This window comes from Nelusetta ayraudi, unplaced genomic scaffold (genome assembly GCF_046127955.1).
Source record: "Nelusetta ayraudi isolate G7.1 ecotype Tasmania unplaced genomic scaffold, CSIRO-AGI_Nayr_v1 ptg000042l, whole genome shotgun sequence".
NCBI classification, from domain to species: Eukaryota; Metazoa; Chordata; class Actinopteri; order Tetraodontiformes; family Monacanthidae; genus Nelusetta; species Nelusetta ayraudi.
The window spans coordinates 1447064-1572500 of NW_027466092.1; the positions used below are offsets into that span (position 1 = coordinate 1447064).

At 44.4% G+C, this 125437-nt stretch overlaps 7 protein-coding genes, 2 long non-coding RNA genes, 55 other non-coding genes and 1 pseudogene across 68 annotated transcripts in view; 5 read left to right on the plus strand and 60 right to left on the minus strand.

Moving 5' to 3' along the window:
- Positions 1 to 9279: 9279 nt before the first annotated feature.
- Positions 9280 to 11944, minus strand: LOC142893215 (suppressor of cytokine signaling 3-like). Its single transcript, XM_076033567.1, has 3 exons — positions 11669 to 11944; positions 10588 to 10924; positions 9280 to 10076 (listed from the first exon to the last, which is right to left on the minus strand). Exons 2-3 carry the CDS (start codon positions 10681 to 10683, stop codon positions 9531 to 9533), a joined length of 642 nt encoding a protein of 213 aa, XP_075889682.1. The 5' UTR covers positions 10684 to 10924; positions 11669 to 11944; the 3' UTR covers positions 9280 to 9530.
- Positions 11945 to 13947: 2003 nt separating this feature from the next.
- Positions 13948 to 30639, plus strand: pgs1 (phosphatidylglycerophosphate synthase 1). Of its 2 annotated transcripts, none has more exons than XM_076033557.1 (11): positions 13948 to 14084; positions 16378 to 16591; positions 18474 to 18551; positions 21838 to 21925; positions 22014 to 22203; positions 23179 to 23357; positions 24452 to 24642; positions 25361 to 25658; positions 26968 to 27116; positions 27204 to 27327; positions 30168 to 30639. In XM_076033557.1, the coding sequence occupies exons 1-10, from the start codon at positions 13969 to 13971 to the stop codon at positions 27321 to 27323; spliced, it is 1623 nt and encodes a 540-aa protein (XP_075889672.1). In that variant the 5' UTR covers positions 13948 to 13968; the 3' UTR covers positions 27324 to 27327; positions 30168 to 30639. The 2 variants fall into 2 exon arrangements, with proteins under 2 accessions (XP_075889672.1, XP_075889673.1); XM_076033558.1 differs by lacking the exon at positions 30168 to 30639 and adding an exon at positions 28118 to 28259.
- A 385-nt stretch (positions 30640 to 31024) lies between these two features.
- On the minus strand, positions 31025 to 43960 carry LOC142893210 (cytohesin-1-like). Of its 3 annotated transcripts, none has more exons than XM_076033562.1 (12): positions 43795 to 43960; positions 38327 to 38409; positions 36213 to 36277; positions 35560 to 35626; positions 35350 to 35468; positions 34737 to 34930; positions 34502 to 34650; positions 33667 to 33779; positions 33048 to 33126; positions 32876 to 32947; positions 32225 to 32379; positions 31025 to 31763 (listed from the first exon to the last, which is right to left on the minus strand). In XM_076033562.1, the coding sequence occupies exons 1-12, from the start codon at positions 43820 to 43822 to the stop codon at positions 31685 to 31687; spliced, it is 1203 nt and encodes a 400-aa protein (XP_075889677.1). In that variant the 5' UTR covers positions 43823 to 43960; the 3' UTR covers positions 31025 to 31684. The 3 variants fall into 3 exon arrangements, with proteins under 3 accessions (XP_075889677.1, XP_075889678.1, XP_075889676.1); XM_076033563.1 differs by lacking the exon at positions 43795 to 43960 and adding an exon at positions 40915 to 41032; XM_076033561.1 differs by lacking the exon at positions 43795 to 43960 and having other exon boundaries at positions 38327 to 38701.
- A 1310-nt stretch (positions 43961 to 45270) lies between these two features.
- LOC142893219 (uncharacterized) lies at positions 45271 to 48130 on the plus strand. 2 transcript variants are annotated; one of them, XR_012927664.1, is made up of 3 exons: positions 45271 to 45334; positions 47217 to 47290; positions 47774 to 48130. It is a non-coding gene; the product is annotated as an uncharacterized LOC142893219 (long non-coding RNA). The 2 variants fall into 2 exon arrangements; XR_012927663.1 differs by having other exon boundaries at positions 47217 to 48130.
- A 2887-nt stretch (positions 48131 to 51017) lies between these two features.
- On the minus strand, positions 51018 to 63496 carry timp2a (TIMP metallopeptidase inhibitor 2a). The gene is made up of 5 exons (XM_076033566.1): positions 62921 to 63496; positions 56020 to 56120; positions 55812 to 55920; positions 53244 to 53371; positions 51018 to 52282 (listed from the first exon to the last, which is right to left on the minus strand). Exons 1-5 carry the CDS (start codon positions 63051 to 63053, stop codon positions 52085 to 52087), a joined length of 669 nt encoding a protein of 222 aa, XP_075889681.1. The 5' UTR covers positions 63054 to 63496; the 3' UTR covers positions 51018 to 52084.
- LOC142893218 (uncharacterized) lies at positions 56017 to 59172 on the plus strand. The gene is made up of 3 exons (XR_012927662.1): positions 56017 to 56148; positions 56237 to 56338; positions 57995 to 59172. It is a non-coding gene; the product is annotated as an uncharacterized LOC142893218 (long non-coding RNA).
- A 1374-nt stretch (positions 63497 to 64870) lies between the features above and the next one.
- sfxn2 (sideroflexin 2) lies at positions 64871 to 70094 on the minus strand. Its single transcript, XM_076033565.1, has 10 exons — positions 69882 to 70094; positions 69067 to 69237; positions 68883 to 68981; positions 68010 to 68085; positions 67627 to 67712; positions 67004 to 67064; positions 66843 to 66909; positions 66646 to 66745; positions 66484 to 66531; positions 64871 to 65646 (listed from the first exon to the last, which is right to left on the minus strand). Exons 1-10 carry the CDS (start codon positions 70034 to 70036, stop codon positions 65547 to 65549), a joined length of 963 nt encoding a protein of 320 aa, XP_075889680.1. The 5' UTR covers positions 70037 to 70094; the 3' UTR covers positions 64871 to 65546.
- Positions 70095 to 72195: 2101 nt separating this feature from the next.
- On the plus strand, positions 72196 to 74937 carry arl3b (ADP ribosylation factor like GTPase 3b). Its single transcript, XM_076033568.1, has 6 exons — positions 72196 to 72338; positions 72870 to 73013; positions 73098 to 73214; positions 73298 to 73348; positions 73639 to 73824; positions 73978 to 74937. The coding sequence occupies exons 1-6, from the start codon at positions 72336 to 72338 to the stop codon at positions 74023 to 74025; spliced, it is 549 nt and encodes a 182-aa protein (XP_075889683.1). The 5' UTR covers positions 72196 to 72335; the 3' UTR covers positions 74026 to 74937.
- Positions 74938 to 78720: 3783 nt separating this feature from the next.
- Positions 78721 to 89583, minus strand: trim8b (tripartite motif containing 8b). The gene is made up of 5 exons (XM_076033555.1): positions 86281 to 89583; positions 81915 to 82010; positions 81487 to 81752; positions 81289 to 81404; positions 78721 to 81092 (listed from the first exon to the last, which is right to left on the minus strand). The coding sequence occupies exons 1-5, from the start codon at positions 86884 to 86886 to the stop codon at positions 80341 to 80343; spliced, it is 1836 nt and encodes a 611-aa protein (XP_075889670.1). The 5' UTR covers positions 86887 to 89583; the 3' UTR covers positions 78721 to 80340.
- Positions 89584 to 93318: 3735 nt separating this feature from the next.
- Positions 93319 to 93431, minus strand: LOC142894419 (U5 spliceosomal RNA). The gene has a single exon (XR_012927900.1). It is a non-coding gene; the product is annotated as a U5 spliceosomal RNA (small nuclear RNA).
- An 848-nt stretch (positions 93432 to 94279) lies between these two features.
- On the minus strand, positions 94280 to 94393 carry LOC142894373 (U5 spliceosomal RNA). Its single transcript, XR_012927856.1, has one exon. It is a non-coding gene; the product is annotated as a U5 spliceosomal RNA (small nuclear RNA).
- A 609-nt stretch (positions 94394 to 95002) lies between these two features.
- Positions 95003 to 95116, minus strand: LOC142894361 (U5 spliceosomal RNA). Its single transcript, XR_012927845.1, has one exon. It is a non-coding gene; the product is annotated as a U5 spliceosomal RNA (small nuclear RNA).
- A 606-nt stretch (positions 95117 to 95722) lies between these two features.
- LOC142894349 (U5 spliceosomal RNA) lies at positions 95723 to 95836 on the minus strand. Its single transcript, XR_012927834.1, has one exon. It is a non-coding gene; the product is annotated as a U5 spliceosomal RNA (small nuclear RNA).
- Positions 95837 to 96419: 583 nt separating this feature from the next.
- On the minus strand, positions 96420 to 96533 carry LOC142894384 (U5 spliceosomal RNA). The gene has a single exon (XR_012927867.1). It is a non-coding gene; the product is annotated as a U5 spliceosomal RNA (small nuclear RNA).
- Positions 96534 to 97770: 1237 nt separating this feature from the next.
- Positions 97771 to 97883, minus strand: LOC142894470 (U5 spliceosomal RNA). Its single transcript, XR_012927946.1, has one exon. It is a non-coding gene; the product is annotated as a U5 spliceosomal RNA (small nuclear RNA).
- Positions 97884 to 98394: 511 nt separating this feature from the next.
- On the minus strand, positions 98395 to 98508 carry LOC142894396 (U5 spliceosomal RNA). The gene has a single exon (XR_012927878.1). It is a non-coding gene; the product is annotated as a U5 spliceosomal RNA (small nuclear RNA).
- Positions 98509 to 99102: 594 nt separating this feature from the next.
- Positions 99103 to 99216, minus strand: LOC142894469 (U5 spliceosomal RNA). The gene has a single exon (XR_012927945.1). It is a non-coding gene; the product is annotated as a U5 spliceosomal RNA (small nuclear RNA).
- Positions 99217 to 99994: 778 nt separating this feature from the next.
- LOC142894468 (U5 spliceosomal RNA) lies at positions 99995 to 100111 on the plus strand. Its single transcript, XR_012927944.1, has one exon. It is a non-coding gene; the product is annotated as a U5 spliceosomal RNA (small nuclear RNA).
- A 404-nt stretch (positions 100112 to 100515) lies between these two features.
- LOC142894471 (U5 spliceosomal RNA) lies at positions 100516 to 100627 on the minus strand. The gene has a single exon (XR_012927947.1). It is a non-coding gene; the product is annotated as a U5 spliceosomal RNA (small nuclear RNA).
- Positions 100628 to 101155: 528 nt separating this feature from the next.
- Positions 101156 to 101269, minus strand: LOC142894563 (U5 spliceosomal RNA). The gene has a single exon (XR_012928036.1). It is a non-coding gene; the product is annotated as a U5 spliceosomal RNA (small nuclear RNA).
- Positions 101270 to 101562: 293 nt separating this feature from the next.
- Positions 101563 to 101676, minus strand: LOC142894564 (U5 spliceosomal RNA). Its single transcript, XR_012928037.1, has one exon. It is a non-coding gene; the product is annotated as a U5 spliceosomal RNA (small nuclear RNA).
- A 456-nt stretch (positions 101677 to 102132) lies between these two features.
- LOC142894566 (U5 spliceosomal RNA) lies at positions 102133 to 102246 on the minus strand. Its single transcript, XR_012928039.1, has one exon. It is a non-coding gene; the product is annotated as a U5 spliceosomal RNA (small nuclear RNA).
- A 295-nt stretch (positions 102247 to 102541) lies between these two features.
- On the minus strand, positions 102542 to 102655 carry LOC142894562 (U5 spliceosomal RNA). The gene has a single exon (XR_012928035.1). It is a non-coding gene; the product is annotated as a U5 spliceosomal RNA (small nuclear RNA).
- A 467-nt stretch (positions 102656 to 103122) lies between these two features.
- LOC142894567 (U5 spliceosomal RNA) lies at positions 103123 to 103236 on the minus strand. The gene has a single exon (XR_012928040.1). It is a non-coding gene; the product is annotated as a U5 spliceosomal RNA (small nuclear RNA).
- A 456-nt stretch (positions 103237 to 103692) lies between these two features.
- Positions 103693 to 103806, minus strand: LOC142894432 (U5 spliceosomal RNA). The gene has a single exon (XR_012927913.1). It is a non-coding gene; the product is annotated as a U5 spliceosomal RNA (small nuclear RNA).
- A 458-nt stretch (positions 103807 to 104264) lies between these two features.
- Positions 104265 to 104378, minus strand: LOC142894568 (U5 spliceosomal RNA). The gene has a single exon (XR_012928041.1). It is a non-coding gene; the product is annotated as a U5 spliceosomal RNA (small nuclear RNA).
- Positions 104379 to 104846: 468 nt separating this feature from the next.
- LOC142894431 (U5 spliceosomal RNA) lies at positions 104847 to 104959 on the minus strand. The gene has a single exon (XR_012927912.1). It is a non-coding gene; the product is annotated as a U5 spliceosomal RNA (small nuclear RNA).
- A 457-nt stretch (positions 104960 to 105416) lies between these two features.
- On the minus strand, positions 105417 to 105530 carry LOC142894569 (U5 spliceosomal RNA). The gene has a single exon (XR_012928042.1). It is a non-coding gene; the product is annotated as a U5 spliceosomal RNA (small nuclear RNA).
- A 458-nt stretch (positions 105531 to 105988) lies between these two features.
- LOC142894570 (U5 spliceosomal RNA) lies at positions 105989 to 106102 on the minus strand. Its single transcript, XR_012928043.1, has one exon. It is a non-coding gene; the product is annotated as a U5 spliceosomal RNA (small nuclear RNA).
- A 468-nt stretch (positions 106103 to 106570) lies between these two features.
- LOC142894322 (U5 spliceosomal RNA) lies at positions 106571 to 106684 on the minus strand. Its single transcript, XR_012927807.1, has one exon. It is a non-coding gene; the product is annotated as a U5 spliceosomal RNA (small nuclear RNA).
- Positions 106685 to 107141: 457 nt separating this feature from the next.
- LOC142894323 (U5 spliceosomal RNA) lies at positions 107142 to 107255 on the minus strand. Its single transcript, XR_012927808.1, has one exon. It is a non-coding gene; the product is annotated as a U5 spliceosomal RNA (small nuclear RNA).
- A 293-nt stretch (positions 107256 to 107548) lies between these two features.
- On the minus strand, positions 107549 to 107662 carry LOC142894458 (U5 spliceosomal RNA). Its single transcript, XR_012927938.1, has one exon. It is a non-coding gene; the product is annotated as a U5 spliceosomal RNA (small nuclear RNA).
- A 467-nt stretch (positions 107663 to 108129) lies between these two features.
- LOC142894324 (U5 spliceosomal RNA) lies at positions 108130 to 108243 on the minus strand. The gene has a single exon (XR_012927809.1). It is a non-coding gene; the product is annotated as a U5 spliceosomal RNA (small nuclear RNA).
- A 457-nt stretch (positions 108244 to 108700) lies between these two features.
- On the minus strand, positions 108701 to 108814 carry LOC142894325 (U5 spliceosomal RNA). Its single transcript, XR_012927810.1, has one exon. It is a non-coding gene; the product is annotated as a U5 spliceosomal RNA (small nuclear RNA).
- Positions 108815 to 109281: 467 nt separating this feature from the next.
- On the minus strand, positions 109282 to 109395 carry LOC142894460 (U5 spliceosomal RNA). The gene has a single exon (XR_012927940.1). It is a non-coding gene; the product is annotated as a U5 spliceosomal RNA (small nuclear RNA).
- A 458-nt stretch (positions 109396 to 109853) lies between these two features.
- LOC142894561 (U5 spliceosomal RNA) lies at positions 109854 to 109967 on the minus strand. The gene has a single exon (XR_012928034.1). It is a non-coding gene; the product is annotated as a U5 spliceosomal RNA (small nuclear RNA).
- Positions 109968 to 110262: 295 nt separating this feature from the next.
- Positions 110263 to 110376, minus strand: LOC142894326 (U5 spliceosomal RNA). Its single transcript, XR_012927811.1, has one exon. It is a non-coding gene; the product is annotated as a U5 spliceosomal RNA (small nuclear RNA).
- Positions 110377 to 110842: 466 nt separating this feature from the next.
- Positions 110843 to 110969, minus strand: LOC142894463 (U5 spliceosomal RNA; annotated as a pseudogene).
- Positions 110970 to 111436: 467 nt separating this feature from the next.
- LOC142894441 (U5 spliceosomal RNA) lies at positions 111437 to 111550 on the minus strand. Its single transcript, XR_012927922.1, has one exon. It is a non-coding gene; the product is annotated as a U5 spliceosomal RNA (small nuclear RNA).
- A 467-nt stretch (positions 111551 to 112017) lies between these two features.
- Positions 112018 to 112131, minus strand: LOC142894433 (U5 spliceosomal RNA). Its single transcript, XR_012927914.1, has one exon. It is a non-coding gene; the product is annotated as a U5 spliceosomal RNA (small nuclear RNA).
- Positions 112132 to 112427: 296 nt separating this feature from the next.
- Positions 112428 to 112541, minus strand: LOC142894328 (U5 spliceosomal RNA). The gene has a single exon (XR_012927813.1). It is a non-coding gene; the product is annotated as a U5 spliceosomal RNA (small nuclear RNA).
- A 467-nt stretch (positions 112542 to 113008) lies between these two features.
- LOC142894513 (U5 spliceosomal RNA) lies at positions 113009 to 113122 on the minus strand. The gene has a single exon (XR_012927986.1). It is a non-coding gene; the product is annotated as a U5 spliceosomal RNA (small nuclear RNA).
- A 456-nt stretch (positions 113123 to 113578) lies between these two features.
- LOC142894524 (U5 spliceosomal RNA) lies at positions 113579 to 113692 on the minus strand. Its single transcript, XR_012927997.1, has one exon. It is a non-coding gene; the product is annotated as a U5 spliceosomal RNA (small nuclear RNA).
- Positions 113693 to 114147: 455 nt separating this feature from the next.
- LOC142894329 (U5 spliceosomal RNA) lies at positions 114148 to 114261 on the minus strand. The gene has a single exon (XR_012927814.1). It is a non-coding gene; the product is annotated as a U5 spliceosomal RNA (small nuclear RNA).
- A 456-nt stretch (positions 114262 to 114717) lies between these two features.
- On the minus strand, positions 114718 to 114831 carry LOC142894442 (U5 spliceosomal RNA). Its single transcript, XR_012927923.1, has one exon. It is a non-coding gene; the product is annotated as a U5 spliceosomal RNA (small nuclear RNA).
- A 456-nt stretch (positions 114832 to 115287) lies between these two features.
- LOC142894330 (U5 spliceosomal RNA) lies at positions 115288 to 115401 on the minus strand. Its single transcript, XR_012927815.1, has one exon. It is a non-coding gene; the product is annotated as a U5 spliceosomal RNA (small nuclear RNA).
- A 467-nt stretch (positions 115402 to 115868) lies between these two features.
- Positions 115869 to 115982, minus strand: LOC142894454 (U5 spliceosomal RNA). Its single transcript, XR_012927934.1, has one exon. It is a non-coding gene; the product is annotated as a U5 spliceosomal RNA (small nuclear RNA).
- Positions 115983 to 116437: 455 nt separating this feature from the next.
- Positions 116438 to 116551, minus strand: LOC142894331 (U5 spliceosomal RNA). Its single transcript, XR_012927816.1, has one exon. It is a non-coding gene; the product is annotated as a U5 spliceosomal RNA (small nuclear RNA).
- A 456-nt stretch (positions 116552 to 117007) lies between these two features.
- Positions 117008 to 117121, minus strand: LOC142894332 (U5 spliceosomal RNA). Its single transcript, XR_012927817.1, has one exon. It is a non-coding gene; the product is annotated as a U5 spliceosomal RNA (small nuclear RNA).
- A 456-nt stretch (positions 117122 to 117577) lies between these two features.
- LOC142894416 (U5 spliceosomal RNA) lies at positions 117578 to 117691 on the minus strand. Its single transcript, XR_012927897.1, has one exon. It is a non-coding gene; the product is annotated as a U5 spliceosomal RNA (small nuclear RNA).
- Positions 117692 to 117985: 294 nt separating this feature from the next.
- Positions 117986 to 118099, minus strand: LOC142894333 (U5 spliceosomal RNA). The gene has a single exon (XR_012927818.1). It is a non-coding gene; the product is annotated as a U5 spliceosomal RNA (small nuclear RNA).
- Positions 118100 to 118392: 293 nt separating this feature from the next.
- On the minus strand, positions 118393 to 118506 carry LOC142894334 (U5 spliceosomal RNA). Its single transcript, XR_012927819.1, has one exon. It is a non-coding gene; the product is annotated as a U5 spliceosomal RNA (small nuclear RNA).
- A 467-nt stretch (positions 118507 to 118973) lies between these two features.
- LOC142894434 (U5 spliceosomal RNA) lies at positions 118974 to 119087 on the minus strand. Its single transcript, XR_012927915.1, has one exon. It is a non-coding gene; the product is annotated as a U5 spliceosomal RNA (small nuclear RNA).
- A 296-nt stretch (positions 119088 to 119383) lies between these two features.
- Positions 119384 to 119497, minus strand: LOC142894335 (U5 spliceosomal RNA). The gene has a single exon (XR_012927820.1). It is a non-coding gene; the product is annotated as a U5 spliceosomal RNA (small nuclear RNA).
- A 467-nt stretch (positions 119498 to 119964) lies between these two features.
- Positions 119965 to 120078, minus strand: LOC142894535 (U5 spliceosomal RNA). Its single transcript, XR_012928008.1, has one exon. It is a non-coding gene; the product is annotated as a U5 spliceosomal RNA (small nuclear RNA).
- Positions 120079 to 120545: 467 nt separating this feature from the next.
- On the minus strand, positions 120546 to 120659 carry LOC142894542 (U5 spliceosomal RNA). Its single transcript, XR_012928015.1, has one exon. It is a non-coding gene; the product is annotated as a U5 spliceosomal RNA (small nuclear RNA).
- A 456-nt stretch (positions 120660 to 121115) lies between these two features.
- On the minus strand, positions 121116 to 121229 carry LOC142894465 (U5 spliceosomal RNA). Its single transcript, XR_012927943.1, has one exon. It is a non-coding gene; the product is annotated as a U5 spliceosomal RNA (small nuclear RNA).
- A 456-nt stretch (positions 121230 to 121685) lies between these two features.
- On the minus strand, positions 121686 to 121799 carry LOC142894336 (U5 spliceosomal RNA). Its single transcript, XR_012927821.1, has one exon. It is a non-coding gene; the product is annotated as a U5 spliceosomal RNA (small nuclear RNA).
- A 467-nt stretch (positions 121800 to 122266) lies between these two features.
- LOC142894476 (U5 spliceosomal RNA) lies at positions 122267 to 122380 on the minus strand. Its single transcript, XR_012927952.1, has one exon. It is a non-coding gene; the product is annotated as a U5 spliceosomal RNA (small nuclear RNA).
- Positions 122381 to 122836: 456 nt separating this feature from the next.
- Positions 122837 to 122950, minus strand: LOC142894337 (U5 spliceosomal RNA). The gene has a single exon (XR_012927822.1). It is a non-coding gene; the product is annotated as a U5 spliceosomal RNA (small nuclear RNA).
- Positions 122951 to 123417: 467 nt separating this feature from the next.
- LOC142894544 (U5 spliceosomal RNA) lies at positions 123418 to 123531 on the minus strand. Its single transcript, XR_012928017.1, has one exon. It is a non-coding gene; the product is annotated as a U5 spliceosomal RNA (small nuclear RNA).
- A 456-nt stretch (positions 123532 to 123987) lies between these two features.
- LOC142894430 (U5 spliceosomal RNA) lies at positions 123988 to 124101 on the minus strand. Its single transcript, XR_012927911.1, has one exon. It is a non-coding gene; the product is annotated as a U5 spliceosomal RNA (small nuclear RNA).
- Positions 124102 to 124557: 456 nt separating this feature from the next.
- On the minus strand, positions 124558 to 124671 carry LOC142894417 (U5 spliceosomal RNA). Its single transcript, XR_012927898.1, has one exon. It is a non-coding gene; the product is annotated as a U5 spliceosomal RNA (small nuclear RNA).
- Positions 124672 to 124965: 294 nt separating this feature from the next.
- On the minus strand, positions 124966 to 125079 carry LOC142894339 (U5 spliceosomal RNA). The gene has a single exon (XR_012927824.1). It is a non-coding gene; the product is annotated as a U5 spliceosomal RNA (small nuclear RNA).
- Positions 125080 to 125372: 293 nt separating this feature from the next.
- LOC142894340 (U5 spliceosomal RNA) overlaps positions 125373 to 125437 on the minus strand; it is a 114-nt gene continuing 49 nt past the window's right edge. Inside the window, exon 1 of the small nuclear RNA XR_012927825.1 lies at positions 125373 to 125437. This exon is cut by the window's right edge and continues 49 nt beyond it. This is a non-coding gene — a small nuclear RNA (U5 spliceosomal RNA).

A 125437-nucleotide genomic window follows, 5' to 3' on the forward strand; every position in this document is an offset into this window, starting at 1 on the left:
GGAGAAAAATATTGAATTAGACAGAAAAAAAAGAAGGCCAGCGGAGAAGGGGGGAAGGGGAGAGAGAGAGAGAGAGAGAGAGAGAGGGAGAGAGGGAGAGAGAGAGAGAGAGAGAGAGAGAGACAGAGAGACAGAGCGACAGAGAGGGAGGGAGAGAGAGAGAGAGAAATATTGACTCCTTCTGGGAAGGAGCGAGATGGCAACGCCTTCCAATAACCATAAAGCCACTGGGCTGAAAATAGACAGAGGAATAAATGAAGCTCTTCATCCCACCACCACATCCACCAGCTCTTCTCTCTCTCACTGACACACACACACGCACGAGTGGAGGTGACACACACCTCCTCCCCTTACTCCTCCTCCTTCTTTTCTTTTTTCACTCAGCTACTATTCATTAGCTGTTGACCAGAAGGAAGCAGGTGTTTGAGGGAAGCAAAATTTAAAAAAACAAACAAAAAAACTCACAGGTTTCTTTTGTGTGCCGCGCACAATCACACAAATATGAGCAGTGTGAAAAGGTGTCGACGTCAGAAAAAAATCTATCATCTGACATCACGAGATGGTCACTCAGCCTCTCTGTGTCTTCTAAACATCTCGTCATGGAAAATGTCAAAACAAACAGCAACAGCATCATCTTTGTTTTTTTTTCATAAAACAATTTGAAGACAGGATATATGAAACCAATTTTACTCTCTTTTAGCCCTCTGTTTACTGGGCTATTAGCCCATTTAGCCCTCTGTTTACTGCCTCCTGCCAAAAATGATGATGGATGGAGGTTAAGTGGAGGTTATGAGTGGTCTGGAAAAAGCTCCTGGAATCTTCAGAAGGTCAGAAGGTCGGGAGGCTCCAGGGGTCACAGGAGGTCTGTGGACACTCTGGTCTACAGGAAGTGACATCAGCCACCACCAGCTTGTCTTTGATCTCCGACCCGATGCCAAAGGGAACAAATAGAATTTGGTGGGCGTCGCTGTGGCCGGTGAACAAGTGCGTCATTTGTTTCCGCAGAGTTCTTTTGTCTTTCTCTGGATTATTACCGTCAACCATCAATTGCTTCTGGTTGGCCTCTCGCTCTGAATTTAATTTTCTCCTCCATCACGATTTGAGGGAGATAAATCATCTAATACTGGTTGATGCCTGCTTGCGTTCATTCATCTCAGCGTCCATTCATCGGCTGCCTGCTGCTGCTGCTGCTGCTGCTGCTGCTGCTGCTGCTGCCTCAGTCATTTCTCAGAAGGTTCATTCACGGCCAGGCGGCAGCAGCCCCTCCAGTAACACAAGCATCTCTGTTACCTTTCAGACCTCCTCGTCTTCTTCTGCTCTCCGCATTTCCCAGACCTACTTCTCACCCTGACACACACACACACACACTCCTCTTTTGCTCTCCCTCCCTGTCTCTCTCTTCCTCGCTCCCTCCCTCACTCTGGGAAGTCATGTGACTTCTCTGAAGCTGAGCCCTATAAACCAGCAGCACTTGGGGGGCTCAGTGTCGGTACGGCTCTCTGATTGGCTCTCAGGTTTAGATACAGCCTCACTGTTGGGTTTGGGTGTGTGTGTGTGTGTGTGTGTGTGTGTGTGTGTGTGTGTGCGCGTGCGTTTGTACACACACACACACACACACACACACACACACACACACACACCCGCGCGCATTCACAGCAGACCCCCTGTTTCCTTTTTTCAGGAACAGAGGAAGGGTCCGCCTCAGTCTAGGTCTGCTGCAACATTTTACAGGAAAGGGAGGAATATATGAATAAAAGGCAGAGCGCTCAGTAACAAATGCAGTTCTGTATCTTAAATTCTCCTTCCAAGATTAAACGAAAATAATAATAATAAAAAAAAAAGAAGAAAAAAAAGCATACAATCTCCAGCCTGAAAAAACAACACAATTTGGTTTCTGTGGCGCTGCGGCAAAACAGCCGTCGAGACGTTTGGGCTCAGAGATGGTTTAATCAGTTTGGCTGTTGGTTGAGAGGAACCAGAACAGTCTGCTGGTTACTTGGGGGTGTAGGGAGGAGGGGGTGGGGGGACTAACGCTATTAAGACGTCCTGTTTGGACTCGACCTCAAAAACCGCCTGGTCGTGTCGATGAAGATCCCCGGCTGCCTCCCAACAATGGCCGTTTCTGGGCAGTTAATGATTTGATCTCTGGAAACAGAGGCGGCAGCGGCGGTGGAGGAGGAGAAGGAGGAGGAAGAGGAAGAGGAGCAGAAGATGGAGCAATGGTGACAACAGGAAGGACTTGTTCCCGTTGGTCGACTCTTTGTTTGTTACGTAACCGACTGACGGCCAAAGAGCATCAAACAGTTTTTTCCGTTCTGCTATCAAATCATGTGCTCTGTGTCAATATTGACATGACGTGTGTGTGTGTGTGTGTGTGTGTGTGTGTGTGTGTGAGATGGAAGATGAAAGATAAAAGACGGAAGGATAAACAAGATAAACCGATAAAAAGGGCCAAAACCTGTAGCTGTTTTCACAGCGCCATTATCCATGTGAGCTGTCAGTCGACGGCCACTTTAGTTTAAACTGATGGAGACAACACTGATATTGATCAGACATCGATCTGTATCTATCAGCCGGCTCCACTAGATCTGATTCCTCCACCCTGAGTGTTATTGACTGTCATCTTGCACAATCAATCCTTTAAGTTTTTAGTTTTGAGACGCTTCTCCCCGTTTTAATACCTTTCCGTGAGAAATAAATGGTTTCACTTGGTTTTGTGTGTGTGTGTGTGTGTGTGTGTGTGTGTGTGTGTGTGTGTGTGTATAGTAAGTTTAAACCCTGGTTCTGCAAAAAATGGTCTTAAAAAAATGTCTAAAAAATGTGGTGAAATGTCTCTTTAGCTGTCTTACGTCTCAAAAGCTGTGCACAAGCACTAAGCGATTGACCTTTTTGACCCCTTCAAATCAACTGATGGTGATGAAGTTCTGCTGTCACCATTGAAGCCAATAATTAAAAAAAAAAAAAATCCAGCTGTATGCATGTGTGTGTGTCAGTGCTCGGCTTTGTGTTGTGCTGGCTGGGGGGACACAGTGACACCTGAGAGCCTGGAGGTTTTGGTGCGAGGCCACGCCATTACAGGAAGCCATTTGGCCTCCAGGCGTCTCTGCTAATACGCTTGAGTGCTGCGGAGAAGAGAGAGAGAGAGAGAGGGAAAGAGAAAGAGAGAGCAGGAAAAATGAAAAGTCACCTTTATTTCTGGGAAAATCACTGGTGGACGTGTGCGCTGCAACATGTCTCACATCCTGCTCTGTTATTGTCGGTGTCGTCTGCGGTACTTTGTGTCGCAGGGGGGCCAGTGAGGTCGAGGAGGTGGGGATGGAGGGTGGAGGTGGTGGTGGTGGGGGTGTGGCCATCTGTTCTGCCGCTGAGGTGTTACAGGAAAAAGCATTTCAGGCTTTAATTTGAGTGAAAACGAAGTTAGTCACGGCGCTGCTGCGGCGCTGAGCCCTGTCTAATTCAAAAGAAATGCTGCGGAGTGTGTGTCACAGTGTGAGTCTGTGCAAACACACACACCCACACAAAGACATGCATGCACATGTTTTCTTTCTTTTTTATAGAGGTATTGAGCTATGTATATGCGTCCCATATGGTTTTTATTGATCCGTGTCCCAGATACACACGTGCACGCACACACACACACACACACACACACACTCTGCTCCGCTCCCCTTCGACTCCGCCGCTGACGGTGAAGGAATGATGGAATGCCAGAGGGTAAATCTCTGCTTTCCTGGAAGCCGCTGCTGCTTTATCAGAAGCGGCTGTGACAATACTCCAGCTGACGGGCCGGCCGGCCCAGCGCCTTTCCTATAAGCGCCGATCAGCCAGCGAAAAAGAAAAAAGAAAGCCTTCCTGGAAGAAACAATCAGCAGAGCGGAGCGGAGGCCCTTCCTGGAAGACCACTGTGGTTCGCCTCTCGCAGGGGCATGTTCTTAACCCCTTCGTCTGCTCTCCACATCCCACTCCGCCGCTCAGAGACGGCCGCTGGATAGAGACGCAGGCCGGCACCGCGATGTTGATTGACATCTTATCAATCAATACTGCAATGATATTAAAGGAGTATTATATTTTCACCCATTAGCTGATTACAGCTCTGTCTGTTGGAGGCTCGGGTTACATTTTCTAATCTACATTAAACGGCTGGAAATAATTTCCACCCAAGTCTTCCAGCAAGCAGCTGAAGGTGGCAACGTAAGAATAGCGCTCTATGAAATTAGGATGTTCTGCTCTTGGTTGTACAGGTGTGGAGTGTGATTCTCTGTTGGAAAAACAAGCGCACAGCAGCAAATCCATCCCTGTTTTTTCCCCCAATCTTAACTTGATGGCCATTTTCAGATTTAACAGATTTAATCCTGTCAGCCATTTTAAATGTGTTTAGTTTTGTATTGCGCTCTATGGCAAAAATGCTTTTTGGGCCCATGGGATGTTTTTTTTTGCTGCAGTACCTGTAGTGGCCACTGGGAAAATTGGTGCACCGCCATATTGCCAATTCGGTATCCAGTTTTTATGATACTTCCATGGTGAGAGGGCAATGATGCCTCTCCTACATTAAAAAAAAGAAAAAAATTGTGGAGACATAACTATGATGATCAGATTTTGCTCGACTTCCTACACTGGATGTTCGAATGGCTCGTTTCAGCGCAGTAACACGGGGAAGACCAGCCCACCAAGAAACAAGCAAGTCATCCTTTTTAATACTTGGTGACTTAGTTGGCCTGCCAGTAACGCAAAAAGACGCGTTCATGAGCTGACAAGAGTCAGTTTTTCATAATAGACCATCTTGGCGTGCTGATCATGAGCTCGCTGACAAGCGGAAACCAAAAAAACAGAAACGAAAACACCGAGGTGGAGGAGTAAAGACTTGTGGAACCACGCACATAGAAATGAGTTGCTAGTGTGGAGCGACAGGTCGCTGAAATGCAAAGTGTGCTCCCGAAAGAGAGTCACATGGTCCTACACCTGCCAGGTGGGGGCGCTGTGTCGATAGTGTGTTGGTTTTTTTGTCGTCATTTGTGTGTTTTTCAGCGACTCTGTGGCGTGAATACAAAAAACAGGCAATAACTTTGGATTTAAAAACAAAAAAGTCAAAGAAGAGAACAATCCCAGACTGAACTGTGTTGTCTGAGGGCCTGTTGTTGCTTTTGGCCCCGAGCTCTGTTGACAACCGAGGAGCCGGACGTGGCGAGTCGTTACGCGAAAAAATGAATCACTGTGGAAAGAGTGTGTGTGAGTGTGTGAGATTCACGGGAGGAGCGAAGGACATGGCAGAATATTCCAGCCCTGCTAACCAGGCAACGGCGGGGAACATAAAATGAGTCATAGCAAGCTGAGCTGGCTTATTTAGACAATGTGTGTGTGTGTGTGTGTGTGTGTTTGTAAAACTGGATTATTCTGGTTGGATTTTGGGAAGAGGGCTCATTTCTGTTTGTCTCACAGGCAACGTCAGTTTTTTTTCTCCCAAAACTCCCCGTTTCTCCCATTAAACAGCGACACGTACGCACACACACACACACACACACTTTTTCCTGTAAATGTCATAACAAAAGTAAAGAACCATGGAGTTGCTGAGTTTGCCAACCTGTGTAATTACCTATATTGAGGTAAACTGCAAACACAGTTGTTGAACATTGTCCTCTTGTGTGTGTGTGTGTGTGGGTGTGTGTGTGTGTGTTTGGTATTCGTGCACTTGTCCATGATTGTAAAATCTGACTTTCTTCAAATTTCCACCACTTTAACTGATCCTTTTCTCACATTTACCAGCCTGTTACACACATGAAGAAGAGGGTGAGTTTCTCCTCTCATTGGTTCTCTCTCTCTCTCTCTCTCTCTCTCTCACACACACACACACGCACACTTGGAAGGAGACACCTCACTTGCTCCGTCTTTCTCTCTCTCTCTCTCTCTCTCTCACACACACACACACACACACAACTATCACCAGTCAAGCTGTAAAAAGTCAACTCAATTAAAGTGCCTCATTTCCTGGAAGCCGGCCTCATACAGAACAGTAGGTATGCGGGGAATGGGAGTGTATGCGAGTGAGCGAGTGTGTATGCGTGTGTGAGAGAGAGAGAGCGAGAGAGAGCGAGAGAGAGAGAGAGTCAATGAGAGGAGAAACTCACCCTCTGCTTCATTTTACCAATAGCAATTTACACAAACACACACTCCTTATTAGCTGCATACTCAAACCGCAGACCCTCATAAATCTCCTCCACGTGGACCCGTTCACCTATTTGACCTCAAACACACACACACACACACTCTGGAGGGACACCATCCTCACTGGGCTCCTCAGGCAGGATGTATAAAACCCCGCTGCATTCCTTTCCAGTTAAGTCCGGCCCAAAAGTGGCTTTTCAACACAGTAACTGCTGTGTCAAAGTGTGAGTGTGTGTGTGTGTGTGTGGGGGGGGGGGTGCGTGATGTTAGCATACCTGAGTGTTTCTGGGAATCCCTTTGTTGCTAAACTGAGTGCAGAAGATGTTTAACAACCCAAGGCCCACCCCCCAAAAAAACAAAAACAAAAAAATCAGAACGAGCGTGAGGAGACCCCACCCTGCTCTATATGTTATGTGATGTCAAAGGAATTTACCCAGAATCCTCCAGCCAGGGAAAAAAAGCAGCATTGTGATGATTGCAGTCATTTGGAGCCTTGACGATGCGAGTCGCCGTCCTCTCGGCCCTGCAGGCAGCCAGAAGAAAAAGCGGCGCGTTGACTGTGTCAACTGGCTTCTGTTGGTTTGAGCAGGAAATCCCATTTTGTGGGCTGATAATCTGGGATTGCTGGAAGACGGGCTGTTTTACAATAGATTACAGTCAATACAATATTGACTTGATCCAGTCAATATTGACCGACACACACACACACACACACACACACACACACACACACACACACACACACACACACACACACACACACACACACACAGAGTGAAGGAAAACACAGGGACAGACCCGGTGACTTTTGTAAAAATAGTGCTCTTTATTATAAATTATTGAAATATTTTAGAAATATAAATATGTGCAATGTTCCTTTTTCATTTTTCTTTTTTTTTTTTGCAATGCTTTTCTCCACCCTCCCCTCCCCCTCTCTGTTTTCATTTCAGTTATTAGAGCTTGGTATTGTTCTGCCAGACTAGTGGCCTTTTTCTGCAGGAGAGTCTTTATAAAAGACAAAATGATTCACATACACGTGGTCCGCCGCCGCCGACACACTAAGAACTCCGAGTGGGGAAGTAAGGATTTGAGAAGGAGGGAAAGGAAAAAAAAAAGAAAGAATAGCCAAACACAAGACTCAGCGGCGCTACACTTCAGTGCTCGCGTCTCAGGCGGCCGCATGAGATCGCGACGTGTTGCTGAGAATGGATGTGAAATTAAGAAACAACAGATACAAAAAAAAAGGCCCCAGCCGGGATCACAGGTTCATATCAGACCCAGTCAGACAAACACAAGAAAGACTAAAAAAAATATTTAAGAAACAGGCAAAGAGGATGGAAACATGGATCCCTTTGCTTGGCAGAAGTCTTGAGTTCCCTCCACTTTCAAAGCGACGACGCTCGACTCGACGATGACACCACGGTGTAGCGCTGCTCCAGGTCAAAGGTCAACCCCCTTCACCGACTCCCCCCCTCCCGCCCCAACATTAACTAGCGTCTCTATCCTGTCAGTTCAACCCCCAGGCAGCACACAGACCAAGAAATGAGGTAATTTTGTGATGTCACAAAGGGCTCTCCCAGGTTGGTGACCACACCCCCGCCCTCCACCGCCTTTATTTTTTCTTCCCCTTCCAAACACACGGAAGGTCCGACAAAGCCACTGGGTTTAGCAGACGGCTGTAAACAGAGGGCTAATTGTTTCCGGAGTTTTACAGCTAAATTGTTGTGTCACCAGCTGGGAAGGAGCCTACCAGCGCCCTTTGTGACATCACAATAGGCGGTTTAGTTTTTTTTTTTTTTGTCAGAACTGAGTTTTGAGCAGAAGATGTGAAGGAGGAGCCTCTGCCGGCGATTACTGGCAGAAAGCATCAATAAAACTGGCAGAGCGCCGACTCTTTAAAGGGGAAACAAGTTGCTTGAAGACAGCGGGGGTGGGAAGAAGGGGGGGGGTGAGGGTCTGGGAGGAGGTGAAGTGAGGCGGTGAAGTGAGGCGGTGCAGGAGGCAGCGGGACGGAGGGAGCGCAAAGACGAGGACAGACTCCCTCGGTTCTCACAGAGCTTCTGGGCAGAGCCATTATGTGGGCCGTCCCGTTGATGGCGCCGGTTTCCCCTCAGTTTGAGGCATTAATCACGTCACTCTTGTTGTTGTTTGGCTGTATACCGGTCTGTCTCCGCCCCCCACCCCCCTAGCAGCCCCTCCCACCGCTCCCTCTGTCCTCTTCACTTCCCTTTTTGCCTGTAATCCCATTTCCCGCTTCTCTGCCCTTCGCTGACTCCCTCCCTCCCCCCCCCCTGATCTGCAGGGATTCATCGAGGATGTCGCGCCCCCCCGCCCCCCAGGAGCTTTACAGTGTCGCTGACGGGTTGTTTTTTTCCCCTCTCTCTCTTGCCGCACTGGTTAAAAATAAGTCCTCGCTGTTTTGTTTGGTCCCGTTCCAGGGCTTTTGTCTGGGTGACGAGCGTCTTTTGTCGGCTCTGCTCTCCGTCACTGTCACGGCGACGGTGGGAGAGGAGCGTCGTGAAGGAAGGAGGGCGGCGAGAAGCCGAACACAGGGCAAGCGGACAAAGACGCTTTGTAATGCTTCTCGTTTCCCACGCAAACAAAAAAAATCAACAAAAAAAAAACAAAACCAAACACCCTCCGTGTGGGTTTGTACCTGTGCGCATTTGTGTGTGTGTGTGTGTGTGTGTGTGTGTGTGTGTGACTACACTACCAGCCTCGCCAACAACCCCCCTCCTCCTGTGTGAGGCAACACTTGCGGGAAGCAGTGGTGGAAATGTGTATGCTGACCACAACACACACAAACACACTCAGACAAACAAACTCTCCGCGCTGGGCCGCTGGTTTGGACTTTGGCTCGTTTCTTCATTGCACCCACCTCCACCTCTCACCCCTCTCCTCTCCTCCCGTGAACTCCCCCGCCGCCCCCCTGTCTTTCTGTCTGCCTATCTATCCCGGCTAAGTGTCAGGCCGACACAGCAGGACGTTCTGACAGCCACCAGGGGGCGCCGGCTGCACTGGCTCTGCGGTCGCTAACGTGTTGCAGTCGGGGCTTAATCTTCTGCGAGGCTCTGCTCTGCGTCCGGGTCAGTCCTCGGAAATATTGACCCTTGACCTCTGCCACACATATTTTGTTTGTTTGTTTGTTTGTTCTTTTGCACTGCAGAACAGACGAGGTAATGGTCAGTAGGAGTCCAGGCAGACGGTGTCTGTCAGTGCTGAGCTGGACGAGCCTCTTCTGACTGACCCGGGCTGTTCCTGGTCAGCGTCCGGGTGAGACGCCCGCAGGAAGTGGTCCGTGGCGCCGGCGCTCCTCCTCTAGCCACCATGTGGTCCGTGTGGTGGAACCTCTCTGGTTCCTGCAGCTCATATCATATGGGAGCGTCGTACTCCTGCAGGAAGTCTTTGAGCGTGTGTGGCAGCTGCTCGGCCCGCTCCGACTCCCCGAGGCCATGGTGGTTCAGAGTCCTCCTGCACATGTGCTGCAGGGACGAGAGCGAAGTCACTAGGGGGCGACGTAGCTCCAAAGGAACCCTCTCCCCGCCGGTGTTGATCAGGTAAACGCTGCGGCCCTTCACTTCTCCTCCGCCGCAGGCCTCATTCCGGCCCGGCCCGCCCTCCGGCCCCTTGCCCATGTAGTGGGCGATGAGCTTCAGCACGCAGTCGAACTGCGGCAGCTCGCAGGTGTTCTGGGGGTCCGGCTGCAGGAAGAAGCCGCCCCCCTCGCTGTGGATGCGCAAGTTCTTGGTGCCGCGGATCGTCTGGACCGAGAGGGTGAAGAAGTGGTGGTGGTCCGAGGAGTCGCGGATCAGGAAGGTGCCGGGCGGCTCCGAGCGCAGCATGGAGCTGGCCTCCCGGCCCCCCACCGCCCCCCAGTAGAAGCCGCTCTCCTGGAGCTTCCGCAAGGCACGCATCACCTGCGACAGGTGGAGAAACGCGCAGGCTGAGTGCCGTCATGCTACGTCACAGTGTTTTAAGACTCATTTATTCGGGCTGGCATTTTATACACAGCCACTGACTGGACTGCTACTTATTGGTTCCCATTGTGTTTTAATTATGTTTTACCAATTTCGCACAACAGCTATCGCAAACCATCGTCCAACACACACACACACACACACACACACACACACACACACACACACACACACACACACACACACACACACACACATACACACACACACACACACACAAACACACACACAAACACACACACACACACGACTTAAATACATACGGACATACTAGCAAATTTTTTTTTATTTTTTTTAATTAATGGCTTCAATGATGAGAGCAGAACTTCATCGCCATTAACATTCAAAAGGGTCAGAAGGTCAAACGCTTGTTGCTTCTGCACAGCTTTTGTGAAATAAAACAGCAAAAGAAACATTTCACCATACTTTTAAGACCATTTTTAAGACTCACCTGCTGGAAATGTTCATGTGAGCTGAAGGGCTTGAAGTGATGCGGGGTGAAGTTGGCGCCCTGGACCCTGCCTCCCGGTGAGGTCACGCTGCTCATGGCGAGGGGGAGGGCTACCGTGGCGCCATGGCCCCCTGCCTCCGCCCGCCGGTCGAGAGGCAGGGGGCCCAGCAGGGGGCCGCCCGGGTAGGCAGGTGGGAAGGCAGGGGGGCAGATGGGGGGAGAAGAAGGGGAGGGGGAGTGGGGCGAGGACGGCGGGGTCACACACCGGGTCCAGGGCCCCGGGGCCGAGGGGTCTGATGCATCCAGAGAGGGGCTGGGAGAGAGCACCTACACACAGCTGGGGAGGCGAAACAAAAAACAGAGTTGCGCGTCAGGGCATGACGTCACACATGAAGTGAGATAGGATAGGAACACCAGGACGGGGGGGGGGAGGAGAAGAGAGACTGGCGGTGGTCGGCTTGCAGCAGTGGCAACTGTGACACATGCATTGAGGCGGCGGCGAGTTATATTTAGTCTAACAAACAGGTCGGTAGCCTGCAGCAGCTGCTCACTGCAGGGCAGACGGCAACTGGATCCTGATTGCTTTCAATTGTCTTCGATCGGCTGCACCGCAACATGGGAATTCAGGAACGGGGTCACAGTGAAAAGAGTCCGGCGCGATTTTTGTCCAGCCGACTCCCCAGCCCTCCTCTGGTTCCCTTCCTCTGCCCTCATTCACCAAATCATTCAGCTCGGGTGGCGACACAGAGGCCCCATTCTCCGGTTTCAGCATGACCGAAATAAATAAATAAATAAATAAATAAATCATCTTCAGTCCGGGCTGCTTCTTGCTGAATGCAGCGGGGAGCCCGGAGCCGCCTGCAAACCGCCGTGCGGGATGGATGCCGGGGACACCACACGGGGGGGGGGGGGAATGACGGCTGCACTGCAGCAAACCAGCCTGAGCCGGCGGCTTCCACCGACTGACCGACACACCGTCCTCAAAGCCCAGGCAGCCACTCTGTCACGCCGTGTGTGGGAGCAGGGGACAGGGCCAGCAGCAGTCCTGGGTACACAGAACACCGGGGCTCGGACCACTTACCGTGCGGATGTGTCGAACCGCGCACCGCAGCAGCAGCTCGTCGCCGAAGGGAACGATCCGCAGACTACCCGAAAGTAGTGCCAGATAAACTACCAAGCCAGGCATTAAAATCCGAAAGAATACATGATCCACAGATGGCGCGCGTGTTTGTGTGTGTGTGTGCATGCGTGTGTGCATGTGTGTTGAGCCCTGAGCGGAGGAATGTGGCGGCGGGCTCCGTGCTCGCCGGACGGACTGACCGTGTCTGTGGACGCAGCCTATTGGCCGCCGGCGCCTACTGAGTAAAGCTGTCTCTCGTAAGGCCCCGCCCACCTCCATTCGCAGCTCATTCCAGGAAACGCGCGCGCGCACGCGCCCGGTCTCGCACGCACACGCGCCACAAGCACGCAGTGTGTGGGGAGGGGTAGGGTAGGGGGTGGGGGTGTTGTTGGGGCTTGGAAACGAGCGAGGCGCCACGGGCTCGCGCACCGCCGCCGTGGCAGATGGCCAATAAATAATCGGCGTGACCTTTGGCGCGCGCCGCTTCCTGGTAGTGCGGCGGCTTTCCCGGCGGACAAGGTGGATTCATGGAGACGAGCTCGCGGGACGATGATCGTCTGCTCGAATGTAACATTGAGGCTACAGCACAGCGGTGGGAGCTCTGCAGGGCGTCTGTCTGTGTAGCAGTGTGTGTGTGTGCTTGCGTGTTTTATAATAAAAGCTATCCACAAGCAGACACAATATTATTTCATAGTGTGGAATCTCTTTTTTGAGAACATATTAGGAGGTTGACTGTATTTTAACTTATTTTAACATTTTTTTTGTTGCCTACGTTTCTATGCAGTACCATGTTGTTATAATAATAATAATAATAATAATAATAATAATAATAATAATAATAATAATAATACAAAGTTATTTCTAAATAATATTTGACAGATAATATAAGATTATTATTCGTTCTGCTCCCTTTCATTTAGGAGTTGGGAATGCTTTTGTTTGTGTTTAATTGTTTTATTTTACTGTTAGCGGCACGTGCTAACCACTGCGCCACGTGCCGCTAACATGGATGGATTCTCTCCGGGTTCTCCGGCTTCGAAGGTGAATTGGAAACACTAAATTGTGTATGTGTGAGTTGTTTGTCTCTATGGGTGTCACCTTCCCTTTGCCCTATGACAGTTGGGGGAGGCTCCAGCAGGCCCCTGTGACCCTGGTCTCAGGAAGAAGCGGGAATTGAAAATGGATGGATGGAAATTATTATTATGAGGTTAATTTTGTAAAACACCCAGTATAAGGTTTCACAACCCAGGTGCCTTTATTTTGAGCTGCGATAACGCTTACCACAAGGAAGGACTAAGCTGCGATAACACTTACCACAAGGAAGAATTCAATTAAAAATGTACTCTCTCTGAAGAACTGAAGTGATCCTATAGAGACCAATGGCTGCCAAGAGCTTCACACACACATATCTTCTTTCTTCTTTCACACCGTCGGGAATGATTAACATTTTACCGTACACGAGCTGGTTAGTGTTTAAAGATAAAGCCCCTCAGGCACTCGTGCCGTGTCAGGAAACATCTGACTTACTGGTAGTGCTATTAGGCAACATTCAGATAAACTGCTCAACTGGTGCAACACGACATGTTCCCAATAAAATACGTGCTGTTATGAAACTGCTCTGGAGGATTGTTGTTTTTCTTGTCTAAAATATCTTCCACTAAAATGTAAAAAAAAAAAAAAAGACATTCATTTAAAAAAACACACAAAAAAAACACTGTTTATACAGGCAACATTACTTACTACTTGTTCTTTCTAACCATAGTAAGTTATATTATGGTTGATACAAAGTTTATTACTATATAGATGGGTTTTAAACATATATTACTATTATCTATAATTAATTATATTATTTAACTAATTATATTTAAACAAATGTAAAGTAAATGTATAAGTATGTATATAAGTAAAATGTCATTTTAGTAATTTTTGATAAGGTAAAATTTTCGTGTTAGATGCACTTGCATAGGAATGATGTTGCATTCCAGGAAAAAGAATGAAGAACAATATAAATGAGACAATTCCTCCCCTTTAATGTTTAAACACTAACTGTGACATAAAATCTAAACAAACTGAACTAATACTTGATTTTCCATTCAAAGGCATAAAAATATCCAGAAATTTCAAAAGAAAATAATTCCCACGGTTACTTAACATCAAGCTCAACAAATAGTACGTTCCACAGACATATAGGAGCTTTAGCCATGTCTGTCAATTCAGTGTTGTGTCAATAAAGTTTTTTTCAAACACGCCCCGCTACAGTAATGGCGGCTCCCATGACTTGGAGGAGGCTGCTGTACTCGGTGTACTCACCGGCTGTCAGCGGGGTTTTCAGCCGAATATCCGACCGATTTTTCCGTGTCGGGGACAGGAGAAGAGGGTGAGTTAGTATTCTTCTGTCACACAGACGAAAACATGACGATACAACGAGTTTATTCAATGTATCGGTCCAGCGCCTCTCTCCGTGGAGAAGAAGGTGTTCTTGCTAATATGTTACGTCTCTATCAGATGCGATCATTTTATTTATACTGTCACGACAGTGTGTGTCGTCCGAATGCGTTTATTCAACTCGCTGCAGGTGTTTTATGTGGGTGGAACAACACCGCAGTAAAGGTTGAAGAGAGGCTTCACTCCGCAGTGAAGTTAGTTTCAGGTTGGCGACGGCCTCTTAGGGACCGTCATCAAATGACAGTGTAAACGACCGTTTTGGTCTACTTACCAAAATACATTTTAAATACAGCATTTATATATATTTTTAAAAAAATAAAAAAATAAAAAATAAAAGTTGACTTAGTTAAATTACAGATTTGAAAAAAAAAAAAAAAAAAAAAAAAGTATTTAAAAAATATCCCACCAGTGTCCTTGACCAGTTTGTAGTGTTACATAGCTGCTGTGCCACTGCTCCTCAGATGAAGGATAAAAACATTTCTCCAGTGTTGTATGAACCTTGTTCAGTTTGTACTTCCTTACTGGTTTGCTGCTCAGTCTAAATGTGCTGTTGCAATCAAAAGATGAGATTCATTTCCATATCTGGACTTAATTAATTTCCTTTTTCTTTTCTCAGCGTCTTCAGTGCCAGGTGATTTAGACATAGTAAACAAGTGTCTGTCTTCCCATCTGCAGCTGACTAATCAGCTCTTTTTTCTTTTTTTAAAGCAGCTTCTGAACCTCCCTCTCCTTTCTTCATTTTACAGAGATACATCTGTCTCAAACTATTGAAAAACATGTACACATTTACCTTTGAATATTATTATAAAATAGCCAATGTAGAAAATATAGGCTAAGGCATGGCATGTCACATGACATGGGAGCTATCAAAAAACATGCTTTGAATGTCAGTAACTAATAATTTTAAATGTTCTCTTTTTGAATGTATTATTAAAACTCATGGTTCTACAACGAGAAATCTTCATTTAACAGAAAGCTTCCATTAAAGAAAAAAAAGAATGACTTTTTTTTTTTATGCCTGAAGGTCTTTGGTTCTCAGTCAGACAGGGTAGATATGCAGTCTGATCGGTAGGCAGCCAAAATGACAGCCAGATTTGCAGATAGGTAGACAGATCGGCAAAGCCAGTCTTGTCCCGTGCTTTGAGTTTAGAGGGGGGTTTTGTGCAGTCAAATGCCAGACTTCCTGCTTATCAGTTCTTTTAAAGTGAATAGGTGGAACATTGAATGATTAAATTAGCCTCAAACCAACATTCATGTGACAAATGTGACGTTTTCTCTGCCTTGGTGCTGTAAATCTGCCACACTGTGCTGTGGGAGTCAGTCAGTGAGGGGAAACATGTCGCTGGATGTTCCTCCTAACTGCAACTAACAACCCCAACCATCCCCCGCCTTTCCTTCGCGAGGATCACACCAGCGACCCTGTCAATTCGCTCGCCGTTGTCTTCCGATCGGTTTGAGGTTTTTCAATTTTTTGTGGAAGAACCTCAACAGCATGCGTTGCCAGGAAAAGTGTGTTTAGACTTCATCCTGCAGGGTTGTTGTATTGCTTGTCATGGAATATTTCTTATGTGTTTATGATAAAATTTTATGGCTTACTTTTTTTAAGTAAGGGTAAAAATGAAAAAGGAAACTAAACTGAAAATCCTTCAAGTTTGCTTTGTTTTTTCATTTTTGTGTATAAATGTCTTATATATCAATGACTTTGACAGATTTGCATTTTCATATTTGCTGTATTTTTAGGTTGCGTACTCCAATATTCCATCCCTTCTGTTTCATCCCAGACTCCTGGAGTCTCCACACAGCCAATTATCTAAAAACCTCTCGAGCAGCATATTTAGCCCGATGTTTCCAGCGTCCTTATAAATCCAGCGTTTTAGCCTCCAGGTGAACTCAGTAACTCAGGTGGTCTCAGAGGGCGGAGCCAACACCTAGCTGAGGGAGTGGTCATTAACATGGCTGAGAACCCTTTGTGACATCACGGAGAGCTGATTTAGAGCGCTATAATGTTTTATCCCACACTTGGAGCAGCAGAAGAAGCAAAGGATGAACTTTTCATATTATTGGTAAATGACACTTTTAAAGCACCTGCCAGCTTTCAGCAGGTGGCAGTTGAGGTGGCAGGAGATGCCAGTCAGCTGTCTGCTGCTTAAAGGTCCAACGTGACAGAAAAACTGATGTTGATATGAATTAAAGGTATTTTTTTCCGTCTCCTGTGTCTCCTCCAGGTCCTCCGTGCTTCTGCTGGCCCCCCTCCTGGCTGAAGCTGACTCCGCCCCCTGCCACGACCCCTGGCCCCCCGGGTCGGTCGGAGCTCAGGGCAGCAGCCACGGCCTCTGCAGCCACTTCAGATGGATGGCCGACCATGTGCCCGCCTTCCGGGTGCCGGGCGCCCGCGTGCACATCCTGACCTCCCCGGACCAGTTCTACCAGGCCATGAAGGTGTGTGGTGCTGTTTGGTATGAGGAAGGAAACAAGTATTTGGTGTGTGCGTGTGTTGATGGGTGACAATCGTGGCAGATGATAGATGTTTTTCCAGCTGCAGTAGCAGCAGCATCATCAGAGCTGGCAGCAGCAGCAGCGCCTGACACGTCGCTACACGTCGTCCATTCCATTCAAACTGTAAATCTGCCTTTTAAATCTGCTTTAATGTGCAGAAACAGCGTTTCCCCTGCCTGGTTTCTCATAAAAGGCAGAAGTTGCTTTTGGGATTAAACAATATACATATATATATATTACCATCTGTGATCTCCAATACCTGCCGTGTGTCACCACATCGGGATCTTTGATCCTACTAATTTTACTTTTTTCAACCCAGAACAGGAACTGAGACTGGGGGATTTGGATTTTCAGTTTGCACCCCAGATTTTGCCTTTTGCTGTCTGTCTCTCGAAAATATCGCTTGTCGTAGACATGCAGAGTTTTGAGCCGCAAAAACTTTATTGAAACTCACTCAAGGTGCATGTTTTAAAATCTTTTCAAACTCCTGTTTAATTACGTCACCGCACCAGTCAAGGCTTCACCTGAGGCTTTCTTAAACATGTGACTTGATGTCGAAGGGTTAAGTTAGGGCACCTGGACTCGTTCTTCTAATCTTGAAGACGCTTCTCCTCCTCATTTCATCTCCAACCCTCATGAGAAGTGAAGAAGCATTTCGGATGAGAGGTGAAACGTCTTCGGGATCACAAGAACGAGTCCAGTTGCCATAACTCAACCCTTCTACCTGAAGACGACCAGGATGACTGATAACCTTCACAGACATGTCGCCGTACACTTTGGGAAGAACATGTGACTTGATGGTTCAGGGCTGTGTGAACGGGTGTGACCGACACACTCACTCACACTCACACACTCACTCAACCACACACCGGCATTTATTTGCTGCCGCTTGTTGACGTTACTGATGCGAAACAGACCAAAGCTGTTCCGAGACACTGAAAACTGTTAACATGTGACGCAACAGAAAGTTCCTGCAGCAGCATAACGTAGTCAAACATTAGGTTGTCAGCAGCGTGTTGGTTGCGATGAGGCATAACGCGGCAACTTTTTAATCACAAGTCTTTTGTCCACTCCATTCACCCGTAGTTGACACTGAACGACAAAGGACCCACATTTGAACTCCTGTAAAATATGTGCATATGTGTAATAAGTGGATCCAGATGCACTGTTTGGAAAGAAATGTTAACACAAAAGATCAAATATGAAATCCTGTGTTCTTTTGCTTCTCAATTAAGACGCTGTGTTATTAATTGGTTTACGTCAAATACAGAAATAAAAAGAAAAAACATGATTAATCGCGCGGTTAACTATGTTAAGTCGGAGATTAATCTCAATTAAAAAGGGAATCGTTTGACAACCCTAATTCACACCAAGTCAAGAGTCTTTGCAGAAAAGGAATAATTGTGTTTTGTTGTTTGTTGTTTTGTTTCTGAACTCTAGTAGCCTGTGTCTGCAGCAGTTGCTGGTCATCACTGTTTTCAAAGAACAACTTGAGTTTCTTGGCACTTTTTGGATTCTTAACTGACATGTTAAACTGCAGCACAAACGGCCTCTGCCAGCTGTCACACATGAATCCAGCAGTTCCTCCCTCATCACTCCAAGTGTTTCCTTGAAGACTGTCACCTCTGTTTTGCTTGGCGATTTATACACAAAACTGCCTGGTTTGTAACAAAACGCGCACTGTCACAATTCAATTTGTTTTGTTTCGCTTTGCTTTGCGTTGCGTGCAACAAACAAGGAAATGTACTTTCCATCCACACCTGGTTACTCTTCCCGCTCCATGACCCTCACCTGCATCTCACTCTGCTTTCTGCGCCCCCTGCAGGCTCGGATCAGGACGGCCCAGCGGCGAGTGGTGATGGCGTCGCTGTACCTGGGGACGGGGCAGCTGGAGCAGGAGCTGGTGAGAACATTGCCTCCTGCAGGGATGTCTGTGGGTCTGTGTGAAGGGTGTCAGTGGTGCAGTTCCCTTGGACCTCGGTTCCAGCCAGCGGTAGCGCACTGTGGCGGCACAGCTGCATTGTGGTCCGCACTCTAAAGTACAAAAACAATGCAAGTAGATTCAGGCCAGCTTTAAGAAACTCGAGAGAAGACGTGGGGGGCCACAATGGGTTCTAAGATTTGACCGAGGGTGCCGGAGCAGACGCAGATGGATGCAGTGTTTTGGTGACCCACAAAAAATATGTAGAAAACACAAGCTTTCATTTCAATTGAAAATGAACAAACGTTGCAACAAAATCAGTGTCTTTGAAGCCCCACGGTATTTAGCTCTTTATTGAAATGACTCCTAAAACACAGAAACAATGACTGAAATGCAGCTATTTTTATGACTTACTTTCTATTGATCGAACTTCTTCAAGTCCGCCGGGCCGGATTAAAAAGCTTAACGGGCCGTAGTTTGCCCAGGCCTGTTGTAGTTGATGGTCGTTTGGTGGCTGCGCTCTGAGGTGCCCCCTTGAGGTAGAACGCATCAATAAAGGCACTTAAATAGGATAGTTAAACATTTTTTTCCCCGAAACTGGCCTGTTGCCATTTCCTCCTTGAAGACATATGAGCAGATACATCCACCTTAAATTTGCAGTGGCTGTTGTTTTCATATCCTCAAAACTCATCAGATACACAATCCAACTCCAAAAGGCTCTGAAGTTGGGACCTGCACATCCCTGCTATGAAATAATAATCATAATAATAATGATGTGTCATCATGATTATGTAGCCTTGCAACACATGAGGCAAATACTGAAAACTGTATTTTTCAGAAACCATTGATAAAACTGAAACCATAGTTGCTGTGGTGAGAGTTCGGCTTCTTATCGTCCTGACGACACTCTCGAAATCCCCTCCATCCAGCAGCTACGTCTGGAATGTAGTTCTGGATCTGCATCATCCCGGAAGAACAACTACTGTCCTATAAAGTTACACTATCATTTGATCAGCATGGTGAATGGGCACATCACAACTTGCCTACAAGGAATTGTTGGGTTGTGTATCAGATGAGTTTAATGACACAGCCGCTGACGATTAAAGGAAATGTTCCAAGTCATGGGTCCACAGGGATGGTGGCAGTGGCCGCAGAGCAGAGAGACACAGTGTTGTGTGGTTGGTCTGGAATGAAAGTTCTCTTGAAGGATGCGACCCCAGAACAAGATGCAGGGCCTGATGGGAAACTGGAGGCACCCCCTCAGTAAGCCCCCCCCCCGTCTTAACCACCACAGTCTGCCGCTGCTCGGATCTTCTCTCCCGCCAGAGAGCCTGGATTACTAGAAATGTTGAGTCAAGCAGGGCGGGCAGGCGGATAGGCGGGTGGGTGGGCGGAGGCCTGCTGACGCCTGCTTTCAGAGTCGTCTAGCTGTAATCGAACTATGCTGGAGCTGAGGCGATGAGAATGTTTTGCTGGAGCACAAACTGGCCAATGTGACGCTGAAGCTCGACAAAGTCGTCATCATCAGAAACACCAGGGGAATTTTTACAGAGTTCCCAGAGTCTGACCTCTTCCACATCTTTACTTTTCATCTCCAGACTTCAGTCGAACGCCTTCGTATTTATTAATCCCCAGCAGTGCCGTTAACTCTCTGTTTACAGCCTCCTGATTAATCTGAGGCTGTTTTGGAATCTCCGCATTGGGTTTTGGAGGAGAAAAAAAATCAAGCTGATCTCTGAATTTACTGAGGTCACCAACTTTGGAGAGGCTATTTCTTTTTTGTCTGCTTGGTTTTTATACCTTTTTGTGCTGTCATTTGCAAACTCAACACCAAAGTTAAATTGTTCCATTGTCAGGGGAAGACTTGTTTTTCCACTCTGACAATAAACCTACATTGAGGAGAGGAACTCTGATTATTCTTCTTATTGTCAGAACAACACTCTTGAGGCATTAAAACTCTTGAAAAGGATCCAGATCCATCCTTGTCTGAACAAGATCTCAGGGCCCCAAAACCTCCGGGCAGCCCGACACAAGAGTGCAGACCAAATGTCTTGAACAAATAGTTTGTGGTGGACTGAACAATGGCAGCGAGTGAAATCACGCCTGCACGCCAACAGGAAATACTCTGTGTTCCCTTTAGCAGTCCGCAGTCACCAGATTAGTTTCCGTGACTAATTGTTTTGTAAAACTTTAACCATATTTTCAAATGTTGCCAGCAGCAAACATGTTTCTTTCTGCCTCCGGTGGCAACTGGAAACACAGCATCACATGACCTGTCACAGTCTTCTGATCCAACCGTCTGCTTGTGTCACTGAACTGGAGTCCAACAAGCAACTGGTATCATTTTTAATATATATATATATTTTTTAATTGTTGAATAATCAACAGGTTCTAGTCAGTTTTGTTGTGACGTCTGAATCCCTCCAGCCTGATTGGTTCATTACATTCTTTAAAAAAAAAAAAAAAAGTCGTTTCCAGGGTAAAACCTGGGTGTTTCTTAACCAAGCCCCCAGGATCCAATATGACAGCCCATTCATTTCAATAGAGTTGCTCACCTGGTGCACATGCTGAAAATGTTTTTGGCTTCCTGGTTCCTTGTGCATCATGCGGCCACACATATGATGCATCAGGACACATCAGCCAATCAGATAGCGCCGAGACACAGCAGCACGTACGACAATGTGACATCCCTCCTGTAATATTTCTGGGGATTTTGTGGCTTTTAGAATTTTTTTTATAAAGATTAAAATCCAGGACTTAAAAATACACAGTAGAAAGAAAAGGTTGTCCTGTTTTACAGGCGATTATTTTTGTAGTGCGGTCTGTGGGGGAAAAGTGCTTTATGGGCCACATGGGATTTTTTGGTTGCAGTACCTCGAATGGCCACTGGAGTCATAAATTGCTGCACCGCCATATTGCCTGACCGATATCCAGTTCTTAAAATACCTCAGCTGGTTTGAGCTCCTGATGTGGCCTGGAGGAGGAGCTGAGGGTCAAAGGTCAACACCAACACATTGTGTCGGGTTTTTCAGAGTTGTGTGGCTGTGTAGATTTGTCAACGACCGACACCTGCGCCGTCGACGGCGAAGTCTATCTCTCCACACAGCCGTGGCTCCAGGGCGAGCGAGCAAGGTAGCGATCAGATTGTGGTGTGAAGCCGCTAGATTCGGCCCTCGCGCTCTCCGCGCAGGAAGTGGGTTCATTTCTGCCGTATTCCACATCACTCTTGACTTCCCCCATCGCTGAAATTTAACCCCTTGTCTCGCAGGTGGACTGCATGGAGGAGGCTCTGCAGCGGTCGCAGGGAGGTGACCTGAAGGTCTCAGTGCTGCTGGACTACAGCCGAGGCTCCAGAGGTTCTTCTCTCCCTCCAGCGGCTCTACCTGCTTGTCGCCTGCGAGGCCTCCTCACCCCGACTCACCCCTCTCTGGTCTCCCTCTGCAGGACGGGTCAACTCCAGGACGATGCTGCTGCCGCTGCTGCGCCGCTTCACCTCGCAGATGCGCGTCTCCCTGTACCACACGCCGGACCTGCGGGGGCTGCTGCGCCTGCTCGTCCCGCAGCGCTTCAACGAGACCATCGGCGTCCAGCACATCAAGGTCTACCTGTTCGACGACAGCGTCATCATCAGCGGGTGCGTCTGTGTTTCCCCACGCTTCTCACACGCAAAGCATCATGGGAAACACCAGAAACACAGAAAAAAAAAATCACTTTCACATTCCAGTGTGTGATTTAAAGAAAGACAAACAACCTGCACAAACAGCTGAACAAAATCCAGCAAACATGGAAACATTTTTTCATCTTTTTTTTGAACAAGGCCATTTCAATGTTAATCATTGCTGTGTTTTTTTTTTGTTTTTTTTTAAACTAGCTGCTTCCTTGCAAACCAAAACTCTGGAACCTTTGTGACCTGTTTAAATGCATTATTTGCAACTTTAAATTGTTGTTATATTATTCCTGTCCACTGTCTCGTGCAGCTTAAAAATGTGACTCTGAAGTCACTAAAATCTGTCACTGCTGAAGAGATAAAGTCACTTCAACTTCCATGTTTTAATGTTCTTATTTTTGCCCTTTAATTAATTTCTTTCTGGGCATTAAAAATATTTTGCACAAGTGATTTAAAAAAAAACATCTCCAGCTTCCCGGTCGCGGCCTGTCTAGTATGAATTTGACCTTTTCTTAGACGTCATTCATGGCTGATAACCATCTGAATCTCTGCGTTAAACCGGAAATTACTTATTTTTCCAACACGTCCGGTACGTCTGAGTGGCAGTCAGTACAGTTGTTGTTGGCTGGGAATCAGGAACGACAGCGCTGGTGGCGGCCACTCACGGTGACGTGACCATTTTTGACGACTTTTTTTTAACAAATGCATCTGCTCGGATGACGTTCTTTCCAAAAACACGAGCAGCGTCTGGCACCAATTACATCCATCACATTTAATTCAAGCAAATGTTTCTTGGCCATTTAACACTGAGCTCCAGCTGGTCAAAACTCCCACTAACAGGCTCATTTTAATCCATTGGTCTCCATTTGGACATTTTTTGGTCTTCTAGTTTTTTTGCAGACTTTCTTTTTGATTCCTCCGGCCTCGTGCTTGTGTCCGCAGGGCCAACCTGAGCGACTCGTACTTCACCAACAGGCAGGACCGCTACGTGCTGCTGGAGAACTGCGGCCAGGTGGCCGACTTCTTCAGCGAGCTGGTGGCGGCGGTGAGCGACGTCTCTCTGCAGCTGCAGCCGGACGACTCGGTCAGCGTGCTGGAGGGCATGGTGCACCCCTACCAAGGTGTGTGTGTGTGTGTGTGTGTGTGTGTGTGTGTGTGTGTGTGTGTGTGTGTGTGTGTGTGTGTGTGTGTGTGTGTGTACATACACACGCACAGAAGAGAAAATCCTGACAATTTCACATCCAACCTCATGGTTTGCCAACCACAAGAGCTCTCTGCATCTGTCTCACTGTGCGCGCGCGCAGATACACACACACACACACACACACACACACTCCTACTGTAACTGGAACAGGAACACAGACTGCCAGGATGTTAGTTTGGTTTTGGGGGGAGTGAATGACATCATGTCTGCAGAAGTGGACCGCCGAGGTAACCAACACCAGGAATAGAGTTGTGATGTCACAGTGTTGCTGGAAGATGATATGGTACACACACACACACACACACACACACACACACACACACACACACACACACACACAGTCCAGTAAAAGACATTAGTCAGAATAACGATGGTGAATAATGTGTCACTGCTGCATTAAGCCGCCAGGCTGGTTGGGCTGCAGTCTGATGCTGGTGGTGATGGAGGAGGAGCTGCAGCTCAGTGGGTCTCCAGGTCATCACAGGGACACACACACACACACACAGACAGACAGACAGTTGCTGTGTCTCAGTTGGCACTAAAACATCTGCTTTGAATGTGACAAAGCACACACTGGTCCAATCACGTGGCTGCTGTGGCTCCTGGTCAAACACTGTCTGCCGGCTCTTCACCGGATGGATGTGTGAAATAAATCCGGCAAACGTGTGAGAGGTTCCGTCTGGTGTCTCGCATTGTTCATTCTCGTCTCAGACGTTTCTTTCGCTCTGTTTCATCAACAGCCAGTTTTTACATCAGGGAAATTTTATTTCTCCCAAGAAAAACAAAACAAACTGGTAAAAAAAAAATGAGTCACGGTGGGAAAAGTAAACGGTTCCTCTGACTGCGACAAAGTATTTCATTTCATATTGGCCCAGGTCTGCGTCACGCAGCAGCCAATTTCCCAGAATGCTGCTCTTCAATCAGAAGGCAGTGACCCAGAGGTCAGTCCACCGCCTGCTTACTGTCTGTCTGTCTCTCTGTCTGTCTGTCTGTGTCTCCCTGGACCGCCAGGCGACAGGAAGGAGTTCTCTGCGGTGGCCAGGAGGCGGATCATGGAGGTGGTGAACGGCGCCCTCACCAGGCAAAGCCGTGAGGAGGAGCAGGAGGAGCAGGAGGAGCAGGAGGAGCAGGAGGACACCTGGGTGTTTCCTCTGGTGCAAATGAAACCTCTGGGGATCCAGGTGGACGAGCAGGTCACACAGGTGAGGGGTCACATGATGAGCTCGGCCTGGTCTGATTGCTCCTTTCACAGCTACACCAACACACTTGCAAGACTCCAGGTTGCTGTGTGTTTGTTTTTAATGTCTTGGATCGGTGAATCGTTCAAAAAAGCATCAGTTGAGGGTTTACTAGTCTCATGTGCTGGGAACAAACTGGTTCCTCAGAGACGGTGCTGGTTAGAATCTCCAACAGCAGCCGACTGGATTCCACTGGTTTACAGAGAAAAGGCGTCTTTTTCTGGAAAAAGAGCGGAGGAATTAGATTTGAAGTCAAATCTCCAGGACCTGGTGCGTCCACAGGCACTTTGTTGCCGCGTTACTGGTTCTGTAAACGGTCGCATCCCACAGTCGGAGAAGAGAAGGAAAATCTGATTCGAATTGGAGTTTTGCTTTCTTTTTCATGATAATAATCAGACGTGTTTCATAATTAAAGTGAACGTCGCTGAGCTGAAATGCATCTGGACTCGAGTCTGAGCAGATTAAATTCCAGATCCGAACAACCAGAGACTGTTTGCGTTTCACTGATACGTGTCAAACAGTCAGTCGACCGCAAAACCACAACTGCCTGTGACGGGAAGAAGGATTAAAAATAACAGACCGGAATAAGAAATGACTGATGGAGTCTGAACTGTAAAGGAATGACTTGGATGACTGTGTGAATCACTGACTCACTGGCTCACTGACTCTTGTTGACCCGCAGCGCCTGCTGACGGACGCCGGGCCCGACTCCACCCTCTTCCTCACCTCGGGCTACTTCAACCTGACGCAGGCCTACATGCGGCTGGTGCTGGACGCGGGCGCCGGCGCCAACTACCGCATCCTCACCGCCTCGCCGGAGGTCAACGGCTTCTTCGGGGCCAAGGGCGTGGCCGGCGCCATCCCAGCCGCCTACATCCACATCGCCCGCCAGTTCTACCAGCAGGTGTGCCAGCTGGGCCAACAGGACCGCGTGCACCTGCACGAGTACCACCGCTCCCACTGGACCTTCCACGCCAAAGGTGGTGGGGGGGGGGGCTTTGTACATTATGTGATGAATGATTGTGCAATTTAATCTCTGCTGTGGTTAATGTTAGGGATGCCAATTATTGATTCATTCAGTAATGATTAGTTGATTAACATTATCAGTCGATTAACAATGAATTGATAAGCAGTGATTTTTCCTGAGAGCCTAAATATCACAATGAGATTATCTAACCCTCCAATATTGTTGATGGTCCGATGTGACCTTTTTCTCTCATGTCCTCTCGACATGAGAGAACAGTAAAAACACTCTCAACATTGATCCTCTGACTTTAAGTTGAATCTCATGGTTCACATTGCAACTTTTTTTTTTTTTTTTTAAATAGTGTTTTGAAAGTAACTTGTTCCCAGTATATTATGAGCATCGCAGTATCTACAGGTGAATTGCCACTTTCCTGCCACTGCACTGTTTTAATGATATCAACCACCTGTGTAAAAAATGTTCAATTAATTGTCATTAATATAATTTAATCGATTAAGTTCTTAATCGACAATTAATCGATAATTGATTAACATCCCTAGTTTATGTACATTATTTTAATTATTATAAGTTTATTTAGACACCACAGTACAAATTGATGAACACTGAGTACATGAGTACTCAGTGTAAATAGGCCAGACTTAATGCTAAAGTTCATCCATAGTCCCCAAGACAATACAGCAATTGACATAAAAAGTCCATAAACACCCACAAGTCCATCAAACACTCACACATGATAATTGCATAGTGACAATATTATATAAAAACACATGCACCAGCCATAGACGTACAACTGCACGTCCTCGGCCAGAGGGGGGGTGTGGTAGGGGGTAATGGCTTCTAAAATGTGAGAGAGGGTGTTTGGTGAGCCAACAAAACACTCATAAATCAGAAGAAAATGAGCTTTAATGTCAATTAAAAAATGTTCAAAAGCGTTACAACAAAATCAGTGTCTTTGAAGCCACACGGTGTTTAGCTCTTTATTGAAATGACTCGTAAAACACAGAAAAGATTGATGAAATATATAATTTGTATAATTTTTTATATTCGGCCGGATTAAAAAGCTTAATGGGCCGCATATGGCCCGCTGGCCGTAGTTTGCCCATGCCTGGTCTAGCGTGACAGCATTGCCGTTGCTTCGTAGTCCAACAATTGCTCCCTCCCTCCCTCGCTCGCCCATTCCTCAGGGTTCTGCACCGCCGCTGGCTGGGGGATTCCTGCATAATTTCATTCTCCCTTTTATTTTTATGTTTGTGGTCGGCGCCGCCGCTCTGACTCATCGCCTCCTCTCCTCTGCCCTCCTGCAGGTCTGTGGTACTACCTCCAGGGGCAGCGGCGGCCGTGCCTCACCCTCATTGGCTCCCCCAACTTTGGTTACCGCTCGGTCCACCGCGACCTGGAGGCCCAGATCGCCATCGCCACGGAGAACCAGGAGCTGCAGAACCAGCTGCAGGAGGTCCGGAAGGCCTCACAGTTCCACCAGCCGCTAACACAAACAAACAAACAAACAAACAAACAAACAAAGAGCTGTCTTGCTTTGCAGGAGCAGGAGATGCTGTACCAGCGCTCCACCGAGGTGTCCAGCTCCACCTTCCAGCAGCCCAACCGCCACGTCCAGCTGTGGGTGAAGCTGGTGACTCCATTCATCAAGAACTTCTTCTGACATGGTAGCGCGCGCACACACACACACACACACACACACACACACACACACACACACACACACACAGGCAAGCAAGCACAGGCGCTGTTCTCTCATTAGTTTCAGTGTGGCAGCAGCTCGACCAGTCGAACAGATCGCAGTGTGGTGTGAAAAAGGGGAATTTCCAAACTGGTTTTGGTTCCCTCTGCCACTTCAATCAACCTGAAGCAGCTTTGCACTGAGGTGAAGTCTGCACAAAAAACAAAGTGGAACCCACGTCTACTGGTGAACAAGCTGCGTTTAGCACGTAAAGTGGCAAGAGTCTCTCGACAAAGTTTCTCAAGGAAGAAAAACACCAAGGGATCATCAGAGGTTTCACATGCGTCTTAGAATAGAATACAATAGAATAAATACTTTATTAATCCACCCAAGGGGGGAATTCAAGTCTTGCAGCAACAAAGAACATCTACACACAGGACAAACCGGACTCACAATAGGTCGCGGTTGTGCCCGCAGTGCGATAGAAAACAATGAATATCAATAATGCTAAATAAAAAAAAAAGCATTCAGTTCATTTAGTTTCGTGACCTTCCACCAGTTTATCCATCCACTATTTAAATAACAACAAGAAAAAACAACAAACCGCACGCACGCACGCACGCACGCACGCACGCACGCACGCACACACACACACACACACACACACACACACACACACACACACACACACACACACCCAAGCTGCGGCTTCTTAAAAATGTCCACCGTCACTGTGGTGAGTCCCAAACGGTCCCGTTCCCTCCTCGTCTTCCCAGCACCGTAAATCAACAAAGTCCGAGTCGGTTCGGGGGCTCCGCCCCCGTCCCAAAGGTGAGTCAGCGCGTTGCTACGGCAACCGTCTGGACTTACTGGAGGTCAGCGGGGGAGGTGGTGGAGCCCTGGAAGTAACTGCACATTGTTGTTGTTGTTATTATCAGTACTGGTAAAAGTAGTAGTAGTAGTAATAATAATAATAATAATGATAATAATAATAATAATAGTAATAATAAAATTGTATTATTATTATTATGAAAATGACAATAATAATTACTTAAAAAACAGCTGGTTCACGTGGCCACAGTCGATTGATGGGAAGACACCAGAAACCAGGAAGTGTCGCCAGCTTTGTGGTGACCGTAATTGGGCGGGGCTTTTACGAGGAGAAATTAACCCGCGATCGGAGCCAAGAGTCGTAAATAGATCTGTTGACGTATCACCGGCGCCGTCCCGCTGAAAGAAAAGACAAATGATATGGGAAAAATGTAAAACCAAATAAAGTGAAGAGGACAGTGTGCCTGTCACACAGGAGACTCCTTTGATCAGCCGCTCATGACAACAGGAGGCTCGACAAACACGCACACAAGTGCGTGGAAGGAAAAGGTTTCCGCGAGGCAGCAGCGTGATACGCATTGTTGCTCATATGTTTTCAGACCACTTTCAAACAAGAAGCCCTTTGTGCGTGGTAGATCTTGTGACCTGGTAGCAGTTGAACTGGAACAAAACTAATAATTATCTCCGTCTGTGTTGAAACATTACATAAGGATCAAGTCAAGTCATTTCCTTTTCATTAGTTAGGTTTTTTTCATTCATCCCGACGCTCTTGTCGGTGGATCGGCTGCCAGATGTTTTTCCGCAAATGGTCTCAGACTGACGACACTTAAAACTCTTCTTGGTTGGATTAAAGGTGATTAGTTATTTTTCTTAGCCGCGTACCAGATGGAATCGAAAAGCCGCAGCCAGGAAGTCAGGAAACACTGAAAAAAAAGTTTTTGTTTTTCCCCCAAACCTTTTTGGGATTCATTCATTCATTCATTCATTTTCCATCCCCGCTTCTTCCTGAGCTCAGGGTCTTGGGGGTCTGCTGGAGCCTCTCCCAGCTGTCTTAGGGCGAAGGCAGGGTGACACCCTGGACAAGTGGCCAGCTCATCGCAGGGCCACATAGAAACAAACAACCATTCACACTCACATGCACACCAACGGGCAATTTCAGAGTGTTCAATTGACCTCATGTGCATGTTTTTGGACTGTGGGAGGAAGCCGGAGAACCCACGCAGACACGGGGAGAACATGCAAACTCCACACAGAAAGGCCCCAGGCCTGGAATTGAACCCATGAGCTTCTTGCTGTGAGGCGGCAGCGCTAACCACTGCGTCGCCCTTTTTTGGATTCATTGATGACATTTTGTCACAGTGACAATCTTTGTTTTCTTTGGATCTCTTCTATGAGAAGATGTTGGCATACAATCTCGTTTATATAGCATTCATCACAAAGTCACACGTCAGGCTGGTTTATGTTTTTATTTTTTAGTATGTGGAAAACAATAATTCAACAGCCGAGGCTCATCTCTCCGTGAAGCAGAAAAAATAAACCCTTGAACATCAGCTTTATCGGTTACGAGGGCAACAAAAAGTTTCCTTCTGTTCACTTCCGATCAGGCCTGTTGTTCCAAACCAGGCTGGAAACTCTTCAGTCTCTGCAGCCTAATCAGCTCTGCTGGTGAAACTGGACGCTGCACTGGCTTTAACACTCAGCCCTGTGTCCTAAAATATTTTTGTAGAGTAGAAAAATATTTATTTTATTTTATGAGTGGATGATTTCTTTGTGTTTGGAAGCTGAAACATCATGTATTGTTTCTTTTTGTTCTGACACATATAGTGCATATATTGTTTTTGGTTAAAAAAAAAATTCACACACAGCATCTTGGCAAAAACAGACAAAAGGGATTTTATTTTATTGCTTCAATAGTGATAAGGCAAGTAAGCACGACATAATCAGAATGTGTCTGAACTTTGAACGCTCGCTGAAAATGATTCTCTTTGTGTGCAGGTGAAACGAGCGCTGATTGGCTGTCAGTCCACATCTGCAGACAGGACGGTGGGGCTTCCTATTGCATGCTGGGAGTCGTCTGCTCTGCCTCGGCATCCACCCACATCAGTGTGTCCCGGAGCTCGCTCGCTCTCTCTCTCACACACACACACACACACACACACACACACACACACACACACACACACACACACACACACACACACACACACACACACACACACACACACAGGGACAGGTGTGGGAGGTGCATTCAGTGTCATGTTCACACCGAGGACTCTACTGGTGAATGCCGGTACTGCAGTGCCACTGGACCTGGCACGTCAGTTGTCCAATAGCAATAAGTGGAGCCGACAGGTGACCAGGTGGACCTGGGTTCTGGCCCACAGCAGTAATTTAATCCAAGTGTACAGTGTGTTTTTGTTGCCGTCTTTGTAAATTAAACACGTGACGTGAGACTTTTTAATGACTACGGCTGTGTAAGATTTTGATTTTTGGCACCTGGAAGTGCTCAGTCATGATGAGGCCGCAACAGCGCTGTAGCTGTTGGGTAGAAGGAGAATAGGACTGACTGGGAGGTCTGGGGTTTCATCCATCCATTCATTTTCTATACATGGAAAGAAGCAAAGGCAGGTTTAAATAAAATAAAAATGAATAGATCACCTTTTATATAGATTAAAGGGAAATACAAACAAAGCCGCAAATTCAGACCCGTCATACCGCGGAGCGCTTCATGTCAGTACTCTGCGGTTTACACTGACCCCATGTGGTCGGACCAAAGTATTGCATGCATTTTTCCTAAATGTGGTTTTTAGATGCTGCTGCACGGATGAAAAAAAAAATCCACCATTTACACATTGATTTGTAAACTTTTTAATGAGACAAAGGGAAAATAAGTTATAAGAAATATGCATAAATAAATACTGAGTGGTTTATGCCTTTGTTTTAACAAACAGTACTTTGACAAGAGAACAACAGTGGAAAAGCAGCTTAGAAAAAATAGTAACATTGAAAATCAGGCCCATAATTCTGCTGCGGCAGGCATTTTATCTTTTCCAGTTTATAACTTCATCATAGTTGAGATTTGACCTCCAGTCATCAAAGGCAGCGACAGTGTGCAAACAAGGACGAAAGTTGAAGATGGCGTTTCACGAGAAACGAGAACGTGAAATAAAGCAACATGCGAAAATACTTTTTTTTTTTTTTTTACTTCAAAAACTCTCAAACGCATAAGAAAGGCTGACATGTCTTTGACACGACAGCTGGATGGACAGACATTGTGTGTTTGTCAGCAAGTGTCTCGATCCCTCCTGAGGTTCATGTAGCATCGCATGAACGGAGCTGCGCAGCAGACCAAGCGTGCAGCAGTTGAGCAGGAGGCCGCGTTTTTTTTAACGGAGACGTCTAATGGAAAATGATAAGGAAAAGCTGTGCGAGGCTTCTCTCCAGGCAGCAGGTGAAGGTTTGGACTCTACCGCTGGTCCACGCCAGCTTCCCTCAGTCAGGAGCTGGAGGCCCTACAGGCCCTTCAGAGTGGAGACCTTCTTCTTCCGAGAGGCGAGCATCTCATAGAAGGGGTCTTTGCTGATGGCAGCTCTGCAGGAGGAGGAGGTTCAAGACAAGGCAGATTCATTTATATCGCGCCTTTCATACACAAGGCAAAGCAGTGTGCTTTAAAAGTATTTTTAAAAAACCTTTTAAAAACAGCTTAAAATGCATAAAATCACTTAATCATAAGCATAAGAAAAAATAAGTCTTCAACCTGGATTTGAAAACATTCACACTTCGGGCTGACTTCACTCCTGCTGGCAGCATCACAGCTCAATGCTGCTTCACCATGTTCAGTTTGAACTCCACTATCTGACCTGAGTCTACACGTCTCAGAGTCCTACTGGGTTTACATTCCATTAGCATTTCATTCATATACAGTCTGGACCTAAATCATTCAGTGACTCCTAAACCAGTGGCAGAACTTTAAAGTTTAATACATATAAACTTGAGGCACCTTCAGGACGTTAAGACTGTTCGCACTTGGCGGCTGCGTGGGTCTCCCTCACCTGATGCTGCTCATCCATTCCTCCTTCTCCTCCGTGGTGGGGGCGGAGATCCTGTACACGGTGTGGTTGCCCTCCACCACACGGCCGTCGGCCTCCGTCTTGCAGGCCTTGATCACCTGGTCCTTGTGGTCCGGGATGAAGAGCTCAAAGCAGTTCTGGGAACGGAGCCACAGAGGGTCCCAGTCATTTGAAAAGGGAAAATAAACCACATATTTCAGTGTCGGGATCCAGAGGAAAATTTATATGAATTGTTTTGACAGGAATTTATTGAAACGTTTTAAAATGTCAGGGGGTCCATATTCTGCAAAACTCATGTGATCAGTGTTCTCTGCCTCCACCATGTGAAAATTTCATCCTCTAGCTCTCCTGTTTGCAACACTTTTTTACCAAGTGCCCTCTGTGATGTCACAAAGAGCACGGGAACCTCTTCCAGATTTAGAGACCGCACCTGTAGGCAGGTGTTGGCGACCTCTGACTTGTTTTTGTCCCTTTTCCAAACATGTGGAAGGTCCAACAAAGCATTAAACAGCAGAAGGCTACAAACAGAGGGCTAAATAAACTGCCTACTGTCAATCTCAGGAGGTTTTTGCATTCCTTACTAATGCAAAGCTGCACCACTGAAGTGTGGGACTAACAGCTCTGAGATCTTACCGGCTTCTTGGAGTCGTCGACCTCCCTGATGCTCAGGTTCTCCAGTGGAATGATTCCTCTGGGCTCCTTGTCCTTCAACAAACAGCGAGTGTATTTTACTTGTGTAGGATTCTTTTAAAAACACAATGTTCAAGGCTGGTGCTGCGGCGTAGCTTCGCAGGGAAGGACTCACTGTGGTGTATTCAAAGTAGTAGAGGCAGTTGTCAGTGAGAATGAACCAGCGTCTCTTCCAGGTCTTCACTCGCCCCCCTGAGAAGAGGGAAGAGGGGAGAGAGAGAGACAGAGAGAGAGACAACAGGTGAGGCAGTTCAGGTGGGACAGCGGGAGACGCTTTTCAATCCACCACAGCCAAGCACTGCGGAAACACACTGGCAGCACAGAGCAGCAAATCAAACTGTAAACCAACCAAGAAGAAGAATGACAAAAAAGGCTGAAGCAGAAACTTTAATTTGGGTTAGAAAAAAAAAAGTGAAGCTCAGCAGCAACAACAGGAATAAAAGATGAGGTTCTAGTGAGTTTTAACAAGAATGTGTGGAAATGAGCACGCAGCCAGAAGAGCAGGGGGTGGTGGGGGGGGCAGCTCAGAAAGCAAAGCAGTGCGTTCAGAAGAGGAGGGGCGCGGCTGAAGAAGAGGAGGGGCGGGGCTGTCGGTACGTACCTCCTGGAGTCACAACCCATGAAACACAAAACAGACGAAAATAGCGTCAACATGTTGTCGACACGGTGCAATTACAGCTTCTGTCCGCCAGGGGTCCCCCGCGGCTCAGAGGCCGTTTTGACGGAGACTCATACCGAGTTTGAGCAGCCAGCCCTCCCTGTCCGGGTTGAAGAAGGTGTGCGTGAGGTCGTTCCCGTCGTCCTCCGGGATCTTGAAGGGTTCGTTTTTGATGCTGTCGTACAAGTTCTGCAGGAAGTGACGTCACGTTTTAGCTCTGGGAGAACTAGATGAGGCACTAGACTGGGAGTAAACAGAGAAACTGGGAGCTACAGAGTCGAGTTCACTGAGTGCAGGTCACCTTTTGTAGAGGACATTTGGCCTTTTCTTTGCTCTTGTCCTTAATATCCAGACTTGACTATCAAAATCCAATTAATCAAAATCAAATCAATCGGCCACGCAGGCAGAGAGAGAGTGAATTTACGCAGGGATACGACAGAGTCCATTGCCCGGGAGAAGAATTCAAGTTTTTGTTGATTTATTCTTCCATTGCAAGCCAAGGAGCAAACAATGGCTGCTGCCCCCCATGCTTGGTAGATCCATATATATATACTGTAGATCACTATTGTGCCTGAGCTTCAAAATACCTTAAAAACAATTAATAAGTAGTCACATTAACTCAAATAATGCTAAATATTATGAATACACTGAAGGTATAATAACCAAGCCAAGCAAAACTTAATTAAATATTGCAAAAATGAGAAATAGCTCCAACACCTTTGATATTTCTATCTGCTACATAATGTCTTTAATTCTATTGTGGCGTGTGAGCGTGTTTGTGTTTTTAATTTTCAAAGCTTTGTTGAAGACAAATTTCTGTTTTTTTTTTTTCTTAATGAAAAACAGACAACAGAGTTTCTATCTATCTGTCCTAACTTGAACCATGTTCCCAACACGCTGCCCTGTCTCACCCTGAGCAGCTCCTCCGGCAGGTCTCCCCCGTCGTTGATGCCTCTGTTCATGGCCGTGAACCTCTGGACCGTCGGCTTGTCCTTCACGTTGGGGTTGTGCAGGCTGGTGTTGAGCATGATGACGGCAAACGACAGCACGTAGCAGGTGTCTGCACGGCGGCACAAGGTTGGTGTGAGTGGAGTGACACAGCAGACTGCGGACCCGGACCCAGAGCTGAGCGGAGCGAAACGTTACCGGTGCTCTGGAACACGCCGTGGTTGCAGCGACAGTATCTCTGGGCGAAGGCTTCCATCATGCGGTCGATCTTCTGGGCCTCGCCAGGCAGCCGGAAGCTCCACAGGAACTGCCGGAGAGCCTGGACCAGGTTGAGGTCGGTGAACTCATGCAGCTCCAGGAAGGCGTGAAGAACGGCGATGTTGAAATCATCCCTGAGGAGGAGGGGGAGGGGAAAGAGGAGGAGGAGGAGGAGGAGGACAGATTGTCTGTTTGGTTCTCAACAAGAAGTTCTGGATGGGATTTTTAAGCGGATAAAATTAGCAGATTGATATTTTTTGTAATTAAGTAATTTGATAGCACACAGATGATTTGTCTTATAGAATCTACAAAACATATAATATCTAATTTTATCAAACAAATTATGTGTGTGTATAATACATATATATATATATATACACACACATACATACACACATACATACATACATACATACATACATACATACATATATACATATATATATATACACACATATGTATACATATATATTTATATATCACACACACACACACACACACACACACACACACACACACACACACACACACACACACACACACACACACACACCTCTCTCCCAGGTAGTCACCAATGGCTGTCTTGTTCAGCCCCTCCCCCTTGTAGAGGAACTTGGCGATGTCGTCGTTGGTGTTCTTCAGGAGGCTGCTGTCCACCAGGAAACGGATCCCCTGACAGAAGAATCAGGCTCAGCGTCACACAGCTTCGCACATCACAACTGACCGCGACTGTTTTGTATTTTCTATTTGGTTTCATTGCCACCTTCTTGGGGTCCATGTTGAACTTCTTGCGGCCGATGGCCATCTGTTTGTTCCTCTGCATGCTTTTTCTGGAGGAGACGTGGAAAGGACAGGAAGTCGACATCTTCACACGCATCAAGGATGACAACAGTCGTACTTTAGCTCCTCAAAGGTGTTTCATTTAGAAAAGAGTAATGTTTTTGTCCTCTTATCATTTAAAAGTCAGATATTTTACCCATTTCCAGACATTAATTTCTCCCTGATCTCCAGTGGAGCAGCCTCACTGGGATTATCATCTACAGGCACAGATTACTGGAGAAAAATACCACTAAAAATGAATTTTGCTTCATGAATTGAATTTGCACGTCTTCAGACTTGAAAGAGGAGACAAATAAAACTTCTCCCTATGGCAGCTGTTTAATAAACTCCAGTCATCAACCTCCTTCTATTCACATTTATCTGCCTGTTCAAATCTTCATCGCTGCCAGAAAACAACACTTTTGTTTCCTGACATTTAATGATTTTTCGTCTGTTTATTCAGATTTTTTTTTATGCCCATTCTGTCTCCATTAAAGCAGAAGCTGAGTAGACCATCGGCGGCCACTCGCCTGCCCGCCCACACAGCAGCAACAGCAGAAGCAGAAGCAGAAGCAGCAGCAGAAGTAGGTCCTCTACCTCTCTTCAGTCAGGCCCAGGGTCTCGATCTCGCTGGTCACCTCTGCGATCTCATCCTTCAGCCGCTGAGAGCAGACAGACAGACAGACAAGAGAGGAGAAACATCAATACACACACACACACACACACACACACACACACACACACACACACACACACACACACACACACACACACACACACACACACACACACACACGTGATGTTTCCTAGTTGACCGATTCATATAAAAGCTCTGCAGACGCTTTCATCTCAGCCGGTTTGTGACACATGCTGGTATGTTCCCGACCAGAGAAGCTCTTCTTCTTCTTGGTGACCCAGAAAAAAGGGAACAGACCCAAAAAGTGCTGCTGTGATTCACTTCGACTCAGACCGACTCACTGGTGCTGTCAGCAGCAGCAGGAGAAGGAGGAGGAGGAGGTGCAGCAGCAGCAGTGTGGCGCTGAGACCTGGAGCACCTGTTCCAGGCTCAGAGGCCACGCCCCTCTAACCCCCTCACCCAACCCAAGCGCTGACCCAGATTCAAGGACTCCCCCCTCGTTCCCTCCCCGGCTCTATTTGAGAGTCATCCAGCCGAGAAGAGGAGTGGAATATGCAGGATCAAAGACTTTGGGCGGCTTAGCGGCACCGCTATGCAGCCCAGAGGTCACGGGCGGAGGGGGCGGGGGGGACCAGCAGAGACGACAACACAGTGAGATGATTACAGAGGAGAGGAGGACGCCTCCGTCTCTGGGTCCTCCACGTGAGCTGCGTCCATGGTTGCATCTGCTGGTTAACCGAGCAGCTCCTCTCTCCCCTCTGCTCCTGGAGATGCAGTGCGGCTCATTACCCATGAGTCTCCAGGGCCAGACAGGGAGGGGCTTAAACAAAAGGTCACATCACTTGTGAACTCTATCGGTCTTGATCAGGGGCTGTAGACACCCCGAGGTCACGGCTGTCTAGCCAAGGCATGAGCAAACTATGGCCCGGGAGCCATAAGTGGCCCGTTAAGCTTTTTAACGAAATTGTATGAATAGTCAGTCAGTTATCAAACAGCTGCATTTCATCCATTTTTCAGTGTTTTAGGAGTCATTTCAATAAACAGCTTCAAAGACACATTGTGTTATAATGCTTTTGTTCATTTTTTTAGTTGACATTAAAGCAACATGTTTTCTACACATCCCATGATAGTTTTCCTCCTATGAGGTGGCTCACCAAAACACTCCATCCATCTGCTGCTGCTCCGGCCCCTCCGACCCACTGGTCTAGCCCCTCCCTGTGTGTGTGTGTGTGTGTGTGTGTGTGTGTGTGTGTGTGTGTGTGTGTGTGTGTGTGTTTTGGGACCTCCAGGATGTTGGAGGAGGGTCAAGCTGAAGATCGGCTGAAAGTTCAAACAGCCTGAGCCCGTGTGTCAGAATGAGGAGGAGATCTTTTTTTAAAACTCTAGTTGGTGTGAGAGAGAAACTTGAAAAGGTCTCATCTCCAGTTTCCATTGTGGAGCCCAGTGGAGCAGCTGCACACCAGTTATTGTCGAACTAAAGTCTGTGGACCTCCAGGCAGCAACGGATTTAGCCCGCTGTTTACAGCCTGCCGCTGAAACTGAGGCTTTGTTGGGGACCTTCCACGTGTTTGAAGGAGACCAAGGTGGACTCAGCGGGATGGGTGGAGCCACCACCTGGCTCGGGGTGGGAGAGATATAGGCTCCCTTTTTGTGATGTCACAAAGGAATCATTTGCCCGAACCGAGCGTTTTCGCTCATTGCCTGCAAGGCGCAGTGATTCTGCTGGGAAACCATCGAACCAATCGCATCTCATTATTTCTGTCATGTGAGATATTGAAGACATTCAGTTTACTATCAAAGAGGTGGCGGGACGACTGCAGTGGGGGAGGGGCATCAAGCTCACACATCCAGGCGCCGCCCCCAACCTTGAACAAAGGCCATCATCTACTGCTAACGTGTACAGTGATGGTCTGCTAGTCAGATGCCTTCCCCCACACGTATCTATAACGTGAGTGCACACACACACTCGCGCACACGCACACGCATACAATGTGTGTATGTTCTGCTGCGTGTTCTTCTGCTGCGACACCCCTGAGCCGACGCGAGTGTAGTGAAAAAAGCGGTGCCCGGTTACCTGAATGTCCAGCAGCAGCTCCTCCTTGCGGCGCCGGATGCACTCCAGCTCCTGTCTCTCCTCTGGACTGAGGTCATCAGGAACTGAACAGAGAGGCGAAGCAAACAGTTTACACACAGACAGACCGACGGACGGACAGACGGACAGACAGTCCAGCAGCAGCATGTTTCCTCAGCTGTGACACTTTTTCCCCTCGACACAAAAGCTACTCCACGGTGAAACTCTCCCATTTGAAACAAATCGCTGGATTAGAAAAGTGCAGCAGCAGCAGCAGCAGCAGCAGCAGTCTGGAGGTTCAACCTTCAGGTTGACTGTTGTAACTTCTCTGACTGAACTCAAAGTCCTGATACGACAGGCGTGCCTGAAGTCTGCAGCCGGCCGATAAGCTGCAGAGGAAGAGGGAGATCTTTCACTCCTTTGGGTTTTTTTTTTTTTTTTTGTTAGGGAGGGGAAAAAAAAAGGTTGTTTCAGAAGTGAAACGCATGATGTCAAAGTACAGAGCAGATGATGTTTAAACGTCAGCGCTGCCTTCTGTGTTGATTCTTCCTCTGGCAGCTTCACTACTAACTGGGAGGCTGAAGAAATGTCTTCTATGTAGTATGAGACTGAAAGAATGCGCGCGTGTTTTGGGTTGGAGGACTTTTCAGAGTAGAGAATATATACAACAGTCTTAACTGGTGCCTGATTCCTTCTCATGGTGACTTCAAAGTGCCATGATAAACATTCCACTATACAGACATCTTAACTATATTACTTAACATAAAATTGTTTCTGTGCAGCACAGACTGGTGCCCAGCCCCCCCCCCACCCCCACCGAGGACAGCTCTGTTTTGTCTTAGCTGAAATGTTGCATCCACTATGTGAAAAAATGACCAAATTAAAAAAGTGATACATTAAAAAGTTGCAGTGGGCTGCAGACGACACATCACAGAAAATCGAATAATCTTGTTTTGAACGTTAAAAACCCGCAAGCCGCAGAGTCTCTCCGATTCTGCACGCTTGCATTTCTCTCCTTTTCACGCCACAGTTGTGCTGCGACTCAGCTGAGCTGCCGAGACCAAACAGCGAGCAGCGGAGCGTCATGTGACGACGACAACGTGAGAGCAAGAATGCGCAGCTGAGTAGCGAGGTGTGTCAGGAGAACCTCTTCCAGAAAGTTCTGGTCCCAACACCGTGACCGCTGCCCTCGTGACGACGAGCGGGACTTTAGAAGAGGCAGGTGTGAAAGCCCCTCGGTTGATTCACTAAAGGCAATTTTTCTGCACTTCATATCCTCTGCACATCCTCAGTGCAGAGGAAAACACAGACGACGCACGTTTCATCATTTCCAGTATTTTCCTGTGAAAACCCAGCGAGGCACGAGCCACCAGCCACGCTTCCATCACCCCTAGAATTTCACAATAATAAACTGGTGATGGAAGCAACGCTCAACTTGGAAAAACCTCTCAATTATGGCTAAAAGGTTTTGATGCTCTCATGAGGAGGTTCTTCACACGTATCCATATAGAAGTACAGTACATCGCAAAACTGTCATGGAAACACTTTTTTCACATTTACACATCAGCGGACGTGACGTACGGGGTCACGTGACCAGTTCACTGACCAGTGAAAACCGGGCGCTATGATTGGACAGAGGAGGAGACGGAATATTTTTTTTACTAGGCATCAAAGAGAAATATACAACAACCATTCTTAACAGCAAACAAACGTGAACAATGTAATTCTCGTAAAATCTCATCCTGCAATATTTTTTTTTTACGAGAATTACAGCTGATGTGCTTCACACCATTCAATGAAAGAAACACCTGCAAATCGCAATTGTACTTTGCCGAAGTGATGGACCCACACTGGCCAACCAGCAGCAGGTAGGTGGCGGTCGGATCACATGACCGCAGCAGGACAGCTGCCCCGGTCCTGGACCGTGATAGGATTGAAATAAACACACTGGTGGCGGTGGGGAGTGGGGGGGGGGGGGGGGGGGTTAATAGGCTGGGGCTGCTCTCATAATAAACCTGCCCACTAGAATAACTCTCACTGTGATCCGGTTTCACCGCCTCGCCGCTCTCACTTCCTCGCTGGAAGCTGAAGTTGAAAATCTCCTCTCAGGAAAACCTGTTGGTATCTCCATGCAGTCAACAGCTGGAGTTCACACAAGCTGCTGCTGCTGCTGCTGCTGCCTGTCTCTGTTCTCCTATTGCCTGCTTTGCCACACTGGTCAATCACATTAAGAGGTGGCAGATTAGAATACACACACACACACACACACACACACACACACACACACACACACACACACACACACACACACACACACACACACACACACACACACACACACACACACACACACACCAGGATGGGTTACCAGTTTTCAGAGGAAAGACGAGACCTCACACACCTGCGCTCCAGAGCAGAAGTCGTGACGACCCCCCTGGCTAGACCACCTCCACGTTAAAGGCTCCAGCCTCAGACAGCTGCTGACTGCTGGCTGCACTCAACCAGTGCGGACAGCCCCAGCGTTTCCAGAACAGAACAGAAGAAAAGAAAAAAGCCCCAGACCTTCTGGGACCGTCTCCTTTGATACTCACTGCTGCGCTCTGTTTTCAGCAGGCCAGACTGCAGACTCCTCCTGACTCTGAGCTCAACGTTCCTGCAGTTCAAACCGACTTTAATCCCATCCTACTTGCCAGCCGGCGGCCGCTTCTAGTCCGGCCTCCCTCCCGGTCCAGCCCGGCCCGGCCCCCCCACTGCGGCTTTAATCCTCAGGAATTCAGCAGCAGCGGCACCAGTGTCCTGACCGGAGTCTCAATGTGACATGGGTGAAAAACCCTTGAACTCGCCTCCGTCCTCTCGACTCCTCCCTCTCCACCTCCCCTCCTCCGTGGAGCCGCAGCAGCTCCCCCACGTGGTCGCGGGGGGTCCGCTAGACTCAGAGGTGGCTTCTACAATCAACCGTCTCACGTTAAAGTGACGAGCCAACACCAAAACGATCCGAGCGGCTGATCGGGTTGGCAGAGAACGCGGTCGGCGTGCTGATCTGCCGGCTGCCGGTGCCAGCGCTCCGTCGTGGCATCAAGATGAAATATTTCTGGGATCCTGCAGAAACGCCGGCACTGGCGGCCCACTCACAGACAGCCGGCAGCCCGGCTGCTGACGTGTTTACAGTTTGAAGTGTGTCACGTTGCGCGGTTAGAAAACTAAGCAAGTCAGAGATGATTGTCAGAGGACGGCGAGAGTCAGAAACTGCAGAACAGGAGGTTCAATCAGGCCGCGCTGAAAAAAACATTGAACACTGTTTTTATGTTGGACCAGCCGTCGGCTTCAGTCAAACACTAAACTAAGATAGTGAGCAGACAGCCAGTGGCTGCAGTGTAGATCCTAATGCTAACGGTGTGAAATTAAAACAGACAAGCAAACAAAACAATTTAAAACGTTTTATCGGGAGGAGCCCAGGACTAATTACACCCACACAACACACACTGCATTGCAGAATTGTATCACACACTTTCATTATGCACATATATATATATATATATATATGTATATATATATATATATATATATATATATATATATATATATATATATATATATATATATTTGTTCAGGAACCATCAGATGTTATTTTATTACATTTTTTGTTATCTTTTATTTCTATTTTTAACTTTATGCTATACTTTTATCTTTTTTTACACTATAGTTTAGAATATTGTATGCCTTTTATTATACTAGTTCCCTTTTCGAACTGCTGTCAATTAAAAGTTTTCCTAGAGATCAATAAAGTATCTATCTATCCATCTATCTATCCATCCATCTATCTATAATACCAACAATGATGACAAGACGACAGGACTGAGTCTGATATTCTATTGTGGGATATTTTTTAAACTCACTGAATCGCAAGGCTGCAGAGAACAGAACACTGCAGCAGACTGGCGTACTAAGGTTATAATTATATTATTTTGATATGTAAGGTTGTGCAGCGAAGCAGGCTGGGCCGAGCCCGGCCGAGCCAATCCCATTCCAGCCCTGAAAGCAGACGTGAGGTTGACTCACCTCGTCTAGATACCAGCAACAACAAGCAGACAAATAAGCAATTACCTGACAACGGCTCTCTGTTACAGCACAATTCAATCAGTTTTCATTCCTCCAGATGCAGGAACCAGCAACAGCAGAGCGGAAACCGCCCCATCTCACCCCACAGCACAGGCTAGATCACACTCAATCACACTCAATCCCAAAGAAAATGCAGTACATTTAAGCATTAACGGTGACATAAGTGCACATTTGAATGTTCTTTGGACCTCAGGCAGCAACAAGCTCAACGTGGCCATGTAATCCTGCAGTTATGATAAACTCCCCGATGACTGTTTAGCATTCACGCAGCCTTAAAGGCTCACAAAGTCCGACGAGCTCGGAAAACAAAGCCAGCGGCAGGAGAACAAAAGGTGGCCTGACGCAGAGCAGGAAAAAAACCCTGCTTTGGTAGCAGAGAGAGGAAGCGGGAGAGTTTCTGGCATCCTCGGCTGGATGGAAGAGTCGTTAAACAGTTGGAACGCGATGGCTCAGACTTCCTGAGTTGAGAAGTCGGGAGGCAAACAATCTGGAATCACGACGGTTCTTATGTTTCCAACTTGACAGTTATAGAATTAAAAAAAAGAAAAGTTCTATTTTGCAGGTGGTCCTATTCATATTTCTAGGGGGTGGGGGTGAGACTGAAACGCAGGGGGAAAAAATAATTAAGTTGGTAAAATAGATCAAATAAAACAGTGAAGGGGCAAATTCACAGGGCAAAGCTAAAAAAAAAAAAAAAAAAAAAAAAAAAAAAAAAAGAGCCCCACTGGAAGGGAGCAGATCTTCAAACTCCCTGCACACGACAAACAGGCAAAAGTGCAAATCACAAGCGCGACATTCGACTTCTTTTTGTGGCACAAATAAATTTATTATGTTTTGAAGCCAGTTCTGCCTTCACATCCTCATTATACCCACACCACGCCAGAGCAGTCACAAGTTGGGAAGAGAGCACAAGAGGTGCAATTAAGAAGCACACAAACCCAACAAGGACACAACAACACACAGTGTGAGACCTCTGCCGCAGCTGCTTGCAACACACACACACACACACACACACACACACACACACACACACACACACACACACACACAGTATTTGTAGACATGGAAACTATAGAGCGGCTCATGACGAGCACGCAGCCCCGGGACGGGTGGCCTCGATCCAGACTCTTAATAACGTCTCCATTGTGCCACTTCATCAATAATGTAGCGCAACGCAATGTAGTGTACGAGCTACGCGCCTCTCAGGCCGATACGTGGCCGCACGTTTTGCGACGGTTCTGTCAACTTACGCCAGTCAGTCGCGCGGCTAGTTAGCTGGCTAACCTGGTTAGCACCGCTCACAAACTAAGTGAAGGGGTCGAGGGAGAGGAAGCGAGGAGGGGGCGACTCACCGACTCCGTCCTCCGATTTGAGAACCATGGCTGCGCTGGCAGCTGAACCCCCGCGACTGCTTCTCCTCTCTACAAGTGGCTCGGAGCGACAGAAGCTGCGTGTCCGTCCTCACTTCTTCGGAACCATCGCCGCCGCAAAGTGACAACTGTCCGCGCTGGAGCGCCGCCACTGCAGCCGGCACAGGGGCGGGGCGGAGGAGGGGGGGCGTGGCGTCGGCGGCAGCAGTCCGTCAGGCGGCAGAGCAGCAGAAACACACGGTAACGACCTATCTATCTATCTATCTAAATTAAACCAGCCACAGATATGTCTAAACATACTGAACAGTATGTCTGCGAAGGTTCTCAGTCATCCAGGTCATCTTAACAGTAATGATTGTAGAGAGAGAGAAGTGTGTGGAAAAAAGAAGGAAGAATATGCCTTATTCTACATGTTTTGTGTCTATAAATGAATGGTGCTGTCTTAAAGTGTTTTCCTCTACACGGAAAAGGGTGCAGTTCACCCGTTAGATTATTATAAGGGTGTAGGACATGTTAAACAGCACGTACAAAGTGTTGAGAGCGTTTGAATCAGGCTGAAGGGGAAGAAGGCCGCACAGGAAGTCTACAAAAAGAAGAACTTAACGCTAATAATGACGCATCTGTACCAATAGGTGCGCAACAAGTGTAGAAAAGGGTTTTCGGGTGACGTGCAAAGATTGACGTGGTATGTGCGAGCGATGGAAAGAGGAAGGGAGAGGAGAGGATGTAGGGAAGGATAGAGGAAGGGAGGCCGAAGGATCGCAGCTGTGCGCTTGAATTGGTGCTTTATTCAGAGTCGGGACACACCAAAAACAGGATGCGCTGAGGAGGGGTAGGAAAGAGCTGCTGTGGCTCCACACTCAAAGGGTCAATCAGCCGGCACTTATTTCCTCATGCAAAGTCAGTGGTGAGAAATGATCTCATATTTCAAGGGAAGGTGTCTTTTTATGTCTTTGTTGTTGTTGGGCTTTTTTTAAAATATATATGTAGTATCTTACAAATGGAATATATTACATAAAAGGCCAAATAGGGCTGAAAAAATCTGAATGGCTGCACAGTGTAAGAGATGAATGGAACAATCAGCCCTGTGTTTAACTTTCAAACACAAAGTTTCAGTGCGACTAATCAGCACATTCACTGTAAAGTTTATCTGAGTGAACAGTGACAGTGTGTCAGAGGCCTTGAGGCTCAGAATAACAACGAGGCCTGAGGAAATTCCGACGGCAGCAGAGGGAGACACCCAGCTATAAAAAGAGAAGGCCGCAATAGTGCAATGGTGACCGGCTGTGAACACCACCCTGCTTTCATTAGGCACTGATCATATGGATTTTCAACTATTATTTTTTTTTTATTTAATTAGGTGCAAAACACACCTGCCACAGGGAGAGAGAGAGAGAGAGAGAGAGAGAGAGACAGAGAGAGAGCAGTGGGCGCAGTTTGGAGAAATGATGTCACTAACAGCAGCAGCAGCAGCAGCAGTAGCACCCACCTGGACAGGAGGATCCTGAACCAGAGCACAATGGTGGGTGTTCACACAAATCATACCAACCATCTAAAAAAAAACACTTTGTCTGCTTGCGAATGCTGAGAAATGAACAAGCACGCCATGACACATTCGGCCACACACACACACACACAAACACACACATTAGTCTAAAGTGTCTTTTTGAATAGAAAAATCTCCACAGCAACTGAGCTCTGATGACACTCTGCGTCTGTACCGTGTGTGAGTCTCGCTGCTGGTGTGTTTCTCCCACAACACTTTCCCAGCAAAGACCTGTGGTACCTTTGGAATGAGTTGTGTATTTCCACACTGCACAGTGTAATGTAGAGACTGAGCTGCAGTGATAACACCAGCTCTGGAAGGGAGCAGGGCTATCGCAGGGTGAAAGACCCAATTAAAATTGTAATGTTGGTTTCTCCTTTTTTCTTGTACTTAGGCCGCGTCAAACCCCAATTTGACCCCCTGAACATGCTCCACGACTCCAAATATTACACACGTCAAGACTGGTGAACATTCTTATCTATTAAAAAACTGTACAAATCTACTCAATAATGCCCCGTAAAAACACTAAAATCACCCTAGCAGCCACTACGAAGTTTGTAGAGACACGGGACAAAAACCCATGTGTTCATCTCATCAAGACCTACCTTTCATATGCTCTGACCTTTGACCTCTGAAAAAACAGAAGAGGGCAATATTCACATGTTTGGAAAAAGTCAACTGCAACTGCAAAAGTCAAAAAGTGTAGGTGTTCGTGGTTTGAAATTTTAGCTTAAGACACACAAGACCTTGATGAGTAAAAGTGGATCAAAAGAGATCCGAGATGCCCACATTTTTCATTTTATGGCCCTTTAAAATCGAGGTACACGTTTAAGCTACACCTAGCATAAATGGCCCTAGTTTCACCTAGGAAGGTGCTACAGTAATGAAACAACACTTGTGTTTGTCTCATTCAGGCCTACAACTCACCAATGCATCAAACTTAGACTGGAAGCGCACTATTTGCATATAAAAGCTTTGATAAAAATGTTATTGTTTTTGATTGAAACGTTTATTTCGAATATAAGGCAATCTTAAAACAGCACACAATTAAATTCGGGAAAAAGAATGTTCATTCGAAACGTATATTCGAAAATGAGTGAGAGGAAGCTTAGCTTATTTCTCCCACCAGTTTTCTATCCATAGTAAATTCATATTACACACATACATACATGCCAACATGTACATACGCACTCTCTCCCACACACACACACACACACACACACACACACACACACACACACACACACACAAACATACACACACACACACACTACAAACATACAATTTCAGCTACACATATACAACTATAATTCTACAATAACAAGAAAGAACCTAGCGAAACATGCCTAGTGATTTTCAACCTCTCCCAGTACACATTTGACACACTAAACATGCTCCAAATGTCATGAAATTTGACACACACGTGGATACAAGTTATTTCGTTTCGTTTTTAGGTATTAGGTATTACAGGTAATTTACTAATCATGAAAAATTAACCTGCTAGGCCCAACAGCGCCACCTAGAGAAATAAAACAGCTGGGCGCAAATTTAGATACCATACAATATTTAAATCCCTCTCACTCCAATCTTAGTCAAACTTTAGTTATGTGGCAGAAAATATGTTGATGAACCAAACTCCCCTTTTGGTCATTTCAGAAAAACAAACCATTTTCATTTTACAGCTCTTCAAAGACCAGACAGCAAATCTGAGGCCCTTTAAAATACAGAGCTTGTAATGGACCCTGCGCCATTGTCCCTTCATTGACTCGCTGCGCATACACCATCCTCTGAGTGGGGCAAATGTTACTCAGTTAGATTCCTCACAATCTAAGCTAAAAGATGGCCATTTCTTTCCCAGGTTCCAAAACCAAACTAAACGGGAGCCTCTGCTATTGATCCAGGTTGGAGACATGGAACAGCTGTTTTTGACCGGTGGGCCACACAGGGTTCTAAAATTTGACAGAGGGGCCAGAGCATGAGCAGATAGATGGAGTGTTTTGACGGGCCGGATTAAAAACCTTAACAGGCTACAAATGGCCCCAGGGCCATAGTTTGCCCGTGCCTGTCCTAGAGTCATCAAACAAAAACTCACGTATTTGTTTCATTATGGCTTGCAATTCACACATGACAAGCTACACTTATCAGGAAGTGCACAATACACATATGATTATTGAGACCTCTCTCAGTACATATTTCACCAACTAAACATCCTTTAAAAATCATCGAATTTGACACATAGGTCAAGAGCGGTGAAACATTTCAAATACGATGATAAAATTATCTGAAGATAAAAGATAAATCACTCGTTTGTCTGATTGGAGCCTCCAACTCATACAGTCTAAAAGGCTTATTGAGGGGTTTCACACACGGCAGCAACATCAACAGCGTCTATTCAGGGCTAAAATGTGTCTTTAGGAATGAAAAGAGTCTCACCTGAGGCTGCAGCAGGTGGTCGTGAGGACGGACAGAGAAACGCCTGGAAGCTGGAGACGCACAGCTCGCTCACAGTCCCCATCACACTGTGTGAGCGTGTGTGTGTGTGTGTGTGTGTGTGTGTGTGTGTGTGTGTGTGTGTGTGTGTGTGTGTGTGTGTGTGTGTGTGTGTGTGCGTGTGTGCTCGCCTCAGGGTTGTGAGACAAAAACACGGTGGTGGCAGGTGTCCTCTCTCAGCATCTCTCCGTGACACTCCGGCTCCGGCTCCTTCAACTCGTCCATGTGAGGGGAGAAGAAGAGAAAAATACAACGATAATAAAATAATAAAATAAAAAAAAACAGGCTAATGCTGTCGTCCTCCGCCTGCTGCGTCTCTCTCTCTCTCTCTCTCTCTTATTCTCTCTCTCTTACACACACACATACATAAACACTCAGAGAAACACTCTCCACTCTCACTCACTCTCTCTCTCTCTCTCCCTCCTCCCTCCTCGCTCTTGTTCACACAGGACCTCACACATAAATCCAGCGTCTGATACACACGCAAACACACACACACACACACACACACACACACACACACACACACACACACACACACATATGCTCACAAATGAAAGTGTCACTGTTTCATGTAAGATGAAAAGATCATTAGGGAGTCATTTTAAAGTCCGACTGTGTGGACTCGCAGCCTCGGCTCCGTGACTTGGAGCAGTTGTTGCAGTATTCTAGGAAACGATGACAAATATGTGCGCACACACTGCACACATATCCCTCCTGTTTCACACCCCTCTCTCTTACATACACACACGCGCGTGCACACACACACACACATACATGCACAACGACACACGAGAGGCCAGTTAAGTAGGAGGTGAGAAAATGCACACGACTCATACATTATTGCGTAGAAGTGGCTGTTATTAATAATAACAGTCACTTCTTCTTCTTAAAATAATAAGAACAATAATAATAATGATTTTTTTTTTTTTTTTTTTTTTTATAATTGAGCAATTGCATGTTTAAACAAAAAAGAAGAATTTTCCAGAGATTGAACTTGACTTCTTAATATATGAAGTTCATATTCAGTAATTTCTTCATGGCAGACTGAATGTTTTATTAGTATGTTGGAATTGAATCTTTAGCGCAAATGTCAGACAGACAAACAAGGTACAACATTGAATTAATTCTGTTCTGAGCAGTGATCATGTTATTATATCCTGCTAACACAAATAACACATATATTAACTTCCTGTAAGAGTATTTCTAGAATGCTGACAGCTGTTGCTTTCCATAGACCTCCTAGGATACCTATTTATATGTTGCATCTGCGGTAAAAAACAGTGCCACTATTTAGGTCAACTCTGTGTGACTGAGTGTGATATGTTTGACTTTCAGTGCAGCTTCACAGTTGGATTGTGCCGGGGTTTTTTGCACAGTATATTTTGTTTTTCCTCACCTTCACTGGACAAAAATCCGAAGCCTTCTTATTTTCTTGCTCATTAAATCCTGTCTTGCCACTGCTCCCTCTGTGGAGCTGACCTCTTTCTGGGGCACTTGAAGTCTTCATCATGTCATCGCCCAGAACTCCAGACGACCGTGGGCACCTTGTTTATTCAGTCAGTTTTTCCAGAGCAGGTTGTTGTCTGGCAGTTTCAAAATGGCTCTAAAAGTGACTGAAGATAAAGATGAGCGCTAACATGCAGAAATAGCTGATGACCAATAGTGCTGGGGAACAGGAAGAGTTGGCGGTGCAACCCGAGTAGACTTCTAGAACTTTGTAACGGTCATTTTTGGGGCCAGATGGAGCAGGTGGGAGCGTCTGGCTCCATTCCACACAGCACCAGGCTGACTTGAAAGTAGATAATGAGCCAACGTAAGGGCCAGTCATGTAGTTATTATAGATAGTATTGAAGTGTAGCGACTGGTTCAGTCAGAAACATTTTAAAATATTATGTTATTTGTTTTCAAAGTTTCTTTAAAAAAAAAATAATAATAATAATAATAATAATAATAATAAAAGAAAAACCCCTTTTTCCACTCTTAGCACTGCCATCCTTCCCTTACCAGGTTGCCATGACACCAAAAAACACAAAAAAGCGACGTGGAGGAGCCAGAAAGTGCATTGTCCATCTTGCCTCCTCCTCAAATGACTCACCTTGTTCCTCCGCAGGAAAACGTCTTTCTTTTTAACGGCCTAGCATTCTGTCTAATGTTTCAGGTTGAAAAGACTGTGGTTAGCCTAGCATGCTAACACGCAATTAATAGCAAAAAGGCCATTTGAACTTTAAAAAAATGCATTGCTCCTATTATATTTGCTCTTTGAAAGACTTTCCAGAACCCTTCAATTTTTGATGTCACTTCTGTTTATTCACAATTGTTTAGCCTTCAGGTTCACGATCAAAAACCTGAAGGTTAATGTTGCGTCATTTGGGAAATAGGTACCTCTGCTGGCCACTTCGTAAGTTGCATCTTAGGTTTGTTTTTGTAGTGTATATTTAATCAAATATCTAAACTCTACTTTATGTGTTGCCTTTATAATACTGAGAAAAAAAGTAACAGAGGCACCATTTATTCTTTCAAACATGTGTTTTTTATTTTTATAATACTGAATATTTAGTCCTTTGCCTGGACTTGCGCAAAGCATCAGACACATGCACAATCCTTTATTCACACAAGTTATCGATTTCATATTTCTCCACACCTCTCCCCCACAGAAAAGGCTCAATCTCTCTCTTTGTCTCTCACTCTCACGGTGCTCCAGCGCAAGAGGACCCTCTCAGCTCGACACTACAGCTACAGACATCAGACAGTGAAGACACACCCGAGAAAGAGTCGTGTCAGGTAGAATAAAAACACTAAAAAAAAAATACATAAGAAAGGAGAAACAAATAGGAGTTTACTTTTAAATTATGCCTCTAATACTCATAGTCATATATAGAATGTTACTGCTGTTAAAGGTGTATGACACAGTGCCGTAAACTCGCTCTCTACGACAGCGATGAAGCTTTCATGTGTAACAGGAAGTAGCGGAAAAGATGAGCGGAAGCCACCGGGAAGCAGGTCAAGACCTTGTTAGTCACCAAGTGAACTATCAACACCTGACAGGTTGCTGGTTCTCACCCTGAAGTGGACAACCAGCCGTTATCGAAAGATTCCCACTCACTCAGTCGTTGTTGCGTCGCTGCTGGAGCGGTTCTCTGGCTAGATAAGGAGCATGCGTCTATGAGTACAGACTACTGGAAACACTGGAAGCACCTGTGGGAGTAGGAGGGGGTTGCATGGGGCGGGGTGGGGTTCTCGGTCCGAGTCCTCAGGCTCTCGTCTTAGACTGGAACTCGTCCTCACGAAAGTGCAAATCTAGGTTCTAACGCAATAAATGATAGTCATCAAATTACAACAAAAGTATATGCATAGGTACTGTACAGCTACATCCCTCAGGAGGGAATGTCAAATATTTTGGATTGTTTGGATCCCATGAGTTTTATTTTTTTTCAAATTTTGAGCGCAAGCCTTCATGCATAGACTGGTCCAGTGAGGCCCGTGATGGTTGCAGGCTTTAGTTAGTTAAAAGGCAACAACAACAAAAAAATACACATACATCAAGGTTTAAATTGTCGCCCAACAAAACCAGAGACAGAGAGAGAGAGATCAGCCATGCAAGATGACTCATGTTTGTTTTTTCCAAGAAAAAGCGCATTGTGGGCGTGCAAAACACGTGGCCAAACAAGCTCCTGGCGAAGAAGGTGGAGAGAAGCAGTAACCAATAGTCACCAGTCAGTAACCGATAGTTCAGTCACCAGACGGAGGGAGACAAACACATAAAGAAAAGGACACTTGGAATTTGACTTTGGAGTAACAATGAAGAGGAACCAGGTCAAGAACCAATGATCGTGATTCAGGGGTGGGAGGGGCCGTTTCATCCTTCTGACGCCAGCCTCAGGAGGAAGTTATGCCATCACTCGACCAGTCTATGTCTCACGATGCTGCTGGTTTATTTTTTAAAATTGGTGCCGAGTCTCAGAATGAGCGCTGAGCCTCTCGGAGGGTTACGGACGACACACACACACACACACACACACACACACACACACACACACACACACACACACACACACACACACACACACACACACACACACACACACACACAGAGGAGAGAGGCTGAGCACCGTTTTCAGACCGACAGACAGGCAAATTCTACATCAGATTATCATTATTCCCTTTTTAAAAACAAATGAATTTGTGAATCTCAATGAATTCTGTGTGTTCCTTTGTCAGACGAGCCCGCTGGGTTTAAGGATCGCCGCCGTCCAGGAACTCCTTCTTGGGTGAGGAGACGCCGCGGTACCAGGAGCAGGAGTCGTCTGCCCTCTTGATGCAGGCGTAGTGGTTGGCCTGGAGGCCGTACACCTGCTTGTCGATCATTAGGTCGGTCCACAGACACTCATCTGGAGAGGAGATCTCACAGGGCAGGGAGGGGCAGCGCATGATCTACACACACACACACACACACACACACACACACACACACACACACACACACACACACACACACACACACACACACACAGAACAAGAAGTTGTTGGGAGTATTTAGTACTGATTGTACATGTCGACAGTAACACATGGTTTTCAGCCTCCATCCAAAACTCCAAAACATCCTTCAGTTATTTTGAAAACAATCATCCACCTCCATCAAAGCTGAAAAACCCGGCATTAACACAACTCTTAGAAATATACAACCGAGAAATATTGTTTGATTGATTTTTAGTCTAGTGACTAAGTGAGTGAGAGAGGAGAGGATACAGAGCAAAGGTTAGACAGAGGCAGATGATTGGCTGGGGAGGAGCCCAAAGGACAGTTTTAGTTAAAATGCCTGAGAACTGCAGGAGACTGTATAACTACAACATTTTACCACATTCTACCTGTACAACTGTGACCTTTCTAGAAAGTTATCAAAGACACATCATTGTGTTCGTGTGTGTGTGCATGTATTTTAAAGAAATACTTCCCCCAAAAGGCACAGCACTTCAGACATGCTTCGCTTAATTTGAACTACTAAATAAATACTGAATAAATAAAAAAATATTAAATTACGAAGAAAAATTACTGTAGTCATGTAAAGTCCACAGAAAATTGTAATAATAAATGCATGCGGCAGTGACTCAGTAAGTGTCCCAACACGCCTGACTTCTCAATATCTGTGTGGAGAGGAAGAGGAGGAAGAGGAAGAAGAGGAAGAGGAGGAAAAGGAGGAGAGGGAGAGGAAGGAAAAGAGGAAGAGGAGGAAGAGAAGGAAGAAGAAGAGGAAGAGGAGGAAAAGGAAGAGGAGGAGAGGGAGAGGAAGAAGAAGGAGAAGAAGAAAAAGAGGAAGAGAAGGAGAAGGAGGAGGAAGAGGAGGGGTCCCTGCAGCTGCAGTGAATCTCCGCTGGTCTGGGCTTCGCCAGCTCACCTTGCACTCGCAGCCCATCTGGTAGCGCTGGCTGAGACCCTTCTTCTGGGTGCTGCTCAGGAAGTCCCAGGGCATGATGTAGTCACACAGGGTCACCTGCATGGCGGCGCCGCCGGCCTCGGCTTTGCCTGAGACAGAGAGGATGTTGTGATGGCACAGAAAAATAACACCTCGGGCAGAAGAGGACGGTGCACGTAGACGGCGTGCAGGTTGCTGCCGGGACTTGACTGTGACGTGAGGCCGACTGGGAATAAAATGAGCTGATCTGTGATGTGAAAAATGATCTCAAACGGGTCGGTGCTGTGAGTCCATCTGACCCTGAAGAAAAACACCCACAGCTGAGCCTGCGACCACCCTGACACCTCTGATAACAGGAAACCGTCTCAGGATGCTTTTATTGTGATTGGTTGCAGCCAGTGTGTGAAATAATCAGCAATATTCAGGATGCCCCTGAATGTTACTCAATACCAATCTAAATTTCCTTAACATGCAGGAGGCCTATAATTACCTTACAATATTTAATGGATGCAACTTTGTAGCTTTTTTTTGTATCCAAGCCAATAACATCTCCTTTTATTCATTCTTCCACGAGGTCTCAACCTTTTTTCTTTTTGTGAATAATATTTTTAAAAGTTGAATATTAGACAGGGTGATCTTCATTCATTTCATTTCCGTACCCGCTTCTTCCCGAGCTCAGGGTCACGGGGGTCTGCTGGAGCCTATCCCAGCTGCCATAACGCGAAGGCAGGGTGACACCCTGGACAAGTCGCCAGTTCATCGCAGGGCAGGGTGATCTTCATGTTAATATAAATATAATAATTTATTTTGACCATTTGTGTTATATATATCAATAATGGTCACTAAATTGGGTTAATCGGTTGGGTTGAACTCCCGTGGGCCTCTTTCGCACACTGGTTGCAGCTCAGGTAGCGCGATGCAGCATTCGGCCTCAGACACAGTGACGACAAGCTGGTTAGCAGGAGGAGGTCCAGCAGGAGGAGGTCCAGCAGGAGGAACCTAAGCCAGACTTCAGGAGACCTTCTTTATGTTTTGAACTGGTGCAGAGCTCTGAGGCCCTCTGCTGGTCAGCAGGTGCTTCTGCAGCAGTCAGGAAGGCCACTGCTGGTGTTCATCTCCGCTACCGCCGCCGCCGCCACCACCACCACCACCACCACCACCAACAGCTATCTGGTGTCCAGCTGCTGGTGCCTCTGCAGACCCAACATTGATTCTGACACACTGTTGTGTGGCCCAACAGAAGCCTGAGGTGACACACACAGACTGACGGACGCGGCCGCCAATGTCAAGTTTAAATGTAACGCATTTATTAACCGACTATTTAGCGTTTTTTTTAGTCCTACAGAAAAACGTTGACTTTCACGCTTGAGTGAGTTTGTTGTTTTTCTGGGCGTCTGATCTGAGCTAAATCTCGGACAATATGTTCTTCCAACTCTCTGTCTGTCTGCAGAGCAGCTCTCAACATGTTCAGCTCTTCCTTGCAGACGGTGGCGGCAGCGGCGGTGACTCATGTTTCACTCTGACTCATCCAGCTGTTTGGCCTTTTGAACCAGAGGGGAGAAACAAAAAAACGGGGCGCCCCAGGCTGCAGGAAAAGTTAACCGGAGAGACGGGAACAGCTGGCTTCAGCAGTTCCTCCGGCTACGACTGTGTAATTAAGGGCAGAGTGTTTGCGGACACATCCGTCTGCCGTGGCTGCAGACCGGATCCTGTAAGTGGTGGGAAGTAACAAAGTACAATTACTTTGTTACAGTACTTAAGTAGGTTTTTCAAGTATCAGGTATTTTTAATGGAGTATTTCTTTCCCGACAACTTTTTACTTTTACTCCCTACATTTGTACACAAATATCTGTACTTTCTACGCCTTGAATTTGAAAAACACGTAGGTTACTTTTGTGTTCAAAAATCTTTAAAAAGATACAAATTCTGTTCAAAGTAATTGACTTATTAACATAGTTGGTGTTGTTGTTGCTTGAAGCGGAGCTATTTCAACAAAACGTAGCTGATGTGTAGTTCAATATTAAAGTGGATGATATTTTAGAGGGAGATTATTTAGAGTACCTCGGCTTTGGGGTCACTGTTCAGTACGTTTTTGGTACAGAGGAAAAATAAGCATGTAGAAAATACCATTAAAGTTTGGTTGTGCTGTAGATAAAAACAAACAAAAAACTGTACTGAGAGAGTAGCAAAGCTGTTAAAAATGATCAAGATGCTCATTAAGACCTCTGGTCAGTTCCGTCCAGATTATTTGATCACAACTTTTAACTTTTTGCAGTTTTTTTTTTTATACCTTTGACACGAGTACATTTGAGACACTGTGAGAACTTGAGTAATGGAGTTGAATGAGTACTTCTGAATACTGTATACTGATACTTTTGCCACCTCTGCCGTCCGTTGCCAACTGCCTGCGTCGTATCCTGTGACGAGGTTTAGCTCAGCTAAGCTTTTAGCTTAGCTCAGCTTATTTTATTTTAGCATGAGAAGGCGACTTCCTGGGAGGTAGGAGGAGGTGAGGGAGGAACAGGAGGAGGAGGAGGAGTCAGTCTATACCTGAGATCAGGTACTCCTTCTTGCCGCTGGCGTCCAGGGTGACCCCGCAGACGGCGGACACAGGCGCGGTGAAGACGGCCTCGATGTCCTGGTTGGGCCCCTTGAACATCTGGGAGGAGAGTCGCAGCGAGGAGGAGGTCAGTCACCATCAAACACTGTGTGCCCCCCCGGCTCCCTCTTCCACTGACACAGTGGTCCGCTCTCCCACCTTGATCTGTTTGACCTCATACTGGATCCTCTTGATGGGGTTCCCGTAGATGTCGTTCCCAGCGTCCACCTCCCGTTCTCCCACCACCTTTGCTCGGATCACTGTTGGAGAGAAGAAAAGAGGGGTGGGGTGAGTCGAAGGGTGAGTGAGTGTGGGCTACAATAGTGGTGTAGTCTAGTTTATTCTAATGATGATAATTTTTTTTCCCCCCTCCCAGCCTCGTACACATCTGTCCGGCAGCAGCTGCTTCAAAACAACACAAAGCAAGGAGCACCATCCTGCTCAGTAATGCGTGAAGTATCCAGCATCCACATATACGGTAAGTGAGATCATGAAAGACCAATTATGTATTGTCCAAATGTAAATGTATTGTAAGCAACACCAGATATATAACAGTCATTCACAGCTGGACTTTAATGAACTGATAAACAGCAGTCACAAGACAAATTTGTTAAAATAAAGAAAAAAATTAAGAGTAATTAATGAATTGACACACTTCAGCAATCAAGAGTAGAAAGGTCTCTACAGCGGCACTTGAAGCAATGACTGCCTCTCAAACAGATCAGAACATAAAACATTATTTTAAACTAAACTGATACGTATCTTTGCGCAGTTTTTAGTGGTTGTGCGGTAATTCTGAACCTTTTCTAGTGGTTATACAGCGTGTCACATATCCTACACCACTGGGCTACATCAGGCCACATGGTCCAACATCAAAAGCAGTTATTTTTGGTGTGGTACGGGCCACACCAGCAACATTTATTTCTCCTCAAGTCTAACGAGGAGCAGGTTCCCAACATTCTGGAGCCAAACCAGCCTTCACATCCGCTGCTGAGGGAGCAACAGCAGCCAGTGGAATAAATAAATAAATAAATAAATAAATAAATAAAAGGTTTGAGCTTTCCAGACACATAAAGCAGCGACTGGCTGGCCAAGGAAGCAGCAGCAGCAGCCGTGTGCAGCCTGTTAATGGTGCTGTGCTGTTTAGTGCAGACTGGAAAATGTGAGGAAGAGGGAGGAAAAAACAACAACAACAACAACAACACAGCAAATACAGGAAAGGGTGACACACTGATTACACAAGCTCCCAGCTCTTGGAATCCCTTCATGGCTCAGACAGACAGACAGAAATCTGGAGGCTCGGGCTCTCCTGCAGTTTAGCGCCACACTTCTCTTATCGCTGCGTCACTCACAACCTCATCTGTTCCTCTGACTCCCGATAAAGAGAGAAGAACCAGAGAATCACGGAATCCATAAAGAGAACAGCCTCTAAAATTATTTTTTAACAAACTATCTCTCTAAGCACCTGTCTGACCTTCAACGACCTGGACCAACCACCCACAACATTATTAAATACTCAAACATTTTCAATGCAATTATTATTGAAAAGGTCACTCATTATTTCTAAATTCTCCAAACAATTAATCCTCCACTGAGCAAAAAAAAAAAAAACTCAACTTGACTCAAAAACTTTAATTTTCTAAACGAACAAAGTAACAAGCAGCTAGCCTGCGTTTGGCTTCTCAACCACACCAGTAGGAGGCGCTCCTCATCCCTCTTTTGATGCTTGCTCACCAATTCATCTGACAATCAGTTGTTAGATTGTTATTTTTAGAGTCGATGAAAATGCTGTGGTAGACGGCGCCGATGAAACACAAAGTTATTTTTTTAAACACAACAGTGGAAAAAAAAAAGAGCCTAATTTCCTCAAAAACAAACTTCTGCATTTTGGTTCCTCTCCGTCTCTGAGGGTCATGCAACTGTGCAGCTGCAGCCAGAGAGCGAGCGCACACGTGTGCGCGCGCGCGAACACACACACACACACACACACACACACACACACACACACACACACACACACACACACACACACACACACACACACACACACACACACACACACACACACACACACACACCTGGATACCACTCTCCTGCATTCCTCTCAATTTTTCCGCTCCTGTTTCCTGACCAGCCGACCGACGACCCGCCATCAGAAGCAGGACGTGGCCCTCAGGAGGAGATCTGCGGCCTCCTGTTTTACAACGGACTCATTGCAAAATTTTGTTTCTTCACCTGGCTGTTCCTAACCGGCCTTGACGGCTGAGATATAGTCAAGAAAGAAAAAAAATGAGAAACAAAATGAACTGACAAACATCCTGGTATTTATTGTGCCGATTCTTCATTTTACAGCAGCTTTGATTGTTTTACATCAATGCTAATCAAGTCTAAATGTACCCTCAACCATTTCTGTTTAAAAGTAAATAAATACTAGGATTTACTGATTTTTTCTGTCCAGTGGGTGGCGTTCTGCGTGATACCTGTGGTATAAATATAACACTGAGCAAAATGTGTAATTATATAATTACAAATTCTGGACATCCCAGCCGCCACCACATGGCGTGATGCTTTAACCATGTAACCCCCCCGAGATTCCCCAGCAGCCAATCAGAAGGCCCCAGTCCATAAACCACTGGCTGACCCACATTTGGACTGGCGGCACGTCTCCGTCCCAACCAGGACGGGACATCATCTAATGGCTTCTGCATGCGCGTAAGCGGCACTACGCAATGTTTTCCAATGCACATCTCCATCAATACACAAAGCACAAACCACATCCTCAGAGCCCCTCTGCTCACATCACCGCATGACTGTCCACTTCTTCTTCTTCTTCTTCTTCTTCTTCTTCTAATTCGAATCCGACTCCAGCCACCACAAAACTGCCGCCTCGACTGGTGTGGCTCACAGAGAGGAGTAGCACAATGCAATCCATCCTCCAGAGGTCTCACGCACACACACGAACACACACGCACACACACACCACGGTGATGTGTTAGTCTGGCGGTTTAATTGGGAGCACACATTACAGGATCACAGTACCAGGGTGTGGGTGTTAGTGGTGTGTGGAGGCCAAATACAATTTGAGGGTGCAGGGTTGCAAGTAAACAGGGTGGAGCACCGAGTCTGAACTGTGGCCAACTGAAAACAAAAAACACACCCCTCTAAACCTTTAATAGCCACTTAGAACTATGCGAAAGAAGCTGATGCAAATGGATGAACACACACACACACACACACACACACACACACACACACACACACACACACACACACACACACACACACACACAAAAAAAACAATCCAAAACAAAACAGGACTCTGCAGGCCAAAAGGCTGCTGGGCAGGCAACCAACGTTATCCAGTCCTGCAGCAGGCCAGCAGAGGGCGCATTGTTGATGGTGGCAAGGCTGTCATTCTGCTTGTTACAATTGGTGGGAGAGGTGGGAAGTAATGAAGTACAAATCCTTTGTTACCGTACTTAAGCAGATTTGTCAGGTATCTATACTTTATTTGAGTATTTTTTTTTCCTGATGACTTTTACTTCCTACATTTGTAAACAAATATTCTGTTCGAGTCATTCACTTATTATTACTCCTAGTTGTTGCTGGAAGCGGGGCTATTTGAACTCTGCTGCTGTGTAGTTCAATATAGAAGTGAATGATATTTTACCTGGGCTTTGGGGTCGCTGTACAGTATGTATTTAGTACAGAGAAAAATAAAATAATGAAAAATAAATGATTCCAGTTTGGTTGTGCTGACAGCAGCAAAGCTGTGCAAAATGAACTCTGGTCAGTTCAGTCTAGATTATTCTGTCACAACTTTTTACAAAATGATCAATGACTGTATCGTTACATTAATGGCAAGTACATTTCTGGAACTGTACTTTCTCACTTTTACTTGAGTAAAGGAGTTGATTCAGTACTTTTACTTTTTACACGAGTATCCATACTCTACTTAAGTGTGAAGTCTTTTTGAAAACCACCCGTTTATAGGAACGCCAACTTGAAGGCTTTTATCTCGCAGCAGAAGCAATCCTACGAAGAGAGTCAGTGAGGTTCTCCATGTTCTCCATCACAAGGTTGGACAATAACTCAAACCTTATTTCAAGGAGGAAAACACCGTCAGCGTTTCCAGAAAGGGAGACGGTGGTGTACAGTCAGCGGCCGTCGTGTTGTTGAACGCCGACACAGGGCGACCACAAGGCAGTCAGACAGGGCCGGCCGACCAGCCGGGGAAGTTCCCCTCTTGTGGAAGGACGATTTATAAAGAGAAGAAGGATGTTTGTTCCTGCATATGCAATGCCTTGTGTGTGTGTGTGTGTGTGTAAATGTTTAGCAAGGTGCATGACTCGGCTGGATGTGTCTCTGGTCTGTGGCGCCAAACCTGGTGCATCATCTGCCATCAAAAGGCCAATAGTGACGCACGCACACAAACACACGCACGCACACACACTAGATTGCACATCCCAGCACACACACACACACACACTCGACTGCACATCCCACCGTGGGATGTGCAATCGAGTGCGCGTGTGGCCACATAAGTGGTGACAAAGTCATTGCGGCAGTTGTTGCTTTCATGTCAGTCAAAGTCTGTTCTCAACTGAAGAGCAGCCCGAAGCGTCCGCACCTACGTGGGCATTCTTTTAAATGGAAAAAAAAAATAAGATCAAACTTCCCGTATTCAACAAAAGCTATTTAAAAGTAATGCAACCACATATGAAGGCTGTGGGGCGACATCATGTACACGCACACGCGTACACACACACGTACACACACACACACATATAGCAAGAGAGAAGGCAGCTCAGTAGCAACAACAGCAGCAGCAGCAGCAACAATAACAACAACAATACTGCAGTGTGAGGGGCAGTAACTGAGTTATTTTTGAATATTACATTGGTTATATTATATATAAAAATGGCTGTCAGTCCTGATACATACATATATATATATATATACACAAATATGACGAGGGAGCCTGCAGGCCGTTGTGCAACAGGAAGTGGCTAAAAGTATCCATCAGGTGAAGAAACCTTCTGTCTTACAGAAAGACAACTCTGTTTGTTTTCAGGTAATACTCAGTTTTACAGCAAACTGCTTGTAGAAAAAGCTACATTTGAAGGATCCATCTGGGCCAAACTCCCGTCTGAAGAGCTTTCAGCCCATCTTTGGATTCCTCAACCGATCCACTTTATTTCACCTGTTACAAAAACCAGGATGCAACCGCATCAACGTCACCTGCGTCATCGTGGATACAGCAGCAGCAGCTGCAGCAGCTTCATCAGATGCGGACAACAATTCAACACCGAGAAGAAGCCGGGACAGCCTGGAGTCTTTTTCCATTAATTCATGTCATCCATTGACAGATTTGTACTGTACCCAACTCTTGGCTCTTGACAGCGTTCGGTAAGACACAGCAGCGGATGACCACTGACATCCAGCTAACGGGCCAATAGGAAGTCTTTCAGCTAAACCACTTCTTCTGGCCTTGTCTACCAGATGGACCCATGAGATAAATCCAAAGGATTCCAAAAATGTTCCATCTTCCTCTTCCTCCTCCTCCTTCTTGCCACACCTGGACAGCTTTAAAAAAAAAAAATCCCCATGAGTCAGGATTTTGTGCTCAGCGCCACCCGGGGGTCAATGCCTGACAGTAACGCACACCTCTGTCGCTGCTGATTTGTGGTTTTTGAGCCATCTTTCCCTCCCTTCTCGTTCTCACAGTGAACAAAAAGGTGCGTTGACTCACACACACCCTTTAATAAACATGGTGCTGACCAACCCCAAACACACACACACACACACACACACACACACACACACACCCTGTTTGACTGTGCAGTCGGCTCAGCGGAGTCACACCTGCAAACACAGGATTGCGTGTTGCAGCAGGACGTTATGAAAGCATGCACATCTCGCCACAAACACACACACACACGCAAACGGGTGAGTCAATAGACAGAAGAGGGAAGAAAAGATGGAGCGTGTTTCTCATCTGTGGAGAAAAAGCTGCTAATGTGATTTTTTTCCCCCCAGACTTTTCCCTCATAAAGCACCTTCAACTGACGGCCAGATGTCACGCACAGCTTGTGCATGTGTGAGAGAGAGAGAGAGAGAGAGAGAGAAAGTGTGCATGCATTTGTGTGAGTCCGTGTGCTAGTGTGTATCCCAACATTGCACCGGAGCAAAAGCTGGGAAAACCCCAGCAGCATTCCTGTAATTCCTCACTGCACCACCCACAGCAGCAGCAAGAAACAGTGAAATGAGGAGGAGGAGGTGAAGAAGGAGGAGAAAAAGGAGGAGAGCTCGCTGTGTGACATTTTGTTTCAGTGTGTGTACGTGTGTGTACGTGTGTGTGTGTTTTATATCCAGCGCTCCCCCTCCCCAACACTTCTCCCCATCTCTTGTCCTCCTCTCTCTATTCCTTCCCCTCCTTGTCTCCGGTGCCACGTTGCCCTGCCTGGTAAACACTGAGCTCCTAGTGTGCTCCGATGGTCCTGGAGCTTCTGCTGCGCTGTCCTGCACCAGCAACAGCACCAGCACCAGCACCAGCCACTGACGCTGCAGGCACACAGTGCGGCCCTCCGGCAGGGGAACGGGGATGTTTCATCATCATCAAACGTGGACGATCAGATCACAGCAGAAGGTGATGAAGGCAAAGTTCCTTTCTACTCGACAGCTGGTGAACGCCCTCCTGTGACGTCTAACTGTTATTTCATGAGGTCACAGCTTCATCACGCCCATTCTAGGACAATATATTTTCACAATTTTTTGTTGGTATTTTTAAAAGGTGGTCAGGGACAATGGCAATCTGCGTGTCTGCCGCCGGGGCCATGACGGTAGAACATTCCTTCCGTCCTCCAACCAGCCTCCTCCAGGCAGCCAGGAGCCTCCTGCAGCCCGCTGAGGGCTCACCGGGAGCCGGCCGAGCAGCAGCAGCAGCAGCGGCGGCCTGACGTAGCTCAACAGCAGCAGCAGCGGCAGCGGCAGCAGCAGAATCAGGTCCTGCGACAACAAACAAACACCCAAACAACAACAGCACCGCTGGTCCGCTCACCTACGTCGGCGTTGCAGAACGCCTGTTGCGGGTGTACCGGGGCGCAGCTGCACGCTTCCGCCAGCTCGTCCGCGCGCCACAAGAGCAGCAGCAGCGCGAGCGCGCCCATGATGCCGTTCACGCAAGAAGGCATTTTGTTGTTTGTTTTCTTCGTCCTCCTCCTCTTCTTCTTCTTCTTCTGATTCTCCGCCTCACGCAAAACAGCAAACAAACAAACAGACAGCCAGACGCCGAGGAGGCAGCGGTTTAATTGGTTTCCGCCCTCCGCTGTTATCTGCGCAGATGCGGTGCAGTGTGGCGGCCCCCTCCTCTCCTCTCCTCCTTCTCCGCCTCCCTCCTCGACAGGCGACGTCAACAGCAGCTGCGCACCGGGCTGGAGGTGAGCTTCGGCGGCGTGCTGGCTGGCTGGCTGGCTGGCTGTCTGTCTGTCTGGCTGTCTGTCGCTGTCGTCGGTCCCTCAGTCCGTCTGTCAGCCTGTCTGTCTGTAAGACTGTTTTCCTTCTCCGGGATCGAGGCGGTTTTTATAGACGTCTCCGTGCGGCGGCTCCTCCTCCTCTCCACCTCCCAGCCCTATCAACCAGCAGGGGGCGTCGCGGCCTCTGTCTGGGCAAACACAAAAAAAGAAAAAGAAATCAGCCTCCAAGTTCACCTCTACTAACCGTGAGACACAAAGCAAAATTAGCACGTTGGTCTCGTATCTCGGAGCTCGAAAGAAGATTAGGGTGATAAGTAGAGAAAAGAATATTACAGGAAGGAAGGATATTCTTTTTAGTTTAAGCTTCGAATTTTAAATTGGCATTTCGTGTATATAGTCGACGTAAAAAAAAAAAAGAGACAACATTTCGTCAATAAACTCGGACGTAAATTAAGTTTTCAGTAGAGAAATTTTGAGATTAATGATAATCAACGTATTGCATTCGCACACCTTCCTCACTCGACAACTTGACTTCTGTGGAACAATTTGTGAGTTTGTACTTAGAAATGTGGGTTTAGTAGTAGGAAACCCCCTGCTCTTTTAGCACGCAAACACTGTGGTGATAATTATTCGGACATTGAAAAGACTGTGTCGAACTGTACGTCTGTTTAGAAGGAAAAAACAAACTTGGAGGAGGTAGTCGCCTTCGTGTAGAATGAGATAGCTGGGAATGGACAGATGCAAGGATAGAGATGGTCGCACCTGCATGCTATAAAGTGAGGCTTAGTTGTATCTCAACAGAATAAGTCAATCGATCAAGTCAATTGACTCTGAAGGTGTGGAGCACAGACGAGCCCTGCGTCTGAGGCGCAGGCGTTACCGAAGCCAAGGGAGGAAGACAGATGAGATTAACTCTGGGAAATTCGCTTTAAAATGAGGTAAACAAGTAATAAATGACGAGAATAAAATGTCGACATAAAATCGACAAATTTACAGATGTTTACACATTTGTGATTATTCAAAATGACAACATGGCAAATGTAAAAAAGAAAAAAAGAAGCATACTTTTAAAAAAGCAGGTTTGTTTTTAATTTGATGCGCGCATCACTAATAACATCTTTTTAAATGCCTCCCAAAACTAGTGAAATATTTTGACTGTTTCATACTCAATCAGCCTCAAAAGAACACAACCAAATGTGAATGTGTTTTGGGCCTTTTTGCTAACAGTAGTTCATGTTTCCTCTTCTGAGACCAAAAACAGCCAGGCATAAAAATATGAAGATGAGCCACTCATGCAGCACGTGCCTGAGTCCTCATCTTAACATTTTTTTCCACATCGAGAAGATATAAACTTATGCAACTGAAGCAATAAGGTGTGGCTCTTTTTAGCAATACTGGAGAAATAGCCCTTCAATGTGGTGATCATACCTCAAAATGCAGTTTTAAGATATTTGAATTTTCTGAAGTGCTGTTCAGAGTTTTGTCTTACTCTAAAATGTTGCATGAAAACAAATCACACAGCTGTTAAAAACCACTTAATGTCACATATTTATTTATTTTTTTTAATTCTTTTTCGCACTGAGAGTTGTTGGCAAGAGCCTGTGATGGTGCATCATCTGACTAGCACATCTGTGGAAATGAATCATACCAACTCGTCGTCATCTGCCTTCTTTCCTACAGAAGAGGGCAGTGTCCTCCATCTTTATCTTACCAGGCTGTCAAATCATGCACAGAGGTATTTTCTGTTATCATAGAAACTGTAATATTGTTTTTCGAGGAGGAAAAAAAAACTAGCTACGTTGTTTTTTCCTGCTACACTTAGTTGAAGGCACAGATTGTCAAGAGGGTTTTTGGCAGAACCGTTTTCACAGAGACACAAGCACACCATGAAGGACAAACTGCAATCTGCCGCAGATAAAGCACTCATCCTAAGATGACGACATTTGGTTTCTTCTCAGCACGCTGCAGCGTCTGTGTGTCCAAGTCAGGAAAAAGAAACAGGAAGCTTCGAAACCAAAGACAGAGATTTCCCTAAACACTGACACCAATCATCAGAGCCAGAGAGCTCCACTGTTAGGACAGAGAGCTCACGAAAAAAAAAAAGGAATTTAATTGAGACTAATAATTAGAAAACTATGACCTCTTACATGAGCCGCTCATGTATTTGATCCGTGTGCGACTAAGAGATAAGGCTAATCGGCGTCTGCAGCCTCAGAGGCCTTTGTTGAAGTAGACACGTTGCACAGCGTCTCCGTACTGAGACACAATAGAGTCTCTGAGCTCCGGCTCCAGCTTGGACACGGCCATGGAGCTGCAGCACAACACACAGAGGGGGGGAGAGAGAGAGAGACAGAGAGAGAGAGAGAGAGAGAGAGGCTGAGAACAGACCAGAGCAGGAACATGTCTTTCATTGTTAAACAAGTTTCTGCTGAGAGGTTTGTGAAATTCTGCTGTATCCTTAGATCTTTAATCCTGGACTGCAGAGGAGAAACATCAGCGTTGTCACATTAATCATCTACTAACGAATTAAACATCCAGAAAACATCATAATTGGCCCTGTGTTTACAACCCCCAGCTAAAACTGCTTTGTTGGACCTTTACTTTAATTATTAACCATTATTAAACCAGATATGTAAAAAAAAAAAAAAAAAAAACTCCACTGAGATCAAGATGGGTTCTCTTTTTACGAGGGTGACCTGGCCAAGGTAGCGGCACACGTCACAGTCAGTGAAAACAGGAAATAGACAAACAGTGGAATATAGAAGTGTAAACAGCGTGACTCATAAAGTGCAGGAGGGCCGTACACAAGGTCGTAACGGCTGTTCGATGGATCGCTGTCAGCCTTCAAGGATTGAGCAAAAATGACTGAAGTGAAAGACACGTGTTCTGACACATGAAGGCGCCCTCTGGGGGTGGAGCCAACACCTTGCTGAGGGTGTGGTCATTAACTGAAGAGGTATCAATCCATACTGAATGATTTTATTATAACATCTTCTTAGATATTGTGGTATTTTACAATAGTACTTTGACTATTTCTCTATTCTTAGATAGTTTTCTTCCTGTAGTTTGTGTTTCTAACTGTGATAACTGGAACATGTGATTGGGTGACAAATGCCTCATATAAAAGTCTAAGCTTTTTTGTTTTTACCATCTCTGCGGAAACAGGGAGCAGGCTGCCGGCACCATGAAGACCAAACTGTGAAGACAAAGGACACAGAGAAGATGAGTGGGTTTTTTTTATGAGCGTGGTGGATCCTCTGTGGAGATCAGATCGGCTCAGAACCCCTCAGTTGCTCTCCTCTCTACTTACAACACTCCCACCAGCATCACTTGGATCGGTCCGTGCAGATACGTAATCCTCTGCATGAACTTGTATTTTTCCAGCCTCTGCATGATGATGGGCAGGATGACTGACCAGGGGGAGGAGGGTGGGAGAGGGGGAGGGCAGAGGGAGAAGTTAGTGTTGCCAAAGGACCGTTTGAAGAGCGCAGCGTGATGTTTACTCACTCATTCCTGGTGCAGCCATGGTGATTCGGGAGATGACCACCTGAGAGATGCCCTTCGCTGCCGCTCGCTGCCACAGAGACAAACACACACAGAGCTCATTAGCCAGAAGCTAACTGGAGAAATGCCCGTGTTCTGATCTGAGCGTTCTCCTGGCAGCCGACCGTGGAGTTGCCCAGCTTGTTGCCGTTCTCGTCCGTCACTGCAATGCCATTCAGGATTTCCCTGGAAAGGATAGAAGGAAAACTATCAGCGTCAATCGCCACGTGAGACCGTTATTTCTTGATGTTTGAACATGTGGCTTTCAAAATGAGGGACTTTGATGATGAGAGCAACAGAAGATCTACTCAATAATATTCAGACCTTTCAGCCTTTAAAAATGGCCGTAATTACACCACCTGGACAACCTGTTTGCTGCAAAGTCAGTGATGTTGTGCCTGTTCAACACTATCATCATACAGCTAGTTGTATTATACACCCAGTGAATGGTCGAGATAACTAAACCCATGCAGCAGATCCCGGATCTGCTCCAGGTTTCTTCCCAATGGGGAGTTTTCAAGACACCTGTGGCGGTGATATAGCGCTTTATAAACAAAAGTGGATGGACTCATCAGGCATCAGGATTCCCACTCCTACAGCTGACACCCAGTGGGGCAGCAGCGGGGCAGCCGGCTCATTACCAGGTGGGATAGTTGGACCTTTGTGCACCTCGCCGCTGAAAACTGGGCACTGCTCGGCAGAAATCCTGCCTCCAACAGCCACTATAAGTACAAACACAAGGACTTACTGTTGCCTCATCATAGGAATGTTCACACAGTTGGCGGACGCCACCGCTACGAAGGGGACCCATCGAGCCACGAGGGGCGGGGCTTTCTGCAGGAGCAGGAAAAAAAGGGTTTAGGGGTTAAGTCCTGTTTTTAAACAGGACAGATTACTTCTGATTACTAGATCACAATTAATTTGTTTTACACATTTTCATTCAGTTATCACCCCACAGATTTTAAAACCTTGCAAACTATACATCTATCTATCTGTCTATCTATGCATTTAAATCCCCTGAAGAAGAAAAGTACAAGATGAATTTCATCCTGCACTTTTCACTTGTTGGTGATTATCATTATTTTCAGAGCGGGTTCCTGAAGGCAACAGGAAACACAGCAGCACTTGTACCTTAGTGTAGAGGTTGAGTCCCACGGCTGTGGCCAATGCCGTGCTGGTTGCTGTGATGTAGGCCACGCCAATTTGCCTGGAAGGTACAGCACAAGTGGTTTTTAACACAATGCCGCTGACAGGGACACTGGCTCAGTGGATCTTTACAGGAGACCAGACTGAGTTCCCTTCCACACAGCTCTGTTGATGTAGTTGACGCTGCCGTATTCTGCCCAATCTCACATCTCTATTTTGTCATTCTGGACTCCAGCGGAGCAGCGTCGGATCACGATAAATTTCATGCAAAATTCTTGCACACAGAAGCTGCACACATTTAGCCTCCAGCCAAAACTGACACTTTACTGGAATTTCCACATTTTGGAAAGGAGTTAAAAAAAAAACAAGACTGTTGCAGTGGGTGGAGCCAAGACCCGACAGTGGGTGTGGTCACTAACCAGGGAGAGGTGTCATCAGCGCCCTTTGTGACATTGACAAAACGGTGATTTCTAGAACTGTGTTTGACAGGACAGAAACTCTAATTATCAGTATAAAACAGTGGTGATGGACCTCTGACTTGGCGCACAATGAGAAGTTAAACACTGACCAACTGTAGTTAAAGGAAGAATCAAATCAGTTACTAAAAACTGGCCATTTGTCCTGCAGAACTGAACTCTTTCATCCTTGTGCTGCTGCAGCCTTTATGCTGATTGTCATGAATTTCAGATAAGTTCTCCATCAGAACTGCTGATTCAATGTTAACATAAAACCCTTTTGAAGAACATGAAAACTACACAGTGGGCAAAGGGGGGTTGGGTGGGAGTAAATTACATAATCAGAAGAAATTCTGAAAGAAGCTAGAGGATTATCGGCGTCCATGTGAGGCTCAAGTCTTACTTGGGGGTAATGGGGGAGGCGGCGTTCCGGTTGGTGTAGTTGACCAGAGCGTTGAAGGACTGATTGACCCACTGCCAGAAGACCACAGCAGGAACTGTCCTGAAACAGAGCAGAAGCTTCATGGAAACCCTGCAGCAACACGTCAGGATGTGATTTCCAGGATACTGTAATCTGGCTGTAGAACCTGTAGAACTGCAGCATGAAGCCGGTGATGGCCATCCCTCCGGGGACCTGGAAAGACATGCGCCCGATCAGGTTCATGCGATCCCCCGTGTCCGGGTGGAAGGCCGAGTCGTACAGCTTCTTGGCGTAGTGCAGCTGCTCCTCCGTGGTGCCGGGAGGGACAGAGCCCGCCCTGCAGGGCAGCAGCCACAAGAAACATGTTAGCACAAGCTGGAAATGTCCCACTAGGGCACACACTCTGTCAGCAGAGAGGAAACCTTCCGCTAACTTTATTGGGGGGAAAGGGGACTCCACCAGGTGTCTCCTTCCACACCACTCTTTATTATTCAACCTTGATTAGACCAGATAAAACCCACTGAGATCAGGATCTGCAGCACATGTCGAAGAGCAGCTATAGAGAGTCACAGTGTAGAATAAAAGACACAATTTTAAAAGGTGCAACAGTTTATTCTGTGCAGAGAGGGCAGCACCTAATTCACATGGAACAGATAAAACAAGTGTTGGAGAAGAACACAAGGCATAGGAACTACTTGCTCTTTGTAATAAGACACACAAGAGAGTTTTGTAAATTAGGCTCAGCTAATGTGCATATCTATGTACGCTCACAGACGGCAAGTTCATGTGAATCCGAACAGTGGCAGTTTATACACTGTCAATCAGGAAAGTTAGCTGGTAACTTTGGTCTGTTAATGTTTGAAATGGTACTATAAGTATTTGTGGATGAAGAAAATGTCTTCAGGTTACACATTGAGAAGGTTTGCAAGGTGAAGACCAAGACGTAATTCAAGGTATTGGGAGCATTTTGTGAGAATTCACCTGCAGCTTTCCACCAAGGCTTTGGCCTCGTCCAGCCGTGAGTTCGACAAGGCCACCGTCCGCCAGTCAGTGACGTTAAAGAAGTGTTTTAGCCGCCCCATGAATGTGGACTGATCCCATCGTGGAGCGTCGATGTCGAACGAGCTCAAAGCCATCGTGGTGGTTTTCAGGAAGCTTTATGCATTCAAGAGAAAATCAGGGAGTAGACATTAAGAGACACCGTCAGGCTGGAACATCCTGACCAGTCACAGATGCTTTGAGCCACAATCTGGTAACATTAACATGATTTAAGTCCAGGTCACCACACACCAGACCTTCTGACCTTTGTACTGTAACAGCTGTGTACGTGTGGGTGTGTTTGCTTTTAGGTTGTACAAAACAGAACACACGTTTTAATTATAAACCAGCCCTGTTTAGTTCTGGGAAATCATTCAAATCATCCCAAAGTTTGGTTTGGCCTCATTTCTTATGTGCAAAGCAGTGTTTCTTTGTCTAATTTCATGTTCAGATAATACTGTGTAAGAGTAAGTACCTTAGTACTTGAGTAAGAACCTTAATTAATGTTTTTAAGACTCCAGACAACACTCAGAAGAACCCCTGAACTTCTAAAAGGCCAAATTGTCTGTGGAATTACTGTCTAAAGTCCTGCTAATGGTTCCATGGCTGATCGTTTGGTGATTTCTGCAGCTTCAGCATGCTGCCTCAATTACCGAACTAGAAAAACCAGAACCTGCTGACCACAAGCGAAAATACTCAAGTACCCCACAGTGGGTCGTCATGCATGTTGTCCAGTGTGTCTGCTCTGAATTCCTGCAGCACTGACCTGACCAGTGAGGGTTAACCTTCTGTAAATAAAGGGGCGTTCAAGGAGACGACTATCAGTTGTCACTGGAGGTTCAGTCCGGCTGCAGCTGGACTGTTTGATTGGAAAGTAGGTGAAGGCCTGCAGGACCTCATGGGCAACACTCAACATGTGCCGACCTTCACCGTGAGCGACTGCTTTGCATCTTTATTCTCCAAGTAAACTCGTAAAGAACATGAAATGAAATTAATGGTGGTCTGATCTCTCTGTGGTTTTGAAAGTTTCTTTAATCTTTGAACTGTGATTACTTTTTGCGGAATATAACTTAGTGATCTGCACAGTAGTATATGAAATATGACAATGCAAACAGTGTAAACAGCAGCTGTTTTATTATTATCATTATTTTACACAAAAAAGGCGAATGCCCATCTTTCCTCCACCTCTTAAATGTAATCATTAGGTTTTTCATTTGCTTATTGTCAATTCTGACAGCTCACGGCTGTCATATCTGTATTTTTCTTCTGTACAACAAAACAAAACACACAAATTATGTAAATCGAGGACAAGAAGGTCACTTATAACCAACTAATCATTTACGAAAATAACAAGTGTTGCTCACTTGCACAAATAGGCAAAGTTGCGACCTGGAAGATATTTGAAGACTGAACAAACTGGATCTGCAGGCCAGAGCACAATAAACATCTGAATATATCTGGAAAAATGATCATCTGGAACAGATATATGGAAGATCACATCAGTTCGTGGCTGAGTTGTGCACGTTGTTGTAAAAGGTTAATGTGCGTATTCAAGCAGTGTATTACACTAAAACAGACAGTGAGATTGTGGAGAGCTGGGTTCAACCCTGCGGAGGGGAGAAAAAAAAAGAGTGAACTGAAGAAATGTCAGCGCGAAATGATGCAACCTCGCAGCTCGAGTTAGCAGCTGCTCGGACGAGTCAGGCAGAGAAGCAGCAAACCGCGGGTCGAAGCACCGACACCGACACGTCAGATTGCCGTTCAGAGTGACAAAAACACCAGACACGTACCTTTGATAGATCTCCCCCACGTCCCCGCGGAGCGAACCTAACCTGACAGGTAATCAAAATGTGCTCGTGTGGCACGCTCGAGGCATGGTCACGTGGAAAGGCCTCCTCCAATCACGAGCCAGGGCAGCTCCCCTGCGTTGTGAACCGGCGAAAACCAAACGCGGTCCTTTTGTCGCTGTTAGCCCGAGTAAACCCGTCAACCCTAATGTCACACACATGTCAACCAACGCCAAAGAAAACAAACATATACGATATCGGGTCTGTTCCACGACCGAATTTCCGATGAGAGTAAAACTTGGTGAAACTATTGTGCTAACTAACTAGCTAGCTAGCCAGTTAAATAGTCTCCCACTACATGTTTCGTCAGCGCGAGGCTCGCTGTGCTCCGTCAATGGATGGTGACATGCATTTTACAACTACCCAAAGGCGTGTGTAACGTTTATGGAAAATAACACGGAGTTAATGCAATTTGCAAACACTTGATTTAGCCCAGTTGGCCACCAGCATCCCCCCCGCCCCTTCGAGGCGCCGTGTGTGCGTAACTCTACGTCTGACGTCACTCCCCTTAGTAACCCTCGACGGCGTCTCCAGGAGAGAAGGCAACAAGATGGTGAGTGCAATTTGTCGCAAAAACTAGCCTTTAATTTCGAACTTGTGGCCACAAGTCGGTGAATACTGGCGTTGAGCCGCGTCTCTTGAGTGAAGTTGCGTGTAAAGACCCCGCCGATTATAGCTATAAGCCCCCCACATGATTAAAATGAAACGGAACCGCTAAAGCTCGCCTGTTGCTCCGTCTCTTTTTTTTACTAGGAGAGATTAGCCTAGCATGCTCACTGTGTTTAGTTCAAATAGCGGATTTCTTCCGGCCTCTTCATTCAGAGAGGGCGATATGAACAACAGTAAACAACGATGTGCAATTTATAGTACTGATCATGTCTTGCATTTAATGTTTCCATTGTGTTGGAGCGGGGGTTTTTTTCTCCCCTCCAATAGAAGGGCTTTATTTACGGCCTGTTCGCGGGGAGTCAGTGTGGAAGAGGGTTAGCAGCATCCGACTGCCTGCATGGCAACACCACGCCAGCTTGTTGCTGTTTTTTGTTTGATGTTGTTTTTAATTTTGTCGTTTTATTTTTCGTGGCAGGGATTGCTTTCCATCCTGCGCAAGCTAAAGAGCACCCCGGACCAAGAGGTACGGATACTGCTGCTGGGTCTGGACAACGGCGGTAAGACCACGCTGCTGAAACAGCTGGCTTCTGAGGACATCAGCCACATCACCCCCACACAGGTGAGGAGGACACGGCCACACACCTGACCAGAGGGTATCTCTAACTTGCAGTTTAAACCAGATACTGCGTTCTGTGTCTATCAGGGCTTCAACATCAAGAGCGTCCAGTCTCAGGGTTTTAAACTGAACGTGTGGGACATCGGAGGCCAGAGGAAGATCAGGCCGTACTGGAGAAACTACTTTGAGAACACGGATGTGCTGGTGAGTTGATGGACAGAGTTGTGATGCTGCAGCTTCGTGTTGTCAGCCTGCACTGAGGAATGTGACTTTTGTTGTTGTTTCAGATTTATGTCATTGACAGCGCTGACAGGAAGAGGTTTGAGGAAACAGGCCAGGTATGTACTGTGCTTTGGCAGCACATCCTCTGCAGTAAATACCTCTGTTTTTTGATTGAAACAAGATTCATTTCTTTAAGCCTTAATTTGACAAAGTGTGATCATTTGTACCTACATCTCTATTAAATGTCACTAACTCTTAAACGAGCAAAATGTTTTTACAACTGCTAGGCAGGGATACAGCTGGGCTTATCTTCGGAATGTTCCCGTGACATCGGATGAGATGGTTTTCACATATGGCCCTCGCAGTTGTTCTCTGACTCCGAGATGTTTGTGTGTGGGTTTGTCAGGAGCTGGCTGAGCTGCTGGAAGAGGAGAAGCTGAGCGGTGTTCCCGTGCTCATCTTTGCAAACAAGCAGGACCTGCTGACGGCCGCGCCGGCCTCCGAGATCGCCGAGGGTCTCAACCTGCACACCATCCGCGACCGCATCTGGCAGATCCAGTCGTGCTCCGCCCTCACCGGGGAGGGCATCCAGGTGTGTGTCAGCCTGCTGCAGCTGTCCCTCACTGTCCCGTTCTCGGGTTGAAGTAAAACGTGTGCACCATATTTATCATGTAGCTAATTTACGTCATGTCACAATGGAGACTCCTCACTCTTGTCGTATTCTCTGTACTTTGGTTTCTTTCAGGAGGGCATGAATTGGGTCTGCAAGAGCGTCAACGCCAAGAAGAAGTAGCTTGGTTTCTAGTCTTCTAATACTCAGGAGGAAGAGCAACATACGCGCGCGCGCACACACACACACACCCTGAGCATTATTATGATGGAGTTTTACCTGTGAATGTACCACTAATCCACCACAGACCTGATATTTTTAACACCGAGCTTTGTCTGCAACGCTGATACTTTATAACTAATCTCAACCAAACTGTCAGAGGCGACTTCAAAGTGAAACTAACGCCAGGGAACTGCGCCCACCGCCCCACCCTCTGCTGAGACCCGCCCACGTCACCACAACCATCGGCCGGCTTTTCACGACCTCAAACCTCAAACATTCCTATTAAGATGCAGCTTCCTTTCAATTCCGACACATTCTTTTAGCCTGTTTTCCATCACCATGTCGTTTTGTTTTTGGTCTTTTGATTTCACTGGCGCCGTGGGCGCTCTTCCTTCTCGCTTATGGCTCCGTTTGAAGTGAGGTATATTTTTGTAACTGTCTTATTTATGCTAAAAGTAGAATGCTTTTAAATGACAAGTGGATTGAGTGATGTCAGGGGTGTTCCCCCTAAAAAGTCAAAGTGTACATGTTATGTATAAACAAATGGTTGAACCTGATTGGTTGAAAGGAACTACACCCTTGGAACCGATGTAAATAGCTCAGCCCTAGTGTTCAGAAGTGGAATTACGCTTGTATCATGACATTTTGGTTACTCTGCTGTTATTTCTAGTCTATAAATGTGTGCAGATCTAATATTTGCTGATAGGTTTTTAAACACATGCCTAAGTACTGTACATCCCTGTGCATTTCTGTGTGCCGAGCCCCCCTCCCCAAATCCCTTCCCCGTTGACATTTCCTTTTTGATATTTTTGAATGTAACTTGTCCCAAACTCCTGAAGGTACTGTATGTGAATAAAAGGAAATTATATTGAACCTTCAGTTTTAAATCTGGACGCGATTCACTGGGTCCGTCCAGAATCTGGCGCCTTCACAGCAAGTAGCAGGTGGAGTCAGTCAGCTGTTCACGACAGCAACTGAGCTAAGGGTGGAGAGGGAGTCAAATCCAGCACTGACTCAAGTATGAAACACACACACACACACACACATACTGGGATATGGCACTCATGCCAAACATTTCTCACATTAGGCTGTGTTCACGATTTCAATACGCTATGTCAGTTTTCTTCAGAGAAGAACTAAAGTTACCAGTTGGTCACTCAAGAGAATATGAAAAAACAACATGTATGCACAGTTCTTCATGTACTCAGCAGTTTTTACAAATGAGTTTTAGCGACAAATGGGGGCAGTGTGTAAAATCTGAAATCCAGTCTGTTTTGCTACCCAGTTGAAATGTTTTCAGATAGTCAGTGTCTTTATCTCTGATGGGCCATTCATCCTTCAAGTTGGATTCTTCAGATCTTCCTCCACAGCTGACCTGGAATTCACGAAGCCAGGTCGCCTGAAAGGCGAGGAGCAGGGCTAAACGCACATACCTCTTGTTTGTTTCTGACAACATTGTGAGCTAATTTCTGGTCGGACAACAATGTCAGCGAAGTTGTAACAACAAGAAAAAGCAGTCTGACAATTTTCAGATCAAAAAGATAAAACATAAATCAGACATGAAATTTTGATGTGGGATTACTTTCTTGCAATTGCTGCCACTGGATTTTCATGAAAACAACATTAAATGCATTTCATAGCGCACAAGCTCTGTTGCTTGTTCACTCGTTGGCCTGATGCATTCACAGTGATATACAGGCAAACATGTGGCCTGTTATCCAAGGGTTTGTCATCATGTTTGGAAAGAAATTCCTGTCACTCTTTGTATTTTTATTTATTTGTTTTTCTGAGCCTTTCACATTTCCATGACCATCTAATAAGACCAACACATGTAATCACTTCAACAGAACTTTCCATGTCAAACGTCTGACCTTTTCTCCATCTTCTCCTCTGCTGGGGTAATTCCCATCACACCCTGCTTCATTAAGTCAGTGTTAACTCACTACGCTGCTCAGCAAACATGCGAAACATGAATCCTCAAATATAAATATGTAAAGACTGTCAAGAACAGCATCACAGAGCCAAGAAAACGCTTGCATTCCCTTACTTTGCAGTTCAAATACGTCTTTGTGTCATAAACTGCAGCCTACGTACATTTGAGCCTGGAGCTTGAGTCTCCAGAACAGAACGTCTAGAGGTGCAGCAGCGTGCGACTGGATGAACAGTGTGTTTGTTGTGCGCTTTACTTTTGCGCAACATTGTACATGACTGATTCAGAGGGCCTTGGAGACTTGCAAACAGCCTCTTCTCTAGCCACCCGACAAAGATTCTCATTGTCCGCGCTTCCTCTCCTCTTACATGGGCGACGCACAAGTGCTGTTTCTCATTTGTGGCTCTCAAATTCTCAGCGACTGCTGTGGAAACACAGCAGCCCATAAGATACACAGAATGCATTAAGACCTCACTTATTCATGAATGAGCCATAAGTCACGTAGCAGGAGACAGCTGGATTTATTTGTATTAGCCTTTCTCATCATGTCTTTGATGGGTTCCTAGACAAACAGTGAAAGACAGCTGCTTCATGTGGACATTTGTCAAATCAAGTCAACGTTTTGATTTTAAAGGCCCGGTGTGTGTAATTCCGCGGGTTAATGAGGTACCTCCATTTTAGTGATCTGGTCTTTGTGTAAATATTATAATTAGCCAAATAATTATTTTAGTGGCTTTGTCCATCAAAAACATGTACATTTATTTTAGACCTTCCCCCTGCCAGTAGATCATTTTGAAGTGTTCCACACAATTTTCACTTTCATTAAAACTTGAGTATATATATTTAATATAATAATAGATTTTGCTAGAATATTTCCATGTAGAAGATGTGTCATGATGAGAAACTGAAAAGGGGCGTCAGTGTGCGTGTGTGATATGTATATGTATATATGCTGAAGGTTGCTGATGTGAGGAAACTCCACAGAGAGGAAGAAGCTATAGGGAAACTTTTGGTGGAGCAATGTGTTTTGTTTTTGTGCTTTAGCCGCTGGCGTAAACCTGGAACTGAACAAGATTCTGGAAATGTCAAGTTTAACGTGGCTCGTTGACACATTCAGCAGCTCCTCTGGAACATTCTTAGAGGGCCGTGTGACCACATGAAGGCTTCATGGGTTGGAGGAGAAGATGGTTATGGCCAATTCTGGAAACTCCAGACGCCCACAGTAAATGGTATTAAACGAATAAACTGCATCTTTATTTGCAAAGACCCAGATTATAAGGAGACGATGACTTGAATGAGTTCCAGACGGTTAGCATGCTTTAGCTTACGGCGGCTAGTTCTTTCACTCACCCCGGGGGCGGGAAACATTCACACTTTAAACATAAGTCGATAATTCCATCATGTGCCTCAATGGTTTGACTGGTTTTCAGAAACTAAAAATGTTTTCAGTTTCCACTGCAAGCATGTGATTCACTGGGTCTGTTGAAACTCTGGTAGTGGCCTCACAGCCAGTAACAGGTGGAGTAAGTCAGCTGTTCTTGACAACAACTGAACCAGAGTGGAGAGGAAGTCACATCCAGCAGTGAGTCAAGTATGAAACACACACTGAGAAATGGGGACAGGCTCATACCAAACATTTCACCTCTGAGTTCAAGACTTCACTGCAGAAATCCAGTTCGTTTTGCTTTGACTGGAAGGATTTTCAGGCCCTACAAGCTGAGCAGAAGAAGCCGAACTCTTCAGATCTTCCCATAAGGATGATCAGAAATGAACAAAGCTTGGTTGCCTGGAAGTCGAGGAGTTGGGCTGAACTAACTAACAACACGTTTGGCCCTAACGTTGGAGTTGTACGAGGCAAAAAATCCGTCCGACAACATTTTGAGCTAATTTCCGGTCAAACAACAATGATATTGAAGTTGCAGCAGAAATACATTAGCATCCAACTTGTAGCTGCATAAAAAAAAAAATTCTTAAAAGGTGTAGCCGCAATAATGCACGTCGCTAAGCTAGCTAGGCTAACAGTCTACTCAGACACTCTCAAGATCTCTTCCCGGTTTTCTTTGAATGTTTTTATTTTCCTCATGTCTTTAGGTGATGACCATCTTCTCAATGCAACACTTCGACGTCTCCACGAAGACACACTTTGCTCTCATTTCCGGTCAATCCATAGCTAGTTAGCTAGGCCATCCTGTGTATGGATGGATGTTTAAAGACGAACCTCTGGTTACCTTCAGACTTCCACTCACGTCCTTCTGGTCCCCGATGGTTCTGGAGGACACCGGAACATTTAAAATGGTGGGTTTATTTCTGTTCCATCTGTCCAGAGGCTGGAGATGAATTAGAGCAGGAATGTGTTCCATCTCATGACATCAGGTCCTACTTGAACCGTCCAAGTGGTAGGAAGTTTTGTCCTATGAGTCGTGTGAAATATGGACGAAAACTTTATAAAAACAGGACCATCAAAAACAAATCCAAGAGATATAATGCTTTTCACATTAATTTATATCCCTGCTATTCAGGAAATATTGTTTTCATATAATACTTTTGGCTATACGTGTGGTTTTGCACTTCGGCACATTCAAATGGAGGTCTGGGTGACACTGAAGTGTGATACACTGTGTGCTTCTGATTATTTTTTAGTCATATTAATAATGCGAAAACAAAACTTTGACAGTCGCAAATCCACATGAACCCATAACACTTTGAAAGATTCAATGACAGACCAGTTTTAATTGGTTTGTTTATTTGGAACCCTTCTCCAAATCACTTTCGTAACTTTTCCATCTCACAAAATATTTACAAAAAAGATATTTTTTTTTTCCATGTTGTGTTTCCTCTTTATGTCGACTGTTGTAACAGCTCCGTTTTTTTCCTCTTTTTAATTTTTTTTAATTTTTTTTTTTTAGGGGTGACGTCAATTGCTTACGTTCTCAAGTCCAGTGTGGTTCTTTTAGAAAAAGTTCATGAAAAAAGTTCTTTCCACCCAATCTTTCATATGCTCATTTTAAAACTGCATACAGTTTTTTTTTTTTTTTTTTACCCCACTGTTCTTGTTTGGAGTGCTTCGAAAAAACCTCTTCCTCGCATGCTTTTAGCTGCAAACAGGAAGCCAAGAGCTCATGTGCTTATTGAGAGGAAGTGACATCGTTGTACATTTAACGTCGTACATAACGGCATCACCAGCTCCTCGAGATGCTTCATTGCTTTTGTCCGTCCAGTCCTGCCATTTCCTCCTAAAACTCAACGAGTCTCTGTGGGCGAGCGCGAAAGCCCAGGATGTACCAAAGAACACAAAGTCATTCTTTATTACTAATTGGAAACAGTCTTAGTCGAGAGGAGGTCTGTGTCCGGTGTGGAATCCTGGTGTTGGGGTGTCAAGGGGGGGTTAACGGGGACATGGGGGGCAGCAGGAGCGATGGTCAAAGTCCCAAAAACTCCGAGGTGGTGGGGAAGCCCTTCAGACACCCTCTGTGGGTCAGCATCTCCTGTCCAGGCATAACAAGGCATCCACAAGTGCATTGTGGGCGTTCCATGGAAGAGCGTTTTTTTTGTGGGTTTATTTGTGTGTCTGTGTGTGTGTGTGTTCAAGCTGGAGGATCCATCCCTGAACTCGGCAAAGAGACGCAATGATGATCAAACTCAAGAAACGCAAGAAAGAAAAAAAAATGGGGGGGGAGCTGCCCGCCGTCCTCTTTTTTTTTTGTTTGTTTTGTTTTAACCAAACGTCAAACAAAGTGAGCTGATAACATAAGGCAACTGACCTCAGCAAGGCTGGGGGGGGGGACGACAGTTAGCGGCCCCGGACCTGAAGGCTTAACAGTGCCCGGCGCCGCCGCCGCTCTTCCCTTCAGCTGCAGTGAGGATCCAGGAAGTGATGTGACTTCTTCACAAGTGTTTTTTCCCCCCACACTATCTGTCCATCACTTTCCTGCTCAATAAATAAAACTTGTGTGTCGGACTCTCTCCCCCCTTCTTGGGCCTTGTGTTTTTCTCTGCAGGACACCTGGTGTTGTGTCACGCTGAGCAGCCGCTCACATACTTCACATAAAAAACACACCACATGAAAATCACTGACAGAAGGAAAGAAAAGAAAAAAATAATAAAAGACGACAAAGAGATCGACCCTGCCCCCGAATGTGCATACATCTTCTAAATCTGAGTGTGTGTGTGTGTGTGTTATAGACTTCAATATCTGAAGGTGTGAAGAGTTAAACTGCATTGTGTGTATTATTTTTTCCTCCAGTTGCTTATCGGTAATAGTGTGCTATTTGGGTGACTGTCTCTAAATCTGAATGTGTGAGCGTGTGTGAGCGTGTGTGTGTGTGTGTGTGTGTGTGTGTGCTCTGTTAACTGGTGACATAGTGTTTTGTGGACGGCTGCCCGTACAGCCCGTAGAAGTCGGCGTGTCTGTGTGTCTGCGAGGCGTCGATCCAGTCCCGCACCGCCAGGCCCTGCATGGACGGCCCCCCCGAGGCCAGGCCCGGAGGTGGGGGGTAGTCCTGGGCGCTGACCCAGGGGAACGAGCCCGAGCGCGGGTACGGCGGGTGGCCGCGGTGGCCGGACACGGACGGTACCCCCGAGCAGTAGCAGTTATCCATGGTGCACACCAGGATCTTGCGGCCGCCGTACTGCGGCAGCACGGCCTGCTGGGAGGAGTGGGAGGAGCCACTGCCGCTGGGGGGGAAGTGGGAGGAGGCGAAGACCGAACCCGAGTGGTGAGTAGTGAGGGCGGCGGCGGCCGCGCTGCCGCTTCCCGTCCCGCCTCCTTCGCTCATGTGCGGCGGGCCACAGGGGCCCAGAGGCTGCTGATTGGCGGAGGACTGGCCCTCCCCGGAGGCGGAGCCAGAGCCCAGGTAGGGCTGCTTGGGTAACGATGAGGTGGAGGAGGAAGAAGACGAGGAGGAAGAGGTGGAGGAGGAGGAAGAGGTGGACGAGGAGGACTCCTTGAAGCCCTGCCCGGCACTCTTGCCCACATTCCCGCTGGCCTCTGGGAAGGCCGAGGAATGTTTCCGCTTCTCGGCACCTCCGAAGCCGGAAGTCTGACCGGTGGGGAAGGCGGGAACGGACTGCAGGAAGGAGGACGGAGGCGTGACCGGAGCTGAGGGGGAGGAGACAAAAACGACAAGGATGAGTCATAAAGATCACTGAATAGAATCATATTTATAATAATATGAGTACTATCATAGAAACCTATTTATATTATTAATGTTTATTTATAAAAATATAAATATTAGAGATAATAACAATCATCATCATCAGACAATAAAAAGCGTGGACGGCAGTTGGTTTCCGACCTTCCAGCATCCTCTTCAGGCTCTTCTCCCTCTTGGAGATTTCCGACAGGAAGAGTTTGGAGTTGAGATTCCCAACTTTATACGGAGGAAGGTTGCTGCCCACACATGCCTGAGACCTGGAGAGACACCGACAACGTCAGCTGGGGGAAAAACATCATCACCTCACGTTGGAGACGGACCAACGAGCCTCTGTCGCACCTGTCAGAGAGGATCTTGACCGGCTTGGTGTTCTTCATGAAGCTCAGCTCCTCGGCTTTGCCGAAGGCCGTGTGGATGGAGCTCAGCAGCTTCTGGGCCTCGTGCCGTTGCTCCCCCAGGGCCAGAACCTGGCCCATGTTCTCCTGGCAGAACCGAGCCTGAGCCCGGTCCAGAGCCTCCAGCGTGCGGCCCAGGTCCTCCTCCAGCAGCTCGTGCATCCGCTGGTACTGCAGACGCACCTCCTCCTTCAGCTCACACACCCGGTCCTGCGGAGACGGACACGGTCCACTCACATTCTCCTCTGGCTTATGTTGCACCCCCACCACACACACACACACACACACACACACACACACACACACACACACACACACACACACACACACACACACACACACACACACACACACAAGGTGGTGGAAACGTACCTCCACCACACACTTGTCCGAGTCCAGCTTGCAGAGCTGCTCCTCGATCTCCTGCACTCGCTCCTCCATCCGCTCCTGCTGCCTCAGCAGGCTTTGCTGTGGGGAGGAGACAGAAGAGGAGGAAACCTTTAGGACCTGGTGGGGTTGCTGTCATAGCAACCAGCAGCTATTTTTCTTTTTTTGTGCGTTTGTATTAGTACGAGAGCTGGAGGCAGCGGGAGGAGGTAAATAAATGGATGGCTCTCCTGTTCCACTGCCCTGCCGGCGAGCTTCTGCTTGGCACTCACTCTTCAGAAAATGCACAAGTATTTCTGAACACACACACACACGTTATTTACAGGATGGTGAGTTCATGTGAGCAGCAGCAGCAGCAGCAGCAGCAGACAACTGACGGTAACAGACAAACATTTTCAGGTCGGCGTCGGACCGAAGCAACATCCAACTGGGAGACCAGACCAGATGAGCAGTTTTCTGGTTCTTCCACAGAGGAGGAACGTCACAGCATGTTCATACAGATATTAATATTTAATTAATAATCCTCCATCAGCCTTAAATTGGGTAAGAATGGGAGGCGCTTCAAAGAAGGGCTAAAACCATGTGCAATTGTTATTGGTACAATAATGGTAGAAGTCCCGGCTTCTATTTTACCATTAAATATGTTGTTAATAATTCTATTATATTTATATTATATTATAATTATATTTTCATTTAATATTCCTGATGAAAACTGTTCTGAAATAGGGGATGGATTTTTTCAACTGTCCCACAATTCAATAATTAACAATGAAAGTGTTTTAGAGTTTTTTTCATGCGTCAACTCCATCATCATCATCATCATCTTCATCACCAGTCTGACTGGACAGCAGCTGATTTTATCATCAGCCATCAGCTGCTGTCGCCTCCAACTAAAAACCTGCTTCTGAGCCTCAGTGGCACATGGTCGGAAACCGCTGCCCCAGATACACCCTCCCTCCCTCCCTCTCCCTCCCTCCCTCCCTCTGTCCACACACACACACACACACACACACACACACACACACACACACACACACACACACACACACACACACACACACACACACACAGTGAAATGGTGAGATCCGGGACTGTGACCTGGTTGTGCTGATTGATTGAGTCAGGCTTGGAGCAGGAGCCAGGGGGACAGAGGCTCCGAGGAACCAAAGCCTCCCAGAGGGGGATGGCAAGCCAGCGTGTGGGAGGGAGGGATAGAAGCTGAGTGTGTGTGTCTGTGTGTGTGTGTGTGTTTGGATGGGGGTGCACAGAGAAAGAGAAGGTGCTCTTTAGCTGTCATTTCACCACAGTGTCGTCTCCATCACAGACACCACAGCAGAGCTAGCGGGGAGGACGACCGACGCCTGGAGAGGCTGCGGAACACAGCCAGCAAGGGAGGTGGACTGTGTGTGTGTGTGTGTGTGTGTGTGTGTGTGTGTGTGTGTGTGTGTGAACTGCGTGGCTCCGCTCTGCATTACCTCACTGCATGCAACAGGAAGAATGAGCTTTAGACTACAAATGTAAATAAAATAAAATAAAAGATACAAGAAAAAACACTACACATGTTAAGTGATTACGTGGCAGAAGGAAATGCGGCTCAAAGGGGTCAAAGCAGCTCCGCCTCACTCATGTCGTCAGCACTCTGTGGAGAATAACTAGCAGCTGACAGATCAACGTGATTTACCTGCCTGTGTTTGCAGTTGAGAATGTATGTGAGACTTTTCTAAAAGCAGCATTATTTTCTTTCTTTTCACCCTGGTGGTCCCACCAGGAGGGAAGTTGGCAGCAGCAGCTCCTCCCTGATGTGACCAGACCGAACTGAGTTTCTTGTTCAACACCTCAATAAAACCTCCTTTCAGTCGATACGCTGTTTCCCCATTAATCACTTAAGTGGCTCAGTTTTAAACAATAAAATGTCGCAGCCAACATAGATTAGAAAAATCTGCTCTTCTCTTTATTTCAAAGGTATTTCTTTGAAGAGCGTTATTTTAATTCTAGGTTTTAAAAAGCTTAGAGGGGATGCAGGCTGAAATACAGCAGAGTTTTTAAGTGATAAATATTGATATCTGCATCTGGGTCAAACCCAGAATTAATCAGGCTCTAATTAGCTCCCAGCTGGATTCTGGGTAATGTAGGAAGGAGCCGTTAAAGGTGAAGGAATTTGGATTTTTACAGCTTTTGGACATTGGACCGGGTTCCGGCCAGTGGGCGTGGCCGTCAGGGCGACGTGAAGCTGAGTCACATGGTTCCAGGAAACGGAGCCGGGGACGCGGCCGCTGACACCTTACGCACGGCGTGTGTAGGACGGCGAGCGGGATGAGTCAGACGGCGGTGCGGCCCCTTGCGCTTCCTAAAGCTTTCCTGCCACGCACACGGGCGGAGACGAGCGGCGGTGGAACCAGACGGAGCCACGGCGACGAGGACTCCACCCACCGGCTGGGAGGAAGCAGGTTCATAAAATAAAAGCCAAGTCGACTGCAGAATGAAGTGACAAATGGCTGTAATCCCCCCGCCGTCCTCTTCTCTACGCGCCCTCCCTCCCCCCACCACCACCACCGGCAATCCCTGGGCGAGGATGCACCTGTGCTGGGGAGATAAGGCCCTCTGAGGGCCTCCTCATTGTTCCGCCCTTCGGCCGCATTGTTTGTCATTCCAACACATGAGAGCAGAGGCCCAACGGATCGCAACTGAAAAAAATTCACAGGAATCTGGTGTGGGAAGAAAACACTGCTGCTGCTGCTGCTGCTGCTGCTGCTGCTGCTGGTTGAACCTGGCGGTCGGTTCAGAGTCGGAAGAGAGGTCGAGTGTGAGCTCATCAACAACTGATCAGGAACAAGAACTAAAGTGGGTTTCCCCCTGAGCCGGTCTTCACTGATAGCAACAGATTATCTCGCAATATTCTCGACAAATGCTCACCTCGGGATTAGACGTAGAACAAGCAGCCTCAAAGATATTTGGCCAAAAATGACATTCTTGCGAATGATAGATCAATAATAAAAAAAAAAATCTGATAAGATCTTGAACTAGATCATTCTGCATTTAACACTCAGCACACCGAGAGATTGTTAAAAACAGCAGCAGGCTGTCAACAATCGCCATGTTGGTGATGCTGCTGGTGGCCTGGTGTTCTATCTAATGGTGGTACTGTGGATGTATTCTAAGAACTGGATAACTGTCAGTATAATGGCATGGTGGATTTTTTTTTCAGTGGCCACTCGAGGTATTGCAGTCAAAAACCCCATGTGGCCCAAAAAGCATTTTTCCCTTTAGACCACAATACAAAAATAAACGTCTGTCAACCGGCTCACAGGACGCCTACAACTTGAGACACGGTTCATAAAAGATATTTCTATTTTAGATTTTTAAGTAATAAGCTGCATTTCCATGACAGTTTTTCGCAAAATAAAACCGATATTTCTAAAATTTCTACAAAGTACAGTGGCGATTGGCAGGTGTTTCCATTGAATAGTGTGAAGCACAATAGCCAGAATTCTCGTCAAATCACATCCAGTGAGACCCCACTTTGAGGAGGATGGAGGTACAAAACAATTTGCCTTTTCACTTGAAGTGAACCGGTCACATGAACACATATGTCACGTTTGGTGATGTGTAAATGAGAAAAAAAGTGTTTCTATCACACTTCTGCGATATCTTTTAGCAATATTTAGGAGGTTTTAGAGGTTACATTTTGCACAATTACAGGAGTAATGCAGCTATAGACTTCCAATCTTATTCAATCTTCCTAAAAAAAAAATGATGAAGGACAGAAAATCCAGAGAAAAGAGATTATTTTCTTCGCTCGTTCTGACTGGCTGATTTGTCCTGGTGCATCACTTAAGTTCCAGAGGCATGATGGGAAGTGACATTGCGGCTACATGCTCTGAGGGGCGGCATAATGCCGAAGTAACCCGGAAGCCGTTTCAAAGCAGTGGACTTTTTCAGCGTGAGTAACTCCACTGAAATGAAGGGGCCGCCATATTGGATCCTGGGGGCCTGGGCGGTTACGTGCTCCGACCCACAGTGGGTGCTGTGTGTTCTTATGACGGACTCACAATCTGTCTGACGAATGGCGGTTCAAGAGGCCGCCACAGGAGACAAAGTGGGTTTTAAAACATGTGGGTAGCTACTTTGGGACGACACGAACCGTGTCGCCATTAGTGTCAGTCGCACAAATCGCAAAGTGACGAGTGAAAATGTCCTGAGACACAATTACAACATCTGTCGAAATTATGCTACAATTGCAGGAGATGAAAACAGGAATATTCTGCTTCAGAGCTATTGACTGACAATAAGAATGTAGTATTTGTGAGGTCAGGTGTTGATGATGTGTGTATCTGCGTCGCCGCCTGCTCACCCTGATGTCATTGCGCCGCAGCTCCACGTCGCTGACGGCGTGGCCGTGGCTGGGCTGGCAGCGGGCGAAGCAGCAGTACTGGCACACGGCCGTCTGCTCGGCCTCGCAGTGGTACAGCCGGTACTCGTCGTGCTGCAGGCACGTCCACGACTTGACCGCCTCGGCCTCCACCAGCAGGTGGCCCAGGGCCGAGCACGGCTGCTGCAGGTGCGTCTGCACGTGGGACTGGCAGCAGGGCGCGTTGCAGCGCAGGCAGACCTTGACGGCGGGCAGCGGCGGGCCGCGGCGGCACAGGATGCACTGCAGCGCCGGCGCCGCCGCCTTCTCCACGCTCAGGGCGTTGTACTTCTCCACGATGTTGGACAGCTTGTGGTTCTTCTCCAGGCTGGGCTTCTGCGTGTACGCGTGGTTGCATTCAGGGCAGCGGGCCAGCGTGGAGTCCTTGGCCCAGGCCTCGCTGATGCAGCCCCGGCAGAAGTTGTGCTTGCAGGGCAGCTGGATGGGGTCGGAGAAGACGTGCAGGCAGATGGGGCAGATGAGCTCCTCCTCGAAACAGTTCCTCCACGTCTCAGCCATGTCTGAGGCCATCATGGTGTGGGCAGGCATGCACTAAATGCTTTTCCAACTCCTGCGAGACGGCGCGGTCTTCTCACTCAGAGAGCGAGAGAAAAAATCTCTCTCGGTGTCAAAATGCTTATTCAAACAATCTTAAAAAAAAAAAAAAAAAAAAAAAAGTCAATAAAGAACTACAACGGTGCTAAAACCTCAATGGGTCCAAGTTAGTCTTTACTTCTCGTCAGAGGATGAGTATTGCTTATTGCAGCAGCATGAAGGCAGATTCCAGAAAAATACAGATGACCAGAGAGGGCTTCAGGCAGGGATGACAACACCTCGGAGATTTCCGCACACGCACAACAGCAGGAGCTGACGTGATACAGATTACAGTTAACGGTGCTTTCCTCTTAATGGCCGGCTCACGCGGTGCAGGCCGGCCCTCCACAGCTCCTCTGCTTGCTGGCTGGCTGGCTAGCTGGCTGGACTTTGAGGCCTAACGGGAAGCTTGACGCCTGACAGCTACAGGTAACAACGGTGGCGTAACAGAAACAAGGCACAGAGAGAAGAGAAGAGAACCGACGTTACCGCCGTCACCAGGGCCACTCGATCTCAATGAATCTGGAATAAAGACACCTGATCCAGAACCACCAGGCCACCTGCTCCCTGTTCTTCTTCCTCGCTGCCTTGCTCAAGGCCCTTCCTTTAACTCTAGAGCTGCCTTCACTCCACTTCAGTGGCAGATTATGATTGACTGGAAGTGACTCACGTCAGCAAAGCAGGCGTGAAGCACCGTGAGAAGGTCCACACCCCTGCTGCCACTACTTCTCTCTCTCTCTCTCATACACACACGCACACACAGGTGATCTTTTACATGCACTCGAATCCGCTTCCAACAGGAGCTCAAGGACGCTCGATTCTCTGCGCAGCCTCTGCTAATCACAACACACCACAGCGGTGCGTGATGCGATGCTTTTGTCCGGGCGTAACGACTCGGAGTACCCGGAGGTTTCTCCTCCACCCGCGCCGCAATCAGTCAGATACCCTGCGGGGGTCCGGTGGAGGGAGAGGGAGGCTCAGGGTGACACCACCACGGCGGCCTCCGGAGCCGCACTCCGGCCTCAGCAGCGTCGTGTGCGTCGGATGGAGGACGCCTGATGCGCGGCCCGCATATTTGTACACAAGGCCTCGACACCAACACAACACAACACAAAAGCCTTGCGACGTCGACGGCAGGAGACGCGTCGAAGGAATCACAGGGGCGACTTCCTGTTTACTGCATAGCTGATAGTTTTAACGGAGGAATCGGGGCTCCTGCGCACCAAACAAAGGCTTAAGGGATCCGCAGGAATGTTGTTGGCCGCCTCGACCGAGCCTTCAGCTCCCCCCCACCTCCGGCCGACACATCTATCAAATATCTCCGAGGCCGAGCGGATCCCTGGGATTTAAACCCAGCTTTGCGGCCTCCGTACGACGCTCCGAATGCGCGACTCGATTCACCGGCGGTCGCCTCAGCCTTTAGCCGACGACATTTCTTATTTTACTTTATTATATTATTATTATTATTTGTTGTTTCTTTTAACCCACTTCCTTATCGCGACTGAAGCGTGTTTTCTCGCAGCGCCTCAGACGTCACCTCACCATTTTTCTACCATCGCTCAGGTACAGATAAACACCGAGCAGACCGGCCTCTCTTCTGGCCCAGCGCGGCGCTGCCAGCTAATAGAAGCTATCGTCATTATTTAATAATACATTTAAATAAAGCTCTGGCATGATTCTGTGTCGAATGAAAAACAAAATACAGATACACCAAAATAAACCCCTGCTTATCTTAAAGGGGACGTCGCCTTTGCTGCCCTTGTTAGGGGTAGCTGTCATCAGCCATCTTGTAGCTACTCGGTGTTTTCCCCGTGAAAAAAGGCAGGATAACGGCCGGCGGCGAGATCTTTGGCCGAGGCTGATGTCGACACCGAAGCCACACGGTCACATCGACGAAAAAGCTCCGAATTTACTGGGAGAGAAAACAGGCCTTTTGTCGATCTCGCTAGCTTCGGAACGAGAAGTCTCGACGAGGTTTCGTTTGGCCCAGATCTTTAAGCTCTCCTGGCTTCCGGTGTAGGTCCGTCGTCGTGTTTCCTCCCCCCCAAAAAATCCAACACAGTGGAGAAGAATAATTTGATGGTTTCCCCCCTCTCTCCCCTTTCTTTCTCTGTCTCGGTCGAGCAGGCTTTAGAGAGAGGAGGAATGCAGGCGAACTGGACGGTTCTCCAAGGCGACGTCATTGGAAGCGGAATGGCGAGGCGTTTCCGCTAAGCGTCTCAAAATAAAAGCCACACGCTCATCGCGACATGAACTTCAAGCACGTTCTACAACTAAATCGCTTGTCTGCAGTCTTTAAATCGATCATTTCAGTATTGTGGAGATCCCTAGATCGACCTCAAGCCATGACGCTGTATTTCTCAGGCTTGTTACTAACATCTATGCATGTATCAGTACCTCACATCACCAAGGGGCTGATTTACAGAAACGCGTGTCCGCCTAAGCGCCACGCAAATGAATGAACACAATTTCCTTTCCACCCTTAAACAATCACGACAATTTCTACGAAATGTTTTCTCGTGACATCATCGTTACAAAACCGCGTACGTATCCGTACCGTATTGTGCTCTTATTTTGAAGCTTAAGCCTTGTGTTTCTGGTATGATTCAGGCTGTTTCTGACTGACCTGACGCAGTTTCTCGGCAACATCAGCCGCCCCCTTCCCCCTTCCATCCCCTCCACCTCCCCCAACCACCCACCCCCCGCGCTCCCTCCTTCCGGATCAATGTTACGACGGTCACGTGACCTGTCATACAACTGATGTGTGTCACGTTTTAACCGAGAGGAGAAGGCGAAGTGGGCTGTGCCGACCTGGAAGCAAGGGGCGGGTACAAAAAAGCTCGAACGGCTTACTGCGTTTGTCGGGAGGGGGGCCCTGACATCCGTGACGCTCCATAGGACCAACACTGCATGACTGTCATGTAGCGCGTGTTGTGTGTCATGAAGAGAGAATTACTTTCTCTGTATCGCCGTTACAAGAAATATGACAGGTGAAAGGAAATCACGCAGGAATTTAATTGTTACCAATGGTTTCTAGCAACAATCTCTGTGTCTGTCTGTCTGTCTGTCTGTCTGCCTGAACTCACCAGGAATAATAAATCAAATGTGTATAGCCCAGGATAGAAAATGCAATTAGCCTCAAAGGGCTTTACATTCTCTACAGATGCAATACCATCCACAACGGTCTAAGCCAGGGGTGGGGCACACTTTTTGACTGGTGGGCCACAATGGGTTCTAGACAGAGGGGCCGCTCTGAGCAGGGGCAGATGGAGGGAGTGTTCTACTCACATCTTGGCCTCCACAGTCACCAGCAGGCACACAGTCGGAGGGTTCAACTAGTGCAAAAGGAGAGCAAATTAATGTCGAGGAGATTGGATCCTCGTTTTCGAGGTTGCCACAATGATGATGAATGTCGATTGAAAATGAACAAAAACACTACAACAAAATATCTGTTTTTGAAGCCCCACAGTATTTAACTCTTTATTGAAATTAATTTTAAAACACTGAAAATAATTAATGAAATACAGATATTTTATGACTTTCTTACTGTTAATATCATTTCTTCAAGTTCGGCGGGCCGGATTAAAAAGCTTACGGGCCGTAATTTTCCCATACTTGGTCTAAGGGCAGATACAAGTCTATCTTCATCAACTGCTGGCTGCCCTAAAGTGTATGTCAAAACGCACAGTTCTGAACAAAAAATCAGCAGGAAGAGCAGCGCTCCCTCTGCCAGGTGACCACACCTCCAGCCAGGTGTGGGCGCCACCTTCTGAGAGAGCCTTGCGTTTGTCTCCTCCCAAAACATGTGGAAGCTCCAACAAATAATCAATTTGAGAGATTTTTCACTGTAATCCTACAGGATGCTCCACTGCAATGCAAGATTTTTTATTCAATCTGAAAGTGTGTACATGTTGGACCTTTAATGTGCAATGCACACTAGTTTAACACCAGGCTGACACTAGCCTGCTCTAGTCACTTCAAAGCACCAATGTGTAAAATGAAATAAGGGATGAGATATTTAAAATCTGCAACATGATAAACAACTGTTTCAGTTCAGGATCCAAAAGGCCAGAGTTTGGGGAAGTTCCTGATTCAAAGGAAGAGTGAAGGGAGAGTGTTGTCAAGTTGTATGAAGCTATTTAAAAACAAACGAAAAAGACTGTTGGGTAAAAACATTTGGGAAATACAATGTACTTATGTGATAGACACATATTACAAAATGTGTGATGATTCATTTATTGTCATTAAATATACATTTCGTTATTTCTTGTGGCTCCATGCCCTTTTAGTAATTGACACAATATCTGGGGCATTTACTAGACTAACAGTACGAACAATGGTGGAAGCAAAACAGGAATTAATGCGCTTCTTACATTTCAGTTGGTTAGCAAGTACACAGAGGACTCAACCGGGTTAACCACTGTGCCCAGTGGCCACTCGGCAGTACTGCAGCAATTTCCCACATAGGACGCCATTATGAGAGGGATAAATGCAGGATTGACTGTAAGACTTGAAGTCTTGCAGGAAAAAAACCTATGATCACAAACTATGATCACAAATCTTTATTTTGATCTATTGACGTCATAAACAACTCTAGCATGGACTGGAAAGTGCAATACAGGCAATATAATGACTATATATAAATGTTTATTTGTGATACTATACATAAAACATCTTCAAATCACAGAATAGATTTTAACAGTTTTGGGTCAATATCACTATAAGGTGCCTTTGGGACTTCCCAATTTCCCCCCAACAAAGCAGAGATTTTCCGTTTAACTCCACATTTATTGTATTAAGTAGATGTTATGCTGTTAGAAATGCATGTTGGTCAAGCTCCCACACTTTTTTTTATAAATGAACTGCAAGCAGACAATGTACATGCAAACCACAAAATATGTCAACTCTGTCATGGACAATTTCAAAGTAGAATAAATACATTACAATTACATAGTGATCTTAAAATGTTTCATTTTCAGAAAGATATTTAGTTATTTTTTTCAACGCTATGTTTTAGTTAATGGGAAAAGTATTTGGATGGTAGTGAAATTCTGGAAAATTATTTGTTTGTCTATAAAATCATCCATTCTAAATAAAATCTAACAATGATCAAGCTTTCCAACAATACTATTTGGCCCTAACTTGTTTATAAAGGAATCACACAAAGAGTTTGCTAACTTATGAAAATAAATTGTTTATTTTCTTTGAACATGAAAATAACAGAGTGGACAGTAACACAATAAGTAAAAGTAATAAGTCTCATTAGCTAAACTTTCAATGATCTGACCTGGATGGCCGTGGCTCACGCTTATTTTCAGGAGTTTCAGCAGCTGCAAGGGATTTGGATGGTTTCTCTGCCTGTAGCAAAGCACTGGCCCTGTTTCTGGCTCTGGCTCGACTTTTTGCCTCTCTCCATTTCTTTTTTTTTTGCCCTCTTCTCCCTTTCACTGAGCTCATTGATACCCTTCTTCTTTCCAGTCTCTGTCTTTTTTCCATGCATCGCTTTTCTTCTCAAGATACGTTCTTCTTCTTTCTGGGTCAGCATCACAACGTTCCCGATATCTCCTTGCTATGTCAGCTCCTTCGAACTCATACCTTGAAAAAGACAATTCAACATATTCCCTTCAACACTTTAATTGGGAGTCCTGGTTAACCTGGCTTGCCTAATCAAATGAGGCTTGCTGGTACATTACTATGTATAGCATGTACTGTTATAAAATGTCTGTAATAGCTGTTGAAATGTAACGTGTGAAGTGTAACATTGTCAGCATGTGGCCTAAACTATGCAAATGGCCCACCCTATCATGGAAGGCTTGCTGACAGGGTGGACAATGTCAGAGTGGACATTTTTGGCAAATGTTAGCATTTAATTAGCACACGTGGACCTTACCAAAATGACAGGGGGGGACAGCAATTTCAGGGACACATGCAAAATGTTCAATATTAATATGAAAATACAATATACATAATGATTTTTTTTTTTTTTTTTTTTTTTAATCAAATAACGTGTTGTGACAGTAAGATAATGTAAAAAAAACAAACTGATTTAGTATGATTTAACCATATATGACACACACTCTAGTAAGACTTCAGAGTTTAATTATTCTGCTGCATTTTCATGATGACTGAATTATTCCAATGAGGACACCAAAGGCCTTTTATTAATCCAACAATGGAGGATAGATGTGACTGAAGCAAAAGAACAGTTCTGATATAATGGGACATGTTACTTAAAAGGAATAAGACAATGACATAAACATCTAAAAATTTAAAATGTACAGAGAATTCGCATATGTAAATGGTGGCCAAGAACACAGGAAGACACGCAGCTTAATACACAACCCGTCATGATCAGCCACGTTTCTTTTGTATTTCACAAGCATAGACAGCCCCACTTGCGTAGGGCATCAAAAAATTAGATTAAACTCTTGTTGTTCCACTCCACGGAAATCTTTAGTAAAAGGCGAAAGATTTATACGATCTGAAGTGAAACAAGAGCGAATACCGATCAAGGTGCAAACGGACCATAGTGATTGGCAGCGACACTACGTTCGGCGATGGTGTTCCTTCGGTTCCCAAATCAACCAACAACAAACTATAGCACGTTGACTGAGTACCAAACTAGCATGGTCTTCCAGATCGGCGTCGAGCTAAAACAAAATACGTAACTATTAAAATACGTTTGGTTCCATTTTCATAGTTTCGCGCAAGGCATGATGGGAATGCGCTACAACTTCCGGACCAAAGAAGCGTGTCGGCGCTTCGCCTACCTATCATCGCGCTTTTTGGAGTGTACGATTTTAGAAGAATTTATGCAACGACGGCGAACAGTTTCTTAATGTTTAGTGCAACAAACATTTTTTTGAATAAGAACGGGAGTTTCTGAGGGAACCATCCTTTATTTTTTATTTATTTATTTATTTATCGGCGGACAAGTTAACAAACAAGAGTTTAAAATGCCGATGTAGGAAAATGTTGATCCAGGCATGACACACAAAACATTACCAAAGGAATAACAAACATTTAGCACAGACATTATTAAAAAAATGTCATCCACGCCATCGTAATTTGTTATATTTGACCCGAAAACAAAAGCACGATGCCTCCTTTCACATTTGGGATCTTTGGCTTAACTGAATCACGATGAAAATGAACGGACGATATCTGATGGCAACAAGTATGACTGTAAATGTTGTAACTTTGCTACGTATAACTTCTCCAAAGTGTAAACTATGAATTGGCGAAAAACACCACAACACTCAATGTTAGAAGTAGGGATTTAATCAAATACTTCCGGTTTGATGAGAACTGCATACTTTGAAGTGGGTTTTGACTTGACATGAAAAGAAGCCCCACAAAAGCAGGGCATCGAAAAATTGAGTAATACTCTTATTGATCCTCTCCACGGAAATCTTTAGTAAAAGGCGAAAGATTTATTCGATCTGAAGAGAAATCAGAGTGATCTAACACACGACATAGTGAGGGCCTGGTCCCTTTCAAACTCATACCAACCTTCCCACTGGTGTGTTTTAATGTCACTAAAACCAGACAATTAAAGAAAGTTCAACTTCAGGGATCGCTCTGAAGCATCAACTTAAAGAAACACCACCACCAACAACAAAAACTTTACACTAATCAATAACTATATCGGGGCAAGTTTAACATTTGTTCCATGTGACTGTCTCCGTCGCAAGGCATTCTGGGAATCTAACCCCTGCGATAACCGACAGTCGTCGATGAGATAATAGAACACTCTGCTTTCACTGTACAACAAACTTATACTTATACTATACTATGACTATAATGTAATAAAACACACCGAGATGTATGGACGATCCCTAAACACAAAACTATAATTCTTTGGCGATATTCATACACAAACTTAAAACATCAGAAACATCTAGTGGTGACACACATTCGGTTTTCTATTGTGTAGAAGTGTGAATGAAAAATATTTGGACTACACAACACATATATGGTGAGGTCTGGCCAGTGATGCAGGTCAGGTAAGATCTTTAAGCATGTTCATTAAACGATACATTCATGATGGCTTTAATTTCACAGTTTAAGAAGCCCCACAAAAGCAGGGCATCGAAAAATTGAGTAATACTCTTAGTGATCCTCTCCACGGAAATCTTTAGTAAAAGGCGAAAGATTTATTCGATCTGAAGAGAAATCAGAGTGATCTAACACACATCATAGTGAGGACCTGGTCCCTTTCAAACTCATATCAACCTTCCCACTGGTGTGTTTTAATGTCACTAAAACCAGACAATTAAAGAAAGTTCAACTTCAGGGATCGCTCTGAAGCATCAACTTAAAGAAACGCCACCACCATCAACAAAAACTTTACACTAATCAATAACTATATCGGGGCAAGTTTAACATTTGTTCCATGTGACTGTCTCCGTCGCAAGGCATTCTGGGAATCTAACCCCTGCGATAACCGACGGTCGTCGATGAGATAATAGAACACTCTGCTTTCACTGTACAACAAACTTATACTTATACTATGACTATAATGTAATAAAACACACCGAGATGTATGGACGATCTCTAAACACAAAACTATAATTCTTTGGCGATATTCATACACAAACTTAAAACATGCATCAGCAACATCTAGTGGTGACACACATTGAGTTTTCTATTGTAGAGAAGTGTGAATGAAAATTATTTGGACGACACAACACACGTGGTGAGATCCGCCTAGTGATGCAGATCAAGTAAGATCCTTAAGCATGTTACTCAAACGATGCATTTATGATGACTTTATTTTCACACTTTAAGAAGCCCCATATAAGTAGGGCATCGAAAAATTGAGTAATACTCTTATTGATCCTCTCCACGGAAATCTTTAGTAAAAGGCGAAAGATTTATTCGATCTGAAGAGAAATCAGAGTGATCTAACACGCAACATAGTGAGGACCTGGTCCCTTTCAAACTCATATCAACCTTCCCACTGGTGTGTTTTAATGTCACTAAAACCAGACAATTAAAGAAAGTTCAACTTCAGGGATCGCTCTGAAGCATCAACTTAAAGAAACACCAACACCAAACACCAAAAACAAAAACTTTACACTAATCGACAACTATAGAGGGACAAGTTTAACATTTGTTCCAAGTGACGGCTTCGCAAGGCATTCTGGGAATCTAACCCCTGCGATAACCAACGGTCGTCGATGAGATAATAGAACGCTCTACTTTCACTGTACAACAAACATATACTTATACTATACTATAATGTCATAAAACACACCGAGATATACAACACAAAACTATAATTCGAATTTTTAGCGATCTTTGGCGATATTCATACACAGACTTAAAACATGCATCATCAACATCTAGTGGTGACACACATCCAGTTCTCTATTGTGTTTTAGTGTGAATGGGATTATTAGCACTCCATCACACGCATGTTGTGAGTAACATGTAATATTAATCACACGCCCCATTCAAGATCATTTTCATTTCACAGTTTAGGAAGCCCCACATAAGCAGGGCATCAAAAAATTGAGTAATACTCTTATTGATCCTCTCCACGGAAATCTTTAGTAAAAGGCGAAAGATTTATACGATCTGAAGAGAAATCAGAGTGATCTAACAAACTACACACTGAAGGCTTGGTCCCTTTAAAACTCATACCAACCTTCCCACTGGTGTGTTATTATTGTCGCTCAAACTCGAACCATTTTGAAGACAGTTGAACTTGACGTTTCCTTCAGAAGCATCAATTTAAATAAACACCACCACCAACAACAACTTTACTCTCATCAACAGCTATAGCGACACAAATTCAACATTTGTTCCATGTGATTGTCCCTGACGCAAGGCATTCTGGGAATTTAGCCCCTCCGATAACAAACCATCTTCGGTGAGATAATCATAGAACACTCTGCTCTCACTCTACAACTGACTTCGCAATATAATAAAACACAGTGAGAGGTTACGACGATTCCGAAAAGACAAAACTGTGATTGGAACTTTTAGCGATCTTCGGCTACATTAACAAACAAAGTTAAAATATACACTAGTGACATCTAGTGGTGATACACAACAATTGTCGATTGTGATGCAGTAGCGAAAATAGGATAACGTGGAACAATTTTCAAAAATATAGTGATACTGCCCTGTAGTGTAGACGTTTACAAACTAACCATTCATGAATCGGAAACAAAGCACACCACTGAATTAATTTTCACAAATAAAAAGAAGTCCCACATAAGCAAGGCATGGAAAAATTGGGCAATATTCTAATTGACCCTCTCCATTGAAATCTTTACGAAAATGCGATTTATTTGATCTGAAGAGAAATCAGAATGATCTTAAAAGGAACACACTGAGGGCCTGGTCCCTTTGAAACTCACGCCAACCGTCCCACTGGTGTGTTATAAATGACACTAAAAAAACACAATAAAAGACAGTTCAACTTGATGAGTATTATTTACTATTAACAATTTCCTTAGAAGAAACAACAACAATTGTACTCTCTTCAGAAACTGCAGTTAAACAAATGCAAAACTTTATACCATGTTAATTTCAGCCAACACTGCCTCCACTTCAAGAAGCAATATTGTGTATAGTAAAACACAATGTTCTGGCTCCATATTTACAACCACAGTGTAAATGAAACATGACTCGTTCAAATGCAAAGCATCCACTGATAATTTCTACAGAATGGCAAACATTCACATTGTGAAACCAGATTATTTCACAGATATGTGCACAACAAAAAGAAACAATTGATATTAGCAATAATATTTATCAAGCCAAATTCAAAATAGGCTGTTGACCATTCCTTTAAAGCGTGAGCAATAGATTTAAACAATTCAAGAAACCTCGCAAATGTATGGCATCAAGAAGTTGAGTAATTCTCTTTGTGATCCTCTGCACGGAAGTCTTTAGTAAAAGGCAACAAATTTATTCAATCTGAAGATAAATTAGAGAGCTCTAAAAGGCAACAAAATGAGGGCCGGGGCCCGGGTCCCTTTCAAACTCAAGCCAACCTTCCCACTGGTGTGTTATTAATGTCACTCAAACCAGACAATTAAAGAGAGTTAAACTTGATGTTTCTTTCAGAAGTCTTAACTTAAAGAAACACCACCAACAACAACGTCACTCTAAAGGGACACAAATTCAACATTTGTTCCATGTGATTGTCCCTGACGCAAGGCATTCTGCGATAACAAATAATATTCGACAAGAAGATCACTCCGCTTTCAGTATACATCAGACTTTCAGAATAGAATAAAACACATTGATGTCACGACGATAAAACAGTGAATAGAAAACGTTGAAAGGTGAACCAACGCCATCTAGTGGCGACACACACTCAGTTTTCTAACATGTAATACTGTGAATGAATGAATAAGCGGACACATTTTAAGTATATTGCAATAACAGCCCAGGGGTGTTAATCGGACATGCATCTTGAAGGCAATTTCATTTCACAGTTCAGGAAGCCCCACATAAGCAGGGCATCAAAAAATTGAGTAATACTCTTATTGATCCTCTCCACGGAAATCTTTAGTAAAAGGCGAAAGATTTATACGATCTGAAGAGAAATCAGAGTGATCTAACACGCTACACACTGAAGGCTTGGTCCCTTTCAAACTCATGGCAACCTTCCCACTGGTGTTTTATTATTGTCGCTCAAAGTAGACAAATTTTGAAGACAGTTGAACTTGAAATTTCCTTCAGAAGCATCAATCTAAATAAACACCACCACCACCACCAACTTTACTCTCATCAACAACTATAGCGACACAAATTCAACATTTGTTCCACGTGATTGTCCCTGACGCAAGGCATTCTGGGAATTTAGCCCCTCCGATAACAAACCATCTTCGGTGAGATAATCATAGAACACTCTGCTCTCACTCTACAACTGACTTCGCAATATAATAAAACACAGTGAGAGGTTACGACGATTCCGAAAAGACAAAACTGTGATTGGAACTTTTAGCGATCTTCGGCTACATTAACAAACAAAGTTAAAAGATACACTAGTGACATCTAGTGGTGACACACAATAATTGTCGATTGTGACGCAGTTGTGAAAATGAGATCACGTGGAAAACATTTCAAAAATATAGTGATACTGCCCTGTAGTGTAGACGTTTACAAACTAACCATTCATGAATCGGAAAAAAGGCCCAGCGTTGAATTAATTTTCACAAATAAAAAAGGCCCCACATAAGAAGGGCATCTAAGTGATCCTCTCCACGGAAATCTTTAGTAAAAGGCGAAAGATCTATTTGAGCCAAAGAGAAATCAGAATCATCTAACACGCAACACACTGAAGACCTGGTCCCTTTGAAACTCATGCTGTAATGGAAAATGACTGTGCTCATATTATTATATGCATTATCTCATTCAAATAGTCATTTTCTATACTCATTGCATGATCTACATGTTTTATCTCATCTCATACTGGTGGAAAGGTAGCACCCTGTATGCATCCGGGGAAAGTACGACTGATGTTTAAGAGTTACAATCATGCTGAGAAATGCTGCCTTGTTTTCTTACATCCTGTATCATTTTCCTGACTAGGAGCAAGGCCACAAGAGAATCTCTGTGTGTGCTCAGACTCTTCTTGAACCTTCTCAAAGCTTCTTATCTCATCTCCTCTCCTCCTATTATTACCCTCCACAGTCTTTGTCTCCTCACACTTGTACTTGCATCCTGACTGCATTGCTGTTCATTTGGATTGTGCTGTGAACTTTGTTCTTGCATAAAGACTTCTCACACATTGATCCTGGTCAAAGCGTTTTTATTTTTTGCACAACTACTGTCTAGTTTTGTGTTTTATCGTAATGACATATCAATTTGTTTTATTCTATTCTGAAGTCTGATGTATACTGAAAGCGGAGTGATCTTCTTGTCGAATAATGTTTGTTATCGCAGAATGCCTTGCGTCAGGGACAATCACAGGTAACAAATGTTGAATTTGTGTCCCTTTAGAGTGACGTGAGTCGAGTTTGAGCGACATTAAAACACACCAGTGGGAAGGTTGGCATGAGTTTGAAAGGGACCAGGCCCTCACTGTGTTGTTTTTTGTTCACTCTGATTTCACTTCAAATTGAATAAATATTTTGCCTTTTACTAAATATTTCTGTGAGAGGATCATTAAGAGTATTACTCAGTAATTTGATGGCTTATATTTCTTCTCAATTACTTACTTGTTGTTGTTTCTTGTAATAGTAAATTATACTCAAATATTTGTAAGATAAACATCAAGTTTAACTGCCTTCAATTGTGTTGTTTTATTGTCATTAATAAGACACCAGTGGGAAGGTTGGCATGTCAACAACAACAAATTTTGAAGCATCAACAAGATAACCCTAACCCCACCAAAAACTTTACTGTCATTAACAACCATGGCGACACAAACTCAACATTTGTTCCATGCGATTGTCCCTTACGCAAGGCATTCTGAGAATTTAGCCCCTGCGATGACAAACGATATTCGATGAGAAAATCATAAAACACTCTGCTTTAAGTATAGTAACTGACTGAACAGAAGTCAGAGTGATCTAACACACAACACACTGAAGGCCAGCTACCTTTCAAACTCACGCATAGTATACAAGTATACAACTGAATAACTGAGTAATACTCTCAATGATCCTCTCACGGAAATATTTAGTAAAAGGCAAAAAAAATTATTCAATTTGAAGAGAAATCAGAGTGATCCAATACACAACACAGTGAGGGCCTGGTCCCTTTCAAACTCATGGCAACCTTCCCACTGGTGTGTTTTAATGTCGCTCAAAAGAGACTAACGTCACTCTAAAGGGAAACAAATTCAACATTTGTTTCATGCGATTGTCCCTGACGCAAGGCATTCTGAGAATTTAGCCCCTGCGATAACAAACGATCTTCGATGAGAAAATCATAGAACACTCTGCTTTAAGTATACAAATGACTGCGGATTAGAATAAAACACACTGAAATGTCACGACAATCTCTAAAACACAAAACTATAATTGAAGGTTTCAATATCAATTGATTGAATGAACTCACAAAGGTAAAACTTGCACCAGCGACATCTAGTGGTGAGACCCATTCAGTTTTCTAATGTGTAGTCCTGTGAATGAAATTACGTGGACTACATATCACATGATTTGTGATAACTGCCCGGTTGTGCAGATCAGACGTGACTTGTTATAATCTTAATGAAAGGATAAGTAAAAAAACAATTTAATTTCACAGTTTAAGGAGCCCCACATAAGCAGGGCAATGAAAAATTGAGTAATACTCTTAGTGATCCTCTCCACGGAAATCTTTAGTAAAAGGCGAAAGATTTATTCGATCTGAAGAGAAATCAGAGTGATCTAACACGCAACACACTGAAGGCTTGGTCCCTTTCAAACTCATGGCAACCTTCCCACTGGTGTTTTATTATTGTGGCTCAAACTAGACAGATTTTGAAGATAGATCAACTTGATGTTTCCTTCAAGCATGGTGAGACGCATTCAGTTTTCTAATGTGTAGTCCTGTGAATGGAATTCCGTGGACTACATATCACATGATTTGTGATAACTGCCCGGTTGCGCAGATCAGACGTAACCTGTTATAATCTTAATGAAAGGATAAGTAAAAAAAAAATTATTTCACAGTTTAAGAAGCCCCACATAAGCAGGGCAATGAAAAATTGAGTAATACTCTTAGTGATCCTCTCCACGGAAATCTTTAGTAAAAGGCGAAAGATTTATTCGATCTGAAGAGAAATCAGAGTGATCTAACACGCAACACACTGAAGGCTTGGTCCCTTTCAAACTCATGGCAACCTTCCCACTGGTGTGTTATTATTGTCGCTCAAACTAGACAAATTTTGAAGACAGTTCAACTTCAGAAGCATCAAAAGGAAACAACCCCACCACCTACTTTACTCTCATTAAAAAGCATGGCGACACAAACTCAACATTTGTTACATGCGATTGTCCCCGACGCAAAACTACAATTAAAGGTTTTAGCGACCTTTGGATGAATGAATACGCAAAATTAAAACTCGCACCAGCGACATCTAGTGGTGAGACACATTCAGGTTTCTAATGTGTAGTCCTGTGAATGAAATTACGTGGACTACATATCACATGATTTGTGATAACTGCCTGGTTGCGCAGATCAGACGTAACCTGTTATAATCTTAATGAAAGGATAAGTAAAAAAACAATTTAATTTCACAGTTTAAGAAGCCCCACATAAGCAGGGCAATGAAAAATTGAGTAATACTCTTAGTGATCCTCTCCACGGAAATCTTTAGTAAAAGGCGAAAGATTTATTCGATCTGAAGAGAAATCAGAGTGATCTAACACGCAACACACTGAAGGCTTGGTCCCTTTCAAACTCATGGCAACCTTCCCACTGGTGTGTTATTATTGTCGCTCAAACTAGACAAATTTTGAAGATAGTTCAACTTGATGTTTCCTTCAAGCATGGTGAGACGTGTTCAGTTTTCTAATGTGTAGTCCTGTGAATGAAATTACGTGGACTACATATCACATGATTTGTGATAACTGCCCGGTTGTGCAGATCGGACATAACCCGTTAACATCTTAATGAAAGGATAAGTAAAAAAACAATTTAATTTCACAGTTTAAGAAGCCCCACATAAGCAGGGCAATGAAAAATTGAATAATACTCTTAGTGATCCTCTCCACGGAAATCTTTAGTAAAAGGCGAAAGATTTATTCGATCTGAAGAGAAATCAGAGTGATCTAACACGCAACACACTGAAGGCTTGGTCCCTTTCAAACTCATGGCAACCTTCCCACTGGTGTGTTATTATTGTCGCTCAAACTAGACACATTTTGAAGATAGTTCAACTTGATGTTTCCTTCTGAAGCATCAAAAGGAAACAACCCCACCACCTACTTTACTCTCATTAACAAGCATGGCGACACAAACTCAACATTTGTTACATGCGATTGTCCCCGACGCAAAACTACAATTGAAGGTTTTAGCGACCTTTGGATAAATGAATACGCAAAATTAAAACTCGCACCAGCGACATCTAGTGGTGAGACACATTCAGTTTTCTAATGTGTAGTCCTGTGAATGAAATTACGTGGACTACATATCATATGATTTGTGATAACTGCCCGGTTGTGCAGATCAGACGTGACTTGTTATAATCTTAATGAAAGGACAAGTAAAAAAACAATTTAATTTCACAGTTTAAGGAGCCCCACATAAGCAGGGCAATGAAAAATTGAGTAATACTCTTAGTGATCCTCTCCACGGAAATCTTTAGTAAAAGGCGAAAGATTTATTCGATCTGAAGAGAAATCAGAGTGATCTAACACGCAACACACTGAAGGCTTGGTCCCATTCAAACTCATGGCAACCTTCCCACTGGTGTGTTATTATTGTCGCTCAAACTAGACAAATTTTGAAGACAGTTCAACTTCAGAAGCATCAAAAGGAAACAACCCCACCACCTACTTTACTCTCATTAACAAGCATGGCGACACAAACTCAACATTTGTTACATGCGATTGTCCCCGACGCAAAACTACAATTGAAGGTTTTAGCGACCTTTGGATAAATGAATACGCAAAATTAAAACTCGCACCAGCGACATCTAGTGGTGAGACACATTCAGTTTTCTAATGTGTAGTCCTGTGAATGAAATTACGTGGACTACATATCACATGATTTGTGATAACTGCCTGGTTGTGCAGATCAGACGTGACTTGTTATAATCTTAATGAAAGGACAAGTAAAAAAACAATTTAATTTCACAGTTTAAGAAGCCCCACATAAGCAGGGCAATGAAAAATTGAGTAATACTCTTAGTGATGCTCTCCACGGAAATCTTTAGTAAAAGGCGAAAGATTTATTCGATCTGAAGAGAAATCAGAGTGATCTAACACGCAACACACTGAAGGCTTGGTCCCATTCAAACTCATGGCAACCTTCCCACTGGTGTTTTATTATTGTCGCTCAAACTAGACAAATTTTGAAGACAGTTCAACTTCAGAAGCATCAAAAGGAAACAACCCCACCACCTACTTTACTCTCATTAACAAGCATGACGACACAAACTCAACATTTGTTACATGCGATTGTCCCGGACGCAAAACTACAATTAAAGGTTTTAGCGACCTTTGGATAAATGAATACGCAAAATTAAAACTCGCACCAGCGACATCTAGTGGTGAGACACATTCAGTTTTCTAATGTGTAGTCCTGTGAATGAAATTCCGTGGACTACATATCACATGATTTGTGATAACTGCCCGGTTGTGCAGATCGGACGTAACCCATTAACATCTTAATGAAAGGATAAGTTAAAAAAAACAATTTAATTTCACAGTTTAAGAAGCCCCACATAAGCAGGGCAATGAAAAATTGAGTAATACTCTTAGTGATCCTCTCCACGGAAATCTTTAGTAAAAGGCGAAAGATTTATTCGATCTGAAGAGAAATCAGAGTGATCTAACACGCAACACACTGAAGGCTTGGTCCCTTTCAAACTCATGGCAACCTTCCCACTGGTGTGTTATTATTGTTGCACAAACTAGACACATTTTGAAGATAGTTCAACTTGATGTTTCCTTCAGAAGCATCAAAAGGAAACAACCCCACCACCTACTTTACTCTCATTAACAAGCATGGCGAAACAAACTCAACATTTGTTACATGCGATTGTCCCGGACGCAAAACTACAATTGAAGGTTTTAGCGACCTTTGGATAAATGAATATGCAAAATTAAAACTCGCACCAGCGACATCTAGTGGTGAGACACATTCAGTTTTCTAATGTGTAGTCCTGTGAATGAAATTACGTGGACTACATATCACATGATTTGTGATAACTGCCTGGTTGCGCAGATCAGACGTAACCTGTTCTAATCTTAATGAAAGGATAAGTAAAGAAACAATTTAATTTCACAGTTTAAGACTCCCCACATAAGCAGGGCAATGAAAAATTGAGTAATACTCTTAGTGATCCCCTCCACGGAAATCTTTAGTAAAAGGCGAAAGATTTGTTCGATCTGAAGAGAAATCAGAGTGATCTAACACGCAACACACTGAAGGCTTGGTCCCTTTCAAACTCATGGCAACCTTCCCACTGGTGTGTTATTATTGTCGCTCAAACTAGACAAATTTTGAAGACAGTTCAACTTCAGAAGCATCAAAAGGAAACAACCCCACCACCTACTTTACTCTCATTAACAAGCATGGCGACACAAACTCAACATTTGTTACATGCGATTGTCCCGGACGCAAAACTACAATTGAAGGTTTTAGTGACCTTTGGATAAATGAATACGCAAAATTAAAACTCGCACCAGCGACATCTAGTGGTGAGACACATTCAGTTTTCTAATGTGTAGTCCTGTGAATGAAATTACGTGGACTACATATCACATGATTTGTGATAACTGCCCGGTTGTGCAGATCGGACGTAACCCATTAACATCTTAATGAAAGGATAAGTTAAAAAAACAATTTAATTTCACAGTTTAAGAAGCCCCACATAAGCAGGGCAATGAAAAATTGAGTAATACTCTTAGTGATCCTCTCCACGGAAATCTTTAGTAAAAGGCGAAAGATTTATTCGATCTGAAGAGAAATCAGAGTGATCTAACACGCAACACACTGAAGGCTTGGTCCCATTCAAACTCATGGCAACCTTCCCACTGGTGTTTTATTATTGTCGCTCAAACTAGACAAATTTTGAAGACAGTTCAACTTCAGAAGCATCAAAAGGAAACAACCCCACCACCTACTTTACTCTCATTAACAAGCATGACGACACAAACTCAACATTTGTTACATGCGATTGTCCCGGACGCAAAACTACAATTAAAGGTTTTAGCGACCTTTGGATAAATGAATACGCAAAATTAAAACTCGCACCAGCGACATCTAGTGGTGAGACACATTCAGTTTTCTAATGTGTAGTCCTGTGAATGAAATTCCGTGGACTACATATCACATGATTTGTGATAACTGCCCGGTTGTGCAGATCGGACGTAACCCATTAACATCTTAATGAAAGGATAAGTTAAAAAAAACAATTTAATTTCACAGTTTAAGAAGCCCCACATAAGCAGGGCAATGAAAAATTGAGTAATACTCTTAGTGATCCTCTCCACGGAAATCTTTAGTAAAAGGCGAAAGATTTATTCGATCTGAAGAGAAATCAGAGTGATCTAACACGCAACACACTGAAGGCTTGGTCCCTTTCAAACTCATGGCAACCTTCCCACTGGTGTGTTATTATTGTTGCACAAACTAGACACATTTTGAAGATAGTTCAACTTGATGTTTCCTTCAGAAGCATCAAAAGGAAACAACCCCACCACCTACTTTACTCTCATTAACAAGCATGGCGAAACAAACTCAACATTTGTTACATGCGATTGTCCCGGACGCAAAACTACAATTGAAGGTTTTAGCGACCTTTGGATAAATGAATATGCAAAATTAAAACTCGCACCAGCGACATCTAGTGGTGAGACACATTCAGTTTTCTAATGTGTAGTCCTGTGAATGAAATTACGTGGACTACATATCACATGATTTGTGATAACTGCCCGGTTGTGCAGATCGGACGTAACCCATTAACATCTTAATGAAAGGATAAGTTAAAAAAACAATTTAATTTCACAGTTTAAGAAGCCCCACATAAGCAGGGCAATGAAAAATTGAGTAATACTCTTAGTGATCCTCTCCACGGAAATCTTTAGTAAAAGGCGAAAGATTTATTCGATCTGAAGAGAAATCAGAGTGATCTAACACGCAACACACTGAAGGCTTGGTCCCTTTCAAACTCATGGCAACCTTCCCACTGGTGTGTTATTATTGTCGCTCAAACTAGACAAATTTTGAAGACAGTTCAACTTCAGAAGCATCAAAAGGAAACAACCCCACCACCTACTTTACTCTCATTAACAAGCATGGCGACACAAACTCAACATTTGTTACATGCGATTGTCCCGGACGCAAAACTACAATTGAAGGTTTTAGTGACCTTTGGATAAATGAATACGCAAAATTAAAACTCGCACCAGCGACATCTAGTGGTGAGACACATTCAGTTTTCTAATGTGTAGTCCTGTGAATGAAATTACGTGGACTACATATCACATGATTTGTGATAACTGCCCGGTTGTGCAGATCGGACGTAACCCATTAACATCTTAATGAAAGGATAAGTTAAAAAAACAATTTAATTTCACAGTTTAAGAAGCCCCACATAAGCAGGGCAATGAAAAATTGAGTAATACTCTTAGTGATCCTCTCCACGGAAATCTTTAGTAAAAGGCGAAAGATTTATTCGATCTGAAGAGAAATCAGAGTGATCTAACACGCAACACACTGAAGGCTTGGTCCCTTTCAAACTCATGGCAACCTTCCCACTGGTGTTTTATTATTGTGGCTCAAACTAGACAGATTTTGAAGATAGATCAACTTGATGTTTCCTTCAAGCATGGTGAGACGCATTCAGTTTTCTAATGTGTAGTCCTGTGAATGGAATTCCGTGGACTACATATCACATGATTTGTGATAACTGCCCGGTTGCGCAGATCAGACGTAACCTGTTATAATCTTAATGAAAGGATAAGTAAAAAAAAAATTATTTCACAGTTTAAGAAGCCCCACATAAGCAGGGCAATGAAAAATTGAGTAATACTCTTAGTGATCCTCTCCACAGAAATCTTTAGTAAAAGGCGAAAGATTTATTTGATCTGAAGAGAAATCAGAGTGATCTAACACGCAACACACTGAAGGCTTGGTCCCTTTCAAACTCATGGCAACCTTCCCACTGGTGTGTTATTATTGTCGCTCAAACTAGACACATTTTGAAGATAGTTCAACTTGATGTTTCCTTCAGAAGCATCAAAAGGAAACAACCCCACCACCTACTTTACTCTCATTAACAAGCATGGCGACACAAACTCAACATTTGTTACATGCGATTGTCCCCGACGCAAAACTACAATTGAAGGTTTTAGCGACCTTTGGATAAATGAATATTCAAAATTAAAACTCGCACCAGCAACATCTAGTGGTGAGACACATTCAGTTTTCTAATGTGTAGTCCTGTGAATGAAATTCCGTGGACTACATATCACATGATTTGTGATAACTGCCCGGTTGTGCAGATCAGACGTAACCTGTTATAATCTTAATGAAAGGATAAGTAAAAAAACAATTTAATTTCACAGTTTAAGGAGCCCCACATAAGCAGGGCAATGAAAAATTGAGTAATACTCTTAGTGATCCTCTCCACGGAAATCTTTAGTAAAAGGCGAAAGATTTATTCGATCTGAAGAGAAATCAGAGTGATCTAACACGCAACACACTGAAGGCTTGGTCCCTTTCAAACTCATGGCAACCTTCCCACTGGTGTGTTATTATGGTCGCTCAAACTATACAAATTTTGAAGACAGTTCAACTTCAGAAGCATCAAAAGGAAACAACCCCACCACCTACTTTACTCTCATTAACAAGCATGGCGACACAAACTCAACATTTGTTACATGCGATTGTCCCGGACGCAAAACTACAATTGAAGGTTTTAGCGACCTTTGGATAAATGAATACGCAAAATTAAAACTCGCACCAGCGACATCTAGTGGTGAGACACATTCAGTTTTCTAATGTGTAGTCCTGTGAATGACATTACGTGGACTACATATCACATGATTTGTGATAACCGCCCGGTTGTGCAGATCGGACATAACCCGTTAACATCTTAATGAAAGGATAAGTAAAAAAAACAATTTAATTTCACAGTTTAAGAAGCCCCACATAAGCAGGGCAATGAAAAATTGAGTAATACTCTTAGTGATCCTCTCCACGGAAATCTTTAGTAAAAGGCGAAAGATTTATTCGATCTGAAGAGAAATCAGAGTGATCTAACACGCAACACACTGAAGGCTTGGTCCCTTTCAAACTCATGGCAACCTTCCCACTGGTGTTTTATTATTGTCGCTCAAACTAGACACATTTTGAAGATAGTTCAACTTGATGTTTCCTTCAGAAGCATCAAAAGGAAACAACCCCACCACCTACTTTATTCTCATTAACAAGCATGGCGACACAAACTCAACATTTGTTACATGCGATTGTCCCGGACGCAAAACTACAATTGAAGGTTTTAGCGACCTTTGGATAAATGAATACGCAAAATTAAAACTTGCACCAGCGACATCTAGTGGTGAGACACATTCAGTTTTCTAATGTGTAGTCCTGTGAATGAAATTACGTGGACTACATATCACATGATTTGTGATAACTGCCCGGTTGTGCAGATCAGACGTGACTTGTTATAATCTTAATGAAAGGATAAGTAAAAAAACAATTTAATTTCACAGTTTAAGAAGCCCCACATAAGCAGGGCAAGGAAAAATTGAGTAATACTCTTAGTGATCCTCTCCACGGAAATCTTTAGTAAAAGGCGAACGATTTATTCGATCTGAAGAGAAATCAGAGTGATCTAACACGCAACACACTGAAGGCTTGGTCCCTTTCAAACTCATGGCAACCTTCCCACTGGTGTTTTATTATTGTCGCTCAAACTAGACAAATTTTGAAGACAGTTCAACTTCAGAAGCATCAAAAGGAAACAACCCCACCACCTACTTTACTCTCATTAACAAGCATGGCGACACAAACTCAACATTTGTTACATGCGATTGTCCCGGACGCAAAACTACAATTGAAGGTTTTAGCGACCTTTGGATAAATGAATACGCAAAATTAAAACTCGCACCAGCGACATCTAGTGGTGAGACACATTCAGTTTTCTAATGTGTAGTCCTGTGAATGAAATTCCGTGGACTACATATCACATGATTTGTGATAACTGCCCGGTTGTGCAGATCGGACGTAAACCATTAACATCTTAATGAAAGGATAAGTTAAAAAAAACAATTTAATTTCACAGTTTAAGAAGCCCCAAATAAGCAGGGCAATGAAAAATTGAGTAATACTCTTAGTGATCCTCTCCACGGAAATCTTTAGTAAAAGGCGAAAGATTTATTCGATCTGAAGAGAAATCAGAGTGATCTAACACGCAACACACTGAAGGCTTGGTCCCTTTCAAACTCATGGCAACCTTCCCACTGGTGTTTTATTATTGTGGCTCAAACTAGACAGATTTTGAAGATAGATCAACTTGATGTTTCCTTCAAGCATGGTGAGACGCATTCAGTTTTCTAATGTGTAGTCCTGTGAATGAAATTCCGTGGACTACATATCACATGATTTGTGATAACTGCCCGGTTGTGCAGATCAGACGTGACTTGTTATAATCTTAATGAAAGGATAAGTAAAAAAAAAATTTAATTTCACAGTTTAAGAAGCCCCACATAAGCAGGGCAATGAAAAATTGAGTAATACTCTTAGTGATCCTCTCCACGGAAATCTTTAGTAAAAGGCGAAAGATTTATTCGATCTGAAGAGAAATCAGAGTGATCTAACACGCAACACACTGAAGGCTTGGTCCCTTTCAAACTCATGGCAACCTTCCCACTGGTGTGTTATTATTGTCGCTCAAACTAGACACATTTTGAAGATAGTTCAACTTGATGTTTCCTTCAGAAGCATCAAAAGGAAACAACCCCACCACCTACTTTACTCTCATTAACAAGCATGGCGACACAAACTCAACATTTGTTACATGCGATTGTCCCCGACGCAAAACTACAATTGAAGGTTTTAGCCACCTTTGGATAAATGAATATGCAAAATTAAAACTCGCACCAGCAACATCTAGTGGTGAGACACATTCAGTTTTCTAATGTGTAGTCCTGTGAATGAAATTCCGTGGACTACATATCACATGATTTGTGATAACTGCCCGGTTGTGCAGATCAGACGTAACCTGTTATAATCTTAATGAAAGGATAAGTAAAAAAAAAATTAATTTCACAGTTTAAGAAGCCCCACATAAGCAGGGCAATGAAAAATTGAGTAATACTCTTAGTGATCCTCTCCACGGAAATTTAGTAAAACGGTATTTAGTAAAAGGCGAAAGATTTATTCGATCTGAAGAGAAATCAGAGTGATCTAACACGCAACACACTGAAGGCTTGGTCCCTTTCAAACTCATGGCAACCTTCCCACTGGTGTGTTATTATTGTTGCACAAACTAGACACATTTTGAAGATAGTTCAACTTGATGTTTCCTTCAGAAGCATCAAAAGGAAACAACCCCACCACCTACTTTACTCTCATTAACAAGCATGGTGACACAAACTCAACATTTGTCACATGCGATTGTCCCCGACGCAAAACTACAATTGAAGGTTTTAGCGACCTTTGGATAAATGAATATGCAAAATTAAAACTCGCACCAGCAACATCTAGTGGTGAGACACATTCAGTTTTCTAATGTGTAGTCCTGTGAATGAAATTCCGTGGACTACATATCACATGATTTGTGATAACTGCCCGGTTGTGCAGATCAGACGTGACTTGTTATAATCTTAATGAAAGGATAAGTAAAAAAAATATTTAATTTCACAGTTTAAGGAGCCCCACATAAGCAGGGCAATGAAAAATTGAGTAATACTCTTAGTGATCCTCTCCACGGAAATCTTTAGTAAAAGGCGAAAGATTTATTAGATCTGAAGAGAAATCAGAGTGATCTAACACGCAACACACTGAAGGCTTGGTCCCTTTCAAACTCATGGCAACCTTCCCACTGGTGTTTTATTATTGTCGCTCAAACTAGACACATTTTGAAGATAGTTCAACTTGATGTTTCCTTCAGAAGCATCAAAAGGAAACAACCCCACCACCTACTTTACTCTCATTAACAAGCATGACGACACAAACTCAACATTTGTTACATGCGATTGTCCCCGACGCAAAACTACAATTGAAGGTTTTAGCCACCTTTGGATAAATGAATACGCAAAATTAAAACTCGCACCAGCGACATCTAGTGGTGAGACACATTCAGTTTTCTAATGTGTAGTCCTGTGAATGAAATTACGTGGACTACATATCACATGATTTGTGATAACTGCCCGGTTGTGCAGATCGGACGTAACCTGTTATAATCTTAATGAAAGGATAAGTAAAAAAACAATTTAATTTCACAGTTTAAGAAGCCCCACATAAGCAGGGCAATGAAAAATTGAGTAATACTCTTAGTGATCCTCTCCACGGAAATCTTTAGTAAAAGGCGAAAGATTCATTCGATCTGAAGAGAAATCAGAGTGATCTAACACGCAACACACTGAAGGCTTGGTCCCTTTCAAACTCATGGCAACCTTCCCACTGGTGTTTTATTATTGTGGCTCAAACTAGACAGATTTTGAAGATAGATCAACTTGATGTTTCCTTCAAGCATGGTGAGACGCATTCAGTTTTCTAATGTGTAGTCCTGTAAATGAAATTCCGTGGACTACATATCACATGATTTGTGATAACTGCCCGGTTGTGCAGATCAGACGTAACCTGTTATAATCTTAATGAAAGGATAAGTTAAAAAAACAATTTAATTTCACAGTTTAAGAAGCCCCACATAAGCAGGGCAATGAAAAATTGAGTAATACTCTTAGTGATCCTCTCCACGGAAATCTTTAGTAAAAGGCGAAAGATTTATTCGATCTGAAGAGAAATCAGAGTGATCTAACACGCAACACACTGAAGGCTTGGTCCCTTTCAAACTCATGGCAACCTTCCCACTGGTGTTTTATTATTGTCGCTCAAACTAGACACATTTTGAAGATAGTTCAACTTGATGTTTCCTTCAGAAGCATCAAAAGGAAACAACCCCACCACCTACTTTACTCTCATTAACAAGCATGGCGACACAAACTCAACATTTGTTACATGCGATTGTCCCGGACGCAAAACTACAATTGAAGGTTTTAGTCACCTTTGGATAAATGAATACGCAAAATTAAAACTCGCAACAGCGACATCTAGTGGTGAGACACATTCAGTTTTCTAATGTGTAGTCCTGTGAATGAAATTACGTGGACTACATATCACATGATTTGTGATAACTGCCCGGTTGTGCAGATCAGACGTGACTTGTTATAATCTTAATGAAAGGATAAGTAAAAAAACAATTTAATTTCACAGTTTAAGGAGCCCCACATAAGCAGGGCAATGAAAAATTGAGTAATACTCTTAGTGATCCTCTCCACGGAAATCTTTAGTAAAAGGCGAAAGATTTGTTCGATCTGAAGAGAAATCAGAGTGATCTAACACGCAACACACTGAAGGCTTGGTCCCTTTCAAACTCATGGCAACCTTCCCACTGGTGTTTTATTATTGTCGCTCAAACTAGACAAATTTTGAAGACAGTTCAACTTCAGAAGCATCAAAAGGAAACAACCCCACCACCTACTTTACTCTCATTAACAAGCATGGCGACACAAACTCAACATTTGTTACATGCGATTGTCCCGGACGCAAAACTACAATTGAAGGTTTTAGCGACCTTTGGATAAATGAATACGCAAAATTAAAACTCGCACCAGCGACATCTAGTGGTGAGACACATTCAGTTTTCTAATGTGTAGTCCTGTGAATGAAATTACGCGGACTACATATCACATGATTTGTGATAACCGCCCGGTTGTGCAGATCAGACATAACCCGTTAACATCTTAATGAAAGGATAAGTAAAAAAACAATTTAATTTCACAGTTTAAGAAGCCCCACATAAGCAGGGCAATGAAAAATTGAGTAATACTCTTAGTGATCCTCTCCACGGAAATCTTTAGTAAAAGGCGAAAGATTTGTTCGATCTGAAGAGAAATCAGAGTGATCTAACACGCAACACACTGAAGGCTTGGTCCCTTTCAAACTCATGGCAACCTTCCCACTGGTGTGTTATTATTGTCGCTCAAACTAGACAAATTTTGAAGACAGTTCAACTTCAGAAGCATCAAAAGGAAACAACCCCACCACCTACTTTACTCTCATTAACAAGCATGGCGACACAAACTCAACATTTGTTACATGCGATTGTCCCCGACGCAAAACTACAATTGAAGGTTTTAGCCACCTTTGGATAAATGAATATGCAAAATTAAAACTCGCACCAGCGACATCTAGTGGTGAGACGCATTCAGTTTTCTAATGTGTAGTCCTGTGAATGAAATTCCGTGGACTACATATCACATGATTTGTGATAACTGCCCGGTTGCGCAGATCAGACGTAACCTGTTATAATCTTAATGAAAGGATAAGTAAAAAACAACTTAATTTCACAGTTTAAGAAGCCCCACATAAGCAGGGCAATGAAAAATTGAGTAATACTCTTAGTGATCCTCTCCACGGAAATCTTTAGTAAAAGGCGAAAGATTTATTCGATCTGAAGAGAAATCAGAGTGATCTAACACGCAACACACTGAAGGCTTGGTCCCTTTCAAACTCATGGCAACCTTCCCACTGGTGTTTTATTATTGTCGCTCAAACTAGACAAATTTTGAAGACAGTTCAACTTCAGAAGCATCAAAAGGAAACAACCCCACCACCTACTTTACTCTCATTAACAAGCATGACGACACAAACTCAACATTTGTTACATGCGATTGTCCCCGACGCAAAACTACAATTGAAGGTTTTAGCGACCTTTGGATAAATGAATATGCAAAATTAAAACTCGCACCAGCGACATCTAGTGGTGAGACACATTCAGTTTTCTAATGTGTAGTCCTGTGAATGAAATTACGTGGACTACATATCACATGATTTGTGATAACTGCCCGGTTGTGCAGATCAGACGTGACTTGTTATAATCTTAATGAAAGGATAAGTAAAAAAACAATTTAATTTCACAGTTTAAGGAGCCCCACATAAGCAGGGCAATTAAAAATTGAGTAATACTCTTAGTGATCCTCTCCACGGAAATCTTTAGTAAAAGGCGAAAGATTTGTTCGATCTGAAGAGAAATCAGAGTGATCTAACACGCAACACACTGAAGGCTTGGTCCCTTTCAAACTCATGGCAACCTTCCCACTGGTGTTTTATTATTGTCGCTCAAACTAGACAAATTTTGAAGATAGTTCAACTTCAGAAGCATCAAAAGGAAACAACCTCACCACCTACTTTACTCTCATTAACAAGCATGGCGACACAAACTCAACATTTGTTACATGCGATTGTCCCGGACGCAAAACTACAATTGAAGGTTTTAGCGACCTTTGGATAAATGAATACGCAAAATTAAAACTTGCACCAGCGACATCTAGTGGTGAGACACATTCAGTTTTCTAATGTGTAGTCCTGTGAATGAAATTACGTGGACTACATATCACATGATTTGTGTTAACTGCCTGGTTGCGAAGATCAGACGTAACCTGTTATAATCTTAAGGAAAGGATAAGTAAAAAAACAATTTAATTTCACAGTTTAAGGAGCCCCACATAAGCAGGGCAATGAAAAATTGAGTAATACTCTTAGTGATCCTCTCCACGGAAATCTTTAGTAAAAGGCGAAAGATTTATTCGATCTGAAGAGAAATCAGAGTGATCTAACACGCAACACACTGAAGGCTTGGTCCCTTTCAAACTCATGGCAACCTTCCCACTGGTGTTTTATTATTGTCGCTCAAACTAGACACATTTTGAAGATAGTTCAACTTGATGTTTCCTTCAGAAGCATCAAAAGGAAACAACCCCACCACCTACTTTACTCTCATTAACAAGCATGGCGACACAAACTCAACATTTGTTACATGCGATTGTCCCGGACGCAAAACTACAATTGAAGGTTTTAGCCACCTTTGGATAAATGAATACGCAAAATTAAAACTCGCAACAGCGACATCTAGTGGTGAGACACATTCAGTTTTCTAATGTGTAGTCCTGTGAATGAAATTACGTGGACTACATATCACATGATTTGTGATAACTGCCCGGTTGTGCAGATCAGACGTGACTTGTTATAATCTTAATGAAAGGATAAGTAAAAAAACAATTTAATTTCACAGTTTAAGGAGCCCCACATAAGCAGGGCAATTAAAAATTGAGTAATACTCTTAGTGATCCTCTCCACGGAAATCTTTAGTAAAAGGCGAAAGATTTGTTCGATCTGAAGAGAAATCAGAGTGATCTAACGCGCAACACACTGAAGGCTTGGTCCCTTTAAAACTCATGGCAACCTTCCCACTGGTGTGTTATTATTGTCGCTCAAACTAGACAAATTTTGAAGACAGTTCAACTTCAGAAGCATCAAAAGGAAACAACCCCACCACCTACTTTACTCTCATTAACAAGCATGACGACACAAACTCAACATTTGTTACATGCGATTGTCCCCGACGCAAAACTACAATTGAAGGTTTTAGCCACCTTTGGATAAATGAATATGCAAAATTAAAACTCGCACCAGCGACATCTAGTGGTGAGACGCATTCAGTTTTCTAATGTGTAGTCCTGTGAATGAAATTCCGTGGACTACATATCACATGATTTGTGATAACTGCCCGGTTGCGCAGATCAGACGTAACCTGTTATAATCTTAATGAAAGGATAAGTAAAAAACAATTTAATTTCACAGTTTAAGAAGCCCCACATAAGCAGGGCAATGAAAAATTGAGTAATACTCTTAGTGATCCTCTCCACGGAAATCTTTAGTAAAAGGCGAAAGATTTATTCGATCTGAAGAGAAATCAGAGTGATCTAACACGCAACACACTGAAGGCTTGGTCCCTTTCAAACTCATGGCAACCTTCCCACTGGTGTTTTATTATTGTCGCTCAAACTAGACAAATTTTGAAGACAGTTCAACTTCAGAAGCATCAAAAGGAAACAACCCCACCACCTACTTTACTCTCATTAACAAGCATGACGACACAAACTCAACATTTGTTACATGCGATTGTCCCCGACGCAAAACTACAATTGAAGGTTTTAGCGACCTTTGGATAAATGAATATGCAAAATTAAAACTCGCACCAGCGACATCTAGTGGTGAGACACATTCAGTTTTCTAATGTGTAGTCCTGTGAATGAAATTACGTGGACTACATATCACATGATTTGTGTTAACTGCCTGGTTGCGAAGATCAGACGTAACCTGTTATAATCTTAAGGAAAGGATAAGTAAAAAAACAATTTAATTTCACAGTTTAAGGAGCCCCACATAAGCAGGGCAATGAAAAATTGAGTAATACTCTTAGTGATCCTCTCCACGGAAATCTTTAGTAAAAGGCGAAAGATTTATTCGATCTGAAGAGAAATCAGAGTGATCTAACACGCAACACACTGAAGGCTTGGTCCCTTTCAAACTCATGGCAACCTTCCCACTGGTGTTTTATTATTGTCGCTCAAACTAGACACATTTTGAAGATAGTTCAACTTCAGAAGCATCAAAAGGAAACAACCCCACCACCTACTTTACTCTCATTAACAAGCATGGCGACACAAACTCAACATTTGTTACATGCGATTGTCCCCGACGCAAAACTACAATTGAAGGTTTTAGCGACCTTTGGATAAAAGAATATGCAAAATTAAAACTCGCACCAGCAACATCTAGTGGTGAGACACATTCAGTTTTCTAATGTGTAGTCCTGTGAATGAAATTCCGTGGACTACATATCATATGATTTGTGATAACTGCCCGGTTGTGCAGATCAGACGTGACTTGTTATAATCTTAATGAAAGGATAAGTAAAAAAACAATTTAATTTCACAGTTTAAGAAGCCCCACATAAGCAGGGCAAGGAAAAATTGAGTAATACTCTTAGTGATCCTCTCCACGGAAATCTTTAGTAAAAGGCGAAAGATTTATTCGATCTGAAGAGAAATCAGAGTGATCTAACACGCAACACACTGAAGGCTTGGTCCCTTTCAAACTCATGGCAACCTTCCCACTTGTGTTTTATTATTGTGGCTCAAACTAGACAGATTTTGAAGATAGATCAACTTGATGTTTCCTTCAAGCATGGTGAGACGCATTCAGTTTTCTAATGTGTAGTCCTGTGAATGAAATTCTGTGGACTACATATCACATGATTTGTGATAACTGCCCGGTTGCGCAGATCAGACGTAACCTGTTATAATCTTAATGAAAGGATAAGTAAAAAAAAAATTAATTTCACAGTTTAAGAAGCCCCACATAAGCAGGGCAATGAAAAATTGAGTAATACTCTTAGTGATCCTCTCCACGGAAATCTTTAGTAAAAGGCGAAAGATTTATTCGATCTGAAGAGAAATCAGAGTGATCTAACACGCAACACACTGAAGGCTTGGTCCCTTTCAAACTCATGGCAACCTTCCCACTGGTGTTTTATTATTGTGGCTCAAACTAGACAGATTTTGAAGATAGATCAACTTGATGTTTCCTTCAAGCATGGTGAGACGCATTCAGTTTTCTAATGTGTAGTCCTGTGAATGAAATTCCGTGGACTACATATCACATGATTTGTGATAACTGCCCGGTTGCGCAGATCAGACGTAACCTGTTATAATCTTAATGAAAGGATAAGTAAAAAAAAATTTATTTCACAGTTTAAGAAGCCCCACATAAGCAGGGCAATGAAAAATTGAGTAATACTCTTAGTGATCCTCTCCACGGAAATCTTTAGTAAAAGGCGAAAGATTTATTCGATCTGAAGAGAAATCAGAGTGATCTAACACGCAACACACTGAAGGCTTGGTCCCTTTCAAACTCATGGCAACCTTCCCACTGGTGTTTTATTATTGTCGCTCAAACTAGACACATTTTGAAGATAGTTCAACTTGATGTTTCCTTCAGAAGCATCAAAAGGAAACAACCCCACCACCTACTTTACTCTCATTAACAAGCATGACGACACAAACTCAACATTTGTTACATGCGATTGTCCCCGACGCAAAACTACAATTGAAGGTTTTAGCCACCTTTGGATAAATGAATACGCAAAATTAAAACTCGCACCAGCGACATCTAGTGGTGAGACACATTCAGTTTTCTAATGTGTAGTCTTGTGAATGAAATTACGTGGACTACATATCACATGATTTGTGATAACTGCCCGGTTGTGCAGATCGGACGTAACCTGTTATAATCTTAATGAAAGGATAAGTAAAAAAACAATTTAATTTCACAGTTTAAGAAGCCCCACATAAGCAGGGCAATGAAAAATTGAGTAATACTCTTAGTGATCCTCTCCACGGAAATCTTTAGTAAAAGGCGAAAGATTCATTCGATCTGAAGAGAAATCAGAGTGATCTAACACGCAACACACTGAAGGCTTGGTCCCTTTCAAACTCATGGCAACCTTCCCACTGGTGTTTTATTATTGTGGCTCAAACTAGACAGATTTTGAAGATAGATCAACTTGATGTTTCCTTCAAGCATGGTGAGACGCATTCAGTTTTCTAATGTGTAGTCCTGTAAATGAAATTCCGTGGACTACATATCACATGATTTGTGATAACTGCCCGGTTGTGCAGATCAGACGTAACCTGTTATAATCTTAATGAAAGGATAAGTTAAAAAAACAATTTAATTTCACAGTTTAAGAAGCCCCACATAAGCAGGGCAATGAAAAATTGAGTAATACTCTTAGTGATCCTCTCCACGGAAATCTTTAGTAAAAGGCGAAAGATTTATTCGATCTGAAGAGAAATCAGAGTGATCTAACACGCAACACACTGAAGGCTTGGTCCCTTTCAAACTCATGGCAACCTTCCCACTGGTGTTTTATTATTGTCGCTCAAACTAGACACATTTTGAAGATAGTTCAACTTGATGTTTCCTTCAGAAGCATCAAAAGGAAACAACCCCACCACCTACTTTACTCTCATTAACAAGCATGGCGACACAAACTCAACATTTGTTACATGCGATTGTCCCGGACGCAAAACTACAATTGAAGGTTTTAACCACCTTTGGATAAATGAATACGCAAAATTAAAACTCGCAACAGCGACATCTAGTGGTGAGACACATTCAGTTTTCTAATGTGTAGTCCTGTGAATGAAATTACGTGGACTACATATCACATGATTTGTGATAACTGCCCGGTTGTGCAGATCAGACGTGACTTGTTATAATCTTAATGAAAGGATAAGTAAAAAAACAATTTAATTTCACAGTTTAAGGAGCCCCACATAAGCAGGGCAATGAAAAATTGAGTAATACTCTTAGTGATCCTCTCCACGGAAATCTTTAGTAAAAGGCGAAAGATTTGTTCGATCTGAAGAGAAATCAGAGTGATCTAACACGCAACACACTGAAGGCTTGGTCCCTTTCAAACTCATGGCAACCTTCCCACTGGTGTGTTATTATTGTCGCTCAAACTAGACACATTTTGAAGATAGTTCAACTTGATGTTTCCTTCAGAAGCATCAAAAGGAAACAACCCCACCACCTACTTTACTCTCATTAACAAGCATGGCGACACAAACTCAACATTTGTTACATGCGATTGTCCCGGACGCAAAACTACAATTGAAGGTTTTAGCGACCTTTGGATAAATGAATACGCAAAATTAAAACTCGCACCAGCGACATCTAGTGGTGAGACACATTCAGTTTTCTAATGTGTAGTCCTGTGAATGAAATTACGCGGACTACATATCACATGATTTGTGATAACCGCCCGGTTGTGCAGATCAGACATAACCCGTTAACATCTTAATGAAAGGATAAGTAAAAAAACAATTTAATTTCACAGTTTAAGGAGCCCCACATAAGCAGGGCAATGAAAAATTGAGTAATACTCTTAGTGATCCTCTCCACGGAAATCTTTAGTAAAAGGCGAAAGATTTGTTCGATCTGAAGAGAAATCAGAGTGATCTAACACGCAACACACTGAAGGCTTGGTCCCTTTCAAACTCATGGCAACCTTCCCACTGGTGTGTTATTATTGTCGCTCAAACTAGACAAATTTTGAAGACAGTTCAACTTCAGAAGCATCAAAAGGAAACAACCCCACCACCTACTTTACTCTCATTAACAAGCATGACGACACAAACTCAACATTTGTTACATGCGATTGTCCCCGACGCAAAACTACAATTGAAGGTTTTAGCGACCTTTGGATAAATGAATATGCAAAATTAAAACTCGCACCAGCGACATCTAGTGGTGAGACGCATTCAGTTTTCTAATGTGTAGTCCTGTGAATGAAATTCCGTGGACTACATATCACATGATTTGTGATAACTGCCCGGTTGTGCAGATCAGACGTGACTTGTTATAATCTTAATGAAAGGATAAGTAAAAAAACAATTTAATTTCACAGTTTAAGGAGCCCCACATAAGCAGGGCAATTAAAAATTGAGTAATACTCTTAGTGATCCTCTCCACGGAAATCTTTAGTAAAAGGCGAAAGATTTGTTCGATCTGAAGAGAAATCAGAGTGATCTAACACGCAACACACTGAAGGCTTGGTCCCTTTCAAACTCATGGCAACCTTCCCACTGGTGTTTTATTATTGTCGCTCAAACTAGACAAATTTTGAAGATAGTTCAACTTCAGAAGCATCAAAAGGAAACAACCTCACCACCTACTTTACTCTCATTAACAAGCATGGCGACACAAACTCAACATTTGTTACATGCGATTGTCCCGGACGCAAAACTACAATTGAAGGTTTTAGCGACCTTTGGATAAATGAATACGCAAAATTAAAACTTGCACCAGCGACATCTAGTGGTGAGACACATTCAGTTTTCTAATGTGTAGTCCTGTGAATGAAATTACGTGGACTACATATCACATGATTTGTGTTAACTGCCTGGTTGCGAAGATCAGACGTAACCTGTTATAATCTTAAGGAAAGGATAAGTAAAAAAACAATTTAATTTCACAGTTTAAGGAGCCCCACATAAGCAGGGCAATGAAAAATTGAGTAATACTCTTAGTGATCCTCTCCACGGAAATCTTTAGTAAAAGGCGAAAGATTTATTCGATCTGAAGAGAAATCAGAGTGATCTAACACGCAACACACTGAAGGCTTGGTCCCTTTCAAACTCATGGCAACCTTCCCACTGGTGTTTTATTATTGTCGCTCAAACTAGACACATTTTGAAGATAGTTCAACTTGATGTTTCCTTCAGAAGCATCAAAAGGAAACAACCCCACCACCTACTTTACTCTCATTAACAAGCATGGCGACACAAACTCAACATTTGTTACATGCGATTGTCCCGGACGCAAAACTACAATTGAAGGTTTTAGCCACCTTTGGATAAATGAATACGCAAAATTAAAACTCGCAACAGCGACATCTAGTGGTGAGACACATTCAGTTTTCTAATGTGTAGTCCTGTGAATGAAATTACGTGGACTACATATCACATGATTTGTGATAACTGCCCGGTTGTGCAGATCAGACGTGACTTGTTATAATCTTAATGAAAGGATAAGTAAAAAAACAATTTAATTTCACAGTTTAAGGAGCCCCACATAAGCAGGGCAATTAAAAATTGAGTAATACTCTTAGTGATCCTCTCCACGGAAATCTTTAGTAAAAGGCGAAAGATTTGTTCGATCTGAAGAGAAATCAGAGTGATCTAACGCGCAACACACTGAAGGCTTGGTCCCTTTCAAACTCATGGCAACCTTCCCACTGGTGTGTTATTATTGTCGCTCAAACTAGACAAATTTTGAAGACAGTTCAACTTCAGAAGCATCAAAAGGAAACAACCCCACCACCTACTTTACTCTCATTAACAAGCATGGCGACACAAACTCAACATTTGTTACATGCGATTGTCCCGGACGCAAAACTACAATTGAAGGTTTTAGCGACCTTTGGATAAATGAATACGCAAAATTAAAACTCGCACCAGCGACATCTAGTGGTGAGACACATTCAGTTTTCTAATGTGTAGTCCTGTGAATGAAATTACGCGGACTACATATCACATGATTTGTGATAACCGCCCGGTTGTGCAGATCAGACATAACCCGTTAACATCTTAATGAAAGGATAAGTAAAAAAACAATTTAATTTCACAGTTTAAGAAGCCCCACATAAGCAGGGCAATGAAAAATTGAGTAATACTCTTAGTGATCCTCTCCACGGAAATCTTTAGTAAAAGGCGAAAGATTTATTCGATCTGAAGAGAAATCAGAGTGATCTAACACGCAACACACTGAAGGCTTGGTCCCTTTCAAACTCATGGCAACCTTCCCACTGGTGTTTTATTATTGTCGCTCAAACTAGACACATTTTGAAGATAGTTCAACTTGATGTTTCCTTCAGAAGCATCAAAAGGAAACAACCCCACCACCTACTTTACTCTCATTAACAAGCATGGCGACACAAACTCAACATTTGTTACATGCGATTGTCCCGGACGCAAAACTACAATTGAAGGTTTTAGCCACCTTTGGATAAATGAATACGCAAAATTAAAACTCGCACCAGCGACATCTAGTGGTGAGACACATTCAGTTTTCTAATGTGTAGTCCTGTGAATGAAATTCCGTGGACTACATATCACATGATTTGTGATAACTGCCCGGTTGTGCAGATCAGACGTGACTTGTTATAATCTTAATGAAAGGATAAGTAAAAAAACAATTTAATTTCACAGTTTAAGGAGCCCCACATAAGCAGGGCAATGAAAAATTGAGTAATACTCTTAGTGATCCTCTCCACGGAAATCTTTAGTAAAAGGCGAAAGATTTGTTCGATCTGAAGAGAAATCAGAGTGATCTAACACGCAACACACTGAAGGCTTGGTCCCTTTCAAACTCATGGCAACCTTCCCACTGGTGTGTTATTATTGTCGCTCAAACTAGACAAATTTTGAAGACAGTTCAACTTCAGAAGCATCAAAAGGAAACAACCCCACCACCTACTTTACTCTCATTAACAAGCATGACGACACAAACTCAACATTTGTTACATGCGATTGTCCCCGACGCAAAACTACAATTGAAGGTTTTAGCCACCTTTGGATAAATGAATATGCAAAATTAAAACTCGCACCAGCGACATCTAGTGGTGAGACGCATTCAGTTTTCTAATGTGTAGTCCTGTGAATGAAATTCCGTGGACTACATATCACATGATTTGTGATAACTGCCTGGTTGCGAAGATCAGACGTAACCTGTTATAATCTTAAGGAAAGGATAAGTAAAAAAACAATTTAATTTCACAGTTTAAGGAGCCCCACATAAGCAGGGCAATAAAAAATTGAGTAATACTCTTAGTGATCCTCTCCACGGAAATCTTTAGTAAAAGGCGAAAGATTTATTCGATCTGAAGAGAAATCAGAGTGATCTAACACGCAACACACTGAAGGCTTGGTCCCTTTCAAACTCATGGCAACCTTCCCACTGGTGTTTTATTATTGTCGCTCAAACTAGACACATTTTGAAGATAGTTCAACTTCAGAAGCATCAAAAGGAAACAACCCCACCACCTACTTTACTCTCATTAACAAGCATGGCGACACAAACTCAACATTTGTTACATGCGATTGTCCCCGACGCAAAACTACAATTGAAGGTTTTAGCGACCTTTGGATAAAAGAATATGCAAAATTAAAACTCGCACCAGCAACATCTAGTGGTGAGACACATTCAGTTTTCTAATGTGTAGTCCTGTGAATGAAATTCCGTGGACTACATATCATATGATTTGTGATAACTGCCCGGTTGTGCAGATCAGACGTGACTTGTTATAATCTTAATGAAAGGATAAGTAAAAAAACAATTTAATTTCACAGTTTAAGAAGCCCCACATAAGCAGGGCAAGGAAAAATTGAGTAATACTCTTAGTGATCCTCTCCACGGAAATCTTTAGTAAAAGGCGAAAGATTTATTCGATCTGAAGAGAAATCAGAGTGATCTAACACGCAACACACTGAAGGCTTGGTCCCTTTCAAACTCATGGCAACCTTCCCACTTGTGTTTTATTATTGTGGCTCAAACTAGACAGATTTTGAAGATAGATCAACTTGATGTTTCCTTCAAGCATGGTGAGACGCATTCAGTTTTCTAATGTGTAGTCCTGTGAATGAAATTCCGTGGACTACATATCACATGATTTGTGATAACTGCCCGGTTGCGCAGATCAGACGTAACCTGTTATAATCTTAATGAAAGGATAAGTAAAAAAAAAATTAATTTCACAGTTTAAGAAGCCCCACATAAGCAGGGCAATGAAAAATTGAGTAATACTCTTAGTGATCCTCTCCACGGAAATCTTTAGTAAAAGGCGAAAGATTTATTCGATCTGAAGAGAAATCAGAGTGATCTAACACGCAACACACTGAAGGCTTGGTCCCTTTCAAACTCATGGCAACCTTCCCACTGGTGTTTTATTATTGTGGCTCAAACTAGACAGATTTTGAAGATAGATCAACTTGATGTTTCCTTCAAGCATGGTGAGACGCATTCAGTTTTCTAATGTGTAGTCCTGTGAATGAAATTCCGTGGACTACATATCACATGATTTGTGATAACTGCCCGGTTGCGCAGATCAGACGTAACCTGTTATAATCTTAATGAAAGGATAAGTAAAAAAAAATTTATTTCACAGTTTAAGAAGCCCCACATAAGCAGGGCAATGAAAAATTGAGTAATACTCTTAGTGATCCTCTCCACGGAAATC

Coding starts and splice junctions, on each gene's coding strand:
- sfxn2 (XM_076033565.1), bottom strand. CDS start 70,036: ATGGCTTTGAGCTCGTTCGACATCGACGCTCCACGATGGGATCAGTCC. Junction 68,086..68,882: donor GCCTCCCCCATTACCCCCAA/GTAAGACTTGAG, acceptor TGTACCTTCCAG/GCAAATTGGCGTGGCCTACA. Junction 65,647..66,483: donor TCCCTGTTTCCGCAGAGATG/GTAAAAACAAAA, acceptor GTTGTGCTGCAG/CTCCATGGCCGTGTCCAAGC.
- LOC142893215 (XM_076033567.1), bottom strand. CDS start 10,683: ATGAGCAGCGTGACCTCACCGGGAGGCAGGGTCCAGGGCGCCAACTTC. Junction 10,077..10,587: donor CACATGAACATTTCCAGCAG/GTGAGTCTTAAA, acceptor CACCTGTCGCAG/GTGATGCGTGCCTTGCGGAA.
- trim8b (XM_076033555.1), bottom strand. CDS start 86,886: ATGCCTGCCCACACCATGATGGCCTCAGACATGGCTGAGACGTGGAGG. Junction 82,011..86,280: donor TGCGGCGCAATGACATCAGG/GTGAGCAGGCGG, acceptor TCCTCCCCACAG/CAAAGCCTGCTGAGGCAGCA. Junction 81,405..81,486: donor GTCAAGATCCTCTCTGACAG/GTGCGACAGAGG, acceptor GTGTCTCTCCAG/GTCTCAGGCATGTGTGGGCA.
- timp2a (XM_076033566.1), bottom strand. CDS start 63,053: ATGCCTTCTTGCGTGAACGGCATCATGGGCGCGCTCGCGCTGCTGCTG. Junction 56,121..62,920: donor GTTCTGCAACGCCGACGTAG/GTGAGCGGACCA, acceptor TCTCTCCAACAG/TGATCCGAGCAAAGGTGGTG. Junction 55,921..56,019: donor ATGAGGTCAAACAGATCAAG/GTGGGAGAGCGG, acceptor CTCTCCTCCCAG/ATGTTCAAGGGGCCCAACCA.
- pgs1 (XM_076033557.1), top strand. CDS start 13,969: ATGGCGGCTCCCATGACTTGGAGGAGGCTGCTGTACTCGGTGTACTCA. Junction 25,659..26,967: donor CTGGACCTTCCACGCCAAAG/GTGGTGGGGGGG, acceptor GCCCTCCTGCAG/GTCTGTGGTACTACCTCCAG. Junction 27,117..27,203: donor TGCAGAACCAGCTGCAGGAG/GTCCGGAAGGCC, acceptor CTTGCTTTGCAG/GAGCAGGAGATGCTGTACCA.
- LOC142893210 (XM_076033561.1), bottom strand. CDS start 38,491: ATGCTGCTGCTGGACTGTCTGTCCGTCTGTCCGTCCGTCGGTCTGTCT. Junction 36,278..38,326: donor AGCTGCTGCTGGACATTCAG/GTAACCGGGCAC, acceptor GTCTGCTCTCAG/CGGCTGAAGGATGAGATCGC. Junction 32,948..33,047: donor ACTACTTTGAATACACCACA/GTGAGTCCTTCC, acceptor TGTTTGTTGAAG/GACAAGGAGCCCAGAGGAAT.
- arl3b (XM_076033568.1), top strand. Junction 73,349..73,638: donor GGTTTGAGGAAACAGGCCAG/GTATGTACTGTG, acceptor TGGGTTTGTCAG/GAGCTGGCTGAGCTGCTGGA. Junction 73,825..73,977: donor TCACCGGGGAGGGCATCCAG/GTGTGTGTCAGC, acceptor GGTTTCTTTCAG/GAGGGCATGAATTGGGTCTG.